The sequence below is a fragment of the Rhipicephalus microplus genome, unplaced genomic scaffold (assembly GCF_043290135.1).
Source record: "Rhipicephalus microplus isolate Deutch F79 unplaced genomic scaffold, USDA_Rmic scaffold_252, whole genome shotgun sequence".
NCBI lineage: Eukaryota > Metazoa > Arthropoda > Arachnida > Ixodida > Ixodidae > Rhipicephalus > Rhipicephalus microplus.
The window spans coordinates 92,617-236,795 of record NW_027464823.1 but is presented as its reverse complement, the minus strand read 5'-3'; the positions used below and the strand labels follow the sequence as shown (position 1 = coordinate 236,795).

The 144,179-nt window shown below is 46.5% G+C and overlaps 1 protein-coding gene across 3 annotated transcripts; it reads left to right on the top strand.

Annotated features, from left to right (window-relative positions):
• The first annotated feature begins 32,455 nt into the window (after window positions 1-32,455).
• On the top strand, window positions 32,456-128,803 carry LOC142792870 (uncharacterized). 3 transcript variants are annotated; one of them, XM_075885698.1, is made up of 2 exons: window positions 32,456-32,573; window positions 91,605-93,939. In XM_075885698.1, exon 2 carries the CDS (start codon window positions 91,937-91,939, stop codon window positions 93,422-93,424), a length of 1,488 nt encoding a protein of 495 aa, XP_075741813.1. In that variant the 5' UTR covers window positions 32,456-32,573; window positions 91,605-91,936; the 3' UTR covers window positions 93,425-93,939. The 3 variants fall into 3 exon arrangements, with proteins under 3 accessions (XP_075741813.1, XP_075741814.1, XP_075741812.1); XM_075885699.1 differs by lacking the exons at window positions 32,456-32,573; window positions 91,605-93,939 and adding exons at window positions 63,240-63,436; window positions 125,651-128,803; XM_075885697.1 differs by lacking the exon at window positions 32,456-32,573 and adding an exon at window positions 63,269-63,436.
• Window positions 128,804-144,179: the final 15,376 nt, after the last annotated feature.

The window sequence follows — 144,179 nt, the reverse complement described above, 5'->3', positions numbered from 1 at the left end:
TGTTGGGATCAGGCCCACCCGTGAAAGAGCTTATTTTGCATGACCTTTGTCTCGACGCGTTCAAGGTTGCCTTCCCCAACCTCGACCAATGCCCTTCGCTGAACAGTATGTTTCTCCATGTCGACTTCCGAGGCAAGAACTTGGGCACAATTTTTTCAGGGGTATTCAGAGGCTTGAGCTCATTGGAGTTCAGCTGTGAAAACCCAGGGAGTGCATTCGCGGATGAGGTCGCAAGCTACATCCGAGAGAACAAGCTTTTAAAGGCGCTACGCCTTCGCCACTCCTGTGGCGGTGATAAAGGTGCCGCTGTTATCACCGAGGCTCTCGCGTGCAACGATACCCTCAAGACATTCGCGTTACTCGACATAAGGTCATCCTTCGACACCTTCATCAGTTATGTGAAGATGCTTGCATCCAATTCGACCCTGGACATGGTGCACCTGGGTGAAGTGCGTTGCGGGAGAGTGGATCAAGTTTGGGCGCTGTTGGCACAGGAACGCTGCGCAGGCGTCTTCCAGAGGCTCCAGTTCGTGTGGCCCGACGAGCTTCTATCGGTGCTCACCGTACTCGTCCGCAGAGAAGCATGCTTTCCCGCATTGTCCGTCGGTGTCACTTCCTCGGTCAACGAAGGACTACTACAGGAGTGTTTTGACGCCATGGTAGTAAACACACTTTGTGAACTAAACATCGAATCTGAACTATCCGATGCACTTGCGAACGGAATAGCTTCCGTAGAGAAGCGTAGCAGGTTACTTCGGGAAATATATGGCAATAAGAATTCGCAGCGGGGTAATGAGCACCGACTGATAACCATACTCAATGTCCTGAAAGAAAACACCTCCATCACGGACTTCACAATGTGCGTCCGAACGATGACCCCCGAAGTAGCAACTTCTCTTTCCGAGTTGCTCGTCGCCAACAAGTCGTTAAAAAACATTCACCTGCGCGAGGAATCGGACATCTCGCCCAGAATAGAGAAAACCATCCTGCAGGCCCTGTTGGCTAACTACACCCTGACTGAACTCATGGTTTTCCCCTTGTACAATTACAACAACATAAGACGCAGCATTAAAACAATAAGAGATAGGAACTTGAGGATTCTCGACAAGGCTGCGGACTTTGTAATATCCGGTGGTGACCTGAGTGACAAGGTGGGCCCGTTTGCTTTGAAGAAGGTGCACTCGAGTGCTGGCTTCGTCGAGATGTTGATGTCGAGAACAAAGAAGGAAGAGAGGCGGTACTAAAGACATATGTGTAGTTGTATCTCGCCTGAATTCGTGATTTCGGCCTTTTGAAACAAGGCACGTTGATTTTTAATGAGGTCATGTTATTGTCATCTCGCAGTATTGTTTTGTGTGTTAAAGGGCGATCGCTCTGACTGTATATAGTACGCAAGAAAGTGTACAGTGATCTAGGTTATAGGTTTTTTAAATTCTGTGTTTTGTGCAGTGCCAAAAAATAAAGTGTGGATACTACCGGACTCCATTAAAGATGTCACAGGTGCAAAACTGTTCTTTTACATATTTAGTAACGTCTATCACTTCAACACTCAAGCATCCACGATTATTTTTCAGCGACAAGCAAGTATGTTGATACTTATGTTTTCGATACCCTAGAAGCTCTCTGGTGAAAAAAAAAGTGGAACATTGTGAAAGACGACGTTACAATATGCAAGGTATAGCAAAGAATACAGGACAAGGCAATTTTTATGCATTGCAAAACACTTAAGTTTAGCACCAAGGAACTTCTTTTTAATGGTAAGAAAGGGAATAGAAAGCAATACGAAGGGATGAGTTCGGGTTGTTAGCGTATATATGTGATGGGTCTCGGGGAGTTTCTGAAACTGATTCAAGTCTACTTATGTCGCAATTTCAGCTGGCAGGTTGTTCCACTTAGTTGCAGTGCGCGGTACGAAATTATTTGTATCGTTATGCTCGGCAAATAGGGCATTTTAGTTTGAAAGGATGATCACTCTGCGGCAGATTGGAAAAGTTTGTCGCCAATGTCTATAAAAACATGTAGATGACTTCCCTACCCACCTCCTATTTTTTTTCTTCGTTGATGTGTTCACCTTTCCGGTGGTGCACCCTAAAACAGAAGTCTTAATGTAGAGTATTATTAGTTCCCGAATCTGGGCATATATCTGTTCATTTAACCACAACATGCTTCGTCATGTTGCGGCTTCCTTACTGAATGGACTTTTTTTTGTGGAATATCGCTTTATAGGAACGCACTGTACGTCTGCCGGAGCTCACCTAAATGAGTAAAGCAGTTCCCTTTATATGTAATAGAAGGTCAGGAGAGTTTTTAATAATAAGCGGCCTAGCATTCGGTGATTGATGAATTTCAAGGCGCCCGGAGGGTTTCGCAAAGAAGGGGCGCAGCAGGTGCGCTTGTAAACTCTCTCTCTCTCTCTCTCTCACACACACACACACACACACACACACACACTCTACATTGACTGCTCACGCATGCAAATGAGTGATAAAGCCGTGTAGAGTTATATTCATTGTATTGGTCATAAACGATATGTTGTGTTCAGTTGGGAATTTCTTTTTGCCTTCATAATGACTGCATTGTGGTATTGGATCTAGGCTGAAGTTGGCAAAGCTGAGCTCTGTACCAGCTCCCCTGGTGGTTGTCGCTTCTTTTCAGCAGTATGAAATCCACCGTACAGCATATCGAGACGTGATATACTCCACAAACCAGTCGTTGTTCATGATCATCATAGCCGTTAGCGTTATCGTCATGACGTATAGTTGGTACATTTCATATGCTGTGCCGAGATTTCAGAAAACTATTGTGTGGTCTGGAACGCGCTTGTTGTTCATAAGCGTCATAGTCATTGAGGGGCGATGCCGGACACATCTAGGACCATAAAGAACTTCGTGACTGAATAAAACAGGGCTGATCTTTCCGTCACAGGAATCGGTAGAGAAGACGAAAGTGAAAACAGTGTTCATAGAACTAGTGTTTACTGAGTAGTGATTATGAGGCTTTGTACGACGTCTATTGATTTGAGGCATCTATGGCACATTTAGGGGTGAAGCTCCTTAAAGCGGCATCTGTTCGTCCCCCGTAGTAGTCGTAGTCGTAGTCTGTAACCAGTCTTACGTTTTGACCTGCAAATTGTTGCCGGTGGGACATTTACACTGTGCGTTGTTGAACAATAAAAAAATTCGTAGCGTGCGCGTTAACTAAAAGCCGAATCTAATGTCTCTCATTCCCCATTAGCAGCCATTGGTATGTACATTGACCACTATCTGACAGGAAAAGGTTGCTACGTTATACTCGCTGGGCGTAGCCTCCTTGAGTTCAGAAGGGTTTAGGGAGGGTTGAGCCGCAGTGCCGTGAATACAATGAACTAGTATATACCATAAACTCGACGTGGTTAAGTGTGGGAAGTAGACCCGAAGCGCAAGCTGTAAGAAAGTGTGCGTGTGCCACTTCTCATTTAGTCCTTGGAATGATGCATGATAGCGGTGCTTCTATATGAGGAATGTATAATGAAAAGATGCGAGATGGTGGTACTTGTAGTGTTGAATAGACGGACGAACGGACACACAGACACATGCATGGACGGACGAACGTATGGTTGCACGGACGGATGGACGCATGGATGGACGCAGGGGCGGATGCATGGACGAACGCAGGGATGGATGCACAGATGGACGTGCGGACGCACTAACAGACGCACGCACGGACGGGTGGCTAGACGCACGGATGGTCACACAGACGGACGCATGGCCAGACGGAAGCAAGAACGAATAAACGGATGAATGCTTCGCCCCACTCTCCATCTTTCATTTCGTGGATATGCTGCCATTTTTTGGACGGGGATGCAATTACGTTGGCGCTCACTGGTACATGTTCATCGCGACGACTAACGCACATGAGTATGATTTAACCATTGGGATAGCTGAAGTTTTTAGCGTATAATTGAACACATCGTAACACGAAGAATGCGCAAACTTGGTATCAAAAAGCAGACATTAAACACCGGCAGATATGCACTGATTCAGCGTGGTCGGTTAATTCCGAATAATAGGGTAACCAATAAGCCTGTGCACACGCATATTCTACCGCACTGCGCGTCGGCAACACACACAGTAGAGGCTTGCTGCTTGAGCCGCGAACGCGCACGCGTTTATGTCCAGCTGGCTTCTAGCTCGCTCCGCCAAGGCACGACATGCGCCCGTCGACATCGTTGCCTTTCTGCACCGTTCAGCAGTTTTATGAGTAGGTGCTACCGCACTCGAAGTAGTCGGCGGCGAAATACCGTTGGTTGTACGTGTAAACTAGACTACTGCGAGAACGACCCGTCAAAAGCTAAAGCGAAGCAAAAGGCAAAGAACATGACCACGTCCTGGACTACTCCTGGTGCAAGCGCGAAGAGAGTTTTTTGCTGCTATCGAGACGCTTTAACCATGGCCTCCGAGTTGGTGCGCCAGCGTGCAATCTCGGACGCCATGTTTTAAGTGCGTTGTTAACAGTCATGTGCGTTCTGCTGATTTGACTTCGATTTGTGCGCTTTCGGCTTCTCAAAAAGAGATAATAGCAAGTAATTTACGCTCGTCGAACTAGAGAGTTTTAGTACTGCGTACGCTGCGTACGTGGCGGCGTTGCGTACGTAAGGACGCCACGTTCCGCGTAGTGCGCATGCGCAGACCGCAGCGCGCACGTATCGCGTTACGTACGCAGCCACTACGTACGCACGCATGAGATGCGTGCGTGCGTACGTATGATGTGATCGCGCCGCTCTCGAACAAGTTCGCGAAAGCGCGAGACTTCGTTTTGCAAAATGGCGGCATCAAAGGCAAGCACCGACTGGCTCTGTGGCTTAAAATATGGCCATAATCTGGCTATAACACTTGGATTGGCTCACATTGGCTGTCAACAACACGTGCTTTTATTTTGATCTACCAGATGGCGCAACACGCTTCACGCTCGTTACTTACGCGGGTACTACGGCGTACTAAAAGCCGATTAGTGGCAAACGACGCCACGTAACGCAAGGCGCTTGCGTGATGCGTACGTAGCACCATTCCACAGTACTAAAACTCTCTACTGATGCATCACCTGTCCTGCTAGTTCAGCGCGAAAGCCATCTTGACAAGATCACCGCGTAAAATCCCGTGACGTTCTAGCCATCACTGCTGCGTCAGAACAATGGCGAACGGTGCAATTCTCCCAGCGCGCGTTGCGCAAATTACAGCATACAGCAGAGATAAAAACAAGTAAATCGGTTGAACTTCTGCATATAAACGCTAGATCAATCAGATCAAAAAGTGATGAGATAATTACATTTATCTATTCTTGTAATACGGCGTTCAATGTACTTATGTTTACCGAAACATGGTACGAAGATGACACTGAGCATCCTGTGATGCCCGGGTACAACCACTTCTTCCTAAATCGTAAAGAAAGTGGAGGAGGTGGTGTGGCGTTGCAAACTAATTTTTCTGGATTTCACTGTTGGCATGGAAGACTATACGAGATTTTGTGCGTTAGGAAAGGCTTCCAAATGTTTGGGGTTATTTATCGACCACCACATGGTAGCATACGCGGGTTTCTTCGTTTTTTCGACAAACTGCTCTCGTTTGCGAGCAACAATGCATATAGCCTAACTATAGGTGGTGATTTGAATATTGATGTATTGAAAGATTCAGCGCCTGCTGTTAACTTGTTTGTCACACTGCAATGTAATGGGTTTCGCAATGAAATCACTACGCCAACCCCTTTTACCACTACATCCACATCTTTGCTTGACCTGTTCATCACAAACACAGTTGCTGAAAACGTAATTTCCCGCGTCATAATCTCCGATTTCAGCAATCATCTGCCTATCACGCTAATACTTGAACAGCAATCCACGCCTGAAAAATGAAATGAAATGAAAACATACCGAGACTTATCAACACGTACACTTGAGGATTTTAGGGAAAGACTTTTGCTCATTAATTGGAGTGACATAACGGCCCTTACAGAAGTGAATAATGCGTACGATAAGCTTCTACACATATTTAAACAGTGTTATTACGCTTCTTTCCCAGTTAAAGCATACCACGGGTGCAAGAGGGCTCGCAAACCGTGGGTCACTCGAGACTTGCTAAAATTAATCAACGTGAAAAACAGGATGTTTGAGGCTTTCCTTAAGAAACGCAAGAGCGAAACGCTCCAGGAATTTAAATGTTTCGAAACAAATTGAACAAAGCCATTTCGAAAGCAAAGGAAGAATATTTTAGAACAATTTTCGACAATGACTGTTTACGAAAGAGTGACGTAGTCTGGAAAAAAATAAATAATCTCTTGAATAGGAAGCCAGTATCAGACGCCGTTCACTGTATAGTGGTATAAAATGTGTTACTAAGCGGGGAAACACTCGCGAACAGTTTCAATGACTTTTTTGTCCTGATAGGAAACACGGATACTTCCCCGGTTACTTCTGTAGATGTTCCACGGTTATCACGGTCTTTCTTTTTTCAGCTTACTTCTGTTTCTGAGGTGAATACTCTTTTTTCCGGCCTTCGGAACAGTCGTAGCCCCGATGCAGACGGATTAGTAATTAAACCCGTTAAGTACGCACTAGATTTGGTTGCTCCTGTCATCGCACACATATTTAACAAAGCTATCTCATGTGGCGTTTTTCCAAGTAGCATGCGAGTTGCTAGAGTGACAGTAATTCATAAAGGAGACGACAAAAATAGCTTCTCCAACTACCGTCCAGTCTCGATATTGCCAGTTTTTCGAAAGGCCTTGAAAAGTTATTAATACCCGCATCGAGAGCTTTAGTAGAAGATTTAATCTCTTAACTACCTATCAATTAGGATTTAGAAAAAATAGTTCGTCAGAGGACGCATTCTTGCTTCAAAAAGAGCTCATATTAGAAAACATAGAAAACAAAACATTCACAGTAGGACTATACCTCGATTTTAGCAAAGCCTTCGATCGTGCCAATCATGATATTCTTTTACAGAAAATGGAATGCCATGGATTTCGGGGAGTTGCATCACAACTTCTTCACTCCTTCCTAGACGAAAGACTTCGATTTACCGAAATAGGCACTCACAGATCACGCCTCAGGCGTATCTCTTGTGGAGTACCACACGGCACTATTTTAGGGCCAATGCTTTTCCTGTTTTACATTAACTTTGTAGTACAATTAAACACCACTTGGCAGTTCGTCATTTATGCCGATGATTGCACTGTCTTTTTTAAAGGCCAGGAATTATGTAGCATTCAAGCTGAAGCAAGTACGTTCTGTTCGAAGCTGATTGACTGGTGCAAGGCGAACAGCCTTGTATTGAATGAAGCCAAAGCTAAGTGTGTTATATATCGTGCTCGCGGCACGCTAGCTGTAGTACCTGAGGAGCTTGTCCTAGGTTCGTTCACTGTTCACGTTGAAAAATGCGTTAAAATGCTTGGCTACATCTTCAACGAACACATGTCATGGAATGACCAGGTAAACGCGGTTACGCTGAAATTCGCCAAGTCTGTAGGACTAATTAGCCGTCATCGACACATACTACCAGCTAAAATAAAGAGATTACTTTACGATGCGCTTTTTCATTCCCACCTATGTTACTGCTTCCTGGTATGGGGTAAAACTACAGCCCTTAATATGTCAAAACTGAGCGAGTTACAAAAGATAATGGTTCGACTTATTTCAAATGCTTCCTTTCTAGAACACACCACCCCTCTTTTCAAACAGCATCAAATTGTGAAAATATCAGATCTATATACTTACAAATTGCTGTGCTGCTACAAAGAGGCAGCGCTCGGGAAAGCGGACACACTTCTTAAACTCGTGAACCTTACACAAAACGCGATTTCTTATGTCCGATATCAACCGCCTTGGCACGTTCCATGCTCACGCACACAATATGGAACACAACGCACCGGACACATCGTCCCAACAACATTAAACTATTTCGAAACGCAAGGAACAGATGTTTTACTCCACACAAAAAAAGAAATTAGAAGTATGTTCACATAACAAACTTGCCTTTTCCAATATTGGAGTACACACGTTTTTCGCAAGTTATTTGTATTTTTCTTTTTCCTTCATTATTCATATGATGTATGAATACATATATACATCTATGTGAATCATATGCGCATGCATATAAGTACATAACTGCGCATTGTACGTATTAATGTACTTGAAGTGCCTAATATATTTCTTTCAATATTTTTTTTCTTCTCTGGATTTGTTTTACTTTTATTTTGTTTTTGTTCGTGTTTTTCTTTTTGTTTTTAATTCTTTTTCCTCGTTATTTATCTTTAGCAAGTGTATAATTAGGTATATTTGACCTTGTAGTGCACATGCGCCCGTAGTGAATACACTATGATATCAATTTGTAACTGTTTAGCGACTATTAATATGCATTTTTCCCCACTTTTATCAGGTGCTGTACCCTGTCGTTTCGCCGCCGATGGGTGGCTGGGGCTTTGTCAAGCTGTCATTGGACAGCTTTTTTCCCGGCCACCTTTTTTCACCGTAAAATGTTTTTGTTTTCGGTAAAAATAATGTTCTTTGATTGATTGATTGATTCATTCATTGATTGATTGATAATCAAACAGAGCCAAATAATTCATAGGCTCAACGATGGTCGATGGTTCTCGTGTATTTTTGTAAGGAAATAACTCGCGCAAAGACAGCGTTTCTAAATGAACGAAAATCAATCAGCAGCTGACGCAGCATGTATTCTTCTGCAACAGACGCGATATTTCATTGCATTATATGTGATATATATCAACAAACTCCTCGTGCAACAACGTGATATCCCGTATAGATTTTGGTTAAATATAGCAATAATCTGTGTCGATCACTTGAGAGGCAATGCTCATAACTTCTGTTCATGTCCCCCAATGTTGTGCACCCTAATAATTAGCAGCAGCTAGCATCATACGTGCGAATCAGCCAGGCAAGGGACGCTGTAGGCTCGCTGCATTCGCAATGACTACAACGGTTACCTTGTGCTTCTTCATTACGATTTGTCTGCAATACACACCGCAGTGGCGCATTTGTTGTTAAGTCTTGCGAATGTCTTAAAAGAAAGTGTACTTTTGCTGAAATTACGCAGGCTGTACTCATTCTTCAGCATATAGGCTTTGCGTGCGCCCGGCGGTCCTCAAGTTTCGAGGGCAGAGTACATGCGCAGAGAAGAATACGCAGAGTGTTAATATTGCTGTAGGTGTCTCGTGTATGACTTTTCCGGACACACCGACACGCCTTTTATGTTTCACAACTTCCACTTTCAGTGCTCTTGGCTCACGAGCTAGTGTCCCCATCTGGAAGTGATACTAGGAAGTAATTCGTTACCTCCGCGTTTAGCTCCTGCAACACGCGGTTGCTATAGCCGTCGCATTCAGCGTGCTGCCCGACATGTGTAATTTTTTCAAAGTCCTATTCAGGCGGGGGTCATAGCCTCGCCTATAGAAGCTATACTTCTAAAGAAATAGGTCTTTGAATCTCGCCTCGCTGTTTCCCGCCCACCCTAGGTGAAAAATCACAGCTGTATATGGGTCCACAAGGCGTGCGTCTTCTAAAGTGGTGCTATCTTCTAAACACCAGTAAGCATTGTGCAAACTCTCTTATTTAGATGTACAGTTGCTGTTCAACTAAGTATGAATACGCGTTTCACCATCGTGTCATGCCTATTACTAGGAGGGATCGACAAAGTGTCTTATAAACTTATACTGATCAGTAACGTTAACTTTCTGTCAATCTGAGAGAAATATTTAACTAAAAATGTTTCTCTTTCTGTTTTTTTCCTGTTAGGATTTATCGACCCTGAAGCTTGTTGAAGAAGTCCACTCTCAAGACGTCTATTCCAAACAGCAGCGTCAGTTACTAGGACCCCAGCAATTGCAGACTGAAGGACTCACCAATTGTTCCGCTCATTGGTTCACGATAACTGTGCACCATAAGGCCCACAATAATGGGAGATGATATCAAGAACTAACCCACGGCTGAAGGTTTAAAGTGACCACAAGAGGAATATCAGGGCATATAAATATCCCCCTCTCTCGCTGCCCGAGTACAGCGAAGACGGTACAATTATTTCCTGTAAGTTGGCGCAGCGTTCAACGTCACAATACTACTGTTACGTCAACATGGCCGGTACAAGTACTACTCACTTCGACACAAACGAAGTCGCAAAGCTCTTCGAGTGGGGTTTAGGACTAGAATGGATAGGACGTGAGACACATTGGCAGACAAGCACGTATATGAAACATGGAGCTGACCTCTGTTATGCCAATATTTCGGAGAGGGACGCTCCAGTGCTTCGGCGAATGTTGAATATAGGGCCCCCCGTTAGAGAGCTTTCTGTACTCTGGATTTCCGTGACTGCATTCAAAGTTGTTTTTGAAGGGCTTGAGGAATGTCCTTGTTTGAAAAAGCTTTGCGTCTTTGTAGAGTGCGAGAACAATAATATCGGAACAGCACTCTCCAAGGCATTTAGAATTAGAAGCCTGCACACGCTGGAGTTGAGCTGCCATAACACCGGGACCCAATTCGCGAGAGACGTCGCAGACTGCATCCGACAGAACAAGACACTGAAAAACCTAATCTTGGGAAACTCCTGTGGCGGTGACGAAGGAGCTGCAGATATCATCAAAGCCCTGGCAGTAAATGACACACTAAAGATGTTCAGCCTACGATGGATGGAGTTATCCTCAGACACCTTCGTTGTCTTCGCGGAGATGCTCGCAATCAACACGACGCTGCAGCTTGTGAACCTCAATGACGTGTGTCCCGTGGAGAAGGACAAAGTGCGCTGGCTGTTGGCACAAAAATGGCACGCTCGCGTATTCGAAAGGCTCGAGATTGTTTGGCCCGAGCAGCTTTTGCCGGAGCTCAATGTGCTAATCCGAGAAGGTGCATGCCCTCCACAACTGTCTATCAGCATCACCTCCTCGGTCGACAAATGGATTTTGTGGGAGCTTTTTCTGGCCGTGGGCGTGCAGAAGAAGCTCGAAGGGCTTACTTTCGTTTCCGACGACCTTAATGACTCATTCAGCGAGCTTGCAGAAGGCATCGCTTCCTTAGTGAGGTATACAACATTAAAGCGAATTGAGAACCTCAAGCACATAAATGTCGGTGAAGAGCATCAGCTTCTCGTCGTCTTGGATGCCTTGAAGAAGAACAAATCTGTCATTGCGCTCTTTGCGTCCGTGCACTTGGTCACGCCCGAAATTGCGGCGTCCCTTTCGGAACTCTTTGAAGTGAACAAGACGCTGATCTTCGTGGAACTATGTAACACTGCCACCGAAATCTCGACCAACGAGGTGGAAACGATCCTACGTGGTTTGAGGACTAACTACACCCTGAACGAGCTCTGGATTTCCGAAGACGCTGACGAACCCGAGGAATTGAGAGAGGTTTTCGAGATACTGGCGAGGAACGTTCACCTGAAGAACCAGGCGGCGGAGTTCGTGATGTCAGGCGCTCACAGCAGCGACAAGGAAGGCGCGGACGCTCTGAAGAAAGTGCGCTCAAGCGCTGCACTCGTTCAGAGGGTGCAGCAGCTCACCGGCAAGACGACAGAGGTGGTGTTACATGAAATACAGTCAATCTTAGCACGCTTAAGTTTGTGAGAACGACTGCTGTGGTTACGTCCAGCATTGACAGTGTGACGAAAAAGTACGTGACAGCTGTCTTGAACTTTTAGCCACCAATATTTACGGAAACATGAGGTGTACGACTTCATACAACGTGATCAGTAGTGCGTGCCACTACGTGATGACACCTGCAAGTACAAGTTATCATGACAATATTTCTTCTGGGCGTTTTCGCTGATTCTTGTAATAGCAATATATCAGTTTTGATAGTGTGCTTTGAGTGTCTCGCTTCTGGTATTCCAATAGGACGATCGTGCTTCACCTATGCGCCCTTTTAGCATTGACGCTCAAGCGCGCACGTTTGCGGTAATGTGTGCGTATGTTTTCTCGGATTTTGCATTTCTTACTGCGTCAAATAATGAATTCGGGCACCCTTGGGTGGAGCCCTTAGTTCAAGGCCCCATTTGCTCGTGCCACAGCACGTGCCTCTTGGATCAGCCGACGATGCTTCCGCGGCTATGAGCTGGTCAACGCAGTCTCCCAGAAGGAATGCGAAAGTAAAGGAATAGAGTGGTGGGCGGGTGGTTGTCGACATTCCCAGGTGCAAGCGATACAGGGTGGGCTTGGCTCGACAGATGGGGGAAGTATGAGGGATACTGTCAGTGGTGGAAGTGATGAAGAATGTAAAGGCAGGGAAATGAACTGGTTTGTAGCTACCGTCAGGCAACTGCGTTCTCTCGATTGAGTGATTTGTGTGGTCACAGAATCTTTCGTTGGTCACTTGGTATAGACTTATTCTATGTCTGTAAATAGCGGTGGGCACCGTCGGCATAAACAGCTTATTGATTTTGGCACGCTCGTTGAGTATTTCCTTGCGCTACCTCAGCGTAACGTTCGTCCTTACGACCCTGCTGGCCCTGAACGAGCGCATCACCTTCATAGCATAGTGCACGTGACTTTCGGTGGCGCTGAATGCACTGTCACCCACCTGTGAACCAATGCGAAAACAACGCCAGGCATCACCGGATTCAGTTAAGACACTGTCTAGCACTCGATAGAAACAACAACGTCACTATGGTACCCTGTGAAAAATCTATTAACGGTGCTAGTTGGTGCACGTTCATGCCCAATTGCGGTTAGCGCGAGAGTGTTTGCTGGGGTAAAAGACAAAGCCGCGTACACGAGGACTCGTTCACCTCTATTCGTCATGTTTTGTGAAATGCGCGAGAAATCAGGCGAACGCCTTTGCACGGCCGCTTGCGGACGCGTACGCTACGATAGTGTCTTCGTACCTCCTCGTTTAACACGCGAATGTTGCCGCTTCGAAACTCAAAGCAAAATCTCACTGTTGGCTAATAGACTTTTCAAATTGAGAATCGGGAACCGCGATCGTATACCCCCCCCCCCCCCCTCCCAAAAAAACCGTCTTATATGGACTCCGGGACATCAGGGTCTCCCGGGTAACGAGGCTGCACAAAGAGCGGCCCACGTGCTCAATTCCCGGAAAGCTCACCGTTGGCCTCATAGACCTGAACGTCCCACACATATAATACGGTTTTGAGAAATCAAAGAATACTCAATTGAGCAAAGCCGCTTGTATACCGCACCAGCGAAGAGTCTCTCGAAAACGGAGGAACGCGTCTTGCGGAGCCTACAGACAAACACGCTGCTCTGTCTAGCCATACTAAAATATTATGACCCAAAAATAAGTGCGCCGTGCCAGCACTGTGGGGAAGTGGCCAACACTTACCGTATGGTCTGAGCCTGTCAAAAGGACCCGAAATTAAGCGCCCTTTCATACGCCACCAATGAGGATTTGGAGACGACCCTTCTCAATGGCTTCACACAGCGTACTCTGGTCCAGCGGGCTTGGGTGGCTGCTTCGACTAATGAGGTCCTGGACTAGGGATTTCAACCAGTCTGGTGAGGATAAAGGCTCTATGGCACTACCAGCTTGTTTTGTTTTGTTTCCCTGGGAGGTTGGCTCATACCCACTCAGGGGGATTGGCCAAGAAAGTGTAGTGCAGTTTTTCTGTGATCATTTTATCTATGTGTAATGAATTGGTATTATAATAAGACTAATGTAAAAATAAAAACAACATAAAAAGAGCAAACGAAAAAAAATCAAGTTCAATTTTGAGATTTGAGGTGTTATGATTACCACTCAGCTGCGTTTACTTCACACTGCCCTGGGGAGTAATAAATAATTTTTTTGATTGAAGATCACAAAGGTATACGCTTGGTTGCCTGAATATAATCGCAAACGGCATTGAAAGCATCCCTGTGGCAATGTCCCAAAGCTGAGGCGCCAAAGCTTAGCGCCGTTTCCGCCGTCAATCTAAGGCCTATTTTCCGAAATGGTATAACTAGTAACCTTTTTCTAAGTATCTCGTAGCGGCGACAATACAAAAATTAATGATCTAGTGATTCCATTTCTCCGCAGAATGCGCAGAGGGGTGATGTTGTCTGACCAGCTCTGTGTATATACAGGTTTAGGGGGGGGGGGGGGGCACGACATCAAAATTTAGTAATTAAGACTTCGAGCTTTCTGGACTGACTCCAGTGGGGTTGCCATGGAAACATGAGGTGGTTATAGTCTGTCCATGTAGTTACTTTTTCTATCGTATCAGTGGAGATTGCTGATTTTCGATATCTTATTGCCGTGATATATTCAACATCTGGCAGTATGAACAAAACTGGCCCATCAAGTGCGGCTCGTGATAAGGAATCGGCCAATTCATTTAATCTTAATTCACAGTGCCCCGGAACCCATAGTAATCTCAGGAGTCTCAACTGCGGGGGTACTAATGTTTTGAATGTGCTTAGAATTCGAGAGTTCTCTGAAGCTGTCAGAGCTGCACAAACTGAAAGAGAATCCGTCATTATTACTGCGTTGTTTTGATTTGATGGAAGTTTTCGAAGAGCTAAAATAATCGCCAAGAGCTCTGCTTCAAAAACTGGAGTAAAATCAGGCAGTCTCACTGAAAAGGACCAGTCAAGCAAATCAGAGGCAATGCCTACACCTGCCTTTTGATTATTTACGGAATCATCTGTGGCTATTATATTTTTAGTTTCTGCATGCTCCAAGTAATCCAATAACATGTTATTTAAAAATTTGAGGGATTGTAATTTGGCGTTTTGGGGGAACATATCATCATACTCAATAATAACACGACAATTCGAGTCATTAGTCTCAATTACATTTCTAATGTTCACATTTATACTTTGTAGATATTTTTGTACAAACATTATCTGAGGTGTGTGAAACCGTGGCCAGTGAGCAAGAAAGAAGGCGTCTGGGTTTGCGATAAAAGCATATTGAGATCTTCTTGCCGGTAAGCTATAAAATTTTAAAAATGCTTGTACGGTCAAAATTCGAAATCGACAAAGTAGTGTAGGCAGGCGCGATTCCTGGTACAGTACGTTGATAGCCACAAATCTAGGGAGTCCCAGACACATTCGCAGTGCTTCTCGCTCCAAGACAACTAGAGGTTTCGTTTTATAAGCAGGGCCACCCGAGAATAATATGCAGCCAAATTCCATGATGGGGCGCATGTACATCTTGTACAACGTTATCAAGGTGTGCCTCCGTAACCCATATTTTCGGTTACTTAGCTTGTGTAGTAAGCCTGAAGCCAGCTGTGCGTTGGTAGTTATATACTCTATGTGTGGACTCCAGTTAAGTTTGTCATTATAAATGATTCCCAAATATTTTATAGAGTCTACTTGCTGAATGGGTTCCTGTTTATATAGAATTGAAATTGAAATTGGTTCTGCAAGCGGAAACGCCATGAGCGCGCTTTTGTTGACATTTAACGATAACGAAATCGACTGTAACCAAATTTCTAACATGTTAATATATCTTTGTAATTTAAGTTGTAATGAGTAAATACCACAGTCAGCAACAAAGAGTGCGATGTCATCAGCATAAATATAGACAGTAACTTCTTGATCTGTTGGAATTGTGCTCATTAAAGCATTAAATAATATTGGAGATAAGACTGCTCCTTGGGGAACTCCGCGCGTTTGTTTAAATCTAGATGAGGAACATCTATACTTGACGCAGTAGAATTCTCTTGATTTTAAGAATTCTGCCACCCACTCAATAATATATTGTGCGAAGTTCAATCTCTCTAGCGTATTTAACAATATGAAGTGCACCACACTGTCATACGCCTTGGCTATGTCAAGCGTTACTAAAGCAGCGTATTGCCTTCTTTTACGCGCGAGCTGTATTCGGCTCTCTAAATCAGCATGGGCACACCAAATTGAGAAATCACTACGAAAGCCGATTTGGTTCGGTTTTATTACTAAATTGTCTGCGATCCAGATACTTACTCGGCTATGTAGGGCCCTCTCTACTAGTTTCACCATGTTAGATGTTAGAGAGATTGGTCTGATATTATTGACTGTTAATCCTCCACCCGGGTTTTTTAGTATAGGAATCACCTTTGCTATCCTCCAATCCTGCGGCACCCATGAGTTTTTTAAGGAGTAGTTAATAACATTGGCGACGTCTCGAGGCGATAAATTGAACAGAATTTTAATCATGGGCACTGTGATTCCATCTGGGCCAGGAGATGCACAGGGTAAATGTTTAATCACGTTTGATACTTCAGTCTGTGTCACTTCTTCAAAGTCAGACTTTGTCGTAGACTTGTGCCAGTTGTTTGGCACTACTGAAGTGAATCTGCTTTCCAGACCTTTACCGATTGCCTCTAAGGTAGTGGTCATTTCTTGTGGTGACAGATTATCACAAGCTACATTAACTGGTGATGGCAAGATTTTCCGAGCTCTCATATATCGGAACAGTGGTCGCGGTGATAGCGGTTCCACTCTGTATATTAGTGGCCATGCCTTGATTTCGCTTGGGAGATTCGCTCCAGCAAAGGTTACAATTACCGACTCAGTCGGCGTCTTCTGCTTCTCTACTAGTCGTGCACACCTATAAACGGAAATAGCACCAGTCACGGCAAACATCATATAATACCTCAGACGGGGTCAAGTTAACATCGACACCGCGAACAATACCTTTCACACATGCCAGATGCGGGGGAATAAAGGCGCTCACCGGATTGGTCGCGGAACTCGAGCACTTCAATAGGTCTTGGACACAGAGCTGATCAGATGAAAAACATAGAATACCACCTCTGCCGAACTGGCGGACCTCTGTGATGCTGTGAAAGTGAGACGTCGCAGCTCTAAGCTCCACCTGGATCACTTTCGAATTCTTCATCGGAATGAAGCCGTCATTGCTAGGGATGAGGGCCACAGGAACTGCGGGAATTCCGTTGCGTAGAAACTGATCCACTGGTATTTCCTGTGGCGGGAGTGAAGCAGACCAGAGGCAAGCCCCTGGTTCAGGTGAAGAAAACTGCATCTAAGTGAAACTTTCTAGCGCTAAAAGCACTTACTTAGCTTAAAAGCACTATAGGAACACCTAATAAAGACAAAGAAACCACAGCCACTACACAAACTTAGGCCAAAACCCTAGAGCAAGCACGACCAGCTACTTGCGTGTTCGAGCGTTCGGCCATCCCTTCTTCAATGAAGGTATTTTCCTCCTCTTCTTCTTTCGAAATTCGGGCGCCTTGTGTGAGCCAGCCAGGTCCTCCGATGGTTCGCGCGAGTAATTTTGTACGCTCGCACTGGCGTTCAATCACTATTGGTTCAATAACTAATCAATAACGATTAAACCCCATAAACCAACCAACCAACTATTGGTATTCGAAAGAATCTGATAGTATAGTGACCTGCGTCTTTCTTCCACGGATGTCGCTACGATTTGAGCAGGCTCGACGGCGCATGTGACATTGAGGAAGAGGAAGAGGAAGATAGCTCATCGGCAGCTGTAGGTAAACGCACGAGCTTCAGTGCCTGGAACGCCACGTCGCATTTCGGCTGTGAGGCTTGACTGTGAAGAAGCTGCCCGGGCTCAGGATCGGGCGGCAGTATCCTTATTGTTCTTTGAGTGTTCTTTATTTTCCGGTAACTGTAATTGTCTTTCCCAGCTGAAGCGAGTCATTCCAGTTTGATGTCATTTTCTTCCCCCGGCCAAGGGCACTCCCCTTGGTTAGCTTCCACCCCCGCCAAGGATTGGCCGATAGACTATTTGTTACGAAGTGGAGCGAGAAGTGTCCCTGTGGCGCTGGTACCTACAGATGGGGGCAGTATTCCGATCAAGAACCCAAAAGCGATTCAAGTGGAGCTTCGAAAAGCCACTTCGCATCCCCAGGAGATCACTGAGGTCCGCCAGTTTGGTCGCGGAGGCATCCTGTGCTGTTCCGCAGATCAGGAATGCATTCGTGAGCTCCTGCAATGTTCCGAATTCGCAGCGCATCCGGTAAGCCCATTTATTCCGGCACACCTCGCATGCTCGAAAGGATTAGTCCGCGGTGTAGACACAAGCCTGACACCTGCAGATGTGCTCGATTTGTTTTCGGTGGCGGGTGTAATTTCAGTGTACAGGTGCACCCGTACAATTGACAACATAAAATCACCAACAGAATCGGTGATAGTCACCTTTTTAGGAACAGTCCAACCTTCCGAAATTAAGGCATGGCCACTGATCTATAAGGTAGAGCCCCTTTCCCCCAAACCCCTGCAGTGTTTGAAATGTTGGCGATATGGACATAGCGTCAGAGGGTGCCGATCAGTTATTAGATGCCGTCTGTGTGGTGAAAATCATGACAGCCGCGAGTGCAGCTCTGAGAAAGAGAGGTGTTGCTTATGTAATGGGGCGCACCCTGCAGACTCCGCAGACTGTGCAGCAAAAGAAAGGGAGCTTGCCGTATTGGATATTGTAGAACGCAAGAGGTGTTCTCGGAGAGAAGCCGTTGCAGAAATGCAGGAGAGATCCAAAGGATATGCCAGTGTTGCAGCACGTAATACCACCGCCACGGATGCATCTCTCGCAACATCTATCGCAGAGGCCGTAGAGAAGGCTATGGAAAAGGCAATGGAACGCCTCGCAAACAACCTTTTTGAAAGCTTGGCACAATTGGTTTCCAATCAACTATCGCAAATTCTAGGTGTAGCATCTACGAACGATTGGGCTCCTCAGACTTCATTGGTATCGCAGCGTACGGAAATAGAAAGTGCGACAACACGTCAGCGAGCGGTTTCTCCTGAGGCAGGGACTTCCAAAACAACGGAAGACGGTGATCTTACGGATGATTCGGAAGCATGTGCAGATATGGATATGGACTCTCATAAGGCTCTGAAGCGAACCCGATCTCCCCAATCAAAAAACTCTTCGCATAATTCGAAATCTAAAAAGTATCTATCCAAAAAAGAATTCTTTGAGAACATGTCTAAGAAAGACTTTTTGCGAAAGGACATTTTGGACCAAGCAGTTTCTGCGACAGTTCTGTCGTCAAAATAGGTTCACTAACCATATTACAGTGGAATTGCAGATCTATATTTTCCGCAGCCACAGACCTATCATACCTTTCTTCACAACTTTCCCCGGATATTATATCACTGCAAGAAACCTGGCTTTCAACCAGCCAGAAGTTTCACCTAAAAAATTATCGGCTATTTCGATTGGACCGACCTAGCAGAGGTGGTGGGCTTGCTGTCTTGATAGCAACTAAGTTTAGTCACAAAGCTACGATCTCTTATCGTTGTGTGACTCCAGATTGTGAAATTTTGATAGTAGACATAATATTACCAGACGCTTCTCCCTTGTCGTTTGTGAATGCGTATTTCCCAGCCGGGGTGCAAAACACACGAAGTCTAGACGATATGTTCTCTGCCTGCCGAAAGGATATATTAATCACTGGAGACTTCAATTCACATCATGTGGCCTGGGGTTTTAAAACAGATTTAAGCGGAAAACGATTGTGGGAATGGGCTATTGACAAGAATTTATCTTGTGTAAATTCGCAATCTGCTACTTTTGTCCGAGGTCTCTCTAAATCTGTAATTGACTTGACATTTTCAAGCTCATCTCTAAATATATCTTCGTGGCAAACTTTAGACTGTGCTACTAACAGTGACCACTTGCCTATTAGTTTTGTACTGAACTTTCCAAGAATACATGTCGCCGAAAAGGCCCGCTCATTCCTCAACTATAGAAAATTAGAAAAAGACTTGAGGGCTACTTTTGATCACCGCAAGGACATACAAGGTGACATTAGGGCTATGAGTCTGTGTGCAGTGTTGAAAAGATCAGTAAAAGACGCATTGTTTAAATTAGACTCGGCCACAAGAGGTTCTTTCAGTCCATGGTGGACTGAAGAGTGCACGAGAAGCTATAGAAAACGGAAAGCTGCATGGAAACAACTGCTGGTCAACCAATGTCCAAAAAATTGGTGTGATTATAAATTCGCAGCAGCAGACTTCAAACGCACAGTAAGTACAGCAAAAGATGGTTATAATATGAAACGACATGAGTATCTTTCTAGGGCTAAAAACAAAAAAGCGCTGTTCAGATTTTTAAGATCTCAAAAGATGTTACCACCCGCTGAAAATATTGACTCTTCTGTTCTTTCCCCCCGTGAGCTCTCTGATTTAGTAGAAAATATTGCGAAAGGGCTCCAAGATAGATTTATGTCAACTCTACCACTGCACATTGTGAACCCAATGGCAGGCGAGGATTTCGAGGAGGTTACTTTAGATGAGCTGGCAGAGATAATAAGGCACTTATCTCCTTCGGCACCTGGACCAGACGGGATAACAAATTCAATGATAAAAGTAATATTCGAGATTTGTCCAACTGAAGTACTTAATCTGGTGAATTTTTCTTTGACAAAAGCTTGGATACCTGCGGAATGGAAGCTGTCTAAAGTGATTCCACTTCTTAAAAAGCAGGAAAAAGGATTCGCCTTGGACAATGTAAGGCCGATATCAATCACGTCAAATCTGGTTAAGCTAATTGAAAGAGTTTTGAATGCCCGGATAATGAAATATATTAATAATAACGCAATATTAAAGCCTAGTCAAATTGGTTTTAGATCCGGTTGCTCAATATGGTGTGCGCATGTTGATTTAGAGAGCCGAATACAACTGGCTCGGCGTCGGCGCCAATACTGTGCTTTAGTTACTTTAGATTTGGCTAAAGCGTACGATAGGGTTGAGCATTCAATTTTATTAAAACAGATGGAATATCACCACTTTCCCAACTACATGACTGCGTGGGTGTCGGAGTTTTTAAGAGGGAGAGAATATTACTGCTTTAAAGATGGGTACTCATCGAATAGATATAAGCAGACACGTGGCGTACCACAGGGGGCTGTCCTGTCACCAGTTTTATTTAACATTTTCTTAAGCTCCATTCCATCAGCTAAGGATATTCAGTTATATGTGTACGCGGACGATATTGCTTTCTTCGCAAGTAATACCGACCTTCAATCATTATACCAGAGTCTACAAAATTATCTCAATATGATAGAAAGATGGCTTAAAAATATTCATATGACCCTGAACGTAAAGAAAAGTGTGCTCCTTGCATTCTCTTTTCTGCAGCCTATCAACATCTCGTTAATGTACAGTAATGAGCTCATTCCGCAGGCGAATTCCCTTAAATATTTGGGCATCATATATAATGACACATTAAATTGGAGAAGTCACATTGATGATGTGTACTCCAAGGCAACACGGGCCATGGGGTGGCTACGGAAGCTTGCAAACCGTAAAGCGGGTCTAAGAAGAGATGTGCTAATAATGATATATAAACTTTATGTGCGGCCCATCATGGAATTCGGATGCGTATTATTTTCTGGCAGCGCAGCCTATAAAGTGAGACCCCTAATACTGCTGGAAAGAGAAGCATTGCGTTTGTGTCTGGGTCTACCAAAGTTTGTTGCAAACAACGTGTTGTATATGGAAGCTCGCCTACCTTCTCTGCTAAATAGGTTTAAAATTCTTACTGTGCAAGCATTCTTAAAGATATACAGTTCACACCAAAAACTCTCATTTTACGCTTTCATTCAAGAACCGACTTTATTTTTCGAAACCCATTGGTCGCGACTACACACCCCGCAAATAGTATTTGCACAAGCGCTACTAAAGCAACTGAATGTAAAAATTAGACATATTCGTCCAATACACAATCTAAAGTCAATGCTTAGCATACAATTCGATGATATATTTCCTCATAACGCGAAACATTTGGCATATAGGTATTTAAATGACCAGTTAGCAGATTATCTAGCCCACCTAGAGATAAGCAATATCATAGCGACTGATGCATCTGTCTCAAAAGAAAAGGCTGGGGTTGGCATCTTCTCTCCTTCTTTGGACTGGTCCTTTTCGATTCGACTCCCAGATTATACCCCGGTATTCATGGCAGAATTATTGGCCATTGTTCTTGCCCTACGCAAATTACCCTCAAGCGAATCATTAGCAGTGATCATTACAGATTCGTTATCAGTTTGTAATGCACTTTCTGCGGCAGTAAATTCAGAGCTGATGAATACGTTTCGGCATTTAGTACCGAAAAACGTAAAAAAACTGCATTTGCTATGGGTACCAGGCCACCGCGGATTATATTTGAACGAAATGGCGGACTCTTTAGCAGCAGTATCCCTGGGTGGGCCCACCATTCCAGTTTTGCCAGATACGGCTTACGTAACTGCGCTAAGGTTCCGAAATGCTTGCCTACACTGGGGAAAAGGTAATTTGGATAACTTCAAAGATTTCGAGCATTTGAGCTATTGCTGGAATAAACAGTGGTGTTTATCTCGCCAGTTAGAGGTCGCTTATACCAGATTGCGCTGTGCAGTTCCACAACTAAATTATTACCTTAATAAAGCTCAGCTCAAGGCGTCACCGCTATGCATTTGGTGCAACGAAATTGAAACAATTGAACATTTCTTTTTATTCTGTCATCGTTATTCTTATCAGAGAAAAAGATTTTTAGTAGCCCCATTACAAAAGCTAGGAATACAAGTAAATTTACCAGTAATTTTATCACTTGGCGGAGCTTCATTTGGTTACTGCCACAGGGATGTATGCTCCGCTGTGTTTAACTACATCAACGCAACTAAAAGATTACCATGCTAGTGAACCACTACCTTTTCAGATCTTTAGTTTATAATTCATAGTAATGTCTTTCAAAAACAAAAGATGGTTTGACCGCTTGCTCAGCACACATTTTTGTTTTTCTGGTAGTATTATTTTACGCTACTTTTTCAGATTGGCTTCATTTTTAGTTTAGTTTCATTTAAGTATCCTGCCGCCCGGTTCTTGGCCCATCCCCCTTTGTGGGTAAGCGCCATCCATCACAGGTCATCAGCATCAGCATCAAGAGGAAACTCGCCCGGTGTAGCGAGGCAGTGCTGAACGAGGTCTAGCTCCTGTTCACAAGTACAACCCACTCACACTAACCAGTGACGCCTAGTGACGCATTTTTATTTTCTCTCTACCATATTCTTTCATTCCCCTTTTCCATCTGGCACGCCAGCAATATCCAGACACCGGCAAATATCTCTTTTTTCTAATACAGAGTCTGTCTATATATAATTGCTTCGTGGTTTGAAGCCAGTCGTCACCCATTACAAAGGCACACACGCTACTGCGCCTATACCCTTAAAAGACCCCTTGACACCAAGTTAGGAAACTCGAGACTCTTGTGTGGTTTGATAGTCATGCATGTGTGGCCACCTCTGACCGATTATTAGGGGCAAGCGTTGCCTTCAAATATTTGACGTTGGTTTTAAACTAAGGGTGCGTGCTCCCCCGAGTATTCAGGTACAATCGACATCATTTTCTGTGGTTTCACGAAGACAGGGGATCCCCTTGTGACGTCGCAGAGGTCCGGAATATTAGCGTGTCCCACGCTGGTGCACGTCTGGCACCCGCTGAGTGCTATTGTTCGTCACCCCTCACCGAGTCTCACTGTTGTCGGGCTGCTCTCGAGGTGGTTCGGCTGCTTACTCCAGGAATTCTTTTCTTCTACTGCAATATCAATTAAATATGGGCACTCTCCGATGTATTTTGCCACCTGATTTGGCGTCACTCACCGTATATGTATACATATCTATATATATATATATGAAAATGCAAGAAAGAAAAATGTGGCAGACCCTGCGTAACTGGGAACCGACGTTATGCGAAGCATGCGGAGGGAAGGCAGCCGTGAGTAACATATCATGAAATGACGCTAAATATAGGTACAAGTGTTGCAAGCGCAGACATGTGTTGAAGGATTGCAGATGTTTATATAACCAGTTGTTTGAACTTGCGCAACGAATTTCAACTGGAACATGCGTATTAGCAACACGAGAAGCCGATATGAAGCGCTGGTGCTCGCGAAGATGCTGGCCATGAACACTGCTACATTAATCAAGTTCAACGCATGGCAACTAACTACAATTGACGTTAGCCCGAAGTGGTGGCTATATCAAAGGAGTACATACGTAATGTTTATAAAATTGGGTAGGCAGCATTTCAATCACTATTGACGTTTTACGAAGATTGGCGTCTATTTGAAAAGTAGTTCCTAGACCTGGCATATATCTGTGGTAGAATTCTTGACAGCCATGCAGATTGCTTGGGTCGATTCCTGCTGGAACCCAGAAATTTATTATTGGATTCGTCGCAGAGTCAACACTGCTTAAGTCAGGTTTTCTTTAACACTGACATTTACTCTATGTCTTCACTGGGTTGACGCTACCAGTGTCGGGTACGTATTGCTTAACGCTCACACGTTGAAATTGCCATGTGTGTTCTCGTCGTTCCTGGGTAAATACTAAGTGTCAATCACCTGTGGCACATACCCACCCATGGGTATGTGCCACTGTCTGGCGGGAAGTGTTTGACGACGTAGGCGATGGAATAGTGATAATATTCATCTCTTCACCAGCGCGTCATATTCGTCAAACCATCTTACCCTTCCATGCTAATTTTGGTTCGCGCCAAGTTAAGGGGTTGACCATGAGAGCACCCAAACGTAAGCGGCCAGATAGATACATACGCTCAAAGTTGCAGAAGTTTGCTAAGAAATGCTTCGCATTTAAATACCTAGAGAAGGACTACGGTGCGACTTGATAAGACAGATGCTTGGGCTAGTTGGTGATTGGGAATCAACATATTTGCAAAGCGCAACAGCACGAGTAGTTAAGACGTAACTACAGAATGAGAGACAAGGACTACTCGTAACTACTCGCAGTCTTGCGCTGTGCAAATATGTTGATTCCGGCGCGGAATCGAACTTGGGTCCTCTCAATCGTGAGTGTGAGGTGTTAGCCGCTGAGCCACCGGGATAACGTCCTGTACCTTTAAAACGGCAAGCTCTTTATATCTACCACTTACCGCTCCTGACGGCCATCTGAAGGGGGGGAGGGTATTATCGTGTTTTCAGCATTATCAGCAGGATGGCGCATTGAGCACGCGCGTCGCCACACCGCACTCCCCTGCTCGTACTTTGCCCCGCTTAGAGGAGGGGAGCGACGCTCCCTCGCACGTCCTTATCACCGGTAGGGAGGAGGTGAGGATCGAACGTCTTGGCTGGCTTCGGGATTTACCTAGAACGTTTCTGTCGTAGTTACCGGGCCAACAAAAGTCGCTGCAATCTCTGCAGTCTCCGTTTGCGAAAAGCGCGCATTTTTCAGACACAGCGACATAACAACCGAGACGCTTATTCACGTGCATCTGTACCTTTGAGTATGTCTCGTGCGTCATTTGTGCGTGAAAAATGCGGGTCACGTTTCGATCTGCTTTCCATTCTGCGCGTGACCTTCCAATTTGTTGCTATCGCGTTCATTGTTTCGCCTTTGCGGCAAGCCGGGACTTTTTTTATGGGCGAGACACGCTGAAGGCCTCCACTTAATTTCATTCTCTCCACCCCCGCGCGTCTTTCTATTTAAAAACGGCGTGTTTCAACGTCACCGAAGCTTGAGCGCACGTAGTATCAGGCACTGCACCGTTGTGGGGTGCAAATGTCTTATGTTACTTAGGCGGGTGTTTCAATCTGAAGCAAAAACATTATGAGTTAACGCTGCTAGCAATAAGTACAGGATGCGTTAGATCATTTACGCTGTAATGTCGGCGTTACCAGACGCGAAGCTCCAAATTACTGTAAAAAACTCTCAAGCAAGACTATCGCTGTCAGAGGTTTTTTAAGGCTATGTGGTGGGTGCACAGCAAGTTCGAAAGGGTTACAAGGAGCATGTTGTGCTGAGTTGTGAATTTCGTTTTGCCTTCATTATTACTGCTTTGTGCTTTCGGATCTAGACTGAAGTTGACAAAAAATGGTTTGGGCACGTTCTCCAGCTGGTTGTTGTTTGTTTCCAGCCATATGATACGCATCCTGTGACTTCAATTTGTAATTACATGCATTGCGGCTCAAGATATATCAAGCACTGTTTAAACCGCATGGCTAATTATTGCGGTCTGGTTTGACTCTGCTGTCCTGCAGCGCCACAACTATATTATCAGCACTCGTGAAATAGGCATATGGCTTTTATTGCGTTTTCGCACTCACTATAAACTACAGTCACTGAAATATGACCTCCCATGCCTGCATTTATACTTTATGTGAGAAAGAGAGAAATAAATATTTATTTTGAAACAGTGTTCCGAGTGATGCCCGGTATCACCCTAAGGTGGGAAAGTTCCCTAGCCCAGAAACCACCTGGCTTAGACTGCCCTCTTGGCCCAGGTGACGAGTTGCCACTGGTCTTTCAGGCACTCGAAGATGAGCTCGAAATATTTCCAAATGACTAAAGTTTATGCATTTTACGTATTTCAAAATGTTGTAGTCTGTTTTTGTGTGTCTATAGCTGTATATGATAAAGTATTTTTTTCATTTCAATATATTGTGATCATAGAAATGTTTTGTGTAGTTTACTGCCTAAATTGTGGGTGCTTCTTGTGGTATTGTTTCTTTTTTAACTGTAGTATGGCCATTTTCTTAACTTCAGGGCATTCAGTTAGTATTGTTTGTTGTTCAACAGTGTTTTATGTAAAAATCATGTGCCTGATACTTTTTTGGCTATTTTTATGTTTATGTAAAGGTTTTTGGCTACTTTTGTGTTTGATAATTTTTACAGCTGCCACTTGTTTGGCATATATAGTTGGTCTCCTGGGCCCCAGTCCTGCAGTTTGATTACAGCTTTTGACATTACAGTTTGATTTTGTGATCACCTAAAGATGAAGACGCGATTTTGAAACTCAGGTGTACGTAGGAGCGGCGTTTTCACAAGTGCAAAAACGTAAAATGACACTGCATGAAGTAAAACAATTGTGAATATGTCATTGGTGTGTGCTGCGTCTCCTTATAAACAACATCCCGCAGAAAATAAAGTGATGTTTTTTTTTTTAATATCTTCACGTATGTTTAAAATACGGACGCGATTCTTGGACCATATCCTTCAGCGGTTACACAGGTCCAGTTTGACTCGCTAGCGTTCGCTAATCGCCAAGAAAAGTTCGCAAGTATGACACACACACAAACGCACAAACACAAAAACAAACACACAAACACACACACAATGCACAGTAAGCGTAGGAATCCTATCAAGGAACGCAGAGGAACTTGTATCAGTCGTCCCACGGCGCGCGTAGCGAGATTCACTGCGCCATTTTCAATTAACTTCACTGGAGCAGCAAATGGCAATCACAGCCGGTGGCATTTGCACATCGAATGCGCTTTCCGAACTGATGCAAGCGCGGCGTGTCTCCCCGACATGACCTTGACTAAAAATTGAACAAGTGAAAGATGATGAGTGGGTGAAGCAGTGGAATCGTCCGGTGTAATCACGAATCGCCCATCACATTGACTGCTCATGCATGCAAATGAGTGATAAAGCGGTGTTCTGTTATATTCATTCTAATTGCCATAAATGATACGTTGTGTTCAGTTGTCAATTTGCTTTTTCCTTCATCATGACTGCTTTGTGGTATCAGATCTAGGCTGAATTTTGCAAAGGAAAGGTCTGTAATGGTTCCCCTGGTGGTTGTGGGTTGTTTGCAGTCATATAAAATCCACCGTAGAGCATATCGAGACGTGATATACTCCACAAGGCAGTCGATGTCCATAATCATCATGGCCATTAGCGTTATCGTCATGACGTTTAGATGGTACCTTTAGTATGCTGTGCCAATATTTCACAAAAGAATGTGTGGTCTGGAACGCGCTTGTTGTTCATAAGCGTCATAGTCTTTGAGGTACAATGCCGGACAGGTCTGGGATCCTAAGGAATTTCGCTACTATATAAAATATGGCTGACCATATCTGTCATAGGAATTGGTATATACGACAAAAGTGAAAACAGTGTTCACAGAAGTAGTGTTTTCAGTAGTGATTATCACAGTTTGTACTATGTCTGTTGATTTTAGGCATCTATGACACTTTTTTGACGTGAGTGCACCTATGTTGACGCTTAGTGGCACATGTTCATCACGTCGGCTAACGCACATGATTATGATTTAATCTTCGGGATAGCTGCGCCCGTGTTGTTTGCCTCTTTTCCTTGTGTCCGTGTACGTGTTTGCGCAAAGAAGTCATGAATGAGTACCAACTCGCCCAACTTTCAGTACTGTTGGGATAGCTGGAGTTTCCAGCGTGTACCTGAACACATCGTATCAGGAAAGATGCGCAAAGATGGCATCAACAAGCTGATATTAAATGCTGGTAGATATGTACTTCTTCAGCGCGGTCAGTGAATCCCGAATTATAAGGTAACTTACGCTTTTACACATACATACTCCACCGCACTGCGCGTCAGAAATACGGACGGTAGAGGTTTGTTGCTTGAGCCGCGAACGCGCAGGCGTATTGCGTACAGCTGGCTTCTACTTCGCTCCACCGAGGCACGACATGCGCCCGTCGACCTCGTTGGCTTTCTGCACCGTCCAGCAGTTTTATGAGTTGGTGCTACCGCACTCCAAGTAGTCGGCAGCGAAATACCGTTGGTCGTACGTGTAAACTGGACTACTGCGAGAACGAGCCGTCAAAAGCTAAAGCGAAGCAAAAGGCAAAGCACATGACCACGTCCTGGACGACTCCCGGTGCAAGCGCGAAGAGAGTTTTTTGCTGCTATCGAGACGCTTTAACCATGGCCTCCGAGATGGTGCGCCAGCGTGCAATCTCGGACGCGATGTTTTAAGTGCGTTCTTAACTGGCATGTGCGATCTACTGATTTCACTTCGATTTGTGGGCTTTCGGCTTCCCAAGGAGATATAATAGTATGTAGGCGAACAGAGCCAAACAATTCATAAGCTCAACGACGTTCGCAGATGTTTCTCGTGTATTTTTGTAACGAAATAACTCGCGCAGAAAATAAAGCGTTTCAAAATCAACGAAAATCAATCAGCAGCTGACTCACCATATATTCTTCTGCAACAGCTGCGATATTTCATTGCATTATATGTGATATATATCAACAAACTCCTCGTGCAACAACGTGATTGCCCGTATGGATTTCGGTTAAATATAGCAATAATCTGTGTCGAATACTTGAGAGGCAATGCTCATAACTTCTGTTCATGTCCCCCAATGTTGTGCAGCCTAATACTTAGCAGCAGCTTGCATCATACGTGCGAATCAGCCAGGCAAGGGACGCTCTACACTCGCTGCATTCGCAACGACTACCATGGTTTTCTTGTGTGTTTTCATTAAGATTAGTCGGCGATACACAACGCAGTGACGCATTTGGCGTTAAGTTTTTTTTAAAAAGAAAGTGTACTTTTTCTCAAATTACATTACGCAGGCTGTACTCATTTTCCAGCATATTGGCTTTGCATGCGTGTGGCGGTCTTCGAGTTTCGAGGACAGAGCACATGCGCAGAGAAGAATACACAGAGTGTTAATAGACAGTAATGGTTTAGCGTTAGCGTGATAGCGTAGGTTATGGGAATGGCGTTACTGTGCAGCAAACGTGCATTGTGGGCAGCGTCTTATAGTTAAAGCGGGATAGCGTTTACGTGCCCCAGCTGAGATGGTGGGGCCACATATTAGATGATTAATAAGTTAAGCAGTGAGAATGAAAAGAAAACGAGAAAGTTTGCCTACGCCACCGCGCGAAGCATTGTGAGAAGCCTATTTTAGTGATAATAAAAGTAAATAAATATAAACCACGCACCAAACGCGAAAACATCTATGTTGCCGATTTGTTTACATCAATCTTGTAGTTAGGCCTAGACGCGTTCGAAATGGGAAGCTATCTCAAAAACTACGCCAACTTATCCGTAGTACGCGGTTATCAGAGCTAACTGAAGGCAAGCGAAGCCACTTGGAATAGTCGTTTGCTGCGAACACGGTGAATCTTTCAACAACTACGCCAAAATCACTTCGAAGCGGGTGTCCCAGATCATCGCCATGTTTACGTACACTACGTACACCTACGCTACCACGGTAACGTGAAATCCGAAAAATACCATGCGTGCGGAAAGCGGTATGGGTGACGTACGTATCTGCGCATGCGCACTTCGATTCCGGTATCAAGGTACATCCGTTAACCCGGTAAGCCCGGTATACTATAATCCTTTAATAACGCCATAGGTGTCTCGGGTACGGCTTCTCTGGTTTTGCTTTTTTTCCAGACATTCAAAAACAAAACAAGAGAAGCCCTACATTGAAGAGTTTTCTATTTAGGCCATACTATACAACAGGACTTGAAAATTAATCGTCTCCTTATTTACCTTGTTATTTACGCCAACACTGAAGGATTTGGGCAACTTGGTCAGCTTGCATTTTGTGCGGCGCAAAGGTGAAGCCATGGCTTACGTGTCTCGTTTACTAAGCCTAAGTATAACCGCGTTAGTTCAGTCTTAATACTGTCCAATCAATATCTGATAATTTAGCCAGGGCTCAACTAATATGAAACAGAGTAGTCGTGCCTGAATTGACGAAATTTCAATTTACTCGTCCAAAATTATAATGGGTGCAATTCACAAGGCCCTCATCAGCGTGGCACTAATTATCATAATCATAATTACCACGATACTAATAAACACTATATTATTGTGCTAGTTACCATTTAGGCCTGCGTTTAACTAGTGCGCTGCCAATTATTGTTGCGTTCATAAGCGTCGTCTTGTGCTGTCTTAGTTTCACACTGTTTCATGAGCACATTATTATTAAGTTGGGGCAAAATAAGCTCAGCCCGAGCAGCACTTGACTTGATTCTTACTTTATTTCATACCGCCCAGCCATGCTCGGGGAGCTAGCAGACGATCAAGATGAAAAGGGCATGCTCCGATCGAGATACGCACTAGTATGTGCACTGTCGTCCTTTATGAAAAAGAACACGCGAGCGCGTTGCCTGCAGTGGCTGCGCAGCAACATCAGCCGATGGCTCAAGAAAGCACGTCCGGTTTTGGCGGTACCACCCGTTATCTCACTTGAGTGGCAATGTTATGTTGCAGCGCTTGTTCAACGACCATTACTCGTTAGATTTTTTGCCATTAGATGACGCCATAGGTCGACGTGCTTTCTTGTGGTGTCGGTTGACGGTGCTCTGGTAGCCGCCGCTGAGCACATGTCACGCGCTCGCGTGTTCCCTTTCATAAAGGAGGCAGTGCACACACGCCGACCATGAGGATTATACACGTGACCTTTGTGATAAGCTAAGGCCGAAATGTTGTAAGATGCTAGACCGTAACTAATCTAAGAGGCCATGGCACAAATCATTCTGAAAGATAGTGAATATATACATTAGAAGGTCGAACGATTTAAACAGATGCTGCCTCTAAAAAACGCTGTACCAAGACGTTTCTAACACTTTACTTGTATGGGTGCACTTCGAGGCCTCACTGGAATGACAAACAAATCAAAGAAGGTGCCTCTGGTTTGAAGACACAACCCAAATTTGTCGACAGTTCAATTGCAACCAATGGAACGCAGCGTGTGCTGAGGGCTTGATAGGACCTTTTCACTGTTGACACATTCAAAAGGGGGTGTCGCCGGAGCTCGTAAAGATTCCGAGTTCCGCCTAAATTGCGCCGTTCTCCAGAGTGCGCCTGCAAGGAGGGAAGCCAACGGGCTTATCCAAGACGTGCACAAGCACCCGGCTTGATTTGACTCGTTGGAGTATCATAACATGCTGACGAGTTTCTCCTAAAGTTTTTTGCTTGACAGTGATGCTCGCTTACATGCTGCTAAGCTAAATCCGGCCCTGTGTTGGCAGTTCTGTCATACGCAAAGTAGCGAGTAGAAAGAGGAAAACGGCCGAAGAAAGCGTCTTTTTGGTAAAGCAATTACTAATTAGGAGTGCAGTGAAATGTGCACTGACTTTTCAGTGTCACGAGCACTCCCTATTAGTATTTGCTTTCCATTCATCGTGAATGCTGGACACGATTTCCCTCCAGAGGCTGAGCTGCGTTCCCAAAACGGGCTGCAGAAATAGCGTCTTTTCTTTAAGGCACGTTCACACCGAGCGCGGATCCGAAAAGCGGACTCGGATTATCCGCAAAAGCGGGAACTCCGCGGCCACTTCTCGCGATCGCCCCCGGACCAATTTTTTCAGAGTGAAAAGGTTGGCCGTAGCCAATCAGCGCCCGAGACGCGGGCGCGCCGTATCGCGTAGCGCCGCAAGATGGCGACACGTTTACCGTGGATTGCCTCGTGGCTGCGGCGGAGCGGGGAGCAGGCAACGCGATTGGTCTGAACAGGCGCTCGTGAAGCTACCTCAGCTTCGAAAATCCGCTTGCCCGTCGCGTGCTCCGCACTGGTTGAGAATGCGCTTTTAACGTTCACTGACGGGGAAAAAGTGAAGAATAGTGAAGTCAGACAGCTCATTATGCGATAGCAACTATAGTCAACAATGCTATCTTTGGAGCATCTTCTCGTCATCTCAAGCATCGCGCCCCTCTGATCTCCACCCCCCCCCCTTTTTTTTTTCTGATTAAGATTCCAGACTGCCAACACGCGCCGAACTCGTATGATCTCGATTAAGTAAGCGTCATCGCTCTTGAAGTGTGACACAGTCACGGCTGCTGTCAACGCACTTCCGTCGGTGGTCCATTCTCATTCGTGGTTTGTGCTTGATACACAGCGGCTTCAAAGCCTTGTTGCACCGGGAAACCTTGGTGACTGTTGCCCGAAAAGCCCGTGATAGGTGAGTGTGAAACTTGGCACTGATTTCAAATTGTGTTTTGCATCGTTTTGAGCGCTAAGGCCGTATTCTTATGCTAGAGGTAATAGGAGAATATAGTAACGCAGATCCGACACATTGTGGGAACCCTCGGCAAGCGATTAGGTCACTTTGCCAAACTGTATGACATGTAGGCAAGCGTTATAGCACGGGTCAACATATTTGTGGAAATTCAACACCATGTGCATAACGTCCACTACACTGTGACGCTTTGACATAACGGTTGATATACCCTCGTTGCAACATGGAATTGGGTGGGTGGACCAATGGATGGGGCCACACCCCTATGATCGGACGGCCACTCACGTTGATTGATTGATTTGTGGGGTTTAACGTCCCAAAACCACCATATGATTATGAGAGACGCCGTAGTGGAGGACTCCGGAAATTTTGACCACCTGGGGTTCTTTAACGTGCACCAAAATCTGAGCACACGGGCCTACGACATTTCCGCCTCCATCGCAAATGCAGCCGCCGCAGCCGGGATTTAAACCCGCGACCTGCGGGTCAGCAGCCGAGTACCTTAGCCACTAGACCCCCACGGCAGGGCAGGCGACTCACGTTAACAAGCCGCAACTTGTAATGCAGGACTAAGTCTACGTCATAAAGGGTTAAATTATACGACGGCCTTGATTTCAGTCACGAATGAGGTAAATTCATTGAGATTGCGTCTACTTTCACATTCCCTTCGTCTAATTGCTCCTAAAAATTTATCACGACTCCCTCGGTCTCTAGGATAACTTCAGTTTTATTGAAATTGAATGTCTCTCATCAGTGGCCTCGGATGCCTTTGTGCCAATGAAGACTAATTTATTATTGTCATTGAATATGGTGGGCCTGAGGGCAATGTGCAAGCTGGTTCGTTGACGTGTTTATGTCATACCGAGAAAGGTGCGACGATATTACCAAGACGCATGTGCTCTGCAGCCGTGGGCCTATTGAATGAACGTTTTCTTATTTTGTATATTGCAACGTAAGGCCACGAAATGTTGAATGCACCAACCGAACTGCATGTTTCCATGCATATGCATTCGTCAACTATAGCACACTTCGTTTAGTTGTTCAAGATACGAAAGGGTAAGGTTAACAGCCGACTATTGTGGCAACGAAAGCCGTCCATAAATCTAGTTCGTAGCTCTCTGGGTCATACGAGTACACGTATTTGCAACCTTTTGGCTGCGGCAGCGCTACCGCACGGCAGCCACCGAAAGCCGGAATCTGGTAACCAATTGGAGACCTGCTCTTCGCTGCCGTTAACCTCCAACACTCTCTGCGCATGCGTCAGGTGAAATTGGTGGATCTGGTAGATGCAACAGCGTAGAATCTTAGCGATTGAGTCATCGGTTGATGGTATACTATACAGCATGGGTTTCGATACAGCGTTCCGTGAAGAATATCTTGGGGCCAAAACGAGTGAAGGGATGAAAGGGTTAGACAAAGAAATGTGCATTGAATTTGGTGCTTAAGCAGCTAACGCCGTATCCGCACGTGGGGTGTCTGTGGATATCGAAAGAACCACGTGTTGACAGCACTGAAGATTCGTCATTGATAGTGCACGCCATACATTTGATGATTTGTGGACCCGTGGTGAAAGAACGCGTGGAGCTCCTGTAAATCATGCTCCTTGGTGTTCAAACTAAATCGAATTCTACTTTCCTAAATATACAATAGAGGGCACTCTAGCGCTAGTTTCTATGGCATCTGCAGCGAATGACGCTTCAGCAAGCATGGGTATTATAGGTCACATGAAATTGGCTAGTCTTCGTACTTTACGTTCGTTCTGGCTTCGCGTGCATTGAAGCTGCTTTGTCACGAAACAACGATCGGCAAATGTTCGGCACTTACGCTTCACCATCGCCATCTTTTAGGCTCACCACTTCAAATCCGGTAACGAACATGAAAACGGTTTGTTCTTTCCTTCGGAACAAAACGTAACTGCAGCAATAAGCGAGTGGATGCGCTGCCCAGAAGTACGAATACTAGGCTAATCCACGCCATACCCAAAATTTCCATGGTCGCTGAACGCTTGCAGTGCTACAGTCTTTTCTAGTTATTTTAGGAAACTCTATGGTTTAAACGCCGTTAACAGGCATCCCGACGCTCTAATCGTCGCTCATGGCGCCTCGGTGATGACGGTGAACACTTTTACTACACGGTGATTTACCACTTCCCTATGGAAGCAAGGTGTAAGAACAATAATTGCGTGCAACAAATGCTTTGATTACGTGTAAGAAGAGTCACTTGATGACTGTGGGCTACAAGAGCTTCTATTCTTAGCTTTACAACCGGAGTATACGTGTTGAAATGGCCGTTTCACTGTGCGGCTGCAATGCCTGATTTTTTTTTTGTAAAAAGTAAAACAGGCCTGTTTAAAAAAAGTCTGATGAAACTGCTTCGCCGCGCCATATGAGTGTGGTGAGTGTGCATGCACGTCTTTTCATTTTCCCATATCTTTTTCCTCGCTTGCAGCGGACCAATTGATTACATGTATCCTTTTGCGCTATGCACGTCGCTATCTTTCTTGGATCCGTGACCCGCTCAATTCGACGAGGGCGCGGTGAAGTGTGTGGTATAAATGTGGTTTTAGCGGACTAAGAAACACAGGACATGTGCTTTTCCCCAACTGAAATACTTGTTGATTGATTGATATGTGGTTTTTGACGTCCCAAAACCGCCATATGAATATGATAGACGCCGTAATGGAGGGCTCTTGAAATTTTGACCACCTGGGGTTCTTTAACGTGAAAAATTAATTGCAGAGGGAAGAATATACCTGCGGGCAATCAATATCACCGCATGCGTGTGAAGGCAAAAAAAAAATACAAGCATAGCAACCTAAGAACAGTCAAACACGAACGCGTTGATATTGATTGCCTACATATATCTTATAGCTATTTTTCTCTTTCCACTAAATTATTTATAGGCGAGAAAGCACTTCGCCTGTGACCCTACCAACGAAGCTTACATAAACACCAATACCAGAACTGCGAAATTACTACCGCGTCAAACGCTGCTCTGCGTTGTCTTCGAAGGGGCCCTGAAATTGTTTATCACGTGACATTGGAATGAACTCTCCGTAAGAGCTTAGTGTCTCACGAAATAAACAGCGCAAAAAATTTAAAGAATCCGTCCAGTGCGAGTGGAGTTACAATGATTCGTCGCATGCTGCAATTGCATTCCATCAACTCTCGTCCCGACGAAAGCGCTGGAAGCTAAGCCGGGAGGGATGGTAGGCGCAAAGAAAAACGTCACGCGTCCTTCGTGACCTTGAGTACTCTTTTTTTTCTCCGAATGCGCGGCTTTGTCGGTGTGATCGTGCGTGCACGCGTGGCCAAGTTGCGGCCTCCTGTGGCGATTTCCGTAATGACCGAGCACGCCATGTTCATATCAGCCATTGGCCTATAGATGGGCTTACTACGAGTGATTTTTGGGCTTATTCCGTGATTTCTCGAGAGAAGAGAAAGCAATTTTTAGCTGACTTTGATAATTTATTACGAATTCCAGCCGCGTGCTGCGTTGATTAATTCGGCTCGTGGCCCCGCCGCTGTGGTCTAGTGGCTACGCTACTCGGCCGCTGACCCGCAAGTCATGGGATCGAATGCCGACTGTGGCGGCTGCATTTACAATGGAAGCGGAAATGTTTAGGTTTGTGTGCTCAGATTTGGGTGCACGTTAACCCCAGGTGGTCGAAATTTCTGGAGCCCTCCACTTCGGCGTCTCTCATAATCATACGGTGGTTTTGAGGCGTTAAACCCCACATATCACCATTATTTGGCTCATGTGTTGAAGGGAGCATCTACTACCGATCGGCCGCGCTTGATGACCATGCTCAAAAAGTGTTGCAGAGCCTTTTAAAGCGAGCAACGCACATTTCGTCGCCACCGTGTCCCCGTCGAATGGAGCGCGTCACGGATTGAATAAGAACGCGACGCATAGCACGAAACGCTATATGTAATCACGTAGTGCTCTTCAAGCGAGACGAAAAATATGGATGCTTAAACAAAGGAAAGCGCATGCACACTCACCACACCAGGTGGCGCGGCGATGCAGTTTTAACTAGAGTAACTGTATATGGCACCTTAGGGACCAAATACAGTTACCCTAGTTTAACTTAACAGGTAGCGGTCGTCACTCGCGCGTTCCGACTTTATTTAAAGACGGTGTACGTCCGGCGCTTTGGTGTCTTCGTCATTCTATTAAAGTTGTAACCTAGCTAGCTTATAGTATTGGCATGCTTACAGCAATGACATTATCGTAATGCGCATGCACAATGCACTAGGGCCGTAGTGTTAACGCATACGCACGCTATTTTTCAGGTTTAGCTTTACGTGTGGTCGTGGTTTACGTAAGGCGTACATAAACTTTGGCGGCTTGTTTCGGAGGCCCGTTTCGAATTGAAATCGCTGTCTCTGTTGAAGGATGCAGTTAATTCTTTCGCAGGCAATGACTGTGTGAAATGATTTCACTTGCTTTCAGGCAGCATTGCCGACCAAGTGTTAGACATGACTTCTCAGATTTTTTTTTAGATCGCGTCTGATTTCGACCGTTCCGGTCCAAGAAGTATATACGCGTGCAAATACGTCGGCTGCATGTTGTTTTTCGGTTTCGCTGCATGATTCATTTTTAGTTGCTGGTATTACTTAAAAGTACTGACACTTCTGTATGCGAGTCAGGAGAGCATTCTCTCGTTATCGTCTTTTCACTATTTTTTGCTCTCCGCTACATGGGGTCGTGGTCAAAGTTCAGAACGTAAACGCTAGCCCGCTATATAATAAAAGACGCTGTTCCCAACGTTCGGGGCATGGTAGCGCTGTATGATTACCTCCCGCTATCGCGCTAACGCTAAACCGTAACTGTTGTGAAGGAATAAGTGAGAACCAGGAGACAACGCCCTTGCTGCGGGCCGGATGTTCTTCCGTTTTTGTTCTCCCCCTGCAACGGCGCTATCATCTTACACTCGGCCATTACTGTGATATACCTTGACCAGCATATCGAAATTGTCTCTGGCGGGCGGCGTATGAATGTTCCACGGGAATATATTCTTTGTGCGCCACGAATCATCTTGTCGAATTGCCGAACTTTCCGGAGGGGCGGCGATGGCTTTATCGAGGTGGTTGCTACAGGTCTCCGTTGCACTTTGACTTTCCTTGCCTCGCTTCCAAACATTCTGGAGGGTGACGTTGGGTGTGCTGCGGTGGTCGACCTTGGCCACCCAGCGACGTCATGCCAGCTGGCAACCATGGATCTTGCAGCAGGCATTGGCTGGATCGCGAAGAAAACGGGGCACGTGGCACGTCAAGATGAAGATGCCGGAACAGCTCCAGGGCGACTGACCGTATTGGCCTTTTTCCTCGTTATGTGTTTCCAATGTATTTCTCAAAGGTGATTGGATTCGAATTGTAGTCACCACCAGGACCACGAGATCTCTTCTATTCTTCATCATCGCCTGACGGCTACGGAGGCGCTCCTTGTGGCACGTGTGGTTCAGGATTCATCGTGGGCGTCTTCGATAAAATCAATGGACTATTCAATTAGCAACAAAGTAACATTACGGCGCTTGTCTCTGAGCAGAACGGTGGTGCATTGCAGATGGCGCACACGCACTACAGTGGGTCGGTGAGCACGGAATGGAGTTAAGAGTTCCAAGTGGGTGCCAGTACTGCACCCTCTTTGAAGTACGACCGCAGCCAACATCTACACCCTTCTATTTTGATGGCTGATGTGCGATTTCCTCTTCCAACAATTCCGGATGAGTAGTGGTCTCGAACTCTCTTAGCGATGTAATGACGTCTGATACAGGCGCATATCAGACGTCAGCTTATTAAGATACAACGGCACCCCGAGTTATAGGGGAAACTTCTTCCACCTTATGAACGTTTGGACACGATTCATGTACCTATTTGCTTACGTGTATTCACAGGCCCACGAAATGGTCTAGCTCCGCGATGGCTGAGATCATAGTAGAGTTGCTCGTACTTCTCCGTCTCTTAGCAGTTTCGGTGTGTCATCAATGGGGACTACTAATGAGTCCGCACTTTTCACATGTGTGAGATCTTTTCGAAGTTGTGTGCTGATTCGCACCACTGCGTATAATACTTCGTTCAATTACAACGTAGCGAGACTAAATCATCTGAAAGCAGCACTCGCTTCCTAGCCATACGCTGAAGAATAGGAATCCCCCGTGGCCATCGTGGTTCTCGGTCTTTGACCAAAGCTCCGACCGAAACTTGCCTGCTCTGTAGCCGAGATGGACGTTTTATTAGCTGCACACTCCGTTTGCTGGCTGAGGTTAACCCCTGCTCACCGCGGGGGGCTAAGGTACTTGACTGCTGATCCGCAGGTCGTGGGATCCCATCCCGGCTGCGGCAGCTGCATTTTTGATGGCGGCGAAAATGCTGTAGGCCCGTTTGCTCAGATTTAGGTGCACGTTAAAGAACTCCAGGTAGTCGAAATTTCTGGAGCCCTCCAATACGGCGTATCTCATAATCATATGGAGGTTTTGGGACAATAAACTCAATCAATGGAGGTGATGAACCCCGCTTCTTTATATTCGCCCACTGTTTCGGAGCCATGTTCTTGCGTCTAGCGCCTCTATATCTACATGCAAAACCTGCGCACATAACTGACTTTTGCCCTCACGACTAAGCACGACGTTTCTCTGCCGTCAATACTACAGACATGGAATGGAATGAGGAAACTTTATTTTACTACAGACATCTTCCAATGTTTTTGTTCGTGTTTATTCGCCTTGTCCCGCTCTTCGGCCAGGATTACCGGTCATAAAACTTTCAGAACCTCGTTTCGAAGCCCTGCGCAATGGGCGTGAAGAGACAAGTAAGTATTAAATGGATGAAGCCACCACTCACTATGAACACCTTGGTTTGACCACCTCTTGGGGTGCCCATGGCCATTTCGCGCTTCAGAGTGCTACACTGTGGAACAAAAAAATGTATGTTTCGGAAATAACGTCCTTATTTCAGCCATGCTTGAGAAAACACAGCCACATTTCTGAAAGCCCTACGTTCAGTGCCCCTCAGAAATCACCTCTGCGCAAAATGTGGGAAAGCTTTCTTGAAAGAAATCCTTCTCGAAGAAAGCAACAAACGTTGCTGTGTGAAAACAGGAACGCTTGCTGCTGTTTCGTTCTACACTCCATCCCCTTTTCCCCTCGTTCCGTCCTTCTTCGCTGTCACTGCGCTTGCGGGAGAAAACTTCGTGAATGCGGCAGCTGAGATCAGCTTAATGTCAATGTCGCCAGGCATGGCACGTACATCTCTAATCAATACGTTATATTCAAGCTTCATGTAAAATACCTTCTAAACTATAACCTCTCTTCGAGGTTTGGTATATGGTGCATGCATGTTCCCGGGCATCGATCCCGCAGGCAAAATTTTGTGCCTGTGCCCTTTTAAAGAGCTACTGAACAACCCCGAGGTCCAAAAATTGTTATGAAGAGAAATATGCCCACTTTTGCTCCACGAACACGATGGCGCCTAACTTTTTAGACTGGTTGCTATATAAAAAATTACTTACAGGGGTATCCTTTTCTTCTTCTTATGTAATTCTTAAAGGGAAAAAAGAGAAAAGTGAGCCCCGTAACTGTCTACAGCAGAGTGCGACACCTCAACAGTTGCTCACAAGGGATGGGGGTAAAAAGGGATTAAATGGATTAGAACATCTGCTGTAGCAGGTTTCATGTGTTCGCGAGGCCTCGCTATCCTTCCCTGCAACGGGGAAGGGAAAGGCGTAACGCGTCGTTGTCACTCCGCCCACTTTGGCAACGTGACACGACGTCAGCGAAACGTCACCGGCACACAGCCCACTGTCGAACAGGGGTACAGTGGCTAGAAGGAGAAGTGTGATAACCGTCAAGCGGCGTCTAAGGGCTGACGCCGCTTAGCTATGCATCCGCTAGGTGGCCTTCACTGTCGATACAAAATGGAGGAAGCGAACCAGAAAATTGACTCGTAAATACTTAGAAAACAGCAGGTGGCCAAACCAAAAACAACTATCGGTTAAGAAGAAAGTGAAGGAAACGGAGACTGACATGTGGAGAATGGGCATGATTAAGAAGTCCGCACTAGAGATCTATCGAACTTTTAAGCAGGAAATTGCCAAGGAAAAGATCTATGATAATACTCGGGGTAGTTCTCTACTGTTTGAGGCCAGGACGGGAGTACTGCTAACCAAGACATATCGGGCCAAATACGAAGGGGTAGACACAGTATGCAGTGCGTGTGGAGAGGAAGAAGAAACTGCGGAACACTTGATAATGTTCTGTAAAGGGCTTCACCTTATAGTTCAGGATGATGGCGCAGAGTTTTTCAAAGCACTGGGGTTTAGGGACCGGGAGGGCAAAATAGGCTTTAAGCGGGTAGACTTACCTAGAAGGAGGTTATCTGGTTGGTGGCTAAAGTCAAGGCACGAGTGAAAATTAAACCCTTCACTGCAAAGTACGAATCCTTAAACTCACTTTTTAAAGAAAAAAAATAAATCTAGTTTTTGGTTCTATAAGTATTACGGCTTGGTGGCGCTATCCACCGCCTATCTAAAGGGTACAGCCATATCCATCCATCTATTCATTTATCCACGTAGTTCGTTTCGGTAGTTCGTTTCGGACCGTCACGGTGGATGAACGTGTTTTTTGAGCGCTCCCGATCGACAGCGCAGATAAATGTTTTGCAGGTTTTGAGCTTGTCTTTGTAAATATAGGGCAGCAGTTAAATTCCCTGTAGCACTTATTTTATTGTACGGCTTCTTCGGGGGTAAGTCACTAGGTATTTATTAGTTTGTGTGTGTTTAATTTTTTTCTTTTTGTTATTTTTCTTTTTTGCCACCCCGTGAGGGAGGTGCACGCACATTGAACACACAATTTTTCGTAGTAGAGCTTAGACTTTCTCTTTTTCGTAGGGCAGGGCTCGAGTTTTGTAATTATCGAGTGAGACAAATCATAGAACAATTCGTGTCGGAAACACATGGTTAAAAAGACTGTGAAGTGTTCAGGATGTGAGGTTGGTTTTAAAATAGACCCAAGAGTAGAAGCGGAAGGAGAAGAGGCTGACGTGAAGTGTAGGCAATGTGAGGTCGAGGAAAAAATGGAGAAAATGGTGGTTACCCAGAGTGACATGTTGATGAGAATCCCCGAGCTCGAGACTGCGTTGGCGACAGAGCAAGAAAAAACGAAGGCTATGGGAGAAAAGTTCAAGTCCACTGAGGAAGCACTAGCCAAGGTAAACAGAGGAGCGACCTACGGAGAGAACAGTAGGGAACCGGCAACCAGGACTGCCGAGAAGAAAGAGCAAGCAAGTTTGGAAAAAACAGGTTTAGCCGGTTCATTTGTGGTGGTGGTGGTGGTAGTGGTTAGAAGATGAAAAAAGGCACCTAATTTCTGCAACCCAGTCGGGAGCACGGCCTGTGGGGAAGGGAAAAGGGAGAAAAGTGGAAAGAAGAGGAAAGATTAATTGAGCAGTGGAACGGTCGTCATCTACAGAAGCAGCAGTTCAGAAGCAAGGGTAGGGGTGGCAAGGGGCCCGTCCTCAGTGGTAGGATTCATTTGTCCCAAGGCCCAGCTTCAGCGAAGTAGTGGTGGGGCTGGGAGGGGGAAAAGCAGCCGGCGTCACAGGTGCAAATAACCCCCAGGTGCAGGACGCTCCAGCTGAAAATTCACAGCATGTGATAATCGCCGGGGACTCGAATTTAAATCGATGCACAGAAGCCTTCAAAGAGAGGGTAAGAGGTGACAAGAGGGTTGCAGTAGGGGCGTTCCCAGGACGCAAGTTGGAAGCAGTCATGAGGCAAGCGAGCGCAAAACTCAAAACTACAGCTGATAGACGAAACCTCGTGATAATTTCAGGTGGTTTAAACGATGTCCTAAATGAAGATACAGCAGGACTAGCAACTGCACTCGCGAAACGCGTCGATGACATGCGCGCCACTTCTCCTGAGGTACAGGTAGCAATATGCACAATACCGGAGGTACCAGTGTGTGATAGCTGCCTGAAAAGAGCGGTTGTCAATGCAAACCAAGAGATATGGCGGATGAGTCGGGAGAAAGGCTTTGAGGTGGTAGAAATAAACAGAGAGGTGCATAGGTGGGGTGGTTTTCAACGAGACATAATTCACTTCGATGGGCCGCTAGGTCATGAGGTGGGTTGGCAACTTGCAGGACGCGCAGTAGCTTTTAAGGGGGGGGGGGGGGGGGCAAGCGGGCCCTTCGGGTTGCAGGGTAGCTAGTAACGAGAAAAACAACCAGGGAGACTCTTTGACAGGTGGTATGGACAGATACGATTCCAAAGTGGCACCCGTATCTAACATAGGTAAAGTCCGGGGCAGAAGTAAACATAGCCACGAGCGCCGAGCCAATTCAAACATACGATATATTAACATGCAAGGTAGTAGGAACAGGCTGAAGTGGGAAGAGATAGAAGAACAGCTAAGGGAGAAGAGGCCGATGGTATACGTTTTTGTAAAAATACATCTCAGGGACATGGAACATCCTCCTAACAATGCGGACTACGCGTGGAAATATTGTAGTAGAACAGAAGGCAGCAGAAAAGGGGGTCGTATTGAGGCATTCATTCATAAAATTACAGACCGACAGAGGGTGAAGCAGGAGTGCAAGGAACATTTGTGGCTAAAAGAGAAGTGGCTGGGCAAATGACACTCCTTGGTTTCGTGTACTTGTGGACGAGAGCAAAGGCCAGAGAGGAGAACCAGGCAATGGTGGAGTGTATATCAAAGGATGAAATAACCGATAATCTAACCACCAAGTGTCACCACAGCTGCGAAAAGAAGGAAAAACTTAATCTGTGACCTCGGCACCAGCGGCTACACAGAGGCATTTATTCGCAGAACACTGTGTATAAGAAAAGCCACGGGAAACACGACACCAATGGCGCCGCAACGACGCCGCGTGTCGACCCAACATGAGCTCACGGAACAGCGAACGGAGCACAATGGCAGGACACTGCGAGACCACTCACAACAAGTTTGCCCCATACTAGTCCCGATGGCACGGTGTAGAGCTCGCTGCGTTGTTTTGTAGTCTTTCTGCATTCCTTGAATTGCACAAAGCGCGAAAGCTTCAGTACGAGAAACCTGAGCGTGGAAACAACTTTGCCATCAAGCCTTTTGCAATGTGGACTGGACGAATGCAACGACGTGTGAGGGGCGACAGGAAGTTCTTACGCGCTGCAAAGATGTCTATGAATGAAAAAGTGTCTGAATGGGAATGAAAAAAAATCTACAAAAACAAGGGCATTGCTATATGTGTCGGTACAACAGAACTGGATGCCGTTTGGAAAAAGATGGCAGCAATATCTCTTTAAGAGACTCGAGAATTAAAAGCCTCTCTGATGGCCGAGAGGTAGAAGAATTCTTCGACTACGTTTCAGCTGGAATAAATTTATTTCCGCGAGTGATGAAGGATCACGTACGGCATGAACGGTGCGTTTCTGCCTCCATCCTTCTTGAAATATGGCCGCGAGAATTTTCAAGGTACCCTAAATTACGCAGCCGCTGTTTAATTGGTAGCAAACGACATGACAAAAGCCCATGGTTTGTGTCATCGTACATTTTAACAAAACCTGAAATCCAGCCAGATGGTGCATTGCTGTCGGGAAATTTTTAGCGCAAACCATTGCTTCCTTTTGCACAATTATGTGACACCTGGCTCTTCTTTGATGTTCAAAATGCAAGAGGTCCGTGGTTCAAATCCCGGTGCCGCGCAGTTCCCAACCAGATAAAAAAAATCTGCGTGTTGATAGAACTGCATTAAGAGGCCTGGGTTTCGGCCTCACCGGGAACGCACTCCCTCACCAGAGAAGGATTGGCCCCCCTGGTGCAGTATCTGGCCTATACCTCCCACATGCATACTTCAAATAACTCACGGCCCTCAGTCCCCAGCAGCTGCGAAGCAACTGCCCACGGCGGCGGTCAGATCTGCAACGCAGCAGAGGGTGCTAAGAATGTCTGGATCCGGACTAGGCCGCCATTGGAACGTGAACTTGGCAACGTTTAACGCTAGAACCTTATCTAGTGAGGGAAGTCTAGCTGTACTATTCGAGGAGCTAGAGGGTGTTAAATGGGATATAATATGGCTCAGTCAGGTTAGGAGAACAAAGAAGGCCTATACGGTGCTACAGAATGGGCCCGTCCTTTGCTATCGGGGCTTGGCAGACAGAAAAGAACTGGGAGTGGGGTTCCTACTTCACAGAAACATAGCTGGCAACATAGAGGAATACTATAGCATTATTGAAAGGGTGGTAGGTATCGTAATTAAACTGAATAAAAGATACAAAATGAAGGTAGTACAGGCTTACGCGCCTACATCCAGTCATGATGACGCTTCAGTTGAAAGCTTTATGAAGACGTGGAATCGGCAATGAAAAAGGTAAAAACACAGTATACTATAGTGATGGGCGACTCTAATGCAAAGGTAGGGAAGAAGCAGGCTGGAGACCAGGAAGTAGGAGATTATGGCATCGGTACTAGAATTGCCAGAGGAGAGCTACTAGTAGAACTCGCAGAACGCAATAATTTACGGATTTTGAATACCTTCTACCGAAAACGAGAAAACCGCAAGTGGACATGGAGGAGCCCTAATGGCGAAAATAAGAACGAAATAGAGTTTATAATGAGTGCACACTAAGGATTCGTGCAGGGTGTGGAAGTGGTTGGCAAGGTACGATGCAGTGACCATAGAGTGGTACGGTCTCGAATTCGCCTAGACTTGAAAAAAGAACGACAGAAACTGTTACGCAAGAAGCCAATCAATGAGCTAGCACTTCGAGGGAAAGTACAGGAATTCAGAGTGTCGCTGCAGAACAGGTACTCGGCTCTTAGTGAGGAAACCAACCTTAGCGTAGATGCAATGAATGATAATCTGACGAGTATCATTACAGAGTGTGCAGTGGAAGTTGGAGGCAGGGTAGTTAGACAGGACACTGGCAAGCTTTCCCAGGAAGCGAAGAACCTAATTAAGAAGCGTCAAATCATGAAAGTGTCAAGTACAACAGAGAAAATAGAACTGGCAGAGCTTTCGAAGTTGATTATTAGACGTAAGGTATGCGATGTAAGAAGGTATAACATGGAGAGAATTGAACACGCTCTGAAAAATGGAGGAAGCGTCAAAGCAGTGAAGAGGAAACTTGGGATAGGCAAAAGTCGGATGTATGCACTAAGGGTCAAAGAAGGCAAAATAACTACCAATATGGATAGGATAGTTAAAATAGCGGAGGAGTTTTACAGAGATCTGTACAGTAGCGGAGACAACCGCGACCTTAATACGATAAGAACTAGCAGTAATCCAGATGACACACCATCAGTAATGATAGAAGAAGCCAGAAAAGCTTTGGAGAGCATGTAAAGAGGCAAAGCTGCTGGTGAGGATCAGGTAACATCATATCTGCTGAAAGATGGAGTACAGATTGTGTTAGAAAAACTAGCCACCCTGTTTACGAGGTGTCTCCTGACGGGTAGAGTACCAGAATCTTGGAAGAACGATAACATCATCTTAATACATAAGAAAGGAGATGACAAGGACTTGAAGAATTACAGAACGATCAGCTTGCTCTCTGTAGTATACAAGCTATTTACAAAGGTAATTGCTAACAGAGTAAAGAAAACATTAGAATTCAATTAACCAAAGGAACAAGCAGGAATTCGAACAGGCTACTCAACAATTGACCACATTCATACTATCAATCAGGTAATAGAGAAATGCTCAGAGTATAACCAACCACTATACATAGCCTTCATAGATTACGAGAAGGCGTTTGATTCAGTAGAAATATCAGCCGTCATGCAGACACTGCGGAATCAGGGCGTAGATGAAGTATATATAAACATTCTGGAAGAAATCTACAGGGGATCAACTGCTACCATAGTGCTTCATAAAGAAAGCAACAGAATACCAATCAAGAAGGGTGTAAGGCAGGGGGACACAATTTCCCCAATGCTATTTACCGCGTGCTTACAGGAGGTTTTCAGAAGCCTAGATTGGGAACAGTTCGGGATAAGAGTTAATGGAGAATACCTTTGTAACCTGCGCTTCGCCGATGACATTGCATTGCTGAGTAACTCAGGGGACGAATTGCAACTCATGATTACGGAGTTAGACAAGGAGAGCAGAAAGGTGGGTCTTAAAATTAATCTGCAGAAAACGAAAGTAATATACAACAACCTCGGCAAGAAGCAGCGCTTCGAGATAGGTAATAGTGCACTTGCAGTTGTAAAAGACTATGTCTACTTAGGGCAGGTAATAACCGCAGAGCCGAACCACGAGATTGAAGTAACTAGAAGAATAAGAATGGGGTAGAGCAAATTCGGCAAGCACTCTCAAATTATGACAGGTAGATTGCCACTATTCCTCAAGAGGAAGGTATATAACAGCTGTATCTTGCCGGTACTTAGCTACGGAGCAGAAACCTGGAGACTTACAAAGAGGGTTCAGCTTAAATTGAGGACGACGCAGCGAGCAATGGAAAGAAAAATGGTAGGTGTAACCTTACGAGACAAGAAGAGAGCAGAGTGGATTAGGGAACAAATGGGGGTTAAGGATATCATAGCTGAAATCAAGAAGAAGAAATGGACATGGGCAGGGCATGTAGCGTGTAGACAGGATAACCACTGGTCATTAAGGGTAACTGTCTAGATTCCCAGAGAAGGGAAGCGGGTTAGGGGGAGACAGAAGATTAGGTGGGCAGATGGAAATAAGAAGTTTGCGGGTATAAATTGGCAGCAGCAAGCACAGGACCGGGTTAACTGGCGGAACATGGGAGTGGCCTTTGTCCTCAGTGGACCTACAAAGATTAGAGGCCAAATTAGAGGGGAGTGGACTGGGCTTTAACCTCTCTTTCGTCAAACAAGGAAAACTCATTGAACAGGTACTACCAGCATTGAAGTACGCAGATGATATAGTGCTAATGGCCGCCAACAAGGAAGATTTGCAGAGATTGGTGGACATCTGCGGCAATGAGGGAGATAGGTTAGATTACAGATTCAGTAAGGAAAAATCAGCAGTCATGATTTTTAATGACAATGAAGGTAGTGAGCCTAAAATACAGGAGGTCACGCAAGAGATAACAGATAAATACAAATATCTGGGCGTATGGATAAGCAATGGGGCCGAGTACCTAAGGGAACACGAAACATACGTGACAACTAAAGGTAACAGGAACGTAGCGGTAATGAAAAACAGGGCACTGTGGAAAACAGTAGGTATGATGTTGTGAGAGGTATATGGAAAGGAGGCATGGATATTGGTCAGACGTTCGGAAAAGCAGTCTTGTGCATGAGATTAGAAGTTCAAGCAAGATTAGAAATTAGGCAACATGGAATAGGTAGGCTTGCCTTAGGAGCTCACGGGAATACACTAAATCAGGGAGTACAAGGTGATATGGCATGGACATCGTTTGAGAGCCGGGAAGCTAGCAGCAAGATAAAATTTGAGAAGCGATTGAGAGAAATAAGGGAGGAGCGTTGGGCAAGGAAAGTTTTAAGCTAGTTGTACATGAAGAATGTCGATACAAAATCGAGGAAGCGAACTAGAAAACTGAGTGGTAAATACTTGCAAAACAGCACGGGGCCAAACCAAAAAGTATTTCCCGTTAAGAAGAAGGTGAAGGAAGCTGAGACCGACATGTGGAGAATGGGCAAGTGTAAGAAGTACGCACTAGAGTTCTATCGAACTTTTAAGCAGAAAATTGCCAAGGAAAGGATCTATGATAATATTCGGGGTAGTTCTCTACTGTTTGAGGTCAGCACGGGAGTATTGCGAACCAAGACATATCGGGCCAAATACAAAGGGGTAGACACGGCATGCAGTGCGTGTGAAGAAGAAGAAGAAACTGCCGAACACTTGATAATGTTCTCTAAGGGGATTCACCATATAGTTCAGGATGATGGCGCAGAGTTCTTCAAAGCACTGGGGTTTAGGAACCGGGAGGGCAAAATAGACTTTAAGCGGGTAGAATTAACTAGAAGGAGGTTATCTGATTGGTGGCTAAAGTCAAGGCCTGAGTGAAAATTAAACCCTTCAGTGCAAAGTAGGAATCATCAACCTCACTATTTAAAGGGGAAAAATAAATGTAGTTTTTGGTTCATTAAGTATTACGGCTTGGTGGCGCTAGCGACCGCCGATATAAAGGGTACAGCGTTATCCATCCATCCATCCATCCATTCATCCATCTATTGTCTATAAAGATCGCATCAACTGAAGTCTCTAGCCAGAGAGCGGTTTTTCCGGAAAGTTTGTAAAAGTATTTAAAACAGAATTCTTCAATCTGCGCTCACTCTTCTTCCATCGGTGGAATGAATGCCCACAGCACTGATCGGTGGAAGGGATGACAATATCACTGCCAAAGAAAGTCGACCACTGAATTATTATGCGCTTTTGCAGTAGTTTTGTTTGTCAATAAAACAGATACCGTAGCGTATAGTTTATGGCACGCGCACACTTTGTTGTTCTTATCAGGGGGGAGGGGGGACGCCGTGCTCGCCTTTCTCCGCCGTGTGCAGGCAGACATGCATGCAGGCAAGCGAACACACCACCAGCTTCACCACAAGGTGCCTCTTCGAACACGTCAGCAAAAAAAAAAAGCCAGAAGTTATTTTCTGGCTGAATCTAAAGCGACCTCAAGCCTTCGTGAAATACAATTTCAACTTATACATGTTTGTTTTTAAGCAAAAGAGTCGGTCTGCCGGGATTCCTTGTCCTATGTAAGTAGATTGACCATATCGTTGTTTAGTGATGCTTGCGGCCGTTTATATTCAACTTTCAACAGCTCATTAGAGTTGTAATTCTTTGTTTATTTGACAAAAACATGCCTGCTGCAGCCGATGTGATGAAATTTCTCATCATTTGCGCCACAATCAGAACAATGTTTCCGCGCGGGGCACAGTTCCTTTAATCCGATGGAGGCGGAAATGTTGTAGACCCGTGTACTCAGATTTGGGTGCACGTTAAAGAACCCCAGGTGATCAAAATTTCCGGAGCCCTCCACTACGGCGTCTCTCATAATCATATCGTGGTTTTGGGACGTTAAACCCCAAAAAATCTAATCACAGTTCCTTTAAAAAAGAACCCACATGTACTGCTACTTCCTACTGAGCATTAAAGTCCCCTAAAGACCTCGTAATGATATCACAAATCGCAGAACCTTTCATGCCATCGTGGCGTCACATGATGGCATCATCATTTCGAGCGTCGATTGGTCAAAGGTGGGCGCACTACTCAGAAAGCGCACTACCGTATTAGGTGCAGAAAGATTCACTGGAGAGATACGAGTTTCGCCACGTCAATCAAATTTACGAGCTGCATAGATTCGTCTCACACATTACGTTCCCACACATCCACACGCTGTGTAGATGTGTGGGAAAGGCATGGTTCAACCGCACATTAGATATACAACCAGCACCGTGCTTCTTAATGACGCCCAAAAAGGCAAAGACGGAAAGGTACCCGTCAGCTACGCTGGTCACCACCCTCCATCTAGTAGAATAGCTCCGTGACGTATTCCTGTTACGGAAATGGGTCAGCGAAACGAGCCGATCGGATCGTAAAGAAAAAAAACCGATAACACTCCCTTTGAATGGAATTGAACCTATCACCTTACGAAGAACAGCGGTAGCTGGTGTGCACTGCACTGCCCTAGATTCAACCTGATGAATCTGGACACGCCTTTTATGTTTTACAACTTCCACTCACAGTGCTCTTCGTTCACGAGCTAGTGTCACCATCTGGAAGTAGTAGGGGGAAGTAATTCATTGCCTCCTCGATTAGCTCCTGCAATACCCTGTTGCTATGGCCGTCGCATTCAGCGCTCTGCTAAAGTGTAATTTTGTCAAAGTCCTATTGAGGCGAGAGCTCTAGCCCAAGCTTCGCCTAAGGCAGCTATACTTCTCAAAAATGAGTTTTTGAATATCGCTTTGCCTGAAAAATCGCAGCCGTATATGGGGCCCACAAGGCGTGCGTCGCGTCATATTAAGCGGTGCGATCTTCGCCAAACACCAGTAGGCATTGTGCAAACTCTCGTATATAGATGTACAGTATCTGTTCAACTAAGTCTGAATACGCGTATCACCATCGTGTCATGCCAATTTCTAGGAGGGATCAACAGAGTGTTTTATTAACCTATACTGACCAGTTACGTTAACTTTCTGTCATTCTGAGCGAAATATTTTACTACAAATGTTTCTGTTTCTGTTTTTTTACTTATAGGCTTCATCCACCCTGAAACTTGTTGAAGTAGGCCACTCTCAAGACTATTCTAAACTGCAGTGTCAGTTACTGGGACCCCAGCAATTGCATACTGAAGGACCCACCAATTGTTCCGCTCATTGGTTCACGATAACTGCGCACCATAAGGCCCACAATAATGGGAGATGATATCCAGAACTAACCCATGGCTGAAGGTTTAAAGTGACCACAGGAGGAATATCACGGCCTATAAATATCCCCCTCTCTCACTGCCCGATTACAGCAAAGACGGTACAATTATTTTCTGTAAGTTGGCGCAGCGTTCAACGTCACAATACTACTGTTACGTCAACATGGCCTGTGCAGGTACTACTCACTTCGACACAAACGAAGTCGAAAAGCTGTTCGAGTGGGGTTTAGGACTAGAATGGATAGGACGCGAGACACATTGGCAGACAAGCACGTATATGAAACACGGAGCTGACCTCTGTTATGCCAGTATTTCGGAGACGGACGCTCCAGTGCTTCGGCGAATGTTGAACATGGGGCCCCCCGTCAGAGAGCTTTTTATACTCTCGATTTCTATGGCTGATTTCGAAGTTGTTTTCGACGGGCTTGGGGAATTTTCTTGTTTGAAAAAAGTCTGCGTCTCTGTCGACTGCGAAAACAATAATATCGGGACAACACTCCCAGGGGCGTTAAGAATTAGAAGCCTGCACACGCTGGAGTTAAGCTGCCATAACACCGGGACCGGATTCGCGAGAGCAGTCGCTGTCTTCATCCGACAGAACAAGACGTTGAGGAACTTATACTTGAGAAACTCCTGTGGTGGTGACGAAGGGGTCGCAGTTATCATCGAAGCCCTTGCAGTAAACGACACGCTCAGGAGGTTCAGACTACGAGAGATGGAGTTATCCTCAGACACTTTCATTGTCTTTGTGGAGATGCTCGCAACCAACTTGACGCTGCAGCTTGTGAACCTCAATGACGTGTGTCCCATCGAGAAGGACAAAGTACGCTGGCTTTTGGCACATAAATGGCACGCTCTCGTATTCGAAAGGCTCGAGATTGTTTGGCCCGAGCAGCTTTTGCCGGAGCTCATTGTGTTAATCCGAGAAGGTGCATGCCCTCCACAACTGTCTATCAGCATCACCTCCTCGGTCGACAAAAGGATTTTGTGGGAGCTTTTTCTGGCCGTGGGCGTGCAGAAGAAGCTCGAAAAGCTTAGTTTCGTTTCCGCCAACCTTGATGACTCATTCAGTGAGCTTGCGGAAGGCATCGCCTCTTTAGTGAAATATACGAGAACATTACGGCGAATTGAGAACCGCAAGCATATAGATATCTGGGAAGAGCCTCAGCTTCTCGTCGTCTTGGATGCCTTGAAGAAGAACAGTTCCGTCATTGCGCTCCTCACGTCCGTGCACTTGGTCACGCCCGAAATCGCGGCGTCCCTCTCAGAACTCTTTGAAGTGAACAACACGCTGATTTCCGTAGAACTATGTGACTGTGCCGGCGTTCTCTCCACAAACGAGCTGGAAACGATCCTACGTGGTTTGAAGACTAACTACACCCTGAACAAGCTCTGGATTTCCGAGGAGGCTGATGAACCCGAGGAAATGAGAGAGGTGGATGAGATACTGGCGAGGAATATTCACCTCAAGAACCAGGCGGCAGAGTTCGTGATGTCGGGCGCTCACAGGAGCGACAAGGAAGGAGCCGATGCTCTTAGGAAAGTGCGCTTAAGCGCTGCACTCGTTGAGAGGGTGAAGCAGCTCACTGGCATGACGACAGAGGCAGTGTTACGCGAAATACAGTCAATCTTAGCACGCTTACGTTTGTGAGTACGACTCTTGTGGTTACCTCCAGCGTTTTCAGTGTGACGAAAAAATACGCGACAGCTGTCTTGACTTCTTTGCCACCAATATTTACAGAAACATGAAGTGTACGACTTCATACAACGTGGTCAGAGGTGCGTGCGCACCTGTATACAATGCACTCGAGACATTCACGCGGGAACAGAGTCTTTGGCTTGAGGGAGCAACAGTTTGGCCTCCTTTGATAAAATGACTAAATGACGACGTCCGCAAGTACAATTTACCACGGCAATGTTTCTTCTAGGCGTTTTTGCGGATTATTGTAATAGCAATAGATCAGTGTTGATGGGGCGATTTGAGTATCACGCAAAACGTGCATGCTTGATGTGGTGTTTTGATAAGACGACCGTGCTTCACCTATGCGCCCTTTTAACTTTGACGCTTGAGCGCACACGTTTGCGGAAATGTCTGCGTATGCTTCCTGGGATTGTGAATTTCGTGCTGCGTTAAATAATAAATTCAAGAACTGTGGGCTGAGCCCTTAGTTCAAGGCTCCATTGACTCGCGACACAGCAAGTTGCGCGAGTCAATGTCTACCCCACCAATGAAGATTTGGAGACGACCCTACTCAAGAGCTCCGCATAGCACACTCTGGTTCAGCGTGCTCGAGTGGCTGCATCGACTAATGACGTCCCGGACTAGCGATTTCAGCCTGATGATGATAAAGGCTATATGGCACTACCAGTTTCAATAAAGGCCTTTTATTCCTCCTCCTTCTTTGATATTCGGGCGCCTTATGTGAGCCATCTAGGTCATCCGATGGTTCGCGCGAGTATTTTTGTACGCTTGCACTGGCCTTCAATATCTATTGGTATTTGAAAGAATCTGATAGTGTAGTGGGCTGGCGTCTTTCTTCCACGGATGTCGCTACGATTTGAGCAGGCTGGACGACGCATGTGACATTGAGGAAGAGGAAACTCGCCCGGTGTAGCGAGGCAGTGCTGAACGAGGTCTAGGCGCTCTTCACTGATACACCCCACTCACACTAACCAGTGACGCCTAGTGACGCATTTTTATTTTCTCTCTACCAACATATTTCAGTCCCCTTTCCCATCTGGCACGTCAGCAATATGCAGACACCGGCGAATATCCCTGTTTTTCCTAATACAGAGTCCCTCTATATATAATTGTTTCGTGGTTTGAAGCCAGTCACCCACTACAAAGGCACACACGCTACTGCGCCTATACCTTTACAAGACCCCTGACAGCAAGTTAGAAAACTCGACACTCTTGTGTGGTTTGATAGTCATGCATGTGGGGCCACCTCCAACCGATTATTAGGAGTAAGCGTTGCATAAAAGATGTTTTAGTTTGGTTTTTATGTAAGGGTGCAGGCTCCTCCGAGTATTCGGGTAAAATCGACATTCTCGGTGGTTTCACGAAAACAGGGGACCCCTTGTGACGTCGCCGAGGTGTAGAACATTAGCGTGGCGCGCTTGTACCCGTCTGGCACCCGTTGAGTACCAATGTTCGTCACCCCTCACTCTTTCCGTTGTCGGGCTGCTCTCGAGGTGGTTTGGCTGCTTACTCCAGGAATGCTTTTCTTTTATTGCAATATTAATTACATATGGGCACTCCCCGATGTATTTTCCCACCGGCATCGGCGTCACTCACAGTAAATGTATACGTAGATATATATATTAAAATAGAAGAAAGAAAAAACCCAGAGAAGGACTTCGGTGCGGAATCGAACTTGGGTCTTCTCAATCGTGAGTGCGAGGTGTTAGCCGCTGAGCCACCGGGGAGCACGTCCTTCACTGTTCAAACGGCAAGCTCTTTATATCTACCACTTACCGCTGCTGATGGCCCTCTCAGGAGGGGGGGGGGGGGATTATCGTGTTTTCAGCATTATCAGCAGGATGGCGCATTGAGCGCGCGTGTCGCCACATCGCACTCTCCTGCTCGTACTTTGCCCCGCTTAGAGGAGGGGAGCGACGCTCTTTTGCATATCCTTAACACCGGTGGGGAGAAGGTGAGGATCGTACGTCTTCGCTATCCTCGGGATGTACCTGGAACGATTCTGTTGTATTTACCGGGCCCATAAAGGTCAATGCAATCATTTAATTATCCGTTTGAGAAAAGCACGCTTTTCAGGCACAACTTAGACGCTTATTCGCGTGCATCTGTACCTGTGCGGACGCTTCGTTCGTCATTTGTGCGTGAGAGCAATTTGTGAGTGGGCGCGTTTTGATCTGCTCTCCGTTCTGCGCGTGACCTTCCAACTTGTTGCTATCGCGTTGATTACCTCGCCTTTGCGGCAAAACCGTAACTTTTTCTGATGGGCACACGCTCAAGGCCTCCACCTTATTTCATTTTCCCCCACCCCGGGGGTCCTTCTATATAAAAACAGCGTGTTTCAGAGTCACTGAAGCTTTAGTTAGCGCTCGTAGTCTCAGACATTGCTCCACAGTGGGGCGCTATTTGCTTAGGTTACTTAGGCAGGTGTTTCAAAATTAAGCGAAATCGTTCTGAATTAACGCTGCTAGCAATGATTATAGTATGCGTTAGAGCATTTACGCTGTATTTTGGCGTTGCTAGACGCAAAGCTACAAATTACTGTAAAAACTCGCAAGAAAGATTTTCGCTTTCAGAGGTCATTTAGGGCTTTGTAGTGGGTAAATAGCAAGTTCGAAAGGGTTACAAGGAAGATGCTGTGCAGAGTTGTGAATTTTGTTTTGCCTTTATTATCACTGCATTGTGCTTTCGGATCTAGACTGAAGTTGACAAAGAAATGGTTTGGGAACATTCCCCTGCCGGTCGTTGATTGTTTCCAGCCATATGAAATGCGTCGTATGACTTCAAGCTGTCATATGATGCATTGCGGTTCAAATGATATCAAGCACTGTTTCAACCACCTACTAATTATATCGGTCCGGTTTGACTTACTACAACGGAACGTAGAATAAACAAAATATTGCTTTGGCAGAAGAAAGCTATTCGGCACATTGCCAACACTGGCTTCTTATCTGCGACTTCGACGCATTTTCACAAACATGGTATAAATAAAATTCAATACGTGTATGAGTTCCACAACCTGCGATCATTTGATTATTCATGCGCTTCGGCATTTAAACAATTTTAGCAACCAACTGCTGTTCTGCAGCGCCACAATCATGTTATCAGCACTCGTGATATAGGTGGATAACTTTTCACGCGTTTTCGCACTGGCTACAGTCACTGAAATAAAACCTCCCATGCCTGGATCTAGTACCTTATGTGAGAAAGAGAGAAATAAACGTTTATTCGAAACAGTGTTCCGACTGATTCCCGGTATCACCCTAAGGTGGGAGAGTTCCCTAGTCCAGGAACCCTCTCGCTTAGACTGCCCTCTTGGCTCAGGCGATTGATTGATTGATATGTGGGGTTTAACGTCCCAAAACCACTATATGATTATGAGAGACGCATTGGCTCAGGCGACAAGTTGCTACTGGTCTTCCAGTTCCTCGAAAGTGAGCTCGAAATATTTCCAAATGACTAATGCTTATACACTTTACGTATTTCACAAACTTGTAGTCTCTTTTTGTGTGCATTTATTTGTATATGATAAAGTACTTTTTTCATTTTTGATACATTGTGATCATAGAAATGTTTTGTAAAGTTTACTGCCTAAATTGTGGGTACTTTTTATGCTATTGCTTCCTTTTTAATCTGTAGTATTGCAATATTTATAACTTCTGAGCATCCAGTTAGTATTGTTTGTTGTTCAACAGTGTTTTGTGGAAAAAATCACGCGCCTGTGATACTTTGTTTGGCCATTTTACATGTTTGTTTGTGTAAAAAAAATGTTTTCAGGCTAATTTTGTGTTTGATTTTTTTTACCGCTGCCATTTGTTTGCGATATATAGTTGTTCTCTGGGGCCCCAGTCAAGCAGTTTGATTACAGCTTTTTACATTACAGTTTGATTTAGCGATCATCAAAAAATGAAGACGGCATTTCGAAAGTGAGGTGCACGTAAAAGGAGCGACGTTTTCACAAGTACAAAAACGCGAAATGACACTGCATGAAGTAAAACATTTATGACTATGTAATTAGTGCGTCCTGCGTCTCCTTATAAACAACATCCCATAGTATATAAAACAAGGTTGTTTTTTATTATCTTCACATATGTATAAAATGCAGACGCGATTGTTCTATATTTTTCAGCGGTGGCACAAGCCCAGTTTGACTCCGTAGCCTTCTCTTGACTGCCTAGAAAAGTTGTCCGCGTGTGAGACAACGCACGCACACGCACGCACACGCACGCACGCACACGCACGCACGCACACGCACGCACGCACGCACACGCACGCACGCACACGCACGCACACGCACGCACGCACGCACGCGCACGCGCACGCGCGCACACACGCACGCGCGCCCACACGCACGCGCACGCGCACGCGCGCCCACACGCACGCGCACACGCGCGCCCACACGCGCACACAGACGCACACGCGCGCCCACACGCGCGCGCACACACACAGCACAGAGTAAACGTATCAGTCGTCCCCCAGCGCGCGTAGCGAGATTCACTGTGGCATTTTCGATCTACTTCACTGGATCAGCAAATGGCAATTCCAGCCAGTGGCGGTTGCACATTCAATGCGCTTTCCGAACTCATGCAAGCGCGGTGTGTCTCGACGACATGTAACTTAGAAGTGTGGCAGCTTGGGCTAGTTGGTATGGCATGACGATAGTTATAGCGCGAGAACAAAATGACGACACAGAGACAGGAAGGACACGAAAGACACGAGCGCTAACTTCCAACTGAGTTTATTGCGCAGAGCACGAAAATATATAGAGGAGACAGTGACCATGGCACAAGAGCAGAACATGAGTAAGAAAACCAAAAACAAACAGCACAAATACAAAGGCACTGAAAGACAACAAAGAAAAGCCTAGAAGAAACCGAACAAGAAAAGTAAAGCTACCTGCCCGCACCGAATCCTTCGAGGAACCTGCGTTCCTTCTCGGACTAAGCCACGGAGGGCTTGCTAATCCAAGGCACCTGTTCGCGTTACCTGCCCGCACCGAATCCTTCGAGGAACCTGCGCTCCTTCTCGGACAAGGCCACGGAGGGCTTGCTAACACAAGGCACCTGTTCGCGTGCCATCTGCGCAGCCTCGACAATGACCCGGGTGCTTACATCTCTGTGTTTGTACAACGTCGCTGTTTCCTCGAAGAGGGGAACACACTTGCACTCAGTGCAGTGCTGGGCAAGAAAACCATCTTTCCCGTTTTTAACATTGTTCGCGTGCTCTCTAAGCCGATCGTTCAGACACCTTCCGGTCGTTCCGACATAACAAGCACCGCATGAAAGGGGGGTCCTATAGACGACTTCCCGGGAGCAGGCTGCATACCTGTTTCGATGTTGAACTCTGCAATCTGTTGATGATTTTGTTTTCAGGGGGTTGGTAGATTTGGTGAGGCTGATTAATTTGAACGGTGCTGAGAACAGGACACGAACTCCAACACGTTTTCCGATTTTTTTGAGCCTATGTGATATCTGGTGTATGTAAGGAATCACGGCTATCCTTTCACGTTCTGTATCCGTGTTGATCAGATTCTGTCGCGTCCTCTGCTCCGCCTTCATAGTCCGCAGGATCGTCTCCGCAACAGACGCGATAAACGCCTCGGGGAAGCCCGAAGCCTTAAGGCGGGAAACTTGCGCTTTGAAGCTCGCAGAGATATTGTGGGCGCAAGACCTATTTAAAGCATTCTCAAGGCAGGTTCGTGCTATGCCTCGCTTAACTATCTTACTGTGAGCAGAAGAAAAGGGGAGTAGAGGTTTCTGCGCACGTGGTTCATAACTCTTGTGCCATGGTCACTGTCTCCTCTATATATTTTCGTGCTCTGCGCAATAAACTCAGTTGGAAGTTAGCGCTCGTGTCTTTCCTGTCCTTCCTGTCTCTGTGTCGTCATTTTGTTCTCGCGCTATAACTATCGTCGACGACATGACCTCGAAGAAAAATAGAAGTGAATGATGATGAGTGGGCGAAGCAGGGGAATCGTCTGGTGTAACCACAAATCACCCATCACATTGACTGCTCACGCTTGCAAATGAGTGACAAAGTGGTTTGCAGTTATATTCACTGTATTGGCCACCAATGATACGTTGTGTTCAGTTGTGAATTTGCTTTTTCCTTCATCATGACTGCTTTGTGGTATTGGATCTAGACTGAAGTTGGCAAAGGAGAGGTCTGTACAGGTTCCCCTGGTGGTTGTGGTTTGTTTCAGTCACAGGAAACCCACCGTAGAGCATATCGAGGCGTGATACAATCCACAAGCCACTCATTGTCAATGATCATCATAACCATTAGCGTTACCGTCATGAAGTGTCGTTGGCACCTTTCATATGCTGTGCCGTGATGGCAGAAAGAGAATGGCTGTTGAGGAACGCACTTGTTTTTCATAAGCGTCATAGTCATTGAGGGACGATGCCGGACACGTCTGGGAACCTAAAGAACTTCGCCACTGTATAAAACATGGATCATCCTCCCGTCATGAGAATCGGCATATTAAGACGAAAGTAAAAATAGTGTTCACGGACGTAGCGTTTATTGAGGAGTGATTATGACGGTTTCTACAATGTCTATTGATTTGAGGCATCTATGACACTTTTTGACGTGAAACCAACTACGTTGACACTTAGTGGCACATGTTCATCGCTTCGACTAACGCACAAGATTATGATTTAATCTTCGGGATAGCTGAAGTTTTCAGCCTATACCTGGACACATCGTAACACGAAAGATGCGGAAAGATGGCATCAGCAAGCTGATAATAAACGCTGGTAGATAAGCACTTCTTCAACGCTGTCAGTCAATCCCGAATCACAAGGTAACTTACGACTTTGCAGAAGCATACTCCACCGCACTGCGCGTCAGCAACACAGACGGTAGAGGTTTGTTGCTTGAGCCGCGAATGCGCAGGCGTACCACGTACAGCTGACTTCTACTTCGCTCCACCGAAGCACGACATGTGCCCGTCGACTTCATTGCCTTTCTGCACCGTCAAGCAGTTTCATGAGTTGGTGTTACCACATTCAGAATAGTCGGCGGTGAAATACCGTTTGTCGTACGTGGAAACTAGACTATTGCGATAAACAGCCATCAAAAGCTAATTCGAATCAAGAGACAAAGAACATGACTGCGTCCTGGATGACTCCCTGTGCAAGCGCGACGAGAGTTTTTTACTGCTATCGATACACTTTAACCATGCCCCGCCACGGTGGTCTAGTGGCTAAGGTACTCTGCTGCTGAGCCGCAGGTCGCGGGATCGAATCCTGGCTGCGGCGGCTGCATTTCCGATGGAGGCGGAAATGTTGTAGGCCCGTGTGGTCAGATTCGGGTGCACGATAAAGAACCCCAGGTGGTCGAAATTTCCGGAGCCCTCCACTACGGCGTCTCTCATAATCATATAGTGGCTTTGGGACGTTAAAACCCACAAATCAATCATCAAATCGAGACAATTTAACCATGGCCTTCGAGATGGTGCGCCTGCGGGCAATCTCAGACGCCATATTTTGAGTGCGTTGTTAACTGTCATGTGCGATCTACTGATTTCCCTTCGACTGGGGGGTTTTTGGCTTCCCAAGGAGAGACAATGACATGTAGTTCAACAGCGCCATAATTGGTAGGCTCAACAGGTAATGCAGATGTTTCTCGTGTATTTTTTTAAAGATATAACTCGCGCAGAAAAGATAGCGTTTCAATATCAACTAATATCTATCGGCACATAACTCGGCATGTATTCACCTGCAACGGAAGCGCTACTTCATTGCATTATGCGTGATATATATCAACAAAATCCTCGTGCAACAACATGATGGCCCGTATAAATTTTGCCAAAATATTACAATATTCTGTGTAGATCACGTAATAGGCAATGTTCATAATTTCTGTTCTTGTCCCCCATTGTTGTACATCTCAATTATCAGCAGCAAATAGCATCATACACGCGAATTATCCAGGGAAGGAAAGCTGTACACTCACGGCATTCGCAACGACTAGCGCGGTTTTTCTGTATGTCTCCATTAGGATTAGTCTGCGGTAAACAACGCAGTGACGCATTTGGTGTCACGTTTTGCAAATGTCTAAAAATAAACTGTACTTCTGCTGAAATTATACTACGCTGGCTGTACTTATTCTTCAGCATATAGGCTTTGCGTGCGCCCGGTGGTCCTCGAGTTTCGAGGGCAGAGTACATGCGCAGAGAAGAATACGCAGAGTGTTAATAATGTTGTAGGTGTCTCGTGTATGGCTATTCTCGTTTTACTTTTTCCAAATTTTCAAATACAAAACAAGAAGCGAACCCTTGCATTGAAGATTCTTCTGTTTGGGCTATACTACACGTCAGGATCTGAATATATTCGTCTCCTTGTTTACATTGTCATTTATGTAAACACTCAAGGATTTGGGCAACTTGGTCAGCTTGCATTTTGTACAGCACAAGAGTGGAGCCATGGCTTTCGTGTCTCGTTCACTAAATCTAAGTAAAACCGCATAAGTTCACTCTCAATATTGTCCACTAAATATTTGATAAGTTAGCCATGGCTCAATTAATATGAAACAGAGAAGTCGTGTCTGAATTCACCAGATTTTGTTTTCTCCTCCAAAATTATCACGGGTGTAATTGACAAGACCATGATCAGTGTGGCACTAATTAACATAACCATAAATAGCACGATCCTAATAAACATTGTACTAGTTCTCATTTAGCATACGTTTAACTAATGCACTCCCAATTATTGTCGCGTTCGTAAGCGTCGTCTTATCTTGTGCCTTAGTCTGACACTGCTTCATGAGCGCATTTTTAATAAGAAGTGGCAAAATTAGCTCAGTCTGAGCATCACTTGACTTGATTTTTACTTGATTTCATACCCCTCAGCCATGCTCGGGGAGCTAGCAGACGATCAAGACGAAAATGGCGTGCGCCGACTGAGATACGTGCTAGTATGTGCAGTGTCGTCTTTATGAAAGGGAACAAGCGAGCCCGTGGTCTGCAGTGGCCGCGCAGCGCCATCAGCCAACGGCTGAAAAAAGCACGTTTTTTTTGGCTGTACTACCCGTTATCCCGCCTGAGCGGCAGCGTTATCTAGCAGCGCTTGTTCAACGACCATTACTCGTCAGTTTGTTTGCCACTATATGACGCCAAATGTCAACGTGCTTTCTTTGGTTGTCGACTCATGGTGGTCAGGTAACCGCCGCTGAGCACATGTCACGTGCTCGCGTGTTCCCTTTCATAAAGAAAGGCAGTGTACACACGCCGACTATGAGGACTATACGCTTGGCCTCCGCGATTAGCTAAGGCCGAAATACTGTAAGATGCTAGACTGTAAGTAATCTAAGAGGCCATGGCACAAATGATTCTGAAGGATAGTTAGTGCAGATATTAGAAGGCTGAGAAAACCTAAAGAGCTAGCCCAAGCTGTCTCTAATAAACGCTCTACCAAAATGTTTCTGACACTTTTGTTGTATGGGTGCACTTCTGGCTTCAATGGAATCACAAACAAATCGAAGAAGGCGCCTCTGGTTTGAAGACACCACCCCAAACTTGTCGATAGTTTTCGATTCGATATTTTAATTGTTGACTCAAAAGGGGGTGCTGATAGAGCTCGGAAAGATTCCGAGTTTCGCCTAACTCGATCGGACCATTCTGCAGAGCAGCTGTGGAAGGAGGGGAACCAACGGGCTCATCCAGAACGTGCACAAGCACCAGGCTTGATTTGACTCGTAGCAGTATCATAACGTGCTGACGAGATTCTCCCAAAGCTTCTTGCTTTACAGTGATACCCGCTTAAATGCTGTTTTGCTAAGTCCGGCCCTGTGTTGGCAGTTCTGCAAGACGCGAAGGGGCGAGTAAAAAAAGGAAAACTGCGGAAGGAAGCGTCTTGATGGTAAAGCAAATACTAATAAGGAGTGCACTGAAAAGTCCACTGACTTTTCAGTGCCACGAGCAGTCCGCATTAGTACTTGCTTTCTATTCATCGTGAATGCTAGACATGATTTCCCTCGAGGTGCTGAGCTGCTTTCCCAAAACGTGTTGCATAAATAGTCTTTTCTTTAAGGCATGTTCACACCGAACGCGGATCCGGAAAGTGGGAAAGTGGATTCGGAAAAGCGGAAACTCCACGGCCGCTTTTCGGGATCACACCCGAACCAATTTTGTCCGCACGGAAAAGATGGCCGCAGCGAATCAGTGCCCGAGACACGTGCGCGCCGTAACGCGTAGTGCCGCAAAATGGCGATACGCCCAACGCGAATTGGTGGATCGCCATGTGGCCGCGGCGGAGTGGGGAGAAGGTAACGTGATCGGTCTGAACAGCCGCGCATGAAGCTATGTACCACGCCGCTTCGAAAATCTGCTTGCTCGTTCACGTATTCCGCACTCGTTGTGAACGCGCCTTTAACGCTCACTGACGGGGACCGAGTGAAGAATTGTGAGAACAGACAACTCATGATGCGATAGCATTTATAATCTGCAATGCGAATTTTGAGCATATTTTCGTCATCTCAAACATAGCACCCCTCTGCTCCCCACTCTTTTTTTTGCTGATTAGGACTTCAGATCGCTAACATGCGCGCCTGCGCTGAACTCGCGTGATCTCGATTAAGGAAGCATCATCGCTGTGAAACTGTGACACAGTCACGGCTGCTGCCAACGCACTTCCGTCGGTGGTCCATTCGCATTCGTGGCTTGTGCACCACACAGCGGCCTCGAAGCCTCGTTGTACCGAGAAATCTCGGTGACTGTTGCCAGAAGCACGCGATAGGTGAGTGTGAAACTCGGCACTGATTTTAAATTGTGTTTGGCATCGTTTTTAGCGCTAAGTAATGGCCGACTTCTTATGTTAGAAGGAAATAGGAGAACAATGTAAGGCAGATTCGGCGCATTGTGGGAACCTTCGGCCGGTGATTAGGTCACTGTTTGACATGTAGGCAGGCGATATGGTACGGGTCAACATACTTGGGGAAGTTCAACACCATGTGCGTAACGTCAACTACACTGTGACGCTTCGACACCATGTTTGATATACCCTCGTTCCAGCATGGACTTCGGTGGGCGGATCCATGAATGGAGCTGTACAGCTACGATCAGGCGGCGACTCGCGTTACCAAGCCGTAACTTATAATGCAGGACGAATTCTACGTGGTAAAAGGCTAAATTTTACGCCAGCTTTGATTTGTCACGAGTCGGGTAACTTTATATAGATTGCTTCTACCTTCGCTATCCCTAAGTTTCATTGGTCTTAAAAATTTATCCGGACTGCCTCGGTCTCTACACTGTAAGCAAAAACTATCCGAGTTTGGGGTTTTCCCGGCTCATGACCTCTGAAAACTCTCTCGGGTTTAAAATTACTACCTCGCGTAGGAGTAAAAGATGGTACATGACATAGTTTTACCACCACCTCTCAGGCAAGTAGTAAAAGGATGTCAAAATCCAGTTTTACCACTTAGGGAGTTTTCTATCACGTGATTTTTAACCTGCGTTTCAGAGTTTATTACCACGTGGCTGCAAGGTGCAGCTGCTTCGGCGGCTTTTGCCCCATACCCCCCTTGTGACGCTCTCAGTGAATACTGAAGGTACGCGAAGCCCACAGATGTTTTTTTTGTTTTTTTTTTTGCATCGTCGTGCCTCTGAACTGACCTCGAGTCAGCGCACTTTTACTGGAACTGGGGGCAGCATAAGCACAACAAGCGAGAACAGCATTCTTTGACCGAAAAAAAAAAGACGGGGGGGGGGGGGGGCTCTCAAAAGAGAAAAAAAAAGAAAGAAAACCTGCTGTGGAAAGCTGTCCTGCATATTTTCGCAAAATGTTGCTTTTGCTCGGCGCTGGCCTTGGAGACAGAGAGTGCAAGAAGCTCGGTATCTGTGTGTCTGGTTGGGCTGATGGATCTCACGTGTTTCCTACATCACCTGCTCTTCCGAGCGCCTCCGAACCTGCACGTCGCGGATATCTCACTTCCGAGCCGAATCGTGAAGATCTGCCAGTGGTAACAAAATCAATCTGGCGTCATCGTCCGTGCTTGCCTGCTGGAGAAGCAATAAGCAAAATGCTTCACTCTGTCGTCGTCACCGAGCCGTGGCCACCAGTGACCAGTGGGAGTGTGTCGCCGGGGCAGGTGAAAGAAGCATCGCATATATTTCGTTCCACAGTAGGCGATGTCTGCATGAGTAAAGTGCTGCCCGAATTGCCCACCTCATGCACCAACTGTTCTCAAACATGTAGCGCGAAGCCGATACGAGGCAGACGGAACCTACAAGCGGCGCCCGGTGAGCACGAAGAAAACCCGAACCTGCCCGGATGGTGGTCTTTCGTTGGAAGTATGCATACACCGCCCCGTCCCCGTAAGATAGCGGTGACGTGTTCATTGGTGTCTGAAATGACGACGAAATTCGCACAGGATATGTGTTCTGTGATCGCCAGCTGTGTTTTATCGGATAGCCGTGCTCCTCGAAAAGGCCTAGAACGCCGTCGGTAAGCAGCTTGTATGCAGGCGTGGACCGCTATTCTACGCCCGTTGTGATGAATACGTGCTGCTACTGTGTTTGTGCACCGTCGCCGAATGAAAATCATTGAGCTACCATGCTTTGTGCGTACTTGGGTATATTTTATGGACTTGTGCATCAGCAGTGCTAACACGCGTGGGGCAAAGAGCCCGGTGTGCCAAGCAATTATTGGATAATCAAAAAGGTGAGATCGCGTAGATTTATAATAAAAGGTCGGTGTGACATTTAGTGCCCTGCCGCCCACCTGAAGCTTACGCTTGCACCTTCAAGCGTTGTTGTTAATCGATGCAAAAAAGAGCTCTCCTACCGGTACTACATGGCCGGTCAAAAAGTCGTGTCTATATATATACGGATTATCGAAGTGTAGTCGAGCAACGAGCAACGCGTGCAGTCTGTTCTAGTGGTGTATTATTCTGCATTTGTTGTGTGTGTGTGTTTGTCTGTATGTGAATCTATGTGTCACCAATTCTGCCGTTCAATTAATTCAATGAATTCTGCTATTCAATAAATTTGTCGTCTCTGGGCGAATGCACCCGTCAATTTTTATTTTTTTACCACCAGAAATAACTCCCAGTAATCACCTCAAAAACCTTGTGAAGGTAGTAAAAATTTACTCTCTCTATACTCGCTGAAAACCTCACTGGGGTAAATATTTACTACTCTTCCTACGTTCAAAAACTCAGTTAGCACGAGAGTAAATTTTTACCTCGATAGTAGGTGGTAAAAAAAACCCAGAAGAGGTAGTGCGCTAGAGGACAAATGGATTACCCAGTTTTTGAGGTTATTTCAGGTCATTTTTGTTTAGTGTGTAGGGTAAGTTCAGTTTTATAGAATTGGCCACGGATGCCTTTGCGCCAATGAAGGCTAATTTAAGATTGTCAATGAATACGGTGGACCTGAACGCAATGCGTAAGCTGGTTCATTGGCGTGTTCCTGTGGTACTGAGAAAGGTGCGACGATATTACCAAGACACATGTGCGCTGCAGCCGTGGGCCGGTTGAATGAATGTTTTCTTATTTTGTATATTGCAACGTGAATTGATAAGGCCACGAAATTCTGAACGCGCCAGCCAAATGGCATGCTTTCATGCGTACTCATGCGTCAACTATAGCACACTTCGTTTAGTTGTTCAAGATACGAAAGGGTAAGGTTAACAGCCGACTATTGTGGCGACGAAACCCATCCGTAAATTTAGTTCATAGCTCTCTGGGTCACATGAGTACGCGTATTTGCAACTTTTCGGCTGCGGCGGCGCCACCGCGCGGCAGCTACCGAAAGCCGGAATCTGGTAACTAATTGGAGACCTGCTCTTTGCCGCCGTTAACCACCAACACTCTCTGCGCATGCGGCAGGCGAATAACGGTGGATCCGGTAGATGCAACAGCGTTGAATCTTAGTGCTTCAGTTATTGGTTGATGGTATACTATACAACATGGGTTTTAATACAGCGTTCCGTGAATAACATCTTAGGGCCAAAACGAGTGAAGGGCTGAAGGGGTTAGACAAGAAAATGTGCATTGAATTTGCAGCTCACGCCGTATCCGCACGTGGGGTATCTGCGGATATCGAAAGACCAACGTGTTGACAGCACTGAAGATTCGTCATTCATACTGCACGCCCTACAACGGAAAACTTGTGGACCCGTGGTGAAAGAACGCGCCGAGCTCCAGTAAATGATGCTCCTGGCCGTTCAAAATAGTTCAAATCAGTTTCCTAAATATACACTAAAGGGAACTCTGGCGCTAGTGTGTATTGCAGCAGCAGCAAATGACGCTTCAGCAAGCATGGGTATTATGAGTGACATGAATTTGCCTATATTCTTCGTACTTTACGTTCGTTCTGGCTTCGCGTGCATTGAAGCTGCTTTGTCACGAAACAACGATCGGCAAATGTTCGGCACTTACGCTTCACTACCTCACTCAATCAGACTCACCGCTTCAAATCGGGTAACGAAGTAAGTAAAAAAAACGGTTTGTTCTTTCCTTCGAAACAAAACCAAACCACGGCAATAAATGAGCAATTGCATACCATACCCATAATTACAATTGTCGCTGAACGAATGCAGCGCCACAGTCCATTCTATTTAATTTAAAGAAACTTTATGGTTCAAACGACGTTAACGGACACCCCGACGCTCTAATCATCGTTCATATGGCGCCTCGGTCATGACGGTGCACAGTTTTCTTACAGTGATTTTCCACTTCCCCATGGAAACAAGGTGTATGAAAAGTAATAGCATGCAACGAATGCTTTGATTACACGTAAGAAGCGTCAATTGGAGGCTGTGGGCTATACACTAGCTATGCTCTGCTTTACGACATTTGTATCTGTGTAAATGGCCGTTTCACTGTACAACTGGCATGCCAGCTTTTGTTCTTTGTTTTTTTTTGTAAAAAGTAAAACAGGCCTATCAACACCAGTCTGCAGAATAAGTCTGGACGTGATAGCGACCGCAATATGACAGAAACTGCAACGCCGCGCCATCTGACGCGGTGAGTGCGCATTCACGCCTTTTCATTTTCACACACACTTTTTTCTCGCCTGCAGCGGACCAAGTGATTGCACGTAGCGTTTTGAGCTTTGTGCGCCGCCTTTTTCTCCGATCCCTCACCCACTTAACCAGACGGGGGCATGGTGAAGTGTGTGGTATAACTGTGCTATACTGAAAAAAGGTTTATTGAAAAAAAAAAGGTTTATTGAAAAAAAAGAATATGTACGCGGGCAATAAATATCAACGAATGCGTGCGAAGGCAAAAAGTATACCACCGTAGCAACGCGAGAACAGTCGAACACGCACACAGGCGTTGCTTTCGCACGCATAAGTTGATATTGATTTCCTGAATATATATTCTTCTCTTTCCAATAAATCATTTAGTGGTGAGAAAGCACTTGCCCTGTGCCCTTTTGTGTTTGTTTTTATTTGGTGCGTCAAAAGCACAGTTACACCATGTATATCAAACTAGCCAAGCTTTCGATTCTGCTGTGGTGAAGTGCATGCGGCTCGCATACACTTCAAACATACTGTCCTTAAACGAGCCATGCACATTTCGTCGCCGCCGTGTCCCCGTCGAATGGAGCGCATCACGGATTGAATGAAGAATGCCACTAGTAGCGGGAAACACTACATGTAATCACGTAGTCCGCTTCAAGCGAGTCAAAAGATGTGGATGTGTAAACGAAGAGACGTGTATGCGCCCTCACTACATCAGGTGGCATGGCGATTCACTTTTACCTTAACATATTGCTGTCATCACTCGCGCGTTCCGACTTGCTTTGAAGACAGGTGCATACGTCCACCGCTTTGGTTGCGTGGTCGTAAGAGATGTAGCCTAGCTGGCTGAGAGGAATCGCATGCTTACAAGAATGGAATTATTGCAACGCGCATGCGCAATGTAATAGGGCCATAGCATTTACGTACGCACGCTATTTTTCAGTCTCAGCTTTACGTGTTGTCATGGTTTACGTAGTATACATAAACAATAATGGCTGTTTTGCACGCCCGCTTCTAACTGAAATTACTGTCGCAGTTAAAGGATGTAGTTAATTTGTTCGCAGGAAATGACTGTGTCAAATGGCTTTGCTTGCTTTCAGGCAGTATCGCCGCAGGGGTGTCTTTTTAGTTTTACAGCGAAAGCTGTTACGAAATCACTTTTCTGGTCACGCGCAGTTGTTCCGCCGCTGCCGCCGCCGCGGCCACCGGTGTCCGTAACCGCATCACACGAAATTAGAAAAAAAAACTTGCATCAATGACTCAGTGGAGCTTGAATGCGGGTCTGCTGGGTGCCAGCCCAATTATCTACCACTGAGTTACGCCGGTTTTTTTTTTTCGCTTTATGCCTGTTCATAGGCGCGTGCATCAAACCATAAGCACAATAAAAACAAGCAGTAACAGCCTGACACAAACTGAAATTCCCAAAGTGCTGCCAAGAGCTCTACCCTCAACAACCATTCAGATACAATCTTCTGAGCTTTCTGCAGTTCGGCCATACTTTCAAAGAAATACATGCGTGCAGGCCGTGCATCCTGATCGCAATAAAAACCCGACATACGGACCCACCATAAACAGTGAAGGCCACGACGAGGGAATGGCTTTTGATTTGATTACAAGGAGTTACGCCGGTTCTTGTAATTTGTTGTCGAACTTTCCTTAGGCAGGCATGACCTAGCTCCAATGGCACAGTGAGGCTTGAACACAGGTACGCTGAGCACCAGCGCAGTATTCTACCACTAAGCTACATGTGCACCGGTGCTTGTGACTTGTAAACTTGCCTTAGGCAGGCTTGATGTCGGGAAATCAATCGCGTTAATACGATTTATAAAGCGTTTTACAACAGCGAAAGAACAAGCAGTCACCGCACAATGCGAACGGCGCAACGAGTGGTTCATTCACCCATTACAAAAGCTTGTTCTTGTTCCCTTCTTGCCCAACCGAGCTGCACTGTAGATAGTGCACATGTACTCCAGTGGGTCGGCGAGCACGGCAATGGAACTAACTGATGGTTCAAAGTGGGTGCCAGTACTGGAGGCGGGTGAAGCATGACCAGAGCCAACATCTGCGCTTGTCTATACTGTGATGGCTAATGTGGGATTCGCTCTTCCAATAGTTCCGGATTAGGAGTGGTCTCGACCTCTTTTAAGGATGTAATGACGTCTGACACAGGCGCATAGGAGACAAGTGGCGTAGAAGAGTACATGCTTCTGACGTCTTTTGTGGGGCTGCCAGCGCGGCTCTCTGCTGTGAATCTAGAGGGCATCGATGGGGCATGGGCCATCTTGGCAATGTCCTTCATGAGTTCTACCACCGAAGGAGGGCAGGTTGCCGGACGCCCGAGCTGAAGCTTCGATGGGGTGTGGATGACAGTTGAGTGGATGTAGAGTGTAAAGATGTACAGATGACAGCGCCACTGGGACTAAAGAAAGAGGAGAACGAGAGCAGAATAAGAACTAAAACAGCCGGCCCGCAGCAAGGATGATGTTTCTCTTTCTTATTCCTTTACACTCTATTGCTTATGCAGTGTGGTGCCTGAAGAATGCAGTGTGTGTGTGGTCGGCGGGAGCTTTACACGACTCGCAGAGCGTCGCGGAGGAAATTGAAAGGCTATGCGGGAGTTATATATATATATATATATATATATATATATATATATATATATATATATTAACTGTGATGGATGCAAGTATCTTCATTATGTGTGCTTCAATAGGTCACACTAGTGTCCTAGCACGAATTGGGCCGCTCCCTTGATGAAAATCGACGGCACCGGCCTTAGATAGTAAGCGATAAAGAAAAAGGCCAACGTGGGCAGTATGGTTATCGGTCTCATACACAGGGCACACGCGCCATATTGGCCCTGTGAACCTCTCGTATTGCCCGCACGTGGCTATCTCCATCTCATGATCCTTTAAGTAACTATACATGCACATGAGTTACACAGACGTTGCATGTCTTAAGCATTTCTTTATTAAGGCACGCCGTTCGGTCACCATATGTTAAAACATAACCATTGTGGTGATATTTTTTTTTCTTCTGGTGCACAACTTGGAACATTAGCTAATAACGAGGGGAGGGGGATTCTGCTTTATCGGATGTAAACGGTTGAAAGACAATCATTGCACTCTTTCCGTGTTGCGTAAGTTATTATTTTGCGTATCAGTATTCAATACTGAAAATGTCTCATGAATTGGTTTTTCCGCTAGGGGGCCACGGAGTGTGGCTGCACTTCACATGGTCTCCTGCTTTTCATGCTAGTTTTTGTGGTTCAACGCTGTTCTAGTTCTGGGTTTTTGCGCTGTACAATTCACCAAGTTACAAGGAAAGGACTGACACTTTTCACTAAGTGGTGAGTGAATATGTACACCGAACTCTTAACATCTCGACGCCAAGGTCCTCCCCGCTAACCCTTACGCCGTGATCCGATGAATGAGTGGTTCTCGCCCTTGTGGTTCGCGCTGCATGTACACCCGCTGAACGAACTAGCGGGCCCGGGAAGGAGCTTCGCGTTTCTCTCTCGACCAGAAAACCTGACTAGAGGGAGACGCCCCTTGCTACCAGCCACGTAGGCTTTCAAAACGAGTTGATGGATACTACAAGACCACAAGAAGAACCATCATCAATGCAAACTGAGGTGAACGCCGACACGCCCACGGAGAAATCGGCATGAACGTATGATGTCAACACTGGCAAAACAACAGGCAAGGAGCATCGCTCCTTGCCTGTTGAATGGCTGCAAGTCGGACGCAAAGAAAAACAAGTGCCGAGCTTTATTCAAGCATCCAATGAGATGCCCGAAAAAGAGCCTCTGCCCACGCAAAAACCTTCAAAGCAACGCAAATTGAAGATGCCCTCTTTTCCTACAGACGACTTGAAAATCGTCTTCAGGCCACAAGCCGGACTCGACTTATCGAAATGGAGTCTAACATCAATCAGCACGCATTCGAACGATCAAGCGGTCTCACACAACAGGATTTCTACGACAACGTTCGAGTTCAAGCGCAGAGCATTGAAAACATTATCATTGCTAGTAACGCCGACACAGAACGCGCAACCAAGCTGAAAAGCATTGCTACAATCCAGTTATCCGACACTTTATTCAGTGTGAACCCCCACGTGAGACATCCCGGCGATGTATGCAGAGGTGTCATCTACGGACTTCTCCCAGGAACCAGCAGTGCCGAAATTGTAGCTGGCCTCAGAGTCGACTCACGATACACGGTCCTTGGCGCTCGCATGCTTGGTCAGTCTTCCACCGCCGTCATCACTTTCCATCGCCCACACGTCTCGTACTACATCACCTACCAAAGTGGATACTACCGCTGCACACCCTATTGAAAGTCCGTGCAGTTCTGCCACAAATGTGGTGCCATTGGGCACCGACAAGACATCTGTCCCAGGCCCAGAAAATACTTCTGTTACAAGTGCAGACAAGACGCAGTCACCACGGACAACGAATGTATTCCCAACTGCAAAATATGCGAACAACCATTGTGCACCTGAAAAATCTATTGTGCACCTGAAAAATTGGAATTACTGGTACTCAAGGGCCGCACGCGAGGAAGACATCCTAACTGCCAAGCGCCAGACCCATGCATCATCCTTCACGGGGTCCAAATACCGAAGGTCACTTCACATGCTCGGCTTGCACCTGCACCACGATGGATCAGGGGCCGCCACGCTTCCTAGACTTCAAAGCACAGTCTTCCAGCTCACTTACCTCGTAAGGAGAGTCGCAAACCGACGCAGTGGCCTGAAGGAAAACGATACCCAGAGAGTTGTGCAGGCTCTTCGAACCAGCCGAATCACCTTTGGAACCCCGTACCTCGCTCTCAATACATCTGAAGTCGACAAGCTGAATGTGCTCATCCGCAAAGCTACCAAGTTCACCATATGGCTACCTCCAATGGCATCAACCACCGACTCCTAAGAATCGGTATACAAAACACCTGGCAAGAACTGGTAGAAGCTGCCCCGCCGCGGTGGTCTAGTGGCTAAGGTACTCGGCTGCTGACCCGCAGGTCGCGGGTTCAAATCCCGGGTCGGCGGCTGCATTTCCGAATGCTGTAGGCCCGTGTGCTCAGATTTGGGTGCATGTTAAAGAACCCCAGGTGATCAAAATTTCCGGAGCCCTCTACTACGGTGTCTCTCATAATCATACGGTAGCTTTGGGACGTTAAACACCACATATCAATCAGCTGGTTGAAGCCCAATGGACCAGCTAACTCGAGAGGCTTAAGCTTACGTCGACGGGCAGATCGGTCATTTAGCGCTTGGGCTACAGCGAGAGGTACATCTGCGAGGCAGACCGCAACGAGATGATGCCGTCATATCTGCAAGAATGATTCAGCATCACCTAAGTACAGCGTAACATGCATCCCCAGTACCATCGGGAAAGACGAATCGCTTGAGTCGACACCATCCGCAGAAGACGCGAGCACGATCCAGGCGCTCACTACGTCGACGCGGCTAAATGTCCGGGCAAAAACGCCTACGCTTTTAGGCCGCGTTTGCATTGAGCATTCCAGCCGCCGAAAGTGCTCCGAATCCGGTTCGGTGGCGGCGAGATCGGCCGAAAGGGCCCTCTCCGCGCCGATTGCTCTCTGACCAATTTTTGCGGCGTCTGCCGCCGAATCGGTCACCGCGGACTAATAGGAGCGCTAGTCAAGGAATTTCGAAAAAATGGCAGCATATCCACGGAGTGAATGATTGAGAGTGGGGCGAAGAATTTGTCCGTTCATTCGTTCTTGCTTCCGTCCGTCCATGTGTCCATCAGCCCGTCCGTGCGTGCGTCTGTTCGTGCGTCCATCCCTGCGTTCGTCCATGCAGCCGCCCCTGCGTCCGTTCATGCGTCCATCCATGCATCTATCTATGTGTCCGTTCGTTCATCTATTCAACACTCCAAGTTCCACCATCTCGCATCTTTTCATCACATATTCCCCATATAGAAGCACCGCCATCCAGCGGACATTCCAAGGACTAAACGAGAGGTGGCACACGCACACTTTCTTACGGCTTGCGCTTCGGGTCCACTTCCCACCTTTAACCACCTCGAGTTCATGGTATTTACTAGTTCACTGTATTCATGGCACTGCGGCCGAACGCTCGCTAAACCTTTCGAAAACCAAGAAGGTTACGCCCAGCGAGTATAACGTAGCAAACTTTTTCAGTCAGATAGTGCTCAATGTACATGCCAATGGCTGCTAATGGGAAATGAGAGGTGGAGAATTCGGCTTTTACTTTCTTACGGCTTGCGCTTTGTATCTACTTCCCATTTTTAACCACCTCGAGTTCATTCATGGTATATACAAGTTCAATGTATTCATGGCACTGCGGCTCAACGCTCGTTAAACCTTTCTAAAGCTAAGGAGGTTACACCCAGCGAGTATAACGTAGCAACCCTTTCTTGACAGATAGTGCTCAATTCACATGCCAATGGCTGCTAATGGTGATCGCAGCCTACGCTTTAACTAAAAGCCGAATGCTCCTGTCTCTCATTCCCCATTAGCAGCCATTGACATGTACATTGAGCACTATTTTTTATTGTTCAACAACGCACAGAAGTCTCTCACCGGCAACACCTTGGAGGTCAAAATGTTATACTTGTTACATACTACGGGGGATGAACGGGTGCCGCTATAAGGAGCTTCGCCCCTAAAATGGCGGCCAAGCCCTACTCACTTGTTATGCTGCGGTGCACGTAACTGAATGTTGAAACCAACGGGAGTTTAACCTACTCTGTGCCGACTTCGCCTCCGTATTTCGTAAAAGAGGTGACCGAGCTTGCTGTTGGCGTGACCGAGGTTGTTGTGGTCTTGCAAAGCAAAACGAACCCACCCACGCCGCTGGCGTCGGTGGTTTTTCTGCGCTTTGTGCATTACAAGACAGCCACTTTCCAGCAAAGTAAGCATTACTGTCTTTTTTTGCTTCTTGCGAGCGAGAATCGTCGAAGTATACACCACTGGATAGCGTAGTAGTGTTTGCGAGCCACGACAACAACCGGGTGACAGCGCATCCATCCCGCGTTCGCCCAGTAGAAGATGGCATATTCAGCGGCGCGGGGCGCGTCCAGTGCGAACGACGCTGTGTTTCGGCGGCAGGGGAATTTCGGTCGCGATAGAAAGCGGATGTTTCAGTGTGAACTAGGCATTAGTGTGATCGACGCAGAAGGAGAAAAGCTGGCATCCACCACCCTCCAGGTGCGGAGCTCCGAGTCTGCCGAAGAAGCAGCGATAGCCCTTGTCACTACGACTGATGAGGACGCAGTCGTAGTTTTTACAGATTCCCAATCCGCTGTCCGCAATTACACGCGAGGCTGAATCTCCACCGAAGCTCTCAAAATTCTGAGAAAGAGTCGAACTCCGTTTCCTTACAGCTGCGTGGTATGGGTGTCGGGGCATGAGGGCTCGAAGGAAATGAAGCGGCTCACGCAGCGGCCCACGGTCACGCCAACCGGGCCTTCCTCAGCACCTCGCTTGAACCGCGGTTAGCCAGTGCTCCAGAAGAAGTGGAGACTGTACCACCGACATATAATGCCATCCTACAACTCTATCGTCTAGCTCGCAGGGTGTACTCGCCACCTCACACCAAGCTGACTAAAGAAGAGGCCACAACATTTCTGAGACTTCAAGCTAACACCTATGCACACGGCGCCCTAATGCATAGAGTCTACCCAACGCCGTACGCCTACAACTGCCCGATATACGACGTGCCAGACACACGGGCCCAACTACTACACGAGTGCCCGTGTCGCCGCGAAGATGCCGATACCAAGCCCGCAATGACTGCACGTATTGACCCCCTAGCCGAGTTGTGGGAGGCCAAGATTGCCGCACGTTACCTAGACGACCAATGAAGACATGTCGCCAGGGCCCGGGAGGCGATTGCGGCCAGAGGATTCCTGAAATAAGGGACCTTCCCACCTAAGATGACCCCGAGCTCACAAACTCGCGAACACTGTTTCGAAAAAATAAATTTTTATTTCATGATCATCATCTCACAAATTCACATAATAAATTCTCGGCCAATCCCCCTGAGCAAGTAGGTTACAGTTATCGTCATCATCATCAATGGCCAAGAAGTGTGATTAAGTGACTCTGCGTTTTTCTGAATCATGACACAGAGAAATACAGTTACTGGTGACCCGAACGATGAACATGAGCTTCCATGAAGCAGCGCGGACACTGCGACGAGCTCAACATTGGCACATCAGCATCGTGCGGTTTTTGATGCCACGCCTGCACTTAACCTGACATTCAGGCGTACTAGCTCTGCAACAAAGTCGCTGAGTGCTATTCTGGCCACGCATACGCGCAGATATTGTACAGTGACTGCGTTCGCATTTGCACAATGTGCCAGCGTTTTAAGATACAACAGCGCATCAAGTCATGGAGAAAATTCCTTCCCCCTGATGCACGTTTCGACACAATTTATTTGGACATCGTCAGACCATTGCCACCATGCCATGGATGTACTCATTTGCCTACGTGTATATACAGGTATGCCTAATGGGCTAGCTCTGCAATGCTCAAGTCCATGGGACAGTTGATCGTGTACTTTTCCGTCTGCCTAGATTAGCCGTTGTGGCGTGCCATCAGTGGAGACTACTAATAAAGGGAGAGAGTTTGAGTACGCATTTTGCCTCTCGGTGAGATAATATCTGAGTTGTGTGCGCATCCGGACCACTGCGTATGATACTTCGTTGAAACAGATCGTAGCGAGACTACATCATCTGAAAGCAGCACTCGCCTTTTATCCTGACGCCGAAAAATGGATATCCCCATCGTTCTTCTCGGCCTTCGATCAAAACTCCAACTAAAACTTGCATGCTCTGAAGCCGAGATCAATGGTTTATTGGCTGCACACTGCGTTTGCTGGCTCAGATTGTAAACCCCTGCCCCGCCACGGTGGTCTATAGTGGATATGGTACACAGCTGCTGACCCGTAGGTCACGGGATCGAAACCCCCAATGCTATTTGCCATGTGCTAACAGGAGGTTTTCAGAGACCTGGAATTGGAACAGTTAAGGTTAAGAGTTAATGGAGAACACCTTAGTAACCTCCGCTTCGCTGATGACAATGCATTGCTAAGTAACTCGGGGGACGAATCGCAACTCATGATTACGGAGTTAGACAAGGAGAGCAGAAAGGTGGGTTCTAAAATTTATCTGCAGAAAACGAAAGTAATGGACAACAACCTTGGAAGAAGGCAGTGCTTCAAGATAGGTGATAGTGCATTTCAAGTTGTAAAATATTATGTCTATTTAGGGCAGGTAATAATCGCGGAGCCGAACCACGAAATCGAAGCAACTAGAAGAATAAGAATGTGGTGGAGCACATTTGGCAAGCACTCTCCATTCATGACAGGTAGATCGCTACTATTCCTCAAGAGGAAGGTATATAAAAGCTGCGTATTGCGGGTACTTTGCTAAGGAGCAGAAACCTGGAGACTTACAAAGAGGGTTCATCCTAAATGGAGCACGACGCAGCGAGCAATCGAAAGAAAAATGGCAGTGCAGCCTTAATAGATAAAAAATGGCAGAGCGTATTAGGGAACAAACGGGGGTTAAGGATATCATAGTGGAAATCAAGAAGAATAAATGGACATGGGCCGGGCATGTAACTCGTAGACAGGATAACCGCTGGTCATTAAGGGTAACTAACTGGATTCCCAGAAAAGACAAACGGGTTAGGGGGAGACAGAAGGTTAGGTGGCAGATGAGATTAAGAAGTTTGCGGGTATAAGTTGGCAGCTACAAGCACAGGACCGAGTTAACTGGCGGAACATGGGAGAGGCCCTTCTCCTGCAGTGGACGTAGTCAGGCTTATTATGGTGATGATGAAAGAACGCTAGGTGGTCGAAATTTCTGGAGCCCTTCACTATGGCGTCTCTCATAACCATATATGTTCTTAAGTTGGGACGTTAAACCCCCGATATCAATCAGTTATTGGAGGTTGTAATTCGCCCACTGTTTGGCTCCATCTTTTTTCGTGCGAAGTCTGCAGATCTTCATGCAAAACCTGCGCACACCACTATCTTCCGCCCTCACGACAAAGCACAACGTTTTTCTGCTGTCAATGCTACAGACATCCTCCCACGTTTTTGTTCGTGTTGATTCGCCTTGTCCCGCTCTTTGGCCCGGATTACCGCTCATCAAGCTTTCGGAACATCGTTTCGCAACCTTGCGCAATGAGCGTGAAGACACAAGAAACAATTAAAACGGTCAAGCCGGCACCCACAAGGAACAGCTACGTTTGACCACCTCTTGAAGTGCCCATGTCCACTTTGAGCTTCAGATTGCTACACTGTGGAACAAAAAAAATGTTTCGGAATGGACGTCCTATTTTCGTTCATGCTTGAAAAACAACGCCACATTTCTTAAAGCCCCACGTTCAATCTACTTCAGAAAGTACCCCTACGCAAGATGTGGGAAAAGCTTTCTTCAAAAAAAAAAGCCTTCTAGAAGAAAGCAACAAATGTTTCTGTTTGAAAACAGCAACGCTTGCTGGTGTTACATTATACACTCCATCCCGTTCTCCCCTCGTTCCGGCTTTCTTTGCTGTCACTGCGCTTGCAGGAGCAAACTTCGTGAATGCGGCAGCTGAGATAAGCTTCACGTCAATGTCGCCAGGCACGGCACGTAGCGCTCTAATCGACACGTTATCTTCAAACTTAATCTAAAATACCTTCTAAGCTATAATCTCTCTTCGAGGTTTGGTATATGGTGCATGTATTCTCAAAGCAATTGAAACCACAAGCGAAATTTGTTTAGACCCTCCGGGTTGTTTAGTAGCTCTTTAAAAAGAACTAGTAAACAACCCAGAGGTTCTAAAATTGTTATGAAAAAAAAATATACCCACTTTTGCTTGGCGAACATGATGTCACCAAAATTTTGCGAATGGGCGCTATAATAAAGACGTGACAATGTAATCAGAACATTACGGGTTTCAAATGTTTGAGAGGCCTCGCCATCCTTCTCGTCGACGGGGAAGGGAAATGCGTATTCTGTCATTGTGACTGCACCCCCTTCAGCAACGTGACACGACGTCAGCGATACGTGATCGGCACACAGCCCACTGTCGAACAAGTTATACCTGACATCAGCACGTTTCATAGTGGCGTGGAGAAAAAACGCCGTTCGAGGAGCTCATCTCCCCTAGCGGTAAAGTAGCGAGACGCCTCTTTATTTTCATGGCCTCCGAGATTGCGGGCACGCGGCAGGAAACCACGCCGTGGGCTTGCAATCTCGGAGGCCATGTTTTTTCGAAGGCTTTTGTGCTTCTTCCGGTAGTCTAGGACTCTAGAAAACGGCAGAGGGCTGCACGGAAAATGGAAAGTGCGGACGGCGCGGCCGAAACTGCATCACCACAGGACCAAAGCACTGTTTAAAGAAAGCACCAATAGAACAGCTCAGTGGTACGTAAAGGTATCCACACAGGCTAAGCTATCTCCCGGCCCTCCGCCACCTTTGACCCCAGCAGGGACACTTTAATAAAGTTTCTTCTTTCTCTTTCTGTCGTCACTGTGCGCGTAGGAGGAGGATTCGTAAAGCGAAGAAAACAGGTGCGGAATTGTTTTTCAACATGGAGAGGCTGCCCTGTACGGCGCTGTAACGTTCAGGAAGTTTTATCGACGCGGTCTACTTACTCTTCGAGTTGATGAGCTTGTTTGTGGGGTGTAAAAAAAATTGGTGCCTGTTTACTGGCCCTTCAAAGAGACTGTCTACCATCCTTCACTGCTTTTCAGTTTTGGGTCGCAATAAAATTCGCATCAACTAAAGTGTCTAACCAAAGATCGGTTTCTCTGGAAAGTGTGTAGACGTGTTTTAAACAGAATTCTTCGACCTGCGCACACTCTTCTATCGGTGGAAGGAATGCCCACAACACTTATCGGTGGAGGCGGTAACAATTGCCCTGCTAGTGAAAGTCGACAACTGAAACTGCACGCGGTTTTGCAGGCATCATTAAGAATTGTTTATTGATAAAACAGATACCCTAGTGCTATATATAGTTTAAAGCACACGCACACTTTGTTGTTCCTGTGAGCGGGGGAAGAAGCCGTGTTCGCGTATCTCTGTCGTTTGGAGGCATACATGCAGGCAACCGAACACACCGCCGGCTTCGCAACCAGGTGCTTCTTCGAACACGTGGAAAAAAAACAGAAGTTAGTTCCTGGTAGAACCGTAAGCGGCCTCAAGCCTTCGTAAAATACAATTTCAATTTATACATATCTGTTTTTAGGCCAAAGAGTCAATCTACCGGGATTCCTTGTTCTATATCAGTAGACTGGCCATATCGCAGTTGAGTGACGCTTGCGGCCATCTGTTGTCGACTTTCAACATCACACATAACTGTAATAATTAGTTTATGGGACAAAAACTTGCCTGTTGTCACCGATGTGATGAACGATCTTCTCATTTGCGCCACAATCGGATTTCCTTTTCAGCGTGGGGCACAGTCTTTTGAAAAAAAAAAAACCACGTGTACTCTTCCTAGTGAGCAGTGAAGTCCACTAAAATAACCGATAATGACAGGGCAACTCGCCGAAATGTTTGTGTCATCGTGGCGTCATATGATGACATCATCATTTCAGAGCGTCGATTGGTCAAAGGTGGGCCGATAACAAAGGAGGGGAGGAGGAGGAGGAGGAGGAGGAGGAGGAAAATTTAAGCGGTAGGACAGGGAGGTGTTGAGAAACGACGGACCGATCCCGCCGAAGCCACCACTGTTGCGAAAGACGGTGATGCCAACACGGTCCCAAGGCGCCACTGCTTTCAACTCCGCCGGGAAGGTAACCAGCCGTTTGGTAGCGTATGTTTCTCAGCTCGCGACTGCTTCTGCGCAGAGCTGATAAGACGAGCGGACGAGACGACGGTGAGTTAAACAAGGTTTATGTACAGCATATATACAGAGGCGTTACAATTTCGGCACTGGGGCCGACAGAGACTCGAAGAGCCGAGCTCTCCTCTCTAACACATAGGTCAGCCTTTCGCCTAAGACCGCTGACTCACACACATGTCGGCACTCCGACATGGGGACTCCTCTCTCGTAGGACTGCCGATCGCGACGCGCCGCAGGGCTTCTTTTATTTACACCGGGTCCAACCAAAATGTCCAATCAGAAGCGCCGCTGGTCGTCAGGGCAGATTCCGCCAATGGGAGTCGCCGCGCCATGCGTCAGACCACCAGACACGCGGACGCCGGCTCGCTGTCACGCGCGCAGCTGACTCACTGCACGTGGGCCAGAGGGGCGCCGCGCGTGTTCACGCCGTCGAGGTGATCGCGCCAGGCCGACTGCGGGCTGGCCTTGACCCAGATTGCCTTTTTCAGAGGCACGGTCGTATGACGAGGACTCGCTGGCATAACAGCACCCCCGCCGCCAGACAATGCACCGGAAAGACGAGCTGCTTCCACGGGGCTCGGATGTCAGGTGCGCTCGTTCGCCAGGTCCCTCCAGGTTCGCCTCCAGGGCCATGGGGAGACTACAGCTCCAGACTGTTCCGGGAACACATCCCATTTTTGACGACGGATCCCAGCTCCACTGGCTTGTCGCCACAACTTGCTGGCCAACTTCGCTCGTCTCTTCTGACCATCTTCTGTTTCAGCACTTGTCGATGGTTCTGCAACTTGCTAAGAACGGTTCGACAACAGACAACACACGACACAAGCAAGTGCCCTCGGTCACCCGACAGAACACCAGACAAAGTATAGTACCACATATACCTATCTACGTGTTTATCGGAATTTTGTTCCCTCTACATCAAGAGGCACATGTGGGACACAAGACTCTTAAAGTTAGAACTTGAATTTTTCACAATTACAACAACGCAACGAATTAGAATACCACATAAAGTTGGCCCCTTGAGATCACTCTGAACGAGAGCGCTCAGCCCAGGTCGTGATGAGGTCAAAATTTTGCCCCGAATCGCCAGCCAGAAACCGAAAGGTTGAGAAGTTACTAGCTGGAACGCACCGCTCAATGCACCTGCATTAGCGTTTACCTTTCCTTTATTTTTTTTTATAGCGAACGTCAAAGTTGCGCTGTGGAGCAACATGCTCCACTTCAGTAACCGGCCACTTTTAGGCGACGATACCTATGCGGCACCAAGAGCGGCTCACACTTTCGACGTTGCACAAGGGAACAACGATACGGCTTGCTACTGATTGACTCCTCACCGCTTTGCTCGATATCGTGTTCGATCACCGTCGTGTCTCCGGGACGGTCCGACAACACATACCCAAACTCGGAAACAATCTGTCTCAGGTCCTCTTTCTCAGGTCCTCCTTCACTTAAGCTAGGCTCTAGGTTTATCTGCTCCCGGATCACTTTCGATCCCCCTTCGATCACCTCACTAGAACTCAAATTTTCTGCTTCCAATTCCTCTGAAGCCTTCAACAGCTGATTTACGACCGCTTGATGTTGAACATTGGGTTTCATCAAGTTGTAAATTTTGTTCTGCCGCCTTCCTACTTGCACCTCATAAGTTGTATCGCAAGGCTTCGATAATACTTTGGCGGGCCCTTCCCAATCAACCTCAAGCTTGTTCTTTTTGAACGGCTGCAGCAGCGTTACCTGATTATCAACTTCAAAAGCACTCTTCTTCACCGATTTCTCGTAGTGCTCCTTCGACAGCACTTTTGCCGCGTTTTTCTGGCTTTCCACTAGCGCTTCAATTTGGCTTTCCACTGGCGCTTCAATCGAGAGATCCTCACTCTGCCCTCGAATGAGCGTCTCTCGGTCAACTCTCGGCAGCTCGCTCCAACTTTCCGCTACAGGCGAGAGCGTTGCAACCCTCTCGCTCTGACTCAATGGCGCCACGTCGTCTCCCCCAGCGCATACCGCGCCGGCCGCTCCCGCGACGGGCCGCTCGCGTGACTGCTCACATGACTCATGCGGAAAATTTCCTTTCTGGGGTTCCGTCGACCCGCCGACAAGGTCACTTGAGAGTTCACCGCATGGAACCAAGTCAAGCTTCCGCGAAAGCTTTCGCGCTTGCGATCGCGTGAAAGCCATGCACGCTAAGTTGGGGAAGAACGATTTGCCCTGCTCTTTGAGAAGCTGCTCCGAGTTGTTGGAGAAAAGATAAGAAAAACGATCATTTAGCGCGGCAGACACAGCTGCTTCGGTGCGAAGCTTACCGAACGGGCCTTCAATGACAACCGTGGCGATTGGTAAGCGAACACTCTGCACCTCGGCGACTTGCCTGATCCACGCGCATTCTCCTGTAAAGTCATCCGGAGACACCAATGAAGGATGGACAACGTCCATGGTTGCTGCTGAGTCTCTAAGTGCTCGGCACGTTTTCTCATTCACCCTAATTTCTTGGAGATACGGCTCCAACAACCGCATGTTTTTTTCTGATTCTCTAATTGTTGCAAAAGCAAACTTTTGCTTACAGTTTATCGCGATGTGCCCTTCCTTTTTGCAGTTGTAGCAGATTAGTGGCTTCCGTGATTCAAATGCCTGTGTGGTAGAAACCTGACTCGACTTCTCTGCTTCTGTTTGCCCTTCCCCCACACTGTCCTTCGTAAGAGACGGGTCCTTTTTGAAATTACGGTGCGGAACGGGTTTCCGTTGATCAGGTTTCCTTGAAAAGCCCTCTTTTCTCTCATTCTTTTCAACGCGCACTGCCCTGCTATGCAACTTTCGGCGAGTATAATACTCCTCAGCTAACTCTGCTGCCTTGTTTAGCTGTACTTCACCAAGTTTGTCCTGCAGCCAAAGTTTGACATCCTCCTCGATGCAGCGGTAGAATTGCTCCAGTGCAACGCATTCCACCACTTTATCGCGGTCGTCATAAACACCTTCGCCCTTGAGCCATTCAATCAAATCGGCTTTAAGACGAAACGCGAAGTCAAAGTGTGACTCATTCCCCTTTCTAGCATACCGGAACCTTTGCCTGAAAGCCTCGGGTGACAACTTATAACGTCTCAAGAGCACTTCCTTAACCTCGTCATAACTCTCAAACGCTTCCCTCGACAAGCAAGTTATCGCGTCGGACACTTCGCCGGGAAGAAGAGCTAGCAGGTTCCGCGCCCAAAGAGACTGCTCCAAAGCATTTCGCTCACAGACGTGTTCAAACTTGACGAGATACTTCGCCATGTCCTCGCCTACTACGAACGGTGGCAGTTGATCCCGAATTCTAATACCGCTGACCTGAATCGTCGGAGAAGCGGCGCTAGGCGCCTGCGAACACTGTAGGATTGCCAATTCTATTCGTTTCATCTCGAGGCGCTCCTGTCTCTCGGCCTCCTCGCGCTCGCGACGTTCGCGCCTTTCAGCTTCTTCACGTTCGCGAGCTTCTCGCCTTTCAGCCTCTTCACGTTCGCGAGCTTCTCGCCTTTCTTCACGTTCGCGAGCTTCGCGCTTTTCTTCACGTTCGCGAGCTTCGCGCCTTTCAGCCTCCTCACGTTCGCGAGCTTCTACTTCTCGCCTTTCAGCCTCCTCACGGCGTGCTTTGATATCCACCCAGGCCTCATCGACTTCCTCAGCCGACACTCCCTCATCCTTCATGATCTCAAGGATCGCTTGCTTTCGTTTCGCACGGCCCAAAGTAATGCCGAGTTCCTCACAAATTTCAATGAGTTCCTTCACTTTAAGGTTCTCCATCGTTCACACTAGCCTCTTGCTGTTTGCCCCTGTTAAGAATCTACTTGCCGTACCCACTATAAGCCTACTAGCAAGACGCGCAAGCAATTTTTCACACTCCCGTGTTTACCCCCTCCGCATTAACTTTGGTTTCAAAGCGCTTCGACTTGGCTTGAAACGATCAAAGCTCACTTCAATGCTTCACACAGCCCTTCTCTAAACTACTACAACCTGAGCTAGAGTAGTCTGGTGAACTGAGGGGAAAACATCAGGCACTCACCGCATCGATGTCGCTGACGCCGGCCGATCCCGCAGCTGCCAACCACTGTTGCGTATCTGCCTCCGTGGCTGCCACCGATGCCACCACTGTTGAGAAACGACGGACCGATCCCGCCGAAGCCACCACTGTTGCGAAAGACGGCGATGCCAACACGGTCCCAAGGCGCCACTGCTTTCAACTCCGCCGGGAAGGTAACCAGCCGTTTGGTAGCGTATGTTTCTCAGCTCGCGACTGCTTCTGCGCAGAGCTGATAAGACGAGCGGACGAGACGACGGTGAGTTAAACAAGGTTTATGTACAGCATATATACAGAGGCGTTACAATTTCGGCACTGGGGCCGACAGAGACTCGACGAGCCGAGCTCTCCTCTCTAACACATAGGTCAGCCTTTCGCCTAAGACCGCTGACTCACACACATGTCGGCACTCCGACATGGGGACTCCTCTCTCGTAGGACTGCCGATCGCGACGCGCCGCAGGGCTTCTTTTATTTACACCGGGTCCAACCAAAATGTCCAATCAGAAGCGCCGCTGGTCGTCAGGGCAGATTCCGCCAATGGGAGTCGCCGCGCCATGCGTCAGACCACCAGACACGCGGACGCCGGCTCGCTGTCACGCGCGCAGCTGACTCACTGCACGTGGGCCAGAGGGGCGCCGCGCGTGTTCACGCCGTCGAGGTGATCGCGCCAGGCCGACTGCGGGCTGGCCTTGACCCAGATTGCCTTTTTCAGAGGCACGGTCGTATGACGAGGACTCGCTGGCATAACAGAGGTTAGCCCGTTCTTAGACCGGCTGGCTACCCTGTGCTGGGGAAAGGGGTGAGGGGAATAAAAGATGGTAAAAATAAATGTTGTGAAGAGAGAGAGAGAAATTACAAAAAATAGCGACGAACTAAAGGCAACATCAAAGAGAATAAGACACTAAAGTCTGTCTCTGAGGCCAGTTGTCCGCAAAAAGCGTAGTAAAGCTTTCAAAGCCTTCTGGGCTCGGCCAATGACCCTGAATTCTTTGTTCGGACAAAGGCCAATCATCCAGTCTATCCAGAGTTGCAGTCAGTTCTTTTCTTTGCTCGTTGAAATTGGTGAACTCAAATAGAAGGTGCACGATGGTTTCTTCGCAGCTGCTGTAAGTGCATGTAGAAGGGCTTGTCATGCCTATGAGATAGGAGTATGCGTTCGTGAAGGCCACTCAAAGCCACAGGCGGCATAGAAGAGTCTCCTCAGCTCGAGATATCCCTGAGGGAAGACGAAGCTGCAGATCGGGATCCAAGTTATGCAGGCGCGCGTTTGTGTATTCTGTCGAGTTCCACTGTACCAGTGTGAGATCACGTGCAAGCGAACGAAGTCTTCTAGCTGCGTCGGTTCTTGTGAACGGGATGGCTGTGCATTCGGTACCGTCGTGTGCAGACCTATTGGCCTCATCTGTGCGGTCATTGCCATATATACTGCAATGACCTGGTATCCACTGATACACTATGCTGTGCTGATGCTGTGCTGATTCTCGATTGCTTGGTGATGAAGAAGCCTTATTTCAGCTAATAACTGTTCATTGGGCCCATGGCGAAAGGGTGACATAAGACATTGAAGAGCTGAGTTCGAGTCCAAGAAGATAGACCAATGTCACGAAGGTTCTTCAACTGTAAATTCAAGAGCTGCACGTATGGCGGCGAGTTTTGCAGCGGTCGACGACGTCAAATGCGATGTCATGAATTTAATTGCGATGTGCCTCGCGGGAATAACCACCGCCCCTGCTGAGCTTACTGAAGACGCAGAGCTATCCGTGTAAATGTGAAGGCGTTTGTTGTGCTTCTCTTGCAGGAAGAGTAATGTGGCCTGGTTCAGGGCTAGATGGGACAACTTTCTCTTATTTCGGATGCCAGGAATTGTGAGAAGAGCTTTGACTGAGTGTAGGCACCACAATGGTAGCAGCGGCCGTGCTGCATGCGTGAAGTGCAGTGGAAGCACTGCGCAATGCTGAGCTACAGTTGTACTGAACGCTGAGTGGTGGCTAGAAGTTCGAAGTGACGTGAGTTGATGTGATGGAAGCCGAGCGAAATGTCTCAGGTGAATTCTCAAAGCGTCTACGCTGATGTATGGGTTGACTGGGTAATCACGCGCAATTTTGACTGTCACTGCTGTAGACGTGCATTTCGGGAGACCAAGGCATATTCGCAGTGCTTGGGCTTGGATCGACTGGAGGACGCGCAAGTTTGCTCTTCGGATCACGCAAAGCACGGGTACCGGATAGCGCATATAACCGAGGAACAGAACAGTGTAAAGTTGAAGTATTGCTCGTACCGATGCACCCCACGTTTTTCCCGCAAGAGACCTCAGCACGTGGGTGATTATAGTGAGTTTCGTTTTCATGTGGGCGATGTGAGGGCTCCAGGAGAGGTCGCGATCAACTATGACTCCGAGGAATCGGTGGGTTTTCACTTAGTTGATCGTGTGTCCGTTGATTTTAATAACATATAGGCTCATCGTCTTATCCATGAATATTATAGCGAGCACTTCTCTGAAGACATTTCTAGTCCCCGTTCTTCCAGGTACTTTGTCGCTATAAGCCAGGCACGCAAATGAAGGCGTGTTACGCCTGACGCCTAGATGCACATGTAATCTGCATATATTGATAGATGGGCTGATTCTGGAAGTGCGTCAACCAGGCCAATGAGCGCTAGATTGAAAAGTGTGGGGCTAAGAACACCACCTTGAGGCACACCTCGACGGATGCAATGATGCATTGTTGTGCCATTCTCCGTCTGTACAAAGAAAGTTCTGCCTTACAAATAGCTGACGATGCATTGGTAAACCCAAACCCCTAATCTAACATTTTTCATGACATCTAGAACGGCTTTAAGTGGTACATTATGGTATGCACCTTTCACGTCCAAGAACAATGCCGCAGATAAACGTTTCAGTCTTTTTTGTTGATGCACAGACGAGACCAGGTCAATAACGTTATCAATTGCGAACCGCCCCCACCGAAAGCCCGTCATAGCATCAGGGTATACCTCGTGGTGCTCCAGGTACCACTCTAGGCGAGTCAAAATTATCCTCTCCGTCACCTTCCCGAAACACCTAGTAAGCGCGATGGGGGGATCAAAGGTCAAGTCCAGAGGAGGTTTACCTGGTTTAAGCACAGGGACGAGGCGGCTTGATTTCCTCGAATGAGGGACAAATCTGCTGCTCTACGAGTCTGTACACGGAAAGAAGGGCTCGTCGAGATGCTTCACTGACGTTGCAAAAAGCCTTGTACATGATCCCATCCGGGCCAGGCGATGAACATCGTTTGCATGCCGTGAAGGCCGCTTGGAGTTTGTCTAGAAAGAAAAAAGTTGTCCATTCTTGAATCTCTGGAGAGTGGGGCGTTTTCTAAGTGACGCCTGGTGCACGCGGACGCCTGACCGGCAAATTTCATGCAGAAATCTTCTGCTCCTTCAATTTAGCTGCTGCCTTGGTGGAGAGACAGACACTTGAAGGGGCGATGTTGTTGTGTTGATGTTCGTAGGCCACGAACAATCCTTCATGTCTGTGTCAAAGGCTTGTGTGGATCCAACGATTCACACAGAGATTTCCACCGAAAGAACTGAAGTGAATTGATTCGCCGCTAAATTTTTTTCTGTAGGTGCCTTGCCTCCCTTAACTCGGGAATGGACTTAGTGCGCCTATATCTTCGTTCTGCACAATGATGGATCGCTCTGAGCCGTTCCAATTCCGCTTCATGTTGACAATATTTTGAACTATGTTCAATATGATAAGTCGCTTCTTGAGCAGCACCTCTAACCATATCCTCGAGGGTGTCAAGAGGAGGCGCTTCGTTTTCTTTACACCTCTCTTCCGTCAGTGACCTGAACTTTGTCCAGTCGATGCGAGTCGAAGTGTCGTAGTTTTGCAATTTTTCCAGGCCCTTGATGTTTAAATAGGTTGGTATGTGGTCGTTTCTATGAGTTTTATAGTCTTCGAACCACTTAAGCTTTCCATTTAGGCTTCGTGACACAAATGTCAAATCAAGGCAGCTGCTGTATGCCGTTCCCCGTAGAAACGTTGGGCTTCCGTCGTTTACTCAAGCAACTGCGGCTCCAGAGCAAATGAGAATACTTGCTTCCCGCGACGGTCTATCTTCTGACTTCCCTATAGTGGGTGGTTAGCGTTGAAAGCTCTGTTGACGATCCATGGTCCAGGTGTGGTTGTTAAAAGTGCACGTAGTCTGTCAGGTTCAAAACGGCTTGAAGGCGGTATATATGCACCTATTAGCGTGAAATTGAGGTCTACGTTTTACGTTCAAGCATACATACTGATTGCCATCGTGAGGTGCTACATAGTGCTTGATATAGGTAAGGTCGCATCTGATATATACAATGATTTTACTCTGTTCGTTGCAGGTAGCGGGCTTGAAGGCTTCGTACCTGGATAGTCGTATTGCATCATGTAGCCATGGCTCAGAGATAACAATATTTGGAAACTGGCTTTTAGACACAAATTGTTGGATATCAGAAATGCGGGGCTTGAGGCTTCGGGCTTTCCACTGAAAAATCGAGGCTTCCTTGACTTCTTTGCGAAAGGCTTGCAGAGGAGAAGCCTTTTCAGACTTGATAGCACCGCCTTCAGCGCATCCACTAACTAAAGTGCACTCTTAGCAGCCGGACTGTCAATGATAGTGAGGAACATACGAATGGTATTCACGAGGGCCTTTACCATGGCAACGATTTCCTTATCGCGACTATCACCGCATTCTCGTCCGGAATAAGTGATTGTAGACGAGCGATGCCGTGGCTCAAATGTCGGGTCTATCGTTGGCAGCACCAGCCATGCTTCAGGCGAGCCGCTCATGCTCTTGTCTTGCTTGGATCATTTGTCTTCAGCGTGTCTGGATGCTTGAGGTGGTATGCCGGCGATCATTTGGTGAGGTGGAGTCCTTCCGTCCTTCCTTCGGCACTTGGCCTCCTCAGGGGCCTCCAGTGACAAGACCGCCGGCTTCGTACTTTGGCAGCGGCTTTCCTGTGAGTTGAGGCATCCCGGACCACTTGCCTCAACACTTGCATTTCCTTTTTCATGCTTGGGCAATCTTTCAACGATGCTTCGTGAGGGGCATCCCAGTTTCGGCATTTTCAAAGTTCTGCCTGGGAAGTGTCTGCGCTATGTGATTTTGAGCATAGCGAGCACACAGCAAGGTTTGTACAAACAGCACTGACATGTCCCTATCTCTAACATTTCCGGCATTTAAGGGGCTTCGGTACGAAGGGTCGCACTGTGTGTCGAAAATGGCCAACCTTGACTTGCGATGGAAGGCTGTCACTCTTTAACACGAGCTTCAAGCAGCGTGATTTGGCAAGGCGATGGGCTTGCAGTATGGTAATTTCTGCAGACACCGGTTTGATTAGAGCAGCAAAGTCACTTTCGCTGATGGAAATGTCGACATCGTAAATAACGCATGCAGTAGAGTCGCGGCCATGAGGTGTGTGTGCGCGAACATAGATGTTATCCAACATCTTGACCTTGCTCAACACTTCCAATTTGCTTCGTTAAGTGACGTCTACGACGAGGATATTCTTACGGCCATTGATCCGCACGTCCGCGATCTGTCCCTGGGCGAGTTCCTCAAGAAACCCAGACGTGGCTTGACGATTGAGCCAGTTGAGACTATGAGCAGCATCGATCGGCACCAACCGAATTGTGTATATTGTAGGCTCTCGCTTCTTCATAGAACTCTTACTTGTTGATGAAGACGACATCACTAGTCTTCTTTTTGGCTGACGCCTTGTCACGGGCACAAAGTCACCTTCGTCGGAGCTTTCGTCACTGGCCGTAGAGTAAATAAGCGTGTCCTCGCTCTCGGCATCACTCGGGTGGCCCGTACGCTTTCTCGTAGTAGCTGCACACGACGTCGATGGTTGCGGTGGAAGACCATGCGAATCCACATCCATCGAGATAGTCTCTGGAACGGTGAATTTCACAAAGCCACAAAAAAACTTGAAAACATTAGTTACTGACAGCAGCGTTCTACGCCAGAATCACTTCGTCATCGTTCAAAAGAAGAGCACTTCCGTGTTAGGTGCAGAAAGTTTCAATGGAGAGATACGAGTTTCGCCACGTCACTCCAATCTTCGAGCTGCGTAGATTCGGCCCACACATTACGTTCCCACGCATATACACGCTGTGTAGATGTGTGGGAATAGCATGGTTCAACCGCACTATAGATGAACGACCGGGGAGCAGCTTGCTTTTTAATAACGCCCAAAAAAGCAAAGACTGGAAGGTACACGCGTCAGCTACACTGGTCACCTACACAGACCGAGTAGAATTGCTCCGTGACGTATTTACGTTACGGAAATGTGTCGGACAAATGAGCCGACCAGATGAAAAAAAAACAAGCAAAAAAAAACTCCCGTTGACGGGTATTGAGACCATGACCTCACGGAGAGCAGCGGTAGCTGGTGGGCGCTCAACTCACTGCCCTAGCTTCCACCAGATGAATCTGCACACGCCGATCCGCCTTTTATGTTTCAGAACTGCCACAAATTCCACTCTTGCTTCACGAGCTAATGTCATTATTTAGAAGTAGTTGAGGGAAAATAATTGTTGCCTCCGCGTTTAGCTTTTGCAACACGCTGTTGCTATAACCGTCGCATTCAGCGCGTTGCCAAAATGTGTAATTTTGTCAAAGTTCTAATAAGGTGGGGGCTTTAGTCTAAGACACGCTCGTAGCAGCAATCCTTATAAAAAAAATAGGCCCATTAATCTCGCCTTGCTGTTTCTCGCCCACTCTCAGTTAAAATTCACAGCTTATTATGGGCCCCACAATGGGCCCCACAAGTCGTGCGTCGCGTCACATCAAGCGGTGCCATCTTCGACAAACATCAGTAGCCATTGTACAAACTCTCGCATATCAATCTACAGTAGCTGTTCATCCAAGTTTTGAGCACGTGTTTCACCAACGTGTGATGCTGATTTCTAAGAAGGATTAGCAGAGTGTTTTATTACCTTATACTAACCAGTTAAGTGAACTTTCTGTCATTCTGAGTGAAATATTTATTTACAAATGTTTCTCTTTGTGTTTTTTTGTTTTCTCTGTTAGGCTTCATCGACACTGAAACTTGTTGAAGTAGGCCACTCCCAAGATGTCTATTCTAAACTGCAGCGTCGGTTACTGAAACCCTAGACATTGCAGACTGAAGGACCCACCAGTTGTTCCGCTCATTGGTTCACGATAACTGCGCACAAAGCCCACAAAAATGGCCAATAATATCCAGAACTAACCCACGGCTGAAGGTTTAAAGTGACCACAAGAGGATTATCACGGCATATAAATATCCCCCTCTCTCGCTGCCCGAGTACAGCAAAGACGGTACAATTATTTCCTGCAAGTTGGCGCAGCGTTCAACGTTACAATACTACTCTGACGTCAACATGACCGGTGCAGGTTCTACTCAGTTCGACACGAACGAAGTCAAAAAGCTCTTCGAGAGGGGTTTAGGACTAGAAGGCATAGGACGAGAGATACATTGGCAGACAAGCACGTTTATGAAACACGGGGCTGACCTCAGTTATACCAGTATTTCGGATACGGACGCTCCAGTGCTTCCGCGAATGTTGAACATAGGGCTCCCCGTTAGAGAGCTTTCTGTACTGTCGATTTCCGTGGCTGCATTCAAAGTTGTTTTTGAGGGGCTTGAGGAATGTCCTTGTTTGAAAAAGCTTTGCGTCTTTGTAGAGTGCGAGAACAATAATATCGGAACAACACTCTCCAAGGCATTTAGAATTAGAAGCCTGCACACGCTGGAGTTGAGATGCCATAACACCGGGACCAGATTCGCGAAAGACGTCGCAGACTGCATCCGACAGAACAAGACGCTGAGGAACTTAATCTTGCGAAACTCCTGTGGCGGTGACGAAGGGGCTGCAGTTATCATCAACGCCCTGGCAGTAAACGACACACTAAAGATGTTCCGCCTACGTGAGATGGAGTTATCCTCAGACACCTTCGTTGTCTTCGCAGAGATGCTTGCAACCAACTTGACGCTGCAGCTTGTGAACCTCAGTTACGTGTGTACCGCGGAGAAGGACAAAGTGTGCTGGCTTTTGGCACAAAAATGGCACGCCCACGTATTCAGAAGGCTTGAGATTGTTTGGCCCGAACAGCTTATGCCGGAGCTAAATGTGCTAATCCGAGAGGGTGCATGCCCTCCACAACTGTCTATCAGCATCACCTCTTCGGTCGACAAAAGGATTATGTGGGAGCTTTTCCACGCCGTGGGCGTGCAGAAGAAGCTCGAAGGGCTTACTTTTGTTTCCGTCGACCTTGATGACTCATTCAGCGAGCTTGCAGAAGGCATCGCTTCCTTAGTGAGGTATACGACAACATTACAGCGAATTGAGAACCGCAAGCATATAAATGTCGGTGAAGAGCATCAGCTTCTCGTCGTCTTGGATGCCTTGAAGAAGAACAGTTCCATCAATGTGCTCCTCATAGACGTCCAGTGGGTTACGCCCGAAATTGCGGCGTCCCTTTCGGAACTCTTTGAAGTGAACAACACGCTGATATTCGTGGAACTATGTAACACTGCCACTGAAATCTCGACCAACGAGGTGCAAACGATCCTACGTGGTTTGGGGACTAACTACACTCTGAATGAGCTCTGGATTTCCGATGAGACTGATAGACCCGAGGAATTGAAAGACGTTGATGAGATACTGGCGAGGAACGTTCACCTCAAGAACCAGGCAGCAGAGTTCGTGATCTCAGGCGCTCAGAGCAGTGACAAGGAAGGCGCGGATGCTCTGAAGAAAGTGTGCACAAGTGCTGCACTCGTTCAGAGGGTGCAGCAGCTCACCGGCGAGACAACAGAGGTGGTGTTACACGAAATACAGTCAATCTTAGCACGCTTAAGTTCATGAGTACGACTCCTGTGGTTACCTCCAGCATTGGCAGTGTGACGAAAAAAGACGCGACAGCTGTCTTTAACTTCTTAGCCACCAATATTCACGGAACCATGAGGTGTCCGACTTCATACAACGTGGTCAGAAGCTAGTGTGCACCTGTGTACAATGCACTCGGGACATTCACGCAAGAACAGGGTCTTTGGCTTGAAGGAGCGGCAGTTTAGCATCCTTTAATAAATAGACTAAGTGGTGACATCCGCAAGTACAAGTTTCCACGGCGATGTTTCTTCTGAGCGTTTTTGTTTATTGTGTGGATGGTGTGATTTGAGTGTCACGCAAAAACGTGCATGCTTGCGGTGGTGTTTTATTGAGACGATCGCGCTTCACCTATGCACCCGTTGAGCTTTGACGCTCGAGCGCACACCTACACGTGAATGTTTGCGTATGTATCCTTAGATTGCGCATCTTGCGCTGGGTCAAATAATAAATTCAGGCACCCTGCGCCATCCGAGAAATTCGGGTCAAGCGAATCTTGGCATTTGTCACGGTTCCTCGCCTACTCCAGGTGCGGGAGCACAGTGCTCGCTAATGGTGGCGGAGTGGCTGCGACTTAAGAAGTGACTCGGTGAGTGGTGTACAATGGTACGTGCGCACTGACTTGTCGAAGCTCTCTTCGTCAAACATGTACAAAGACCGTGGTGGTTAGTTAACGTGTGTGTGGCCACGTCTGGCCAAAGTTTTTAGCTTTTCCATTTAAATTGTTTTATTCAAATACACTTAGGGCCTGGGTAGCCATTACATAGGGGAGTTATCATACAAAAGTGTTGTTACAAGTACAGCATATATATTGAACAACAGAAAATGCTTGATATAAATGGACATAATCATACACATACCCTTATGCATAAATCCATACATATGTAGACATGCCATACATAACAGAGCACCAAAGCAACACGAATAAAAGAAGTACAATTAAAATAAGAGAAAGAAAAGAACAGAAAGACAACTTGAAGGAAATGTATTCGTAATGCTCAAAGAGCAAAAAAAGATAGAATAAAAAGATACTTCACGTTGATTGAAATCAAGCAGGTTTCAAAAAAAAATTTAAACTCCTTATATGAAATAATGTGTCCAAAGAACAACGAAAAAGATACTGCATACATTCATTCCTCAAGTTTTGTTATCGCCCCGTTACACTCTTCAATGTTGAGCGCAAACCATTCCTGTGGTGCTCCTAAACCTTCGGGACTGTAGTAGATCATTTTGTTAAAATTACGCGCGCGACACGAACATTATTGATTGTGCTGGAACTTGCGTGGCCACCAGTGATAAAGCTGGGATATTCGACGGCTTATGTATAAATGCCGACGCGCTTCGCCGCTTGTTAGTTAATCGACGGATGACGCTCAGTTTGCCACTTTCAGTTCCGGTGTGTCGCTGTAATCTGACTTTTTGTTGACTGGCCACAAGTTCAGCCAATAAACACTTTATCTTCGAAATATATAAAGTCTTCTCCTTTCTCGACGTGACGATTCCGTGACAATATGCACAACAAAAATAACTTCGTTCAAATAAATAAATTCGAAGTTTATTTATGAAGTATTGATGATTTAGAGAAGAAGCGATGTCGGCAGGTAGCTTGTTTCAATTATATATTGTGAGAAAGGGGGGGGGATTACTTAAGAAGTTTCTGCGAGCCGAAAGGGGTTCAAATTTAAAGGAGTGATCAAGTCGCGGAAAATAGTTGGCCGGCCCTAAAGGGGCATGCGGTGAACGAAGATGTTGAGTGATAAAGTCTGTGAAAATGATATGGAAGGGAAATGATTCTTCTATATTCTATTGAGCTTACTATTAAAAGATTTCATTAGGTTAGTTATACTTAGATGCTCGTCAATAATCTTTGGTAAATAAGCGGGTATATTTATTTTGAATTGCCTCGAGATGTTAATGATGTGAGACTTCTGCGGGTTCTAAAGAATGATGCCTATTTCAATTTTTGCGCGAACTTACGTCGTATACGTCAATAATTGCATTGTTTTGACCTCCGAACCAGGGCATCGGTTGATACCGGCTCGTCACAGAGCGGGGGAAAAATCCAATCAAATCCAGACCCGCAAATAAATCTAGACCCGCACCTTCTTTTTCATTTCTTATCATATCTATCTATCTATCTATCTATCTATCTGTCCGTCTGTCCGTCTGTCCGTCTGTCCGTCTGTCTGTCTGTCTGTCTGTCCGTCCGTCCGTTCTTTCAATTCCTTTCTTGATTTTCACTGCCTGCACTGATAACGTTCCCTCCTAACTGCTGCCTTCCTCCATGCTGTAAATTGCAATTTCATCTACGTGCTTTGCAGCGCAGGGACAGAAATGATTTTATTCGTGCAGGCTGAAGGAATAGTTCTCATTGTGTAGAGCCTTTAGCTCAAGGCCCCATTGGCTCTCGCCACAGCATGCACCCGCTGGATCAGCCGACGCTTCTTCCACGGATCTGACCTGGTCAACGCAGTCTCCAAGGATGAAGGTGAAGGAATAGTGCGGCGGCAGGGTGGTTGTCGACCTTCCCAGGTGCAAGTGATACAGTCTGGACTTCGTTCGGCAGATAGGGGAATTATGAGGAATTCTGTGTGGGGTGGAAGCGATGATGGATGTAAAGGCAGGGAAATGAATTGGTCGGAAGCTGCCATCAGCCAACTGTGTCCTCTCGGTTGATTGATTTGTGTGGTAGCAGAATCTTTAGATGGTAACTCTGTATTGACTTATTTCATGTCTGTAAACAGCGGTGAGCGCCATCGGCATAGACAACTTTTTCATTGCGGGGCACCCTTTAAGTATTTTCTTGCGCTACACGAGCGTAACCTTCGTCCTTACGACCCTGCTGGCCCTGAATGAGCGCCATCACCTTCGTGGTTGCCCCCGTGACTTTTGGTGTCGACTGTCGCCTACCTGTGAACTAATGTAAAAACAACGTCATACATCAGTGGATTTGTATAAGTCAGATAAATAACTGTCTAGCACCCGAAATAAACAACGTCACTACAGCATCCGTGTGGAAAATTAATGAACGATTCTAGTTGGTGAACGTTCATGCGGAAATGCGCTTAGCGCGACAGTTGTTGCTGGAGTAAACGACGAAACCACGTATACGCCGTGTTTGGGAAATGCGCGAAAAATGACGCGATCGTCTGTGCTAGGGGGCGTGTCTTCGTACCTTCTCGTTTAACACGCGAGTGTTGCGGTTTTGTTCTTCGAAGTTCAGGTGCCCTATGTGAGCCAGTCAGGTTCTCCCATGGTTCACGCCGAGTATTTTTGTACGCTCGCACTGGCCTTCAATAACTACTGGTATTCGAAAGGAGCTGATAGCATAGTAAGCTGCGTCCTCCTACTCATTCTCCCTCATCCTACCTCATTCTCCGGTGGAATGAAATGTTACGGGGTCGTGACGTGGCTGAAGGCAGGAGAGAGAGAGAGAGAGAGAAGAAACTTTATTCAAGATTCTCTGCTGGGGTCAAAGGTGGCGGGGAGCGGTGAGACGGGCCCCTCTGTAACCCCCTTCCTCAGGCGGCGGCCAGGCCTTGAATCCTGGCAGGTCTTCGGCCAGCCGGACAGCCCAGAGTACGAGACTGAGTGGTCAGATGGAACTGTTTATTTGGGTGAACCTGTGCCCGCTGAACAGAAAGTCGGGTAACAGTAGCACATTTGCACTGATAGCGGCGGGTGCAACGTTGGCCGTCGATCAACTGACAAGCGGCGAAGCGCGTCGGCATTTATGCACTTGTCATGGAATGTTGTAGCGTTATCGCTAGCGGTGACATGGCTTCCAGAATAATCTGTATAGTTCGCGGAATGTCATGATCTTATCGAAATGATCTACTACACTTCTGAAAATTCTCGAAGAACGCAGGCGTGGTTTGCGCTGAGAATTACGTAGTGTCTTAGGGCGATTAGAGAACTTGAGAAATGGAATGTGGAATTGCGCTCCTTTGAAAAAGGCCTCGTCCCGATGCTTTAGCAGAAGATCAAAGTACAAAATAATGCGAAAAATTGACAGATTCCACGTACAGTGGGAATCAGTGATATGCGAAGCACGAATGAGAAAGCTTGATATGTCGCTTTAGAGACAGAGAGAGAGATAAATAGAGAGGTAAGGCAGGGAGGTTCACCAAGCTTGGCTCGGTTGGATACCCTACACATAGGGGGGGGGGGGGGGGAAGACAATAATAGAACGGAAAGAGATAGAAAAAAAGAGGAGTAAAAAATCAGCACAACCTTACGAGGTGGAGGTAAATGATGCCGTACATGACTCCTGTGTGATGATTATCATGTTTGGATGTATCGTGTATCTTTGTCATCTATTCACGTCACGTGATACTAAATTTAGTATATGTGCCCCGCCGTGGTGGTCTAGTCGCTAAGGTACTCGGCTGTTGACCTGTAGGTCGGGGGATCAAATCCCGGCTGCGGCGGCTGCATTTCCGATGGAGGCGGAAATGTAGGCCCGTGTGCTCAGATTTGGGCACACGTTATAGAACCCCAGGTGGTATAAATTTACGGAGCCCTCCACTACAGCGTCTCTCATAATCATATGGTGGTTTCGGGACGTTAAACCCCACACATCAATCAATCAAATTTAGTATATGTGGAGCTAGCGAAATGCCCGCGCGCACGCTATGAGCGTGGTATTTTGTCATGTTCTGGCATGACACACGTATCAGGATTATCATGTTTGCACGAGTAATATATACGTAACACCAAATTTGGTATATGTGGAGCTAGCTAAATGGAGCTATCAAAGATAAATACGCCATTTTGAAAGTGAGGTGTACGTAAAAGGAGCGACGTTTTCACAAGTACAAAAACGCGAAATGACACTGCATGAAGTAAAACATTTGTGAATGTGTAATTGGTGTGTGCTTCGTCTCCTTATAAAGAGCATCCTGCAGAAAATAAAGTGATGTTGTTTTTTATTATCTTGCCGTATGTATAAAATACGGACGCGATTGTAGGACCATATCCTTCAGCGGTTACACATGCCCAGTTTGACTCGCTAGCCTTCCCTTAATTGCCAAGAAAAGTTGTACGAGACTATAACAAACTCACACGCACACACACGTGCACACAAAATGCAGAGGAAACGTAGGGAACGTATCAGAGAACGCAGAGGAAACGCATCAGTCGTCCCACGGCACGATAGCGATATCCACTGCACCGTTTTCGATCTACTTCACTGGAGCAACAAATGGCAATCACAGCCGGTGGCATCTGCACATTGAATGCGCTTTCCGAACTCATGCAAGCGCGGCGTGTCTGGACGACATGGCCTCGGCGAAAAATTAAAGAAGGGAATGATTATGAGTTGGCGAAGCAGTGGAATCATCCGGTGTAACCGCGAATCACCCATCACATTGACTGCTGACGCATGTAAATGAATGACAAAGCGGTGTACAGTTGTATTCATTGTATTGGTCATAAATTCTACGTTGTGTTCAGTTGTGAATTCCCTTTTGCCTTCATTATGACTGCTTTGTGGTATTGTATCTAGACTGAAGTTTGCAAAGGAGAGGTCTGTGCACGTTGCCTTGTTGTTGTCGGTTGTTTGCACTCATGCGAAATCCAGCGTACAGCATATCGTGACGTAATATACTCCACAAGCCAGTCGTTGTCCATGATAGTCATATCCGTTAGCATTATCGCCATGACGTTTAGTTGATACCTTTCATATGTTGTGCCCTGATGGCAGAAAGAGTATGTGTGTTCAGGAACACACTTGTTTTTCATAAACGTCATAGTCATCATGGCACGATGCCGGACACGTCTAGGAACCTCAAGAGCTTAGCTATTAAATAAAACATGACTCATCTTCCCGTCATGAGAATCGGTACATAAGACCGAAGTGAAAATAGTGTTTACGAAAGAGCGTTTATTGAGAGCAGTGATTATGAGAGTTTGTACAATGTCTATTGATTTGAGGCATTTATGGCACTTTTTGACGCGGATGCAACCACGTTGACGCTCAGTGGCAGATGTTTATCGCGACGACTAGCGCACATGATTATGATTTAACCTTCGGATAGCTGGAGTTTTTAGCGTGTACCTTAATGCATTGTATCACGAAGGATGCGTAAAGATGGCATCAACAAGCCCATATTCAGCACTGGTAAATACCACTTCTTCAGTGCGGTCAGTTAATTTCCTAGATTAGGGTAACCTACGCCTGTGCACAAGCTTACTCTACCGCACTGCGCGTCAGCAACACTCAGAGTACAGGTTTGTTGCTTGAGCCATGAACGCGCAGGCGTACCACGTCCAGCTGGCTTTTAGCTCAATCCACCGAGGGACGACATGTGCCCGTCAACATCGTTGCCTTTCTGCACCGTCCAGCAGTTTTATGAGTTGGTACTACCACAGTCGAAATAGCCGGCGGCGAAATACCGTTGGTCGTAAATAGAAACTTGACTACTTAGAGAACGATCCGTCAAAAGCTTACTCGAAGCAAAATGCAAAGAACTTGACTGCGTCCGGGACGTCTCCCTGTGCAAGCACGACGTGAGTTATGCTGCTACAGAGACGCTTAACCATGGCCTCCGAGATGGTGCGCCAGCGTGCAATTTCGGACTTCATGTTTTAAGTGCGTTGTTAACTGCCATGCGCGATCTACTGATTTTACTTCGGTTTGTGTGCTTTCGGCTTCCCTGGGAGAGATAATAGCATATAGTGGAATAGCGCCAAATAATTGATAGGCTCAACGATGGTCGCAGATGTTTCTCGTGTATTTTTGTAAGGAAATAACTCGCGCAGAAAAGATAGCGTTTCAAAATCAACGAAAATCAATCAGCAGCTGACTCCGCATGTTCGCTTCTGCAACAAATGGACTATTTCGTTGCATTAAGGGTGATATACATCAACAAACTCTTTGGGCAACAACAGTTGTGGCCCTTATGAATTCTTGTTAATATAACAATTTTCTGTGTATATCGCGTGAGAGGCACTGTTCATACCTCCTGTTTTTGTCCTCCAATGCTGGGCATCTTAATAATTAGCAGCAGCTAGTCTCATACGTGCGAAATAGCCAGGCAAGGGACGCTGTACACTCGCTGCATTCGCAACGACTACCGTGGTTTTCTTGTGTCTCTCCATTAAGATTAGTCTGCAGTACCCAACGCATCGACGCATTAGGTCTTAAGTTTCGCAAATGTCTAAAGAGAAACTGTACTTTTGCTGAAATTACAATACGCAGGCTGTACTCGTTCTCCAGCATATTGGCTTTGCATGCACCCGGCAGCCCTTGAGCTTCGATGGCAGAGTACATACCTGCAGAAGAATACGCGCAGTGTTAGTATTGCTGTGGGTGTCTCGGGTATGGCTTCTTTGGTTTTGCTTTTTTCCAGATTTTCAAATACAAACCAAGAACAGAAGCCCTGCATTGAAGATTCTTCTATTTAGGGTATACTACACAAAATGATCTTAAAAATAATCGTCTCCTTATTTACGTTGTTCTTTACGCCAACACTCAAAGACTTGGGCAAATTGGTCAGCTTGCATTTTGTGCGGGGCATGGCTAGAGTCCTGACTTACGTGTTTTGTTTACTAAGTCTAAGTAAAACCACGTTAGTTCAGTCTCAATGTTGTCCAATCAATATTTGATAAACTAGCCAGGCCTCAATTAATATGAAACAGAGAAGTCGTGTCTGAATTGACCAGATTTTAATATTCACGTCCAAAATTATCCCAGGTGTAATTGACAAGACCTTGCTCTGTGTGGCACTAATCAACATAACCCTAATTAGCAGGATCCTAATAAACATATTATGGCGCTAGTGCCCATTTAGCCTACGTTTAGCTAGTCGCATTTATCGTCGCATTCGTAATCGTCGCATTCGTAACCATCGTTTTAACTTTCGCGGTCTTACACTCTAAGAAAGAAAAGAACTAAAAGGGGTAAGGAGGTTACTCTTTTTGGGTATCAACTGATTTGCTATACAACTGCAAAAAAGGCGTCCTCTTGGGGACTAACTGCAAGAGGACTAAAGGTTGCTCCTGAGATGACTTATGGTTACTCTTGTAAGCACTAACAACTGATTTTTGGAAATGGTCTCTAACAGAGCAAATGTTACTCTTGTAAGGACTAACTGTTGATACCTAAATACCATCCATAGGAGAGTGAGTGTTACTCCTTTGGGATAAACTGTTAATCCATCTGAACAATTTTAAAGGAACTAATGAATAATTCACTATTCATTCACCTGGTCATCTTCACCCAACTGACATGATAGCTCAGTCAAGCTGCGCTTTACTCAGTACTACATGCGTAACTATGTGTATAGGAACGAAAAACGGCAGACACTAATTAAAAGCAAGAAATCTTTATTTTCTCCGAACAGTGTGTCATGCAGATTAGCGGCGTTGGCCGTCGGCTGCTGTCCGCCTCTTACTTGCGAGAAGTACGAGAATATGTACTAATAAAATAAAATGGCTAGAAGACCATGACTTAATCGGCTAAGCCCCTACATTTACGATGCCACATGCTCATAAAACATGCCACGCATAGTGCTTTTTCAGCTTTCATATTATATATTTTGTAATGTGCCAAGACGGTAAAAATGAATTGAAAAAACTTACCATTGAAAATTGACGAGGCACGTGGTTTCCCGGGCCATCTAATCCAAAAATATGTGATCACACTTCTAGGTGGCGGCTTTCATTCTTAAAGCTTTGCACAAAAGAATCCGTGAAGGAATCTTGCATGCAAGCTGGGGTGTCCGTTTCTTCGCAGGAGTGTTCCGGTGTTCAGTCTTTTCAACAGCCGTTCCACATAAACACACACGCATGTGCGTCCACAAATGCAGCACATGTAAGAAAGTAGGTTCTCCACCACTACGTTGATAGTCTGTAAAGCGGCTCTCCCCTTGAACAGAATCAGAGCAAGAAAGATCACGGCGAGTGACGAACACGAGCCGCACTCTTGACTGCAGTGACACGAGCGATTCCGAAGAAGTCCGGTGCGGATGGATACACAATGTCCGCGCTGAAATCTCCGTCAGACTTGCATGGTTGTCACAGATGGTAAATATTGTTCAGTTTATCACACTAAATTAAACCCTTACAATAAATTGCGCAATATTAGCGTCCGACAAATTAGACTTTTCTCTCGTTAGTTTCTTCGTCGTAACTGTAAGTGGGTTGGCAAGCCTTGTCATCAGTTCGAGGAACCCCTGAACCTGCATTTGCCACATTCTTCACCCTTCAGTCCCCACTTCCCGAAAGCACCATTACAACACGCCGACAAAGCAGAAAGGCGAGTTCCGGAACGGTAGGGCACACCCGACCGAGAGCCAGACGTTTGAAAGGCTGCTAACCCGTGCATTCAACGAAATCTGCAGAAAAAGGGTCTTTTAGTCCCTTCAACCCATACCTGAGGGACTATGTGAGCCGTTCGTCTTCTCGTTAGTCCTACAAATTTGCACACGACACGCACTTCACCACACTTGGTCTTTTGTTGGACTAACGACATGATTTGTGGACTTAAGTAGAGGTTACTCACCCTTTTAGCTGTTTTTCTTAGAGTGTAGTTTTACACTGTTTCATGGGCACATTTTTGTTACGATGTGGCTTAATTTGCTCAGTCGGAGCATCACGTGATTTGATTTAGGCATACCGCTCAGCCGTGCTCGGAGAGCTGGCAGACGACGAACACGAAAAGGGGATGCACCGACCGAGATACGCACTAGTATGTGCACTGTCGTCCTTTATGAAAAAGAACACGCGAGCGCGTGGCCTGCAGTGGCTGCGCAGCAACATCAGCCGATGGCTCAAGAAAGCACGTCCGGTTTTGGTGGTACCACCCGTTATCCCACCTGTGCGGCAGCGTTATCTAGCAGCGCTTGTTCAACGACCATTACCAGCGCCTCCTAGAATTTGCAAGGCCCCTTCACTCCCTTCGTTCCCTTGCCTGACGTCAGCACACCTAGCCCGACGAACTGGTGGGCATTGTGAGGACCGGTTGGGGAATGCAGGCTCAGTGACTCCCTTCGTTAGGGTGAGCCTGTTAGAACTTGTTTGACCCTGGCAAAGCGAGGTGCTACGCTGCACAAGAATTTTGAAATAGTGCTGGTGGACGTTCTTCGGAGATATGTGCAAGTTTTGGCCCTGGCTGTGTTATTTGGAGTCCAAGCAGTGAAGTTTGTTCGCGTGAAATTACCAGGAAGTTCACAGGATGGGCCGCTGCTGCGTGCCGAACTGTCGTGAAAATTATGATGGTGGACCGAAGGTCCGCTTGTTCTCCTTCCCTAAAGACGACCGCTGTATACAATGGAAACGTGCTATTCGGCGCGAGGACGTCGTAATCGACACTCCGCGTGATCCGAAGGTAATAATTTAAAATTTTTACCGATAAACCTTCATATAAAGCGAACTCTGTGTCACAGATCTGTGCTAGTGCAGTGCATTACGGAGCAGCGTCACTCTAGATCTCAATCCTAGCTAATTATAACGTTCTAGAATGTAATTAGGCAGAAAAACATATATAAAATGTTGCTAAAATAATTTAAAACATTTTTTTGCATTTGCATATCGCTGGTCTGCGAACTTCATTTCAAAGCAGAGTATTTGAGGACTATCACCACTTACACGAATAGCAACGGAAAGACTATAGAAGTTCCGATGAGCCTTACTCGACTAACCGAAGATGCAGTGCCGACGATGTTTCCGAACAGCCCCGCTTACCTATCCGACTGTGCTCCCGTTCGCAAGGAGCCTGACACGAAACGGAAGCACCGTGAGGCAGACCAGCTACAAAAGGGCATTCAGATGACGCTTGTTTCGCACGAAGAGGAGAAACGCAAGAATAGAGTGGCATCTTTCGAGCAGCTCGTGTCACAACTCTCACAACTTAAGTTGTCCGACTATTTGATAGTGAGCAGCACGGAAGCTGCAGTTATGTTTCTGCATATTCAGAGTAACACACTACCTCCAGAGGTGGAACGTTCTGTGGTTGTTTCTGATGAATTGCACATTTCTGCCTACTGGAAAAAGATGAAGCTGCACTTTGCTGATGTTCCCATTCCTGAACAACTAGAGGACATTCGGAGCTTGCACACTATTCTTGAAAGTATGGAGCATTTCAATGCTCCAGACGTCTGCGAAAAAGAAGAAAAATTGAAAGCCCACTTCCACATTATTTTTTCTATTCTTGATGACCTGTCTAATGGTGACCTCCTACCAGAAGAGAAAGTAGAAGCGTTCACGTTTCTGAAGGAACAGTTACGCCTTCTACTTAAAGAGCGAGGAGCTATGAGATATTCTTCAGATCTTCTTATATTAGCTAGCACTTTTCATACGATCTCTCTTCACGCATACAAATTCGTTCGCAACACTGGGAAATTAATGTTACCTCTTCCTTCCACAATATTGAGGCTGTGCAGCAAGTACAATGCAAGTCCTGCAAATGAACAAAGCGATGAAGGCTTTTTGCAGTACATTACAAAAAAAGTGAGCCTTCTAAAAGTGTCCGAAAGAGTCGTAACGCTCATGTTAGATGAAATCCACATCCAGCAATATTTTGAGTATAAGGGTGGCTCATTAACAGGGACAGCATCGAATTCCTTTGAAGCGGCAAAAACAGCACACGTGTTCATGACAAATTCATTGCTTTCTGCGCACAAAGATGTGGTACACATCCTTCCTGTTTTCAGCATTGAAGCCAGCCGTTTGCACGACATCCTGAAAAAAAGTAATTTTGAGTCTTGAAAAAGCGGAACTTACAGTAATTGCCGTTATCACTGATAACAACGCTGTGAACCGAAAAGCAATGTCTTTTTTTTTCAAAAACAACACAATAGACATTGTGTACCCACATCCAGCAGACAATTCAAGGCCGCTATTTTTTGTTGTCGATACCGTGCATTTATTAAAGTGCATCCGTAACAACTGGTTGAACCAGAAAAATGAAGGCTGTTCCATTTTTTATCCCGAATTTTCGGGTACGACATCACAGGTGCAAGTGAAGAAAGCAACATTTGAGACACTTCGTGAACTGTACGCTTCCGAGCAACACAATCTCTTGAAGCTTGGATACGGACTTACTTATAAGGCTTTGAACCCCTCTAACATCGAAAGACAAAACGTGAAGCTAGCACTGAAAGTGATCAGTTCATTTATTGCAGAAGCACTAAAAACTTATGGTGCAAAGCTTGGTGCCCGAGAAACTGCTGATTTTATTGAATTAATACACAAGTGGTGGTTCGTTGTGAACACTAAAGCACCATCGAAAGACAAGCACCTAAGAAATCCTCTTCAAGCACCCGTAAGAAGTGTGGAGGACATGCAGCTGCAGTTTCTCAGTGCATTTGTGGACTGGCTTGACACTTGGGAAAACTTGAAGATTGGCCCTGGCCGTGCAGGACCGTTAACCATGAAGACGCACTCGGCGCTACGTCTCACGTCGTACTCCTTGATCGAAGTCAGTCGGTATTGCCTGAAGGAGCTAGGTTTTGAATATGGCTTGCTTGCAAAGTTTCAGACAGACAGCATCGAGGAGAGGTTTGGTCGTTACCATCGGCTATGTGGATCCAACTACCATATTTCCGTCCAATAAATATTTGAATCAGAAGCAAAACTGAGGCTTCAGAACTCGCTGGTTTTTCCAGATATGAAGGAACTGTCCCAACCTAGCAGTATTGCGTTTGATGCAGCCAAGGTGATAGAAGAATATGGCATCAAGTTGACTGAACAGGACGCGAAATCAAAAAGGAAAGCTTGCCTGCAATAGTGTATATTGCCGGTTACTGCGCCCAGCCACTCTCAGGAAAATTTCCTGTGAAGATTGTGCGGCCAACATCACGAGACAAGATAGGGATATACCAATGGTTGATGATATGCTAATCGAAGGCCTCACAAGAGGGGCCCTAAAATTTCCCCAACCAGTAGTAATAAGTGCTGTTCTGCACACACAAATCGGTGCTAGAAAAGCTGACCTCGAAAGAGAACACCACCCGGTTTCACGCAGCACGGCACCAAAGGCAGCTTCTTCTCAGTGTGGTGAAGCACCTTTTAATTGACAATGAAGATTTGGACATTTGTTGCAAAGACACCATCCAGAAACAGTGCTTCACAACATCTTGTGGGCAGCGACCAACACCTTACTGAAAAACTACGTCGACAAGTTAACGGCGGAAAAGAAGGGCGCAACACTGAAGAGTTAACTGAAAACGCTCAACTAAGCTACCTTCAACGTCTTGAAGATTCACGTTAGAATAAATAAATGATGTAGTCTCCATGAAATATATTGGATCGTAGTTTATTTCTTTTTATTCAAAGAAATCGAAATGCGCCATACCATATTCTGGCACACTTCTAACGCTACGGCTTTCGGGCACAATAATCCAAGCTTCTTTTAGCATGTCTTAGTTTGACATAACTTACCCTCAAATTTATATCTGCACGCTTGGCAGAAAAGTACATATATGTATTAGCACTCTGCGACTTGTGGAAGGCAACCCCCCACACATCCAGTGCATGGAAGTGAGTGGAGCCTGGACGGCTAGCAGACAAATTTTTTCGCGAGGCGTGGCCCACTCGGGCAAGGTGCGTGACGTCACGTAGGGAGTGCGCAGGCCTTAACCTGTTCTAGGTGGCTCTGCCATTACTCGTTAGCTTGTTTGCCATTAGATGACGGTGGCTTTGCCATTACTCGTTAGCTTGTTTGCCATTAGATGACGCCAAAGGTCAACGTGCTTTCTTTGGTTGTCGACTGATGGTGGTCAGGTAGCCACTGCTGAGCACATGTCATGCGCTCACGTGTTCCCTTTCATAAAGGAGGCAGTGTACAAACGCCGACCATGAGGACTATACACGTGGCCTATGTGATTAGCTAAGGCCGAAATACTGTAAGATGCTTGACCTTAAGAAATCTAAGAGGCCATAGCACAAATCATTCTAAAGGATAGTTAGTGCAGATATTAGAAGGTTTAAAAAATTTAAACAGCCCATGCTACCTCTAAAAAACGCTGTACCAAGAAGTTTATAATACCTTTCTTGTATGGGTGCACTTTCGGCCTCAGTGGAATGACAAACATATCAAGAAAGGTGCCTAGGGTTTGAATACACCATCCGGATTCGTCGATAGTTTTTGACGCGACACCATGTTTGATCATAACCATTGGAACGCAGCGTATGCTGAGGGCTGGATTGGACCTTTTCACTGTTGACTCGTTCAAAAGGGGGTGTCGCCGGAGCTCGGAAAGATCCCGAGTTTCACCTAACTCGGGCCATTCTGCAGAGCGCCCCTGGAAGGAGGGGAGCCAACGGGCACATACAGGACGTGCACAAGCACCCGGCTTGATTTTAATCGTAGCGGTATCATACCGTGATGACGAGATTCTCGTAAAGTTTCTTAGAGTGATGCTCGCTTACATGCTACTAAGCTAAATTCGGCCCTGTGTTGGCAGTTCTGCAATACGCGAAGTAGCGAGTGGAAAAAGAAAAATGACTGAAGGAAGCGTCTGGATGGTAAAACAAATACTGATAAGGAATGCAGTGAAAAGTTCACTGACTTCTGAGTGCCACGAGCACTCCTTATTGGTATTTGCTTTCTATTCATCGTGAATGCTGGATATGATTTTCCTCGAGAGGCTGAGCGGTGTTCCCAAAACGGACTGCAGCAATAGCGTCTTTTCTTTAAGGCACGTTCACACCATGCGCGGATCCGGAAAGCGGACTCGGATTATCCGCAAAAGTAAAAACTCCGTGGCTGCTTCACGGGATTGCGTGCGGACCAATTTTGGCCGCATGTAAAAGTTGGCCGCAACCAATCAGCGCCCGAGACGCGTGCTCGCCGTATCGCGTATTGCCGCAAGATGGCGACACGCCCACCACCGATTGGTGGATTGTCTCGTGGCCGCGGCGAAGCGGGGAAAAGGCAACGCGATTGGTCTGAACAGCCGCGCGCGAAGCTTTACCTCAGCCTTTCGAATATCCGCTTGCCCGTTCGTGTGCTCCGCAGTAGGTGTGAACGCGCCTTTCACGCTCGCTGACAGGGTCAAAATAAAGAATAGTGAGGACAGACAGCTCATGATGCGATATCAACTATAGCTCGCAATGCTCTTTTCGTAAACATCTTTTCGTCCCCTCAAACTTCGCCCCCCTCCAATGCCCAACCTTTTTCTCTGATTAATACTTCAGACTGCCAACATGCACGCACGCGCTGAACTCGCATGATCTCGATTAAGAAAGCATCATCGCTGTGGAACTGTGGCACAATCACGACTGCTGCCTACGCACTTCCGTCGTTGGTCCATTCACATTCGTGGCTTGTGCACCACACAGCGGCTTCGAAGCCTCTTTGCACCAAGAAACCTTGCTGACTGTTACCAGAAGCACGCGGCAGGTGAGTGTGGAACTTAGTCCCGATTTTTTCAATTGTGTTTTGCATCAGTTTAAGTAATGGCCAACTTCCTATATTAGAGGAAAATTGGAGAATAATGTTTGGGACATCAAACACCACATATCAATCAATCGAAGACAATGTAAGGAAGATCCGACGCATTGTGGGAGCCCTCAGCCAGCGGTTAGGTTACTTTGCCGAACTGTTCGCCATGTAGGCAGGCGTTATGGTACGGGTCAGCATATTTGTGGAAATTAAACACTGTGTGCGCAACGTCCACTTATCTGTGACGCTTCGCCGTAACGCTTTATATACATATATACCTTCGTTGCAACATGGCCTTCGGTGGGTGGATCAATGGATGGGGCCGTACCCCTTTGATCAGGTGGTGACTCGCATTACCTAGCCGTAACTTGTATTGAAGTACTAAGTCTACGTAGTAAAGGGCTAAATATTACGCCAGCCTTGATTTCTGCCACAAGTCATAACTTTATTGAGATTACGTTTACCTTATCTTGTCTTAACAATTCATCGCGACGGGCTTGGTATGCCGGGCAACTTCAGATTTTTTTGAAATTGAATGTCACTTTTTGGCCTCGGATGCCTTTGCGCCAATGAAGGCTAATTTGTTATTGTCATTGGATATGGTGGGCCCGAGCGCAATGTACAAGCTGGTTCATTGCCGTATTTCTGCGATACCGAAAAAGGTGCGACGATGTTATCAAGACCCTTGTGCGCTAAAACCGTGACCTTGTTTATTGAATGTTTCCTTATTCTGTATATTACAACGTGAATAATAGGGTCACAAAATCGTGAGTGTGCCAACCCAACTGCTTTGCGTATGCATACGTCAACAATAGCACACTTCATTTAGTCGTTCAAGGTACGAAACAGTAAGTTAACAGCCGACTGTTGCGGCACCGAAATCCACCTGTAATTTTAGTTCATAGCTCTATGAATTACAGGAGTACACGTATTTGCAACTTTTCGGCAGCGCCACCGCACGACAGCCACCTAAAGCTGGAATGTGGTAACCAATTGGAGACTTGCTCTTCACCGTCGTTAGCCACCAAAAGTTCTTACGTATATGCGCCCGGTGACGGTGGGTCGGGTAGATGCAACGGTGTAGAATCTTAGCGCATCAGAAAAGGTAGATGGTATACCACACAGCATGGGTTTTGATACTGCGTTCTGTGACGAATATATATTAGGGCCAAAACTAGTTAGAATTATGCACTTCATGGAACTCATGCTGAATCCACACGTGGGTGTCTGCGGATAAAGACCGACGTGTTGACAGCACTGAAGATTCGTCGTTCATAGTGCACGCCATACATCTGACGATTTGTGGACTTCTGGTGAGAGAAAGCGCGGAGCTCTGTAAATCATGCTCCTTAGCGTTCAAACTGCTTCAAATCATAGTTTCCTAAACATCCACTAGAGAGAACTCTGGCGCTGGTGTCTATGGGAGCTGCCACGCATGGTGCTAGTCTTCGTACTTTACATTCGTTCTGGCTTCGGGTGGCTCTAAGCTGCTTTGTCACGAAACAACAATGGGCAAACCTTCGGCACTTACGCTTGACCTCCTTGATCTTTTAGGTTTACCACTTCAAATCAGGTCACGAAGTGAAAAATTGTTTGTTCTCTTTACGAAAAAAAAAAAACCAAAACAAGGCAATAAACAAAGCCACGAGTGCGTCCGCCACCCGCAAGCACGAAAACTAAGCAAACTCGTGTCATACTCGTAATGCCCATGGTCGCTGAAGGATCGCAGTGCCACAGTCCTTTCTAGCTAATTTTAAGAAACTATGTGGTTCGTTAACGGGCACCCCGACGCTCTTATCGTCGCTCCTGGCACATCGGCAATTACGATCGATGTAGTTTTCCTATACACCGTGATTTGCCGCTTTCATATGGAAGCAAGGTGTAAAAAAAGAAACTGCAAAGAACGAATGCGTCGATTTTTGATTACGCGAAAGAAGCGTCACTAAGTGGCTGTAGACTATACGAGACTCTGTACGATAAATTGCCGTTTCGCTGTGTGACTGGCACGCCCGCTTTTCCTTTTTTTTTTTGGTTCTACACCCATCTGCAAAATAAGTCTAGTCGGGAGAGCAACCGCATTCTGATAAAACTGCATCGCCACGCCATCTGACGTGGCGAGTGCGCATGTGCGTCTCTTCATTTTCACTTATCATTTTCTTCGCTTGAAGCGGGCCAAGTGCTTACACAACATTTTGTTACTGGACCTGCACGGTATATGGCAAGCTAGAATGGCGGTGCGCCATGCTGATTTTAATGCACGTCTGGTTAGGCAATACTTCTTTCAATCTGTCTGTTCACCCGTGGAATCACAAAAGGTTCAACAAGAGGTGCCCGAATGGCTTCATCAAGTAGAAAGTCTTCTACAGATGAAGTAATTTTAAAAAGCCTGTTAAATATAACCCCTTTTACCTCTTTTCTTTGTTTCGTGTTTCTACTTTGTTTGATGTATTATGTTTCCGAATATTGTATGTACACAGGAAATAAACAAAAAGAAAGTTTTGCTCTGTGGGCCTCCCAACCTCGGCCAGGGGGCGCTGCGCCGCCTTTCTAGCGTCCTATAACTACCGTCCTATAACAGTGACATCAGTGCTCTACAGGCTGGCGATGCAAATTATAAAGGAAAGACTGCAGGCGTGGATAGAGGATGAGGGGGTGCTGGGGGAACTGCAGAATGGGTTTCGGAAACACAGGAGGTTGGAAGACAATCTGTTCTCACTGACGCAGTGCATCGAAATAGCAGAAAAGGAACACAGGCCCCTGTGGCTAGCATTTTTGGATATCAAGGGAGCGTACGATAGCGTGGTTCAAGAGGAATTGTGGGGAATACTGGACACACTAGGCGTGGAACATGTAGTCACTAATCTTTTAAAGGGTATCTATAAAGGTAACAAGGTAGTTATAAAGTGGGAAAAACAGGTATCCAAGCCTGCAGAGGTAAAACGGGGGCTTAGGCAGGGGTGCCCCCTGTCACCCTTATTATTCATGATGTACCTACAAGGATTAGAGGCAAAATTAGAGGGAAGTGGACTGGGCTTTAACCTCTCTTTAGTCAAACAAGGAAAACTTATTGATCAGGCACTACCAGCATTAATGTACGCAGATGATATAGTGCTAATGGCCAACAACAAGGAAGATTTGCAGAGATTGATGGACATCTGCGGTAATGAGGGAGATAGGTTAGATTTTAGATTCAGTAAGGAAAAATCAGCAGTCATGATTTTCAATGACAACGAAGGTAGTGAGCTTAGAATACAGGAGGTCACGCTAGAGATAACAGATAAATACAAATATCTGGGCGTATGGATAAGCAATGGGACCGAGTATCTGAGGGAACACGAAATATACGTGACGACTAAAGGTAACAGGAATGCAGCAGTCATGAAAAATAGGGCACTGTGGAATTACAATAGGTATGATGTTGTGAGAGGAATATGGAAAGGGGTCATGGTTCCTGGGCTGACGTTCGGCAATGCGGTCTTGTGCATGAGATCAGAAGTTCAAGCAAGATTAGAAATTAAGCAACGTGGAATAGGTAGGCTTGCTTTAGGAGCTCACGGGAATACACCAAATCAGGGAGTACAAGGTGATATGGAATGGACATCATTTGAGGGCAGGGAAGCTAGCAGCAAGATAAAATTTGAGAAACGATTGAGAGAAATGGGAGAAGAGCGTTGGGCTAGGAAGGTTTTCAGCTATTTGTACATGAAGAATGTCGATACAAAATGGAGGAAGCGAACCAGGAAGTTGACTGGTAAATACTTAGAAAACAGCAGGTGGCCAAACCAAAAATAACTATCGGTTAAGAAGAAAGTGAAGGAAACGGAGACTGACATGTGGAGAATGGGCATGATTAAGAAGTCCGCACTAGAGATCTATCGAACTTTTAAGCAGGAAATTGCCAAGGAAAGGATCTATGATAATACTCGGGGTAGTTCTCTACTGTTTGAGGCCAGGACGGGAGTACTGCGAACCGAGACATATCGGGCCAAATACGAAGGGGTAGACACAGTATGCAGTGCGTGTGGAGAGGAAGAAGAAACTGCCGAACACTTGATAATGTTCTGTAAAGGGCTTCACCCTATAGTTCAGGATGATGGCGCAGAGTTTTTCAAAGCACTGGGGTTTAGGGACCGGGAGGGCAAAATAAACTTTAAGCGGGTAGACTTAACCAGAAGGAGGTTATCTGAATGGTGGCTAAAGTCAAGACACGGGTGAAAATTAAACTCTTCACTGCAAAGTACGAATCCTCAAACTCACTTTTTAAGGGAAAAAAATATATAGTTTTTGGTTCATTAGGTATTACGGCTTGGTGGCGCAAAGTACCGCCCGATATAAAGGGTACAGCCATATCCATCCATCCATCCATCCAGCGAAAGCCGGTTGCTCGGTACCCCGCTCTCGCTTTCTGCCTGCGCTATCTCAGAACGTTCACGCGCTCTGCACGCGCTGTTATCTGGTTTCCCTCCCCGTGTAGCGTCACCTGTAACTTTCTCCGAAAGTTCAAAAAGATTATAAAAACGTGTTCATGGTGTTAATCTTATCAGAACCGAGAGCAATTCATTGACAACCTTTGCGGGACCAAGCAAGTCAAACACGATGTCTTAGAGCGAGTGCTATGTGAATGTCGATGGGAACAGCCGCTTTTGTATGACATTACAAGTGAGGTGATGCCGCGAATTCTTTGTGTATGTTACCGGTAAAATGCGCATTTGCTGCGGCATTCGTGTCTTCTTGTAGCTGTCGGCAAACTAACAAAACGCTTTCGCGTGCATTTGTATATAGCGCTTTGATTTATTTAGCTTGAATGTCAACTTTCTCACACGGCTTTCAATTTAGTAGGAGATCAGTGTGAAGAGACTGAACTTACGGTCGGCCCTGTTTTATCGCTGGCACGATTTTCATGTGGTGTGTTCAGTTACATACTTGTGGCGAAGTTTTCATCGGATGTTACGTGGTCGTATCGTAAGTTCAATGACACCTTAGATTTTTTGCAGCATTTTTGAAAGTGTAATGATGCGCACAAAAGTATTTTATGTTTACTTTGACCATGCATGTTTCTTGCAGGACATGTTTCATTTCGGAAAATATCCACGCCTTACCGCGCAGCGTGTTGACTGATTCGAATGTTAATTAGGTTGTTTTGACAGCTCGCTTGGTCGGCGTCATATCACACAATACCCACTAGGATCGAGCATGTGTTTATACACGCCGAGATTTGCCCCTGATGAGCGTGTCAAATTTTGCGAAGCCATCGAACATTTTATATCTGCCTTGGTTCTTTTTCAATTCGCTTTCATAGCAACAGCTCTGTATCGCCCGCGGCTCGGGCGCATGCAAGGATATAATATTCTACGTGCCAAAACCAACATATTATAAGGAGGCACGCCGTGGCTTGAGACTCCAGATTGATTCCGGCCACCTGAGTTTTTTTTTTTTTTAACGTGCACCTAAATCTATCCTAAGTGTATACGGCGTGACGACTACGGGCAGAGGGTGCACACACATGGAGCGTCGTTTCTGTTTACATTGTGTGCCATGCCACCGTAAGCTTAAAATATGCAGCACCAATGCGTCTTCCATTCTTGCACCAAAATCTGAGCGCACTGCTACTGCGTTTCAATCCCGTTGAAATGCAGCTAGCGTATGCGGGGATCGAACTCATGACGTTGATCCTAGCATCACAACACCTCATAGTGCTAACTCGTCGGTGGGTGCTACTTGCAACACCTGTACGTTTAAACGCTTCGCGCGAACCTGCAGCACAAATCAATTTACACTGAGCGGCAAGGAGAAGTCTACAGCCATCAGCTGAATAAATTACTTGCAGGGCTCACAATGCGGTATTTTAAGTGTGTTAAGCTAGCAAGCTCCTCCGCTTTCGCACTACCAACGGTTGTCTCGGAAAGGCAGAGCTCAATCGAGAAATGTAAAGTGGTTGTCTATTTGCTGTTTTTTTTTTTTCAGTTTACAAACACGCTTTCTTTTATTATGAGTCCGACCATCGCATTTCTTTCAGATAACTAATAATTTGTAGTCTTCTGCACGACAAAAAAAATTGAAAGTAACGAGACCGCGGTGTGTCGGCGAATCGCCATAACCCACTCTTGACGCCCTTGCTTCTCTGCTTGCATTGGAAATGGTCGAACTTGATGCGCCGTTTTCAGGTCTTCGTCGTGTTTAAATATTTTTAGCAGCTCACAATGCTGCAGTAGTGCGTGCTTGCTTTCCAGAGTGACGAAGGAACGCTGCCCATAGCGTGCAAAATACGAGATAAGCGCTCCGAGGGACACATTTTGAGCGCGAGCAACGGGAAACCCCAGAAAGCGCAGCCCGTCCAAGCGACCGGAGCAACGCCCTCTTTCCGCTAGGGCAGTGAACGGCGCTGCGCAAACTTGAGCCTTTCCTCCGTATATGCGTCGCTTTCTTTCTTTTATCCATGACTCACTCAATTCCGACGGGGACACGGTGAAGTGTGTGGTATAAGGAAAGGGTATGACTGTGGTTTTAGCGCACCAAGAAACACAAATGAACAGAGGACAAGCTCTTTCTCGCAACCAAAAGATTCATTGAAAAGAGAACATATATGCGGGCAGTCAATATCAACGCATGCGTGTGAAGGCAAAAGGTACAACCAGGGCTACTCGAAAACTGTGTGTGTGTGTGTGTGTGTGTGTGTGTGTGTGTGTGTGTGTGTGTGTGTGTGTGTGTGTGTGTGTGTGTGTGTGTGTGTGTGTGTGTGTGTGTGTGTGTGTGTGTGTGCGTGCACGTGTGCACGTGTGCATGTGTGTGTGCGTGCGCACGCGTGCGTGTGTGTGTGTATGCGCGTGCGCGCTAAAACCATAGTTATACCATGTATATCCAACTGGCCAAACTTTCTATTCTGCTGCGGTGAAGTGTATGCGGCTCACTATGCCCTGATTAAAGAAAAGATAGTATTTCTTGTTTGAGTGGAGAACCTTGGTCATATATATATCATTACTTCTCTTCTTTGCACTTCTCGTGAGGAAAAGAGTACTCGTGGATGTAACATTGAACAACGTAATTCCTGCCACGAAGAAAACGTTGGCTCTATCACGAAGACCGGTATTCTTTATAAGTCATTTAAATAAATGACTTATAAATATGAGTAAATAAAATATATGTAAATATATGCAATATATGCAAAATATATGTAAATAAATATTTGCATATATTTTGTGTCTCGCTAGTGGACAACGCTGATTCTTTGTGCCCTATCAACGACGCTTTCGTAGACTCCGATAAGAGAATTTGTGCGAAAGTTAACACTACCAAGGGAAACGCTGATCTGCGTTGTCTTCAAAGCGAGCCGGGTACATTTCACAGCCACCGTGTCCCGGTTAAATTGAGTGCGTAACGGATTGAATAAAGAAAGTAACGCCTAGTGCGAAACGCTACACGTAATCACGTAGTCCACTTCAAGCGAGGCAAAAGATATGCATGCGTAAACTAAAGAACGCGAATGCGCACTCACAACATCAGCTGGCACGGCGATGCAGTTTTAACCAGTGGTTTTAACTTAACAGATTGCAGTCATCGCTTCCGACTTGTTTAAAAGACGGGTGTACGTCCACCACTTTGGTTGCGTGGTAATTCTATAAGAGTTGTAGCCTAGCTGGCTTAGAGGAATTGCATACTTACACGAATAGCAAAATCGCAATGCGCACGCACATTGCACTAGAGCCGTTGCGTTTACGCACGCACCCTATTTTCTAGATTCAGCTTTACGTGTTTTCGTGGTTTACGTTGTGTAAATAAACTTTGGTGACTGTGTTGGAGGCCCGCTTCAACTGAAATATCGGGATGCCGTTAATTCGTTCGCAGCAAATGAATGCACCGCTGACTGAGTATTAGGAATAACTTTTCTAGTTTTTTAAATCGCGCCCGATTTCGGATATTCCGGCCTAAGACGAATATACGCGTGCAGATACATCTGCGACATTATTTTGCTGCTTGGTTCCTATTTATTTGCTGTTATTATTAAAAAGTAGCGGCATTTCTGCATGCGAGTCAGGAGAGCATTCCCACTTTATCGAATTTTCACTATTTTTTTGCTCTCCGAGGCATTGGGCATGGTCACATTTCAGAACGTCAATGCTAGCCCGCCATATATTAAAAGACGCTGTTGCCAACGTTCGTGGCATGGTAACGCTATATGATTGTTCCCCGCTATCACGCTAACGCTAATTTAAGCTGTAACCGTTATAAGAAAATGAGAACCACGAGACAGCGCCCTTGCTGTGGGGCGGATGATCTTCTCTTTTCGTTCTCCCCCTGCAGCGACGCTATCATCTTACACTCGGCCATTACTGGGATGTACCATGAACAGCATGCCGAAATTGTCTCTGGCAGGCGCCGTATGAATGTTCTGCCGTGGTCTGTTTTTTGTACGCCGAGAATTGTCTTGTCGAGCTGCTGAACTTTCCGGGGTGTAGCACTGGCTTTATCAGGGAGGTTGCTACCTATCTCCGTTGCGCTTTGATACTCTTGCCTCGCTTCCAAAAATTCTGGAGGGCGACGTCGGGTGTGTGACGGTGGTCGACCTCCACCATGCGGCGACGTCATGCCAGCTGGCAACCATGCATCTTGCAGCAGGCATTGGCTGGATTGCGAAGAAAACGGGGCACGGGGCACACCATGATGAAGATGCCGGAACAGCTCCATGGCCACCAACCATATCAGCCTAGTTTCTCGGTGTGTTTTTCCAACGTTTTCTCGAAGGTGGTTGAATTCGACTTGTGATTACCACCAGGACAGTGACATTTCTTCTATTCTTCATCTTCGTCCGAACGATATACGAAGGCGCTCGTTGTGGCACGTTGAGTGGAGGATTCATAGTGGGCACGTCTTCGCTAAAGATGGCCTGTTAACGAACTGTTCAATTAGCAAAAGCGTAAACTTACTGCACTTGTCTCGGATAACCTTCTTGCCCAACGGTGGTGCTTTGCAGACGGTGCACATGTACTCCAGTGGGTTGGCGAGCACGGCAATGGAGTTGACAGTTTCATGTGGGTGCCAGTAGTGCACCCACCTGGAAGCATGACCGGAGCCAACATCTGCACTTGTCTACTGCGATAGCTAATCTGGGAGCCACTCTTCCGACAGGTGCGGATGATGGGTGATCTCGAACTTCCTTAGCGATGTAATGACGTCTGATACAGGCGCATAGAGGGAGACAAGCGGCGAAGAATAGTGCATGCTTTCGACGTCTTTTGTGGGGCTACAAGAGGGGCTCTCCGTTATGAGTCTAGAGGGAACGATTGGCCATGAGTCATCAAGGCGGTGCCCTTCGTGAGTTCTACCGCTGAAGGAGGGCAGGTTGCTAAACGCCCGAGCTGCAGCTTCGATGTGGTGTGGATGACAGAGGAGTGGATGTAGAGTGCAAGTTGACACCGCCGCGGGAGCTCGGGCACGGGCGCATACGCCGCTAAAGAAAGAGGAGAACGAGAGAATAAAAACTGTAAAAACCAGCCCGCCGCAAGGATGCTGTCTCAGTCTTTCTTATTCCTTTACACTCTACTGCTTACGCTTTGACGTGTCTGAAGAATGCGGTGTGTGGTCGGTGGGAGCTTTACACGACTCACGGAGCGTCGCGGGGGAAATCACAAGGCTACGCGGGACTTGCATATATACATGAACAGTGATGGATGGAAGTACCTGTATTGTTCGTGGTTCAACAAGTCCCACTATTGTCCTAGCCCTAAGTTGGCCGCTCCCTTGATGAGAATCGACGGCATCGGCCGTTTTTTGTAAACAAAAGAGAAGAGGCCAACGTGGGCAGTGTGGTTATCGGTCTCATACACACGGCACACGCACCGTACACGCCCTTCGAACCTTTCTTATTGCCCGCACATGGCTGTCTCTGTCCCATAATGCTTTAAATAACTCTGTACATGAGTTGCACAGACATGTCTTAAGCAATTCTTTGAGGCACGTCATTTGGTCACCATATGTTTTAACATAACCATTGTGGCGAATTGTTTTATTGTGGCGTACAACTGGGGACTTGAGCTTGTGGGGAAGGGGGGGGGGGTCTGCTCAAGAAGATAATGACTATTCTGTCGAATGCGAACCGGTGAAAAAGCATTATTGCACTTTTCCCGCTTTGCGTAAGTTATTCTTTTGCGTATCAGTATTCAATACTGAAAATGTCTCACAAATTCACATAATCAATTCTTGGCCAATCCCCAGGGAAGGTATGTTACAGGCATCGTTATGATCATCAATGGCATAGAAGTGTGATTAAACGACTCGGAGTTTTCCTGGACCGTGCTTGAGAGTGATACAGTTACTGCTGACCTGTACAACCTTCCATGAAGCAGCGCGCACTCCGACAACCTCAACCTTGGTACATTGGTGTCGGGCAGTTTTTGATACCATGTATGCACTTAACCTGCTAGCCAGGTGTAAAAGCTATGCACCACGTGGTCGCTTGATGCTAATCTGGTCGCGCATACGCGCTAATGTTGTACAGTGACTGCGTTCGCACTTGCACAATGTGTCAGCGTATCACGATTCAACGGTGCACCAAGTCATAGGGGTAATTCCTTCTTCCTGATGCACGTTTCGACACGATTCCATTGGACATTGCCGGAGAATTGTCTTCATGCCATGTATGTACTTATTTGCTTACGTGTATTTACAGGTATACCAAATGGCCTAGCTCCTCGATGCTTGAAACCATGAACAGTTGCTCCATCTACCTAGATTAGCCGTTTCAGCGTGCCGTCAACGGGGACTACATATAAAGGAAGAGAGTTTGAGTCCGCACTTTTCACCTCTTTGAGTGAGTTGTGTTCGCATTCGCACCACTGCGCATAATACTTTGTTGAAATACATCGTAGCGAAAGTACATCATCTGAAAGCAGCACTCGCCTCCTAGCCTGACACTGATGAGTATAAGTATTCCCCGTCCCCATCGCGCTTCTCGGCGTTTGATCAAAGCTCCGACCAGAACTTGCCTGCTCTATAGCCGAGATCGATGGTTTATTGGCTGCACACTCCGTTCGCTGGCTGCGGTTCTCAACGCCTGCCCCACCGCGGTGGGCCGAGGTACTCTGCTGACCCGCAGGTCGCGGGATATAATGCCGGTGGCGGCGGCTGCATTTTCGATAGAAGAGAAAATGTTGTAGGCCCGTTAGCTCAGATTTGGGTTCACGTTAATGAACCCCAGGTGGTCGAAATTTCCGGAGTCCTCCACTACGGCGTCTCTCATATATATGTTGGTAGGTTGGAACGTTAAACCATAGATATCAATCAATCAACGGAGGTTGCGAACCCCACTTCTTTATATTCGCCCACTGTTTTGAATCCATTTTCTTCGTCCAGAGCCTGCGGATCTTCATGCAAAACCTGCGCACATCACAAACGTCTGCCCTGGCGTCTAAGCACAACGTCTTTCGGCCATCAAGACTTCAGACATCCTCTCATGTTTTTGTTCGTATTGATTCGCCTTGTGCCGCTCTTCGGCCAGGATTACAGGTCATCGAACTTTCGGAACATTGTTTCGCAGCCCTGCGCAATGGGCGTGAAGACACAAGTAACATTCAAATGGATCTAGCCGGCACCCACATTGAACAGCTCCGTTTTACCACCTCTTGAAGTGCCCATGGCAATTTCGGGCTTCAGAGGGCTACACTGTGGAACCAAAACTGCATACTTCTGAATGGGCATCCTGATTTCAGTAATGCTTCATGACAAAACCACGTTTTTGAAAGCCCCACGTCCAATTCCATTCAGAAAGTACCCCCGCGCAGAATGTGGGAAAAGCTTTCTTGAAAAAAAATCATTCTCGAACAAAGCACCAAATGTTGCTTTTTGAAAACAGGAACGCTCTGGTATTTTGTTCTACACTCCATCCCCTACCCCCCTCGTTTCGGCCTTCTTCGCGGTTACTGCGCTCAGTTAGTTAAACTAGATAAATAAATGTATGTTGTTGTTTGGTTTGTACCGACCGCGTCTGCTGTGACCGTTCACTCCAAGAGCGTGGTGGAGGTGTTCGCATTTCGAGAGCCCACATTGGCTGCCCAACGTGGAGGTCTCGGAGTATCGGGCGAAAGTTTTTGCGGTTCGGTACAAGCTTTTGGTAAAGCCGGGGTAGAGTAGGCCTAGGGGGACTTCATTGCTAGTGTCGGCTGGGTGCTGGGTGGATGCCGGTTGTTTCCAAGCGACTCATTAGGCCTTAGGCTCTGCGCAGCCGCCTGTCGCACGTGGCACAACCAGGAAGATTGTGGCGTTGAGGTGTTGCACTCTGCTTCCCACACGTCTTTTATCTTGCGAAGCACGATTTCTGAAAAGTGATTTTTGCTTCATTTTGATGGGTGTCTCGGCCACCGCCGATGTATTAGCTAGCAGTACTGACCATCGTACCACGTGGGCGAAAAGAGCTCCCTTCCCTAGGCCCTGCTTCATTGTTTCTGTCGAGTGTTTTGGAATGTACGCAGCGGGAGTGATGTAATCCACGGCTGGATGTCATCTGCACATCGTCAGCGCCATTGGCCAGGAATGCGGTCGTAAGGTCGGGTGATGGACATGCCTGGGACCTGCGCAACTGCCTGCAGTCCGGCGCCTTCGCGAGTGCTGGTCGCAACCGGAAGACGTGTCGGCGCGAGTGACAGATCATCGCGCCGACGGCAACGTTGCTGTTGCGGGGCCGGTACTGAGGTGAAGTTGTCGAGCCGGACAGTGCAGCTGTGTCGACCGACGGCAGTGTCGTGGTGCACGGACATTATGAAGGAATATATGTTTTCAGTTTTTTTTGATAGAGCTTGTGTAGCTGGTTTCTTTGTTTTTCGTAATATGGTTTGAATTAAGGTTGAGGGGATGTGGGGGTACTGACATCCACTGTAAAGTTGTTTGTACCACGTGGCGCACGTGCCGCGCGCAGAAGACGTATGTCAGGGTCACAGCTATCGAGTGATAGGTGGCGTTGTGTACGCGAGCGGTCATCAGCGCTATCATCATCATCATGGTTGTTACAGTGGTAGTGTCGGATGTGACCCCTGCCAACAGGCAAGCCTTGCTGGCGGCGCAAAAGAAATAAGCTTGTCTCTTCTGCGCGTGGCGGTTGCCGCGAACGGTGGTCTCAAGCGTGGGTCCCCGGTGCGTGGCACCACGGGTTGCGCATCGGGGGCCCTAGTCAAGCGTTAGCGGCGACGCCTTGGGTGTGTTATTGTGCTGGTCATGTTTTGGAGTGTATTGTAATGTTAGGTAAGGATGTCTTAGCGTGTGGATTACGATTGATGGTAAAATAATTCGGCTGACTATATCGTCATTCTAAATTAGGTAAATAAAAGTGAGTGTGTATTTTTGGTTTGTTCCGACCTTGTCAACTGCGTCCGTTCATCCAAAAGCGTGGTGGTGGCGCTCGCCATTTCGAGACCCCACAGGTTTTGCAAGCATCATTGAGTTTTGTTTATCAAAAAAACAGATACCCTAGTGCTATATATAGATCACAGCGCGCGCACACTTTGTTGTTCTTATGAGCGGGGGCAGAAGCCGTGCTCGCGTATCTCCGTCGTTTGCAGGCATACATGCACGCAAGCGAACACACCGCCGGCTTCGCCACCTGGTGCCTCTTTGAACACGTGGGAAAAAAACAGAAGTTAGTTCCTGGTGGAACCGTAAGCGGCCTCAAGCCTTCGTAAAATGCAAGTTCAAGTTATAAATGTTTCTTTTTAGCAAAAGAGCCAAACTTTCGGGATTCCTTGTCCTATATCAGTTGATTGGCCATATCGCTGTTGAAGGACGCTGAGGGCCACTTATTGTCGACTTTCAACATCACATTAGAATTGTAATTTTTGTTTATGGGACAAAAACATGCCTGTTGCCACCGATGTGATGATTGATCTTCTCCACAATGCTCCACAATCGGAAAACATTTTTCCGCCTTAGGCACAGTCCTTCTAACGAAAACTACGCGTACTCTTCCTAGTGAACAGTGATGTCCACTAAAAAATATTCATAATGACATCAGAAATCGCAGAAATTTATACGCTATCATGGCGTCACATGATGACATCATTTCAGAACATCGTTCGGTCAAAGGCGGGCTGATAACAAAGGAAACGCACTACTGTGTTCGATGCAGAAAGTTTCACTGGAAGGATCCGAGTTTCGCCACTTCACTCCAATCTACGTGCTGCGTAGATTCCACCCATACATTACGTTCAGGCACATCTACCGCTGCGTCGATGTGTGGGAATAGTATGGTTCAACCGCACATTAGATGCACGACCAGCAGCGTGCTTCCTAATACCGCCCCCAAAAAATTGGCAGATCCCACGTACAGTGAGAATCAATGACATGCGGAGCGCGAATAAGGATGGTTGATGTGTCACTTTGAAATCAGTACAACGTTATGAGGCGGAGGTAAATTATGCCATACATGACTTCCGTGTCATGATTATAATGTTTGGACCTGTCATTTACATTCATCGTACATTCACGTCGCGTGCTATCAAATTTGGTATATGTACAAATAGTGAAACGGCCGTAGGCACGCTATTATAGTAGCATGTAGTCATCCTTTACATGACAGGTTTATCATCATTATTATGTTTGGATGTGCCATTTACCTTCGTCGTCTATTCGCGTCACGTGATACCAAATTTGGTATATGTAGAGCTAGCGAAACGGCCGCTAGCGCACCACGAGGGTGGCATGTTGTCATGTTTGTACCAGGCCCACATGTCATGATTATCGTGTTTGCACCAGTCATATACCTTCGTCTTTCTTACACGTCCCCTAATACCAAATTTGAAACTGGTGAAGCCAGCGAAACGGCGGCGAGCGCATCATGAAGGTTCCAATATACTCTGACGTGACGTTGACGCGCGCGCACTCTGGGTGCAGGAACGCTACGCTACCCAAACGCGAGCACTCGCGAACAGCATATGCGCGCGCGGCCCGGCAGCAACCAGCGTGAACTGCGACATTTCGCGCCGATGACATTACCCACACAGCACTGCGTCTGCCTCTTTTTGTGACGGCGAGACGGCGGGCGCGCTTCAACGCACATGCGTCAAAGCAGCGCAGTGTGGCGCGCACCTGCAATTATATCGCAGGATCGGCGCCTGGCGTGTGAACGCCATCGTGACGCCACGATATGAACGCGGACCCCCATGCCCACCGGGTCACGTCGCGTATTGGCGCCTTGAGTGTGGCATGTAGTCATGTTCTTACATGACACGCATCCAATTATTTTTCGTGTTTGAACCAGTCACATACCTTTGCCATCTATTGGCGTGTACGTAATACCAAATTTGGCATACGCAAAGCTAGTGAAACGGACGCGAGTGCATCATGTGTGCCATGTAGTCATGTTACATGACACGCATGTCATGACTATCACGTTTGGACGTGTCGTTTACCTATGTCATCCGTTACCTAATTTGGTACATGTTAAGCTACCGAAATGGCCGCAAGCAAGTCATTAGTGCACCATGTAGTCAGGTTGTTACATGACACGCATCTCATGTTTATCATTATTGCACCAGCCACATACATTCGTCATCCATTCACGTCCGCTAATACCAAATTCGATATATGCGAAGCTAGCGAAGCGTTGGCGAGTGCATCATGAGTGTGGCAAGTAGTAATGTTAGATGACATGAATGTCATGGTTTTCATGTTTGGGTCGGTCACTTTTGTTCTCCATGCAGTCTTGTCATACCATACCAGTTTTGTAACATGTCAACCGCATGAGCAGGAAGACTATAAAATGTATATTATAACATTCATGACATGTCATAATTTTCGTGCTATGACTAGTTAATTATGTCGTCATACAGTCATGTTATGACTTACCAAGTTTGGTATCGATACCATGATCGAAACGGCCAGGGAAGATAAAAGTCGTAGGTGGATAGATTGATAGATGGACGGACGGACGGACGGACGGACGGACGGATGGATGGATGGATGGATGGATGGATGGATGGATGGATGGATACGCCCAAAGTTGGCGAAGTTCGCTAAGAAATTCTTCGCATTTAAAAGACAGGACGGTACCCGTCAGCTCCACTGGTCACCAACCTAGATCAAGTAGAATGGCTCCATGACGTATTTCCGTTGCGTAAATGCGTCAGCGAAATGAGCCGACTAGACAGTAAAGAAAAAAAAACACTAAAAACTCTCATTGACTCGGATCAAACCCATGACCTTACGGAGAGCAGCGCTAGCTTGTGGGCGTTTAACTCACTGCCCTAGCTTCGACCAGATGAATCTGGACAGACCAACACGCATTTTATGCCTGACAACTTCCACTTACAGTGCTCTTGGCTCACGAGCTAGTGCCACAATCTGGAAATGGTAGAGGGAAGTAATTCGTTGCCTCCGCGATTAGCTCCAGCAACACGCTGCTGCTATGGCCGCCGCATTCAGCGCGCTGCCAAAAGTGTGTAATTTCGTCAAAGTACTAATGAGGAGGGGGCTTTAGTCCAAACATCGCTTACAGCAGCAGTCCGTTTAAAAAATCGGTCTTTCAATCTCGCTCGCTGTTTCCCGCCGACCCTAGGACAATAATCACAGCTGTATATGGGGCCCACAAGGCGTGCGTCGTGGCGCATTAAGCGGTGCTATCTTCAAAATACCAGTAGGCATTGTGCAAACTCTCGTATATAGATGTACAGATGCTGTTCGACTAAGTCTGAATACGCGTTTCACCATCGTGACATGCCAATTACTAGGAGGGATCAACAGAATGTCTTAGTAACATATACTGATCAGTTACGTTAACTCTTTGTCATTCTGAGTGAAATATTTAACTAAAGATGTTTCTGTTTTTATTTTCCTCTTAGGCTTCATCGACCCTGAAGCTTGTTGAAGAAGTCCGCTCTCAAGACGTCTATTCCGAACTGCAGCGTCAGTTACTGGGATCCCAGCGATTGCAGACTGAGGGACCCAACAATTGTTATGCTCATCAGTTCACGATAACTGCGCACCACAAAGCCCACAATAATGGCAGATGATATCCAGAACTAACTCATGGATGAGGGTTTAAACTGACCACAGGAGGAATATCGCAGCCTATGTATATCCCCCTTTCTCGCTGCCCGATTACAGCAAAGAGGCACAATTTTCTGCAAGTTGGCGCAGCGTTCAACATCACAATACTACTGTGACGTCAACATGGCCGGTTCAGGTACTACTCAGTTCGACACAAACGAAGTCAAAAAGCTCTTCGAGAGGGGTTTAGGAATAGAAGGCATAAAACGCGAGGCATATTCGCAGACAAGCGCATATATGAAACATGGAGCTGACCTTTGTTATGCCAGTATTTCGGAAAGGGATGCTCCAGTGCTTCGGCGAATGTTGAACATAGGACCCCCCGTTAGAGAGCTTTTTGTGTTCTCGATTTCCATGGCCGATTTCGAAGTGGTTTTCGACGGGCTTGAGGAATTTCCTTGTTTGAAAAAAGTCTGTGTCTATGTCGACTGCGAAAACAATGATATCGGAACAACACTCTCTAAGGCATTTAGAATTAGAAGCCTGCACACGCTGGAGTTGAGCTGCCATAACACCGGAACAGGATTCGCCAGAGAAGTCGCTGAATTCATCCGACAGAACAAGACGTTGAGAAACTTATACTTGAGAAACTCCTGCGGCGGTGACGAAGGGGCCGCAGTTATCATCGAAGCCCTGGCGGTAAACAACACGCTCAAGAAATTCAGCCTACGTGAGATGGAGTTATCCTCAGACACCTTCATTGTCTTCGCGGAGATGCTCGCAACCAACTTGACGCTGCAGCTTGTGAACCTCAATGGCGTGTGTCCCGTGGAGAAGGACAAAGTGCGCTGGCTGTTGGCACATAAATGGCACGTCCACATATTTGAAAGGCTCGAGATTGTTTGGCCCGAGCACCTTTTGCCGGAACTCAATGTGCTCATCCGAGAAGGTGCATGCCCTCCAAAACTGTCTATTAGCATCACCTCCTCGGTCAACAAAAGGATTCTGTGGGAGCTTTTCCTCGCTGTTGGTGTCCAGAAGAAGCTCGAAAGGCTTATTTTCCTTTCCGTCCACCTTGATAACTCATTCAGTGAGCTTGCGGAAGGCATCGCTTCCTTAGTGAAATATACGAGAACATTACAGCGGATTGAGAACCGCAAGCATATAGATATCGGGGAAGAGTCTCAGCTTCTCGTCGTCTTGGATGCCTTGAAAAAGAACAGTTCTGTCAAGTCGCTCCTCACGGCCGTGCACTTGGTCACGCCCGAAATCGCAGCGTCCCTCTCGGAACTCTTTGAAGTCAACAACACGCTGATTTCCGTGGAACTATGTGACTCTGCCTGCGAAATCGCGACCAACGAGCTGCAAACGATCCTACGTGGTTTGAAGACTAACTACACCCTGAACGAGCTCTGGATTTCCGAGGAGGCTGATGAACCCGAGCAATTGAGAGAGGTGGACGAGATACTGGCGAGGAATGTTCACCTCAAGAACCAGGCGGCGGAGTTCGTGATTTCAGGCGCTCACAGCAGCGACAAGGAAGGCGCGGACGCTCTGAAGAAAGTGCGCTCAAGCGCTGCACTCATTCAGAGGGTGCAGAAGCTCACCGGCAAGACGACAGAGGTGGTGTTACACGAAATACAGTCAATCTTAGCACGCTTAAGTTTGTGAGTACGACTGCTGTGGTTACCTCCAGCATTGTCAGTGTGACGAAAGAATGCGCGACAGCTGTCTTGAACTTTTTAGCCACCAATACTTACGGAAGCATGAGGTGTGCGACTTCATACAACGTGGTCAGTAGTGCGTCCGACTAAGTGATGAAATCTGCAAGTACAAATTACCATGGCAATGTTTCTTCTGGGCGTTTTCGCTTATTTTTGTAATAGCAATATATTAGTGTTGCTAGTGTGCTTTGAGTGTCACGCTTGAATCTCCATCCTTGCGGTGGTATTGTAATAGGACGATCGTGCTTCACTTATGCGCCTTTTTAGCATTGACGCTTGAGCGCGCACGTTTGCGGGAATGTCTGCGTATGCTTTCTCGGATTTTGCATTTCTTACTGCGTCAAATAATGAATTCGGGCACTCTTGGGTGGAGCCTTTAGTTCAAGGCCCCATTTGCTCGCGCCACAACACGTGCCCATTGGATCAGCCGACGATGCTTCTGTGGCTCTTAGCTGGTCAACGCAGTCTCCCAGAAGGAATGCGAAAGTAAAGGAATAGTGCGGTGGCTGCAGGTGGCTGTCGACATTCCCAGGTGCAAGTGATACAGCGTGGGCTTCGCTCGACAGATGGGGGAAGTATGAGGAATTCTGTGTGGGGTAGAAGCGATGAAGGATGTAAAGGCAGAGAAATGAAATTGTCTGAAGCTACCGCCAGGCAACTGTGTTCTCTCGGTTGAGTGATTTGTGTGTTCGCAGAATCTTTCGTTGGTAACTTCGAATAGACTTATTCTATGTCTGTAAATAGCGGTGGGTTCCGTCGGCATAGACAGCTTCTTTATTCCGGCACGCTCTTTGAGTATTTTCTTGCGCTACCTCAGCGAAACGTTCGTCCTTATGACCCTGCTGTACCTAAATGAGCGCCACCACCTTCGTGGTGGCCCACGTGACTTGTTGACGACTGTCGCCTACCTGTAAACTAATGTGAAAACAACGCAAGACATCAGTGGATTTGCAGAAGTCATATAAACAACTGTCTAGCACTCGAAATAAACAACGTCACTACAGTATCCATGTGGAAAATCAATGAACGATGCTAGTTGGTTAATGTTCATGCGGAAATGCGGTTAGCCAGAGAGTGCTTGCTGTGGTAAAAGACGAAGCCGCTTGTACAGGGACTCGTTCACCTTTATTCGTCGTGTTTTGCGAAATGCGCGAAAAATGAGTCGAACGCCTGTGCACGGCCGCGCGCCGACTGCGCACGCTACAATAGTGTCTTCATATCTCCTCGTTTAACGTGCGAATGTTGCGGTTTTCTTCTGCGAAGCTCAAAACAAAATCTCACCGTTGGCTAATAGACTTTTAATGTTAAGCATTAGGAACCGCGATCGTATACCAAAAAATAAACGTCTTATAAGGACTCCGGGACATCAGGGTCTCCCGGGTACCGAGGCTGCACATGAAGCGGCCCGAGTTCTTAAATCCCGGGAAGCTCCCCGTTGACCGGATAGACCTGAACGTCCCACACATATAACACGGTTTCGAGAAATCAAAGAATACTACATTGAGCAAAGCCGCTTGTATCCCGCACCAGTGAAGGGACTCTCGAAAACGGAGGAGCGCGTCTTGCGGCGCCTACAGACACACGCTGCTCTGTCCAGCCATACTCAAATATTACGACCCAAAAATAAGTGAGCCATGCTAGTACTGTATGAATGTGGCCAATACTTACCATGTGGTCTGGGCTTGCCGAAAAAACCCCACATTAACCCCCATTTTCAACCCCACCAATGAGGATTGGGAGACGACCCTACTCAATGGCTCTAGACAGCGAACTCTGGTCCAGCGGGCTCGGGTGGCTGCTTCGACTAATGACGTCCCGGGCTAGGGATTTCAACCAGACTGGCGAGGATAACGGCCATATGGCACTACCAGCTTCAATAACGCTTTTTTTTTGTCCTCCTCCTCCTCCTTTGAAATTCGGGCGCCTTATGTGAGCCATCTAGGTCCTCTGATGGTTCGCGCGAGTATTTTTGTACGCTCGCACTAGCCTTCAATAACTATTGATATTCGAAAGAATCTGATAGTATAGTGGGCTGTCGTCTTTCTTCCGTGAATGTCGCAACGATTTCAGCAGGCCCAACGGCACATATAACCATAGTAGAAGAGGGAATTCACCCCTTTTGGCGAGGCAGAGCTGAATGAGGGCTAGCCGCAGTTTACTAATACAGCCGACTCACTTGGATCAGTGCCGTCCTGGGATGTGCTTTTCTTTTCTCTCCATCACAACTTTTCAGTCCCCTTAACGATCTAGAATGCCAGAGATATATTGATACAGGCAAAAATCTGTTTTTCCTAGTACAGAGTCGTTAAAGTCAGTCACCCACTTGAAAAGGCACTTATGCTGCTGCGCCTATTTCCTCAAAAGACACCTTACAGCAAAATAGGTAACTCAAGACTTTTGTAATATTTGTTACTACTGCATGCAGTGGCACCTCTGACCGATGATTAGTTGCAAGCGTTGTGTCGAAGACATTTGAATTTGGTTTTAAACTAAGGGTACGTGCTCCTCCAAGTATTCAGGTACAGTCGACATTCTCTGTGGTTTCACGAAGACAGGAGATCCCCTTGTCAATCGCAGAGGTCCAGAACATTGGCGGAGCGCACACTACTACCCGTCTAGCACCCGTTGAGAACTTTTGTGTGTTATCCCTGTCCCTCTATTGTCGCGCTGCTCCCGAGGTGGTTTTGGCTGCTTATGCCAGGAATGCTTTTCTTTTATCGCAATAATGTGGACACTCTCGGCTGAATTTCGCTGCCACCGGCGTCGTCGGCGACATTACTCGCCGTATATGCATACGTGTAAGTAACTATATACGTGTAAATAAACATGTATATTATTTATTTTGTAGAATGTATAGGGTTCATTTAGCAGTGCCCGCAAAAGAGGAGGAAGAGAACCGTGGTTCGTGCTCGTGACAGCTCCGATTTGGATCGCTGAGCGCTTGACCTGCGTTCGTTTTTATAAACGCGTCGCAGACTCAACGCTCAACGCGTCCTATCAAGTGGTGGAGTGCTGGTTTTCTTTTTCACCCTGGAACTCCGTAGCCGGACTCTACCTCCGCCGTCCATCATGCCTGACGACGTTGCGGCACAGCCGAATGCTGCCACAGCCCCCGTGCTCCGCTGCCCCGGTATTCCGAGGGAGCGCGACCCAGTTCTACTCAACGGCACTGATAAACAGGACGTCGAGGACTGGCTCGCTTCGTTTGAAAAAGTGAGTGTCAACAACCGGTGGGACGATAACGACAAACTCGGTCGCGTCCACTTCTCCCTGAGGGGTGTCGCGGAGCTTTGGTTGAACAACCATGAGGCTGAGATTACTACCTGGGCCTCTTTCAAAACGACCTTCGCAGACGTATTTCTTGACCGGCAGTGCGCAAGCTCCGCGCGGAGCAGCGTTTGCGTGATCATGCTCAGTTGCCAGGAGAAAGTTTCACGTCTTACATTGAGGACGTCGTAGGCCTCTGCCGGCTCTTCAATCCGGCCATGTCCGAAGCCGACAAAGTCAAGCATAATATGATGGGCATCGAGGACGATGTGCTCCACATACTTGTGGCAAAATCTCCTCGAACCGCCACAGACTTCATTCAGCACTGCCAGAGCTACGACGAGTTACGAAAGCAGCGCATTTCCGCGCAACGTCACAGTTTCGACACGACCAGCACGTCAGCACTGACCGTTGGAGCGATCTCCCAAGTTCGGTAGTATTGACGCACCAAATACAACAGTTCATCCGCGAGGAGGTTGCCCATCAATTGTCTATTTCTCCCTTTCTCCCTAGTAATAGTCATGGACTCCCCTCGTCACTGTGCCAAACCATTGAGGAGCAAGTATCCGAAGCTATTCCGCCTACGTACCAGCCACCACCGGTATCAGCGCCGTTGACCTATGCCGACGTCGCGAGAAGGCCTTCACATGCAGTGCCATACAGCACAGGCCCTCTTCAACGCCCTCATGCCTTCTACGCACCGCAGGTGCCGACAAGCCCGCAAGTTCCACTTTATCGAAGTCCTGCCACCCGTCCCAATAATCCTCGGCGCGCACTGGACAACCGACCAATATGCTATTACTGTGGTCTACCCGGGCATGTCGAGCGTTTCTGCCGCCGCCGCGTTCCTCGTCCAACTGCATGCCGTTGAAGCCAATTACAGCTACAACCATACAGAGCCGCAACAGCCAATACCTTCCCACGCTCCTTCAAACACGCCACCTCCAACTCATCTCTATCACCCTCCCCGTGCCGGCGCTCGCTATCGCCAATGCTTCGACGCACCACGCCCGTCCACACGGAAAACTCACCACCGCAGTTCCCGAGGCAAGAACTGCGCCACTATCGACCTCTACAAGGCCTCGTTCCTAACCTGCAAACGAAATCCTAATCTTCATTGAAGGTGTTGCCGTGACCGCCTTAGTCGATACTGGAGCTGCTGTGCCCGTGTTGAGCGAAGCAATGTGCCGCAAGTTGAAAAAGATTATGACTCCGCTTTCTGCTGTTTCTCTCCGTACGGCGACCGCACATCACATACAACCGTCCGTCACGTGCACAGCTCGTCTACTCATTCAGGACGTTTTGTATGTGGTTGAATTCGTCGTCTTTCCGCACTGCTCGCATGACGTTATATTGGCCCGGACTTTCTTTCCATGCATCATGCCATTGTCGATTGTGCCCGTGCCGAGGTTGAATTATCAGCAATCTCGGACATCGCTCCTGCTAAGTCATCTTTTTCTCGTGTCGTCATCGCCGAGGACACGGACATCCCACCTATGTCGTCTGCTATTGTAGTAATCTCCTGCGACTATATGCTTTCTCTACCTTCTTGTTTGCGCCGTCAGCGAAATTCACTTCCCGTAAGCACTTTCTTCTCCCATTTGCTCTTATCACGATCGAAAATTCCTCCGCAACCATTTATGTCACGAACCTGCTTTCGGTCCCAACCACTATGTTCCGCGGAAAATGTATAGGGCAACTTGAGGACATTGATTCAGTCGGCCCTAACTCACTACCTGGTCGCACAGCTAGCCTCCATGTCGCGAGCGTTAATCTCGATGCCATGGCCAACACGTCTACCCCAGATGCCTTCCTTCCATCCATTGCTTCGGACCTTCCCAGCGTTCAGCGGATGCACCTCTTGAAGCTTCTCGACCGCTTTCGGGTGTCTTTCGATTACAAGCAACCCAGTTTGGGCAGAACAACTTCGATCGCTCATCATATAGACACCGGCAGCCATGCACCCCTGCGCCAGCGTCCATACAGCGTCTCTCAAGCTGAACGTCGCATTATTCAGGACCAGGTGACTGAGATGCTTGGCCGGGGAGTCATACAGCCGTCCCACAGTCACTGGGCATCCCCGGTGGTGCTCGTGAAAAAGAAGGACGGAATTATGAGCGCCAAACAAGGCGCTAACATGAATGAGAGAGACAGGACGGGTGCTTGTGAACGTCGTGTGGAGGCATTAGTTAGCGCTCGAAATTTCCCGATAGCAATGCGCCATCTGGCAGGATTTCAAGTTTTGTTAAAATGAAGCGATGACTGCAGATCATGGGTTTTGTCATGTCATTTGCTACCAATTAAACAGTGGCTGCGTAATTTAGGTTACCATGAAAATTGTCGCGGCCATACTTCAAGAAGGGAGGAGGCAGAAACGCACCGTTCACGCCATACGTGATCCTTCATCACTCGTGGAAATAAATTTATTCAAGCTGTAACGTGATTGAAGAATTCTGTTACTTCTCGGCAATCAGAGAGGCTTTTAATTCTCCAGTCTCTTTATGAGATATTGCTGCCATCTTTTTCCAACAGGCCTGCAGTTCTGTTGTACCGACATAGCAACACCCAAGTTTTTGAAGATTTTTTTTTTTCATTCCCATTCAAAAACGTTTCATTCATAGTATGCTGAAGCGCGTAAGTACTGAATTCCTGTCGTTCGTCACCCGTCGCTGCGTTCGTCCAATACACACTGCAAAAAGCTTGATGGCAAAGTCGTTTTCTATGTTCAAGTTCCTCGTACCCAACCTTTCGCGCTCTTTGTGCACTTCAAGGAATTCAGAAAGACTACAATACAACCCAACGAGCTGTACACCGTGCCGTCGGGACTGGTATGCATGGCGCAAACATGTTGCGAGTGGTCTCGCAGTGTTCTGCCATTGCGCTCCGTTCGCTGTTCTTTGCGCTCAAGTTGGCTCGACACGCGCCGTCGTTCCGGTGCCATTGGTGTCATGTTTCCCGCTTATTTTCTTATACACAGTGTTGTGCGAATAAATGCCTCTGTGTAGCCGCTGGTGCCGAGGTCACGGATTACATCTTTCCTTCCTTCCCCAGCTGTGGTGACAATTGGTGGTTGGATTATCGGTTATTACTTTATTTATTTTAGTTTTCTCGTTTGGCTAGTTTTCTGTATTCTTGCCCAAGAAAGGTGATCTAGAACATTTTTTTTTCATGGGAATGACCATAGGTATGTGCGTATGTGGTTGCAGCTCCACATTTCCAAGTCGTGCGATTCGGACTGCCCTGCCAACGGCCCCCATGGCCGTCACGTTCTTCCAAATCTTCTCCTCCTACCTACTTCTAAACTCTTTTCTCCCCCCCCTCCCTTCAAGGCGCTGAGCAGTGCTTTCGCAAGAAAAGATAGTGTCCCTTTCCTTTTCTTCGACCACGGATTCATCCATTCAGGGTAAGCTTGCTTGCCTTAACTGGTTTGTAAGGGAGGTAAGGTTTGCGAAAACTCACCTCACCCTGAGCTGCCGAGCAAAAAGAGATGATATTTCGCCGAATGAAGTATTGCGAAAGCCACTACGGCAACCCTTTTATTTACCACCATCCTCACTTCTAGTCGTACATTGAAGTAATAAGAAAACTCCAGCTAAAATATATTTAAAAAAAACCGACGTTTCGAAGGCAATCTCTCACCCCTGAGGAAGAAGCCGAACCAGCTTCGAAACATCGGGTTTTTCCCCCAAATATATTTTAGTTGGAGTTCTCATTCCTTCAGTTTCTATCCAAAACAGGCAGACTTATGTCGAACGTTCACCTTTGATTCCAGTCGTACGTTATATCCTCGCTGCTCCGACAAACCCCCTCACACTGAAACATTTAGAGAAAGAATGACAGGTGCACAACCATAAACAGCCCCTATTCCTTCTTGGACGCCTATAGCTCTGGTGTGCGTGTGTGTGCGGGGGGGGGGGGGGGGTAGAAAGAGGAGTACTGACGGAAAAAAATGTTGCATCTTGTTTTTTTGTCTCAGCAGGTAGCTAATATTCTAGTCATTGTTTTCTTTTTGAGAAAGCAGCACAGAATACAACACAATCACGCCTGCCTAAAAAGACGCAAACACAGGTGCTGTATTGCAACTGACGTGTTATTGTCGCAAGACTAATTTATGTAGGATAACGCGTACATGTGCACTAACACCAGTGCATACAATGAAGATAGTTTTTCTTTCAGTGTTTTGCAGGAAGATTTGATGAATGATGAACCATGAATGTACCTTGCCTGATTCAAAACTCGGGACAGGTAACAAACCCATTACGGAATGCAACCCTGTTAAGTCATGGTTCTCAGATTTTCTGCTGACAAAAATTTATAGTACAGCATTCCACACAATGACCAAATTACAAGCGTGGGCGAACGTATTGATTAGCGTAGTATCACCAAATTTCAAAATAGCACAGGTATTTACAGCAGCCAATTCATGTGGTACTCATTGTATTTAGTGCTATCAGCGCGCATGTGCCTGTTGCGGAAATTGCGTGTAATGTTAAGTTTCTGTTTATATAATATTTAGAGGCACGGGAAATAACTTGTTTTTGTATGTTGAAAGCAATTATGTATGTTTTTTTCGGTTTCTCTGCAATTGCAATTCTTTCACATGTGTTTTTAATGGTGCCTTTTCGACGTTTATTGTACGAGCCGGAACAAGTCGAATTTCGCTCATTTTGGTCTGAGTGCGTCTGTTTTAGAAACATTTAGAGAGTCTATGAATCCGAGCGCGTCCTTTTCACGGGAATTTTGGTGAGTATGAGTCTGCCAGAGTTATATTTTTGTTTTATTTTGGTGAGTTTAAGTCCGAGTGAGTCCGCTGGAGGAACGTTTTTGTCAGTCTGAGTATGAGTGGGTATATTTGAGAAAAGTATTAGTGGATCTGGTTGACAAAAACATCGGTGAGTCTGAGTCCGAGTGAGTTTACTTAGAGTGAAATTTCGATAGTCTCAGTCCGAATGGGTTCAAAGCAAAATATTTTTATATATGGTTATTGAGTTAGACTGCGTGGGTTCTATTTATTTTGCCAACCTATGCCGTACGTGGGATCTTTCCGTTTTTGCAGAGTGTAGTGTGAATGTTGTTTGCGAAATTTATTATAACCTTGCTCGTTTGAATGGCGAATTCGGTTTTCATGTTAAGCAAAATAGTTTGCGCCTGGTGTGAAAAGCTGAACTATATTGCTGCTATTTTTCTGTGATACAAGCAAGCATCCAGAAATCTTGCCAAAATGTTGTATGCATTTATTCCAGGTAGCGGCGCAAGGGGTGAGCACGGTGGAGCTGGAGCTCTCCCCCCCCCTCAATTTTCACTCGCCCCCATTGCCCCCCTCAAGAAGGAACATAGTCACAACACAGTGGCGAAGTTCCCTGCCTCCCTGCCCACCCTAAAAGAAACTCACTTGAAAAAAAAATTGAGAAAAGTTAGTTTGTCCAATTGCACAGGGGTGTCCTTTTAACTTGAAATAATATTTACGAACCCTTTCATGGGTGTTTATTGGTGCCTTAAGGAAGATAAATATGGCCCATATTGGAGATTTTTTCCGTAGACAGATAATAGTGAAAAGAAATAGATTGTATTAAAGAATTGTCGAGTAGTTTTCCTGTAGGCGAAAGATAATTTCAAACGTACGTAATGCAAAATAGTGAGTACAACTGGCAACAAAATTTGCTAAAAAATGCTCATAAGTAACATTGACGTGGTCCAAGTAAAAATATACCGAACAGTTCATTTAGTGGTGATTTTCATTGCGTACTGACTGAAAGCTTTTGTTTACGTTTTGCTTTAGGTGAGAAAATTATACACTAGTCATCTTCGGCTTATCTAAGTTATCTGTGTGCTTGCACGTGTCCATGCCTTGTAACAATGGATCCTAGCATGAAGTACACGCTGCGTGGAAACGAGGAGCATTTAGAGGATTGAGCTTTGTTCGGGCTGATTGGAGTGATTTATTAGAGAGTATTTGCTTGGGTCTCTATCAAAACGCCGAAAATCAAGACGCCGATTTATTAAAAGGTCGAATGTCAGAAAGCTGAAAAATTTAAATGCCATAAAATTGAAACACCCAAAACAACGAATGCTGGAAAATAAAAGTGCTCGAAAGATATATCGCCGAAAATTCCTTGAACCATGCACGCGAATATCCCCGATGTGAAAGGAACTGGACGAAGATGTGGCGGGATGTGTTCCCAAAAATGAAAACCAATACTTTGTTTCAGTTGTGGTTATGTTTATGTGTTAGACAAGAAGGTGTATTCTAGGCACTATTGGAGGTGCGAAAAGTGAGGAGACTGCAACTCCAGAGTGGCTATTGACCTTCCTGTAGAAGGTATACTCGCATGGCAATCTCGAAGAAAGTGATCTACGACAGCGATGCACTTTCGGCTTATTGCTACCATGAAGAGGAAGCAAGCCAGACTCGAAGACATCGTCAAGGGAGTGACAACCCCACCGTTTACAGAGCAAGAATCAAGGGTTACGCAAAATCGCTTGATGCTGCTCTGGGCAACCCGGACAATGACGTTTCAAGTTTTCGACAACGAATTGCACACAAGCTGTTTGCGATAAGCAAGAAATCACTATGATGTGCGATTGGAGGTGAAAAGTATATAGTTTTCTATTTGTATGAAGGCTTGAGATAAATGTAAAGGGACAACTGGAAATGAGGGCGAAAGAGTGGGCTGGCGTAACCTCTAATTTATCTAGATACTTCATCTTCCAGTGTAGCTAGGTGACGCAGACCTTTTGATGTTTAGGCTTTTGGATGGTTCGGTGTTTTGATTTTTTGACATTTTACACTGTCGGTGTCTTGTATAATCGGCCTTTTGATTTTTTGGTGTTCTAAATTTCGGCATTTCAATAGTTCGTCTTCTTGATTTTCGGCGTTTCTAGCGCCACATTATCGTAGCTTTAGTTATAAAAATACGAACCCTACCCGGGTGTATTTAAACCACGTGCAGCTCTCCGCTTATTGGGAAGTGATACCAACCTGTGCGACAAAAGCAAAGAATCAATGAAAATAAAAAAAGTGGTGCATGGCAGAGAAGCCACAGCTATGAACTAACTCAATAGCATTTTAGTGACCATGTTTAATTACCCAGTAATCATGTGTTGGTTTATAATTGCAACTGATCCGTCGCGAAGCATACCTTTTTATTTTCGTGGATTCCTTGATTGATCGTTGTGCTCTATCAATTTATAAATTTTCGGGTGTAATTAACGATGTGCTTGACACGTCGGTATCCTTTCACACTGTCACGAGAAGTCCACTTGGCGCACTCTAAATGTATTCGGATTCCTCATTGACTAAAACTAATACTTGCACGGAAATAATTAAAATAAGTACTTAGAGAGCTAGATATGCTGTCTAGATGATTCTCGCGTCCGCTCAGCTTGCACCTAATGCTAGGATGCATTGCTTAAAGTATAAACTAACCCCCTTTATGTAAACACATGCAAGGACCGTCAGATTAGTAGAACGCCAATTCAAAATTATTTTTCTGACTAAAACAAAAAAGTTTTTTTTTTGAAAAACTTACAGTCGGTAGACAGCGCAGGCTAATGCGCAGTGAGAATATTTCTGTCTGGACACATCTATGTTAAATTTAGAACCTGATGCGGCACGTCATTGGCTCAACACCTTTCTGCAGAACACCACAGTCTAGATGGGGATGGTCTGCACGTCCTTCAATTAGCGCTAAGTGGTCTCTTACAATGTACTTTACTTTTCCAAGTGTGTCAGATGTACAGATATGCAGCCCCCTAGAATAGGTTTAATTGATGGACTCATTGAAGAAGAGATACAAGGAGGTTTTATTTTTGTACCAGCACCGAATAGCAGATTGGCACTACTTCCGCGTGTTCCACATAGCACCACTTCGTGAATAGACAAGCACCATGATGAGAAATACCAATGGGCAAAGTGGTTTAACCCAACACCCTCAAGACTATAGAGGGTTTCGTTTGACTCACTTTCACGAGACTAGTGTTACTATAGGTGCAGGCAACACCTGCCGTGTAGAAAATAGCATAGAGGCTTCTGCGTGCCGTCTTCGCGCTCGCGATGGTCAAGAGTTATATGCAACATCTGTGCACCGGGCCCCAGTGCATAGACCGGGGTTTCAGCAAAAATGTGTTGCACCTTTTAATCAAAATATGCCGGAGGGAAAATGTCTGGTGATCGAATGCTTGGTAGTCTGTAGGAAATCCTGTCACAGCGCTGATATGGCTTATTGTAAATCATTCTATAGAAGCGGTAGCGGGGCTTAACATTCATGAACCATGGACTAGTGCAGACAGAAAACATGTACTCCCAAGTGCGAACTTAGTTTGAAAAATGTTAAAGCGAGTTCCTTTTCCTTGGCACATCATTAAGGAGTATCAATTCAAGAAGTCATCCACGGCGAATAAATATTTGTAGTATTTCACCCAAATATATGCGACTAACAACCGCCTCATACCTCAGCTATATATTTAAAATATACCAGAATTACAAGACTTTCAGAGAAAACAAGCTATCACATACACTGCACGCCTTTTTTAGTAGATGCACGTTACGTACGTCATTGTGACCACTTCCATTTCCCTCTAGGAGTGAAACTGTGCGTCCTTGTGTGCGTGTGTCTGTAGATGATGTTAAGATCAGCCTCTCTGGCTCGGCGCCACTTGGACGCGGGAGACGATTGTAGCTAAGCCTACCCTAATTTGTTCCGGGTCAACGCTCTCGAGGTGCGCCAAGACGGTCATACTTCAAATTCTTCAACACAACACGACAGTCATACTTCGAATTCTTTAAGGCTGTTGGCTCCACTGGTCAAAAACTCTTTGGACACGCCTGACTGACTGATGGCCTAGGAAGAGCTGTTTGAAATCGAGGCTGCTTGATTTGTTTGACGTGCCAAGAGACGCGCTGAACAATTAGCCGAGAGCTTGAGATCCGTTATCAGGTGTTTCCCACACTCTGTGGTGCTTTCAAGTCTTCCATTCCCAGAGCCCGTAGCCTGCCTAGCGCTGCAGACCCTATTCTGCACGTGCGATGCAACGTTATTGCACTCTGCTGTGATCTACGTTGTGCTTCTCTCTCGCCATGTGACGAACTGAACGTGCACACTCTCCCTTTCCTGGGTTGAAAAGAAGGCAGTGTTCGAATTTCTCTCTCTTTCTCCCTCTCTCGTTTTCTTTATCCTTATAGGCTGCGCGGTGCTCCTTGCTGGGCTGCAGAAATTAGGCGCCTTCTTCTAACCACAACCCCCCGTCCCCCTTTGTTGGACGGAGATGAAGACGACAATTTCTTTGGACTGTCCTCGGCACTGCGCCCTGCTCCCGATTATAATGCAGAAATTGGGTGCCTTTCTCCTCTTCTAACCACTACTACCCCCACCACTGTCCTGGATTGAATGGACATGCAGTCTGTCAGTTTAGAGTAATCTGCAAGGCGGCTTTCCTGTAAGACTTGTTTTCGATCCAAAAACTCTCGTTCACAGACTACTTTTCTCCCTCATTGTGCCTTTACTTCTCCTAATTCCAGCGAATGCACGCGAGCACGCGAGTACAACAAAATGTCACCTCTCCAAATTCCAGCGAAGGCAAGCGAGCACAGCAAGATCTCAAAAAAAAAAAGGGGAATGGCAGAAACAAAATGAGCGAGAAAAGTAGTGTGTGAACGAGTGATTTGGGTTGAAAAACTAACCTTACAGAAAATCTGCCTTGCAGATTATTGCAAACGGTCCATTGTTTTCTCCTGCAGAGAATTTTAGGAAGACCAGAGCTTAAAACGCGAGCACCTAGACGCTCTGAACGAGCTCTCAGAAGCTCCCATGAAGCTTCCGTGATGGTACCATTAACATATAGTGTAACGCTACCTTTAGTGTGTAAATAGTGTATATAAACGTTCTTCTTATCAGCCCCGGCTACTCTGCTCGAATTCTACCCGAGAGTTGGCTAGCTGCTTCTAATACATCACGAGCAAGCAAAAGGGCACGGAGTTGAACTGGCGAAAATGTGCGACATCACAGCGCTTTATCACGTGGCATATTCGTTCTCCGCTGCATTCGCCCACTCGTGTCTGCCAATAACGCTCCAGTGTTTATAGCGACGACACACCGTCGATTGCGGTCATGTCATTGAATATCAATTAAACAGCGGTTGCATTATTTATTTGCAAAATACTTCACCATAACGTATGGTGAAGTAATTTATTACTTGGCCACCTGAGGAGCTCTCTAACTTGACTTACTTTTTTATCAAGACCTGAATATAATGTTAAGATTTGTTTGGTTTATTCTGAGCCTTACCTTCGCAACAAAAGTACATCACCACTGTCCGCGACAATTATTCTTCATCTCTCCCAGTTCCAGTAGGGCCGTTCAAGTGACGTGATGAAAACCTGTTTGGTGGACTATGTTAGATATATATGACAGTTCGCTCAAGTGTCTGTCTCCGTATTAATTAATTGACGAATACAGCCGTCATTTGTAAAATTTCTACTGGCAAGTTTTATTTTATTTATTTTTTAAACTGGTGGTCTCAGACAAGCTTATTACGCCTCTGCCCACTGGATAGATGTTACGCGCGGCGCCTGGGCCGACGGGGGACAGCGGCGTTCTTTGTTCATTAAACAAGTCACCAAAGGGCTGCCAGCCTGCTGTCCGCCGTGTATTTTCCTTCTTAGCCGGGAAGTGAGGTGGCATTCCGACACCATTAGACGTTCGACTAGACGACCGCAATGGTTTCTTGGTGTCACAGGGGCAGTGTGGTGGCCACGCCCCAATCAAAGATCTTGACTTGAGCGAGTGTGAGCAGGACCGTCAGAAATGGTGTGTGTGTCCCGTGATTCAACAGCGCATTCTGGACCCATTCCCTGATTTAGTCAAAACGCACACTTTATAATGAGCCACCCAGCTCATTCACAAGAAACCTCTCGCCCTGTCTGTACAGATTGTAATAAATCCTCTGTTAAGTTTGCCATCCTACTCCTGAGTGCACATGCGTTTTTTTTTCTCTCTCTCTCTCTCTACACCCCCTTTCTTGCCCCTATTTCCTCATCCCCAGTGTGGGGCAGCAAACCGGATGCCAAGATTTGGTTAATCCCCCAGCCTTGTTTCTCTTTCTCTCTCTTGCCATCTTACTGCCTTGGCATCTTCATCCCGGATATCTGACGACTGGAAAGGCCGATACCAACAGAGGTTAAAGAATAAGACATATGGTGAATATTTTCTGCAGCATGTTCAGACACTGCACATGAGTGATTATCCTTAAAAATTATTAACTTTAACACCGCGGACAGGTGATGATGTACCCTGAGTAGGTTCAAGCATGTATTATGCCTCGACGCTTTCAATCTTCATTAAACTTCTCCCTTTCGATTTCATCCTTCGGGGCTTTGTGTAGTTCTTCATCTAACGTGCTGCATTCGTGCTGCACTGCTTGTACTTAATTTCTTGTGTATATACGCCCTGTTTTGGGCCCGAACATAGGCTGCCATCTTGGACTGATAATGATGCCGTTTCGCATCTGTATGAATATTCAAATAGTGCTACGGGGAACTCGCACGCATCAAAACGCTGGGCCAGTACATTCAACGTCGTATTACCATAATTATTGCTAATTACGGCATAGAAAACTAGCAAAAATTGATTTTAAGCCTAAGATGGCAGCGTCTATGCTTTACTGTAATTGTTACATTTAATTTTTGTCAATTCTCCAATATGTCATTTCATGCAGCAGCAGCCGAACTTGTGCCGCTGTTCATAGTGGTATTCTCGGTCTCTGAAGCTGGGTGAAGATAACTAAGAAGATGAAAAACAAAAGAAAAATCTGTGAAAAGTGAGTACTGGTGCATATATGGCGCGCCGATGAAAAACGTCGGCGGCGGCGGCGGCGCGCCGATCAGTTCGCGTCGGCGGCGGAGGCGTGGCGAAAACTCTCGGCGGCGGCGCGCCTACCAGTCGGTGCACACCTCTAGTACACACAGTTGCCTAGTTTTCGTACTTACGGCTTCGTTTATTTTTATGTTTCGGTTTTGTTTTGAAATAAAGATTGAACCCTTTTCAATTTCGTGAGCAAATTTGGAAAGTAAGTCTAAAAAAATAAAATGGTGAAGCGCAACCGCTGAACATTTGCTAATACTAGTTTCGTAAGAAAACAGCTCCAAGCCTCACGAACTCACACGGAGCCAAAAGCAGGCCAGAAGTACTAATATTAGACAAATGTGTGTACTACCCATCATTCCCATGCTCGCTGAAGCGCCGCGCGTCAGCTCCCATAGACACTAGCGCGAGTGTTCCCTCTAGTAAGTATTGTGGGAAACTCTATGATGACAGAAACAGGCAGAAGACCACAAAATAACGCTGGTCAACAAAGCAACGCCTCTCGCGGGCTCGGGGGTTGAACTTGTTCGGGCACGTCATGCGCACGTCACCTCTTGGTCGGATGCCGGAGAGGGCGGGGAAGAGATTGGGCTTGCGAAGGCTACGCGGAGGAGCGGCAAGAGTTTCAAGCTCGCCTCCTCTCATCCTCGTTTCGCGCCGCTTCAAAAACCGGTTTTGTCCGCCCGTGATGAACCGATTCGAAAAATTTTTGTGGCAAGATCTTCCTCATCGGGCACCCAACAACTTCCACTGTCTAAATAAATTCGGTATGGGGCCTGGTGAGTGGCCCTTTAAACGCGAGGGGGTGAGTGGCCTATTTTGAGGTCACTCGGCGAGACGTTTCTTGTCGTCTCGTCGGTGTGCCGCACCGTCAAAGCTGCGGAAAGGGCGGGAACTATCTCGCGTGAGGTGACGCAACTCTGCATCGCCACGCCCCTTCGAGATTTTTCCTCGATTTATTGCAGACCGATGCGAGGATGATGGATGGTAGCGCAGACAACGAACACGGACAAGAGAAGGCACATAGACACAACACAGCGCTAACTTTCAACAACAGTTTATTACACGCAGATCTCCGTGGTGTATGCGATCCACCACGCCAACGTCGCACGTGCGTAGCTCTAAAAACCATCAAATATAACCAACGCGCGTGTTCCAATACTTTACAATTTTATATTTTTCAATCTTTTTTTTTTACTTTTTCTTTCTTCCTTTTATCCCATGTTACCACAAACCCTATCGCGAATACATGTAATCAAGTTCCTTATCTGTCAACACCACTGATGGGCTGCTCACACACGTGTCACCTAGCTCTGCAATTTTGCCGGCCTCCAATACCAACCGCGTCATCTCGTGCCTACTTCTATTGATTATAACCGTTTCCTTGAATTTCGGTGTGCACTTACATCTCTGGCAATGAAGGGAAAGAAAACCATCAGGAACAACACTATTTACTTTGTTATTGTGCTCGCGCAAGCGATCGTTTATGCATCTACTGGTCTGACCGATATAACACTTTCCACAAGTAAGTG

Coding starts and splice junctions, on each gene's coding strand:
- LOC142792870 (XM_075885699.1), top strand. CDS start 125,982: ATGGCCGGTTCAGGTACTACTCAGTTCGACACAAACGAAGTCAAAAAG.